We start from the raw sequence: 144,179 nt of genomic DNA on the forward strand, positions 1-144,179 counted from the left end.
TTAAGGTACAAAGCTTTATTTCCTGCTTCAATGGGTTAAGAAGTTTCCTTCCAGCCCTTAATTTTATGCAGTGCTATTTTTAAAAAAAATGTAGGTATTTTTCACTATTTGTCTCTTAAGAATCATTGAGATAAAGAGCTTCTAGAGGATTTATTTTTAATCTCTATATCCATTCTTCAATAAATCATGTATATAGTAATATAGATATTTCATAGACTTTCTGAAACTTATTCATACACCAATAGATCCATGGTTGCCAAGTTTAAAACCACAATTGTAAAGGAATTGGAATTGTATCAGTTTAAATAGATAAATAAGCTTCCCAAGTGGCAGTGTGGTAAAGAATCTGTCTGCCAATTCAGGAAACACAGGAGATGTGGGTTCAATCCCTGGGTCAGGAAGATCCCCTGGAGTAGGAATTCACAAGCCACTCCAGTATTCTTGTCTGGAAAATTCTGTGGACAGAGAAGCCTGGTAGGTACAGTCCATAAGAATACACAGAGTTGGACATGACAGAACATGCATGCAAATAGCTGACTATCATATCTTAGATTGCGCCAGGGATTCAGTAAGCACTTCTCCATCTTTTGGAGACAATACACAATTGAATTTTTTTTTAATTCTCTGCTCTGAAATTACATTTCCTGAGCCTCTGAGAGACCCAATAAGGGTCATTTCCAAGATTCCTGCCTTTCGTTGCTCGATTTCAACTGATGAGAGACAGGACAGGAAATTCCCAGCGTTTTGTGAATGTGATCATTACATGATCTTGGAAGGCACCCTTAAGTTTTTCTCTCTTGGCTTTCATTTGTGACACTGGATGTGTTAGTGAAGGAAACTAAAGGAGACATGAATGATTTTGTAAAGGAGAGAGAAAGAAAAATTGCTTTCTTTAAAAATTTTTATTCAATTGCCTGCCTGTGATCAATGCAAAAAAATAAAGGAAAACAATAGAATGGGAATGATGACAGATCTCCACAGGAAAATTAGAGATTCCAGGGGAAAATTTCATGCAAAGATGGGCACAATAAAGGACAGAAACAGTATGGCTCCAACAGAAGCACAAGATATTATGAAGAGGTGAAAAGAATACACAGAAGAACTATACAAAAAATATCTTAATGAGCCAGATAACCACAATGGTGTGATAACTCACCTAGAGCCAGACATCCTGGAGGGTGAAATCAAATGATCCTTAGGAAGTATCACTATGAACAAAGCTAGTGGAGGTGATGGAATTCCAGCTGAGCTGTTTCAAATCCTAAAAGATGATGCCGTGAAAGTTTTGCACTCAATATGTCAGCAAATTTGGAAAACTCGGTAGTGGCCGCAGGACAGCAAAAGGTCAGTTTTCATTCCAATTCCAAAGAAAGACAATGCCAAAGAATGTTCAAACTACCGAACAATTGCACTCATCTCACATGCTAGAAAGTAATGCTCAAAATTCTCCAAGCCAGGCTTCAACAGTATGTGAACCATGAACTTCCATATGTTCAGGCTGAATTTAGAAAAGTCAGAGGAATCAGAGATCAAATTGCCAACATCTGTTGGATCATAGAAAAAGCAAGAGAGTTCCAGAAAAACATGTACTTCTGTTTCATTGACTTCGCCAAAGCCTTTGACTGTGTGGATCACAATAAATTGTGGAAAATCCTTCAAGACCTGGGAAAACCAGACCGCATTACCTGCCTCCTGTGAAACCTGTATGGAGGTTTTAAGAAGCAACAGCTAGAACTGGACATGGAAGAATGAACTGGTTACAGATTGGGAAAGGAGTACGTCAAGGCTGTATATTGTCACCTGCTTATTAAACTTATACGCAGAGTACATCAGGTGAAATGCCAGGCTGGATGAAGCACAAGCTAGAATTAATACTGCCAAAAGAAATATCAATAACCTCAGATATGCAGATGACACCACCCTTATGGCAGAAAGCAAAGAGGAACTAAAGAGTCTCTTGATGAAGGTGAAAGAGGAGAGTGAAAAAGTTGGCTTAAAACTCAGCATTCAGAAAACAAAGGTCATGGCATCCAGTCTAATCACTTCATGTCAAATAGATGGGGAAACAATGGAAACAGTAAGAGACTTTATATTCTTGGGCTCCAAAATCACTGCAGATGGTGACTGCAGTCATGAAATTAAAGGATGCTTGCTTCTTGGAGGAAATCTATGACAAACCTAGACAGCATATTCAAAAGCAGAGACATTACTTTGCCAACAAAGGTCTGTCTAGTCAAGGCTATGGTTTTTCCAGTAGTCATGAATGGATGTGAGAATTGGACTATAAAGAAAGCTGAGTGCCAAAGAATTGATGCTTTTGAACTGTGGTGTTGGAGAAGACTCTTGAGAGCCCCTTGGACTGCAAGAGAACCAACCAGTCCATCCTAAAGGAAAACAGTACTAAATATTCATTGGAAGGACTGATGCTGAAGCTGTAGCTCCAATACTTTGGCCACCTGATGGGAAGATCTAGCTCATTGGAAAAGACCCTGATGCTGGGGGAAATGGAGGGCAGAAAGAGAAGGGAGCAATAGAGAATGAGATGGTTGGATGGCATCACCAACTTAATGGACATGAGTTTAAGCAAGCTCTGGGAGATGGTGAAGGGAAGCCTGGCATGCTAAAGTCCATGGGGTCGCAGAGTGTTGGACATGACTAGTGACTGAACAATCCTCTCTCCTTGTCTCTTTCTAGGCACACAGAAATTTGTTGTGTATTGCTCAAATTGTGTAATATGGTAATGAAATACTTTATTCATGAGAAGCAAACAAATATTTAGTAGTTCAACTAAAACAAATAGAATCATCTTAGTTTTATAATATAATTTTAGCTTTAGATACTTGCTCCTTGGAAGAAAAGCTGGGACAAACCTAGACAGCATATTAAAAAGCTGAGATATAACTTTGCTGACAAAGGTCCATTTAGTCAAAGCTATGGTTTTCCCAGTAGTCATATATAGAGGTGAGAGTCAGACCATAAAGAAGGCTGAGCACCAAAGGATTGATATTTTTGAATTGTGGCGCTGGAGCAGACTCTTAAGAGTCCCTTGGACTGCAACGAGATCCAACCAGTCAAGCCTAAAGGAAATCAACCCTGAATTTTCATTGGAAGGACTGATGTTGAAGCTGAAACTCCAATACTTTGCCACCTCATGCGAAGAGTGGAGCCATTTGAAAAGACCCTGATGTTGTGAAAGACTGAGGGCAGGTAGAGAAGGGGATGATAGAGAATGAGATGGTTGGATGACATCCCCGAGTAAATAGGCATGAATTTGAGAAAACTCCAGGAGATAGTGACGCACAGGGAAGCCTAGTGTGCTGCAGTTTATGGGTTCCAAAGAGTCAGACATGACTTAGTGACTAAACAACAACAACCACATCAAAATCCATCTGCTTGCTCAAACTCAACCATCAAAATTTACATCCCTTGTTACTTGTCATGAACTATTCTGGTTTTAAATGAAATGAAAAATAATTTTAAAAAGTAAGAAAAAAAAAGGAAGTTTGTACAGTACAGTTTTACTGATTAACAAATATATACACCAATTTACCTCCATAGTTGAAAACCTATACAAATAATAAATTTCATCCTTGATTGACTCTAATACTTTTTTTCATTAATATCAGAAATAGTCTATCAAGACAGGAGAAAAGAACATTTTATTTTCATGGTGAAACTTCAGCAGAATTTTAAAGAGTTCTTGGGCAGTATGTAAGCTGAAAGTTTGATCTTTTATTAAATAATTTATAGGCTGAGTCTTTTAAAAATTTGTATTGAGAAAAATTTCAAATACATACAAAAGTAGAGAGAATAGTATGGCTCTGTGACCAATCTTTAAATAGATTTTTGAAGTCACTGATTGAATTATAATATTCTAGAAAAAGCATTAATGATCATTGCTTTATTTTAGTCCCTTTCTTACTTCTTCTCACACCTTATTAGAACTGAAGCTAAGTAAATTCCATTTTATATAAAATTAACAGATGATCATTTAAAAAAAAGCAAGCCATTCAGAAAAATGCAAAGAAAAATGTATTTAAAACTATATCAGTTTCCACCACTTCTAAATTTACTCTTGTTACTATTTTTGAACAGCATTTTATGCATGTTTTTATAAAGAGATCAATAGGTAATAGAGTAAAAAGTATTATCATGTTACACCCATTATTTAAAATGAAAATTATGGAATTAAAAAAGAAAGAAGCTGAAGTAAAATGAAAATAATGGTTTCTTCAGGAGATACTCAATCCTGAAAATGTCTTCACTTATTAATATAAAGAGTTTATTTAAAAGTACATTTTACTTACTGGATATAGCAGGCTTCCCTGGTGGCTTAGATGGTAAAGAATCTGCCTGTAATACAGGAGACCCAGGTTAGATCCCTGGGTTGGGAAAATCCCCTGCAGAAGAAAATGGCAACCAACTCCTGTATTCTACCCTGAAAAATTCCATGGACAGAGGAGCCTGGTGGGCTGCAGTTCTTGGGGTCACAAAATAGTTGGACGTGACTGAGGGACTAAGAATGCATGCACGTTTCTCCATATCCAAGTTTTCATTATGCTTTATCTTTTATCAGCCTGGCATTCATTCTCCTCAGGAATGTGCTGTTCCATAAGTTGTTAACAAAGTTGCTAACCTCAAGGAAGTATCTTTATCTGAAGACACTTTGCATAGTGTAAGTTACTGGGTCACTTGGGCTTCCCTGGTGGCTCAGTTGGTAAAGAATCTGCTTGCAGTGCAGGAGACCTGGGTTCGATCCCTGGGTTGGGAAGATCCCCTGGAGGAGGGCATGGCAACCCAATCCAGTATTCTTGCCTGGAGAATTCCATGGACAGAGGAGCCTGGTGGGGTACAGTCCATGGGGTCTCAAAAGCTCAGACACGACTGAGTGACTCACAGCACAACAGCATTGGGTTACTCTCCTGGAACTCTATAAATATCATTCACTATCTTTGGGAATTGAACATAGCCTTAGAGATATCCACAGTCTACCCTATTTTCACTCTGCATACCATTCACTTTTCTTATCACAGGCTCAATTTTTTTCTGAGTTATTCAAGTATAGCCACTTTTACAAAATATGTCCAATGATTGTCTGAATTTTTCAAAGGTAAAATGTTCCCTTTCAATTTTTTTTCTCAGTTTTGTGGTATTTTCACTGGTGATACTTTTTATAATTTTAACTGTTTCTTTTACAGATTTTCTCAGGTTTTTACATTTTTTTTTTTTTGCTAATTTTTTTTTTAATTTTAAGTTTTTTTATTTTTAAAATTTTAAAATCTTTAATTCTTACATGCATTCCCAAACATGAACCCCCTCCACCTCCCTCCCCATAACATCTTTCTGGGTCATCCCCATGCACCAGCCCCAAGCATGCTGCATCCTGCGTCAGACATAGACTGGCGATTCAATTCACATGGGCATACACACCGAGGAAACCAGAATTGAAAGAGACACATGTACCCCAATGTTCATCGCAGCACTGTTTATAATAGCCAGGACATGGAAACAACCTAGATGTCCATCAGCAGATGAATGGATAAGAAAGCTGTGGTACATATACACAATGGAGTATTACTCAGCCGCTAAAAAGAATTCATTTGAATCAGTTCTGATGAGATGGATGAAACTGGAGCCGATTATACAGAGTGAAGTAAGCCAGAAAGAAAAACACCAATACAGTATACTAACACATATATATGGAATTTAGGAAGATGGCAATGACGACCCTGTATGCAAGACAGGGAAAGAGACACAGATGTGTATAACGGACTTTTGGACTCAGAGGGAGAGGGAGAGGGTGGGATGATTTGGGAGAACGACATTCTAACATGTATACTAACTGTTTCATTTTTGCCATACTCTTCTTCAGCCATTGTGGATATACTGGAACTTCTCTTCTTCCATATCCATCAATTTACAAACAGTAATTGTTTTTCCATTTCTTTATTGTTATTGTACTAATGTGACTTTCATCTTTATCATGGTTTAGTTTTCTGTTATATTTTCTCTATGAGTTGTACTGGCTCAAGCTTTTCTTCATCTGTTTTTTTTTTTTTATCATTATAAAATTGACTTTTTATTTATTTATTTATTTATTTATTTATTTATTTATTTATTTTTTCCAAATTATTTTATTCATTTATTTAATCTTCTCAACAACTCTTAGGTAGATATTATTATATTCTCACTTTACAGAGATACAGAGACATTAATTTGCCCAAGGCTGCAAAGCTAGTAGTTGATAAAGCCAGAGGAATTTGAACCTACGACCTGATTCTAATCTTATAATTTCTTCTTTGAATCCTCGGATCTATCCTGTGACATCTTTTCAGGAGTTATTATGCTTTTGCAATTTCTTTGAGATCTAGCAGGTTGAATGCTTTGGTAATATAAGCATAGCTGTTGCAGTATTTGTAGGTGGACTTACAGTGTGAGTTTGTAAAAATGTCTGTTTTATTGGAGATGAAGAGCTCTTCTCTTCTATTTCTTTTTCATTCCTCACAGAAGGATTTCAAAAAGGAGAGAGGAATTTTAGAAAGGTCTTTGCTCAACCATCTTTGACCTAAAGGTTTACAAAGAGGTTTAAGCCCGGAATTTTACACTGTGTCACTGCTATGAAGACTTCATAGATAGCCACTGAGTTGGAGTGCTTCCTTTCACTTGGAATGAGCAAGTTCCTACGATGTATTGATTGCAAGAGCTAAGAACACAGGATTCGTTTTCCAATTCTTCCAATTACCTTCACCCCAGGAAACTGGAGAATACAATCCCTTGCCCTGATAACTGTGCTGGCGACACAGGGTGAGACTTTGCAGGTATGGTTGGAAAAAGCCCTTTTTTCCCCCCGCCATAGAGAAATATATGGAGTCAGCAGCTTGACTGTGTTTCCGAAAGACTGGGCTGATTTTGGCTACACCTTGAATAAATTTTTACTGGGCAGATTGTTGAGACATGAATATCACACCTTGGAGGTTCATTTCCTCTTAAAAGGCAAAAAAGCAACTGAAAGCTTTGCCAGAAGTTTTTCTGTTTGTTTGTTTGATTTGTTTTACCAGCAATAGGAATAAAGTCTACCTGGAAATACTGACTAAATTATAAGTTTCTCATATCTAGCTGGAAATAAAGTCTAACTGGAAATACTAACTAAATTATAAGTTTCTCAAGTGGCCATGACTTATTTATCTTTGCATTTTCAGTACCTTGCATACACAGTGTTTGGAAAATAGTAGGTACATAATATTAACAATAATAACTAATATTCAGATGCATATTGATGATGGGCATTTTGCCAGTCACTTGCTATGAATCATCACATTCAGTTCTCGCATATAAAGAGCCACTTATCACCCTTCTTGATTAGGGAAGTGAGGCTCAAAAAGGTAAATGCCCAAGCTTTCAATAAGAAATTGTCTTTTGATCAAAACATCAATACCCCCATATCATTTGCAAACATCTGTATGTGTATTGAACTTAGATACATTTTGTTTGACAATCAAAGCCCAAGAGACATATTAATCAAGTGATTTTTCAGTGTAAGATATAGCACCACTACTAATTATTACTGTGTCTTAGAGATAGTGCTAAAGCTATCTGAGTTCCTGGTTTATGTTTAAAATTCTTTGCTCTCTTTTACCATATCTCCTTTCCTGTCTCATAGACTATCAACAACTGTACATAACTCTTCATTCATTCCCAAATGCAGCCAGCTCTGAGATGAAAGAATAAAAGACATGCTAGTCCCCTAAATAAATAAGCACGTTAGCTGTAAAGAAAAAAGGTATAGAAAGCATAAGAAAATCAACAGGAAGTTTTGAAAATAAGTATTCCAAAAGATATTGAAGGAAAAATCCACAAAACCTTTGATCTATCAAGCCTGTCTCTAGACATAAACATTATAGAAATACTTGTACAAGTGTACAAATAAGTATATAAAAGTAAAAAGTATTCATTGCAGCTATTTATTAGTGACAATTAGAAATAACAAATACCATCCACTGGGGAATAATATAAAACTTAGGATATACCTAAGAAAACACTTAGGCATTGAATTGTATGAATTAGATCTCCATATATGACAATGAAAGAAGTCCACAAGGCAGGATCATTTTTTAAACCAAGTTACAGGCATTAAGGGGAAACATAATTTTATTTTTTATCATTCATGTTTTATACCCAGGAAGGTGACTGTGGTCTTCAATTATTCAAGAGGATGAAGATGTTTTATGTATGTAAAAGATTCTTAAAATTCATTGTAGGTTTAGTGATTTGAGGATTTATTCAACTGTCTAAGTACATGCATAGACTCTGAAAGTTGATCTTGAAAATTAATGGTGATTTTTGTAGGGAAGTGGGAAATCGGAAAAGGGAGGTGAGGAGACATTATTTTAATCTGAAAACTCTAGCCATCAAATGCTTATAACTGATGAATAAACTATTAAAACAATCTCTGAAAAGAGCTATACTATCTCTTCCATAAATGACCAAGGCTCTTACTGTAGTTTGGCACCTTTTCCTTTTATGACTTGTGAAAACATGTGTTGTAAGCCAAGTATGGAGATAATCTTATTTGCAAAACAGAAATAAAGACACAGACGTACAGAACAAATGTATGGATACCAGTGGGGAAATAGTGGGTGGGAGGAATTGAGAGGCTGGGATTGACACATTTACACTACTGATACTTTGTTTAAAATAGATAATTAATGAGAACTTACTTTATAGCACAGGGAATCCTATTCAATACTCTGTGGTGACCTGAATGGGAAGGAAGTCCAAAAAGGAGGGGATATATGGATATATATGGCTGATTCATTTGGCTGTACAGTAGAAACTAGTTTATGGTAAAGCAAATATATTCCAATGAACCAAAATTTTTAAAAAGACAAACACAGAGAATAATGTAGGATTGGACTGCAGTTTTACTTCTAAAATTCAGTTTGTGCATTTGACAAATTATAAATGGAATAATGTATCTGAATTCTTTGTAGTTGCTTTCCATATGGTGTATGGAGATGTGCAGGACATGTGAGATGGCTGTATTTATGGCAGCAATGACTTAGACCCAAGTTCTGTTTGGTCCCAGAAGAGGTGCTGCTATCCATATCAGTTAGAGTCTATCAACATGGTTTAACAACCCTGTGTTAAACCATTTCCATAAAGAGCAGCTGTTTCCTTCAATCTATCTCTCCTTTGTTGTCCCTAAATACGTGTTCATACTCACATTGGCCCTTTGATATCATGTAAGATGGACAAAGGTGTTTTATAAATATGAAAGATATTTTCAAAGGTGATTTTAAGGCTTACTATTTTAAACATGATTTAAACTGTAGAGGCTTAGTGTTTTCAGTGGCTTAATGCAATAAAACCCACCTGTTATTTTTGGCTGCTTTATTTAGACCATCTGCTCCACAAAGAATGAAAAGCTCAACAGTGGATGGAGAATTGTCTACACCTCATGTGTCAATAATTTATTTATTCTCTCTAACCAAGCCTTCAGGTCATTGCAAAAGTGTTTATCTATTCATTTTCCAGCACAAAGGAAGCAAATATTTGGTGTCTGGCTGTGCTAAAAATCATCACAGGGGATTGTATTTTTGTTAATTCATGGTTTCCTATTTTCCCAAATAGCTTGCTGGGTGCATTTATTTTAAGGACCCCGATTCTCTTTTCCTTCTGTGACAAGTGAAGTAGCTGCTGAAGAGGTGTTCTTGGTGTTGATGAATAAATAACATATTCAGGTAGCACTCACCATTCAGGTAGTGATGTGAGCATCACACAGACTTCTCTGAAATTATGGAATCTCAGATAGAGATGATAATTACAAAAGTCAGGCACTTTGGTCACCAACTGTGCCCACTTGAATGAAATGGTTTTGCAGTCTTTGTCCTCATCTTTTTGCAGCATTGAATACTGGAGATCACCTCACTTTAACTTTTCTACTTTACTTGATGCTGTGATTTATTCTGTCTTGAATTTAGTCTCACATCTTTTACCACCTCTAATCATAATCACGATCATAGCAATAATAACAGTTTGCATCTATTGAGTGCTTCAGCTGTTGTTTAGTTGCTAAGTAGTATCAGACTCTTTGCAATCCCATAGGCTGTAGCCTGCCAGGCTCCTCTGTCCATAGGATTTCCCAGGCGAGAATACTGGAGTGGTTTACCATTTCCTTCTCAGGGGATCTAAGTTCTCGATACTATGCTAGGCTCACCTCATATCTACTCCTAATCTTTATTCATCTCCTCCTTTTTCTCATCTTAGGCTCAAACTTAACTCATGGGTCTTTTCTTCTACTTATTTATTCATTTTTTCAATGAGAACATTTCACATATGGTTCAAAACCCCACCTCTATGTGCATGGGGTATAGCTACATTTCCAGCCTGTCTCAGTCTCTGCAAGCAGCTATACATATAACAAAATATCATCAGCTAGGTGGCTTATAGACAACAGAAATTTATTTCTCACAGTTCTGGGTGCTGGAAAGGCCAAGGTCATAATGCATACAGATTCAGTGCCTGATCAGAGCCCGCTTCCTCAGTGATGGCCATCTTCTCATTGTAACCTCACGCAACAAAAGGGATGAAGGAGGTCACTTTTAGGCTTCTTACAAAGGCTCTAATTCCATTCATGAAGACTTTTTGTTCTCATTACCTACTCATATCTCAAAGGCCTCACCTCAAAGCACCATCACATTGGAGATTAGAATTTCATATACACATTGTGGGTCAGGGGGACACAAACATTCAGACCATAATACAGACAGACATTGAACGTGAAACTGACTTCCAGTTTCTAGCTGCCTAAGTAGAATCAGTTTCTGCTATTTCTTGAGTGTCTACCAAATGCTAGGCACTTGTTAGATATTTTACATTTTATCTTTGATCTTTATACAAACAAAGTACATCTCACTTTAGATTTGGGAAAAATCTGCATACAAATAATTTAATAATGTTCCTTCAATCACACTGTTGCTAAGAAACAAGCTGGGATGTGCAAATGTAATTCTAAAACCCAAGACTCTTATAGCATTTCATAGGATAAATCTCACATGTAATACTTTCTCCAAATCACTGACTAAGCATTTGAGACTATCGCCCCTGTACTGACAGATCTCCCTTTCTGTGTTTCTATTTATCCCCAGCCAAACCTCCTGCTAGGACTTTCATCTAAGTCCTCAGTAACCTCAACCTTAGATCATCCCAGTTACCTCCCTCCCTACTCTTAATTTTTCTAACCCATCCTGTACAAAACTATCCAGTTTGTTTTCCTATGGCATTATTCTATTGTCATTTCTTTTAAAGAATCTGTAACATCACCCATGATCTATCCATCAAGGTCAATTATAGATTAGGAGTTTTTCTTCAAGTCCTCTAATCTACCTGTCCAAACTGATCATTATTTTATTAATTCTTCATTCACAACAATCATCTTGCTGGGTTCTTCACTTACTCTGCTCTTTGCCATTTGTTTTCCACTTCCTCATATCTCTTTCCTTCTCTTCTTGGCCAATGCAATCTTACCCTGGTTCAAAATTCCAAACCAAGTTCTTTTCTTCCAAGAAAGCCATCTCCTGTCTACAGCCCAGTAGCATCTCCTTCTCTGAATTCCTGCAGTATTTGCAGTGGACTCCAAGCCTTTATCTACTATCTCTCTCTCTCTCTTTTTTTTTTTTTTCCTTTTTTGCTTTTCATCATTTGAGCCTCCAGACATTAGACAGTAAACTTTTGAGGACAGAGGTTGTTGTATTACTTCTTGGATTTGGCACATGAACTTGGCACAGACTCTGTGCTCAGTAACCACCTTTAGATAGTTGGCTGCTATAAGCTGTGTGCTAAGAAGCGACAGTCACCTTGTCACACAGAGACCATAGCCTCCCTGAATACCTTTGTCATAATCTGTTTGTCCTACAAGTGTTTGGAATTCCCCAACTTGACATCATATATGCCTAACAAGAAACACCGAACAATATTTATTTAACTCCTTAAGCATATTTTATATCCAATAGTCTCTCATGCAAAAAGATAATCGTACATACATGTTGTTATCCTTCAGAACCCATGTATGGTAACTTTGAAACTGTAATGCCTATTATTTAAAGAGACAGGGTAATACAAGGTATAGTAAGTCCCCTACATATGAACAAGTTCTATCCTGACAGCACATTCATAAGTCTTATCTATTCGCAAATCCAACACAGTTAGCCTAGGTACCCAACTAACACAGTATATAATACTGGGCTGTAATAGGTCTATAATATTTTTCAAAAAAAAAAAAAACATAAAAAACAAAAACACAAAATTTAAAAAAAGACATTTTAAACCTCATAGTACAGTACCTTGAAAAGTATAGTAGCACAGTACAAGAGCTGGCATACAGGAGCTGGCATCGAGTGACGAGGAAAGAAGAATTACTGACTGGAGGAGGGAGACAAAGTTGGAGACGACACAGCTGAAGGATCATCAACAGTAGGGGATGAAGGGCAAGCTGCAATTTCACTCATGCTTTACGTGATTGGACATGCAAACTCATGTTCACATCTTTGAAAGTTTGCAACTGGAAGGTTCATATGTAGGGGACTTACTGTATGTCAGCATGTTTCTTATCATCTAAGTCATGATTCTCTCTTCTTTCCAAAAGGCATGCTTACAAAGTATTAGGTGAAGAATTTTAAAAGTTGCCTCCATCCCTGAAATATAATTTGTTCTAAAACACGCTGGAAAGTTTCTGAAGAGCGAAAAAGAAAGTATGATGTACTTTAAGTTCTTTGAAGGTCAGAACCAACACTTGAACTAATTCCAAGTTAGTGATTCCTGGAGAAATATTTGCCGTCTTGTTGCAGATGGACAATGTGACAATAATAGGATAAGTGGCTAGGAACTGATACCTCAGATAGTCTGATGGCTCTTGAGATGCAAGCCAGGCAACTGAACTCACTGTAATATGAGAACAATGGACAGGATTTCTAATGAGATTTAGCTTCTCAGCAAGAGCACACACTGTGTATAGGAAGCACTGTTTTAACTTTCCGATATTTTTAAAATACATCGGTATCATTAGTGCAGGACCATTTAAAGGTTGATAGGATTCCAATAGAAAAATCAATGACCAGTATAGGATAACACTAAGGTCACTTTAAAAAGGGCATGAAATGGACAGCTAATTCCCAGAGATTTGCTGTGTAATTCTCAATGCAGCATCTAATAGAAGGATGATTCAGTAGAATTAAAACTATCAGCAATACTTCCGTTTTGTTTGTACATTAAAACTGACTCTATACTGCTGGCATGCCAAAGATGTAGCCTAAATGCCATGATGATGCAGAAACATAGTAACACAAACTAATCACAAAACAAATAGAACATGTTACCGCTATTGGTGTTTTATCTTATTGAATCCAATTCTAACCAGTTCTGTGGGATGAATATTTGTATTCTAACGGCTGAGTATATTGAACCTCAGAAGGATTAAATAACTTGCTCAAGGTCAAAGTTAGTAAGAGGTAGAGTTAGGATTCAAATAAGTCTGAAAGCTAATTCACTTCCCTCACTCCCCTATGTGGGGTTTTGAGAAATCCTGGAGTAAAGAAATCTATTCCACCTGATTTAGGGCATGCTCTGCCACACTCATTTGACTGAGTAAACCTTTTCTCACAGAAGGCTTTCTAAAACCTAAGACACTGACTTTCAATAACACAGGCTTCAGGAATGCTGCACTAGAAAGTAAGTAGTTCAGCAGAGATATCAGATCTTCCTCAACTGAAAAATCTACCAAGGTAGTTGAGTACAATTCAGTGTAGCCAAAGGGCATACCTTGATGGGTTCAAAAGGGGCAAAGCCCACTGAGCTTCTAAAATCAGAAGCACACGGAGCTGCCTGGCCAAAATGCCACACTACAGAAGTGGTCAATCAAGTCAACACATCAGTTGTTGGTCTCTTTCAGGATTCTGCTCACGTTTAGCAAGCGGAATCATGAATGATGCCTTGCTTCTTCAAGGTTACTCTAGATAAAGTAGATTCTCCCGTGAACTTTTCAACACTGTTTGCAAAAGGAGGCAGTGGTACTGCCCTCTCCACTAGCTGAAAACCGCTAATCTTTCCTGGATAATCCAGATGACCTAGCTGGAAGCCTCTTATTCTACTGAAACCTGTGAATCTTAGGAGACCAAGAGATTTCCATTTGTTTCAGCCATTCAGATGTGTTCACTATGAAATAGCTATCTTTATATGAGCTTAAAAATAAGTTATTACATTTTGTTGTTGTCCAGTCATGGCTGACTCTTCGAGACTGCATACACTGAAGCATGCCAGGCTTCCCTGTCCTTCACTATCTCCTGGAGTCTGCTCAAACTCATGCCCAGTGAGTTGGTGATGCCATCCAACCATCTCATCCTCTGTTGTCCCCTTCTCCTCCTGCCCTCATTCTTTCCCAGCATCAGGGTTTTTTTCCAATAAGTCAGCTCTTCACATCAGGTAGCCAAAGTATTGAAGCTTCAACTTCAGCATCAGTCCTTCCAATGTATATGTGGGGTTGATCTCCTTTAGGATTGACTGGTTTGACCTCCTTGCAGTCCAAGGGACTCTCAAGAGTCTTATCCAGCACCACTCAACTTTTTGATGCTCAGCCTTCTTTACGGTCCAAATCTCACATCCATACATGACTACTGGAAAAACCATAGCCTTGACTAGACAGACCTTTGTTGGCAAAGTGATGTCTCTGCTTCTATTATGCTTTCTAGGTTTGTCATAGATTTCCTTCCAAGGATAAATATATAAATCAATGTAAAATATGGTTAAATCATTTTCATCTTGGGAAATCATCCGAGAACCTTTTTGCCTAAGCTCTTGACCTGCATTTATAATACAGATGCTGTCTTCTCTAACCATGACGCTTAAAAGCCTCAATTCAAAAATTTTTATGACCCAGGAAAAGAGATTGAAGTCTTCTTTCTCAACTGGACCTGCTTTATTATGTTTTTGACAACTGTGGGAACTATCATTTCCTGAAGACTCTCAAAGAGCATAATGTACACACCAAGCAATCAATTCAGGGGGCTGGCTAATTCCCAGATATTCTTTGGCTAAACCATGAAAACCTGGAGGCAGCAACTTAGCTAAAGATTGTGAATTCTACCTGGAGTTCAATCTCTCACAAAGCCTGGCACCTGGCCTGCGGGCAACAATCTGTCTACCTGATTCCTTCCAGCTCACTGCAATGCTCTATTACACTCCAGGTGGCGCTAGTGGTAAAGAACACTTCTGCCAAGGCAGGAGACATGAGGCAGGAATCCAATCCCTGGGTCAATAAGACCCTCTGGATGAGAGCAGGGCAAACTCCTTCAGTATTCTTGCCTGGAGAATCCCATGGACAGAGGAGCCTGGCAGGCTGCCGTTCATAGGTTAGCACACAGTTGGACACAACTGAAGCAACAGCACGCACAAGAAGCTCACAACTGCATATTGGCAGTTTGGGAACTGGAGATGCTTGGAAAACATTGAAGATTATTGAGGGGTTGTTTGTAAAGTGGACGTGGCAGAAAGTGTCAACACACAATTTACAGGAAGGTATTTCTGTCTCCTATACCGGATCATTTAGAGGAAATACTTTGCTTCAGGTTATAATTTCCATAGATCTAGTCTACAAGAGTATCACTTCAGTCTACAAGAGTATCATGTTTTTAATAAAGGCCATACAATAAATAGTAGCAGAGAGAATCTTAATTGACCCTTTCATACTATTCATTCTCTGTGTGTATATATATAGCTGATTTGTTTTAATTGTGCAGCAGAAACTAACACAACTATACCCCAATTGTTGTTTGTGGTTTAGTCACTGTCGTGTCCGACTCTATTGTGACTCCATAAACTGTAGCCGCCAGACTCTTCTGTCCGTAGGATTTCCCAGGCAAGAATACTGGAGTGGGTTACCATTTCTTTCTCCAGGGGAATCTTCTGAACCCTGGGATTGAACCCATATATCCTGCATTGCAGGTAACTTTTTCACTGAGCCACCAGGGAAGCCCTATACCCGAATAAATAGATTTTTTTAAGAGAAAGTTATAAGATAATTCTTGTCCTTTAGCCTCTCATTTTTGTAATAAGAAATAGTCTTTTGAAATGTACATACAATTGAGGATTTTTTTCTATAATGAGAGTGCATATTTTACATATATATCATTTAGAGGAATAAGTTAAATTTATCCCATACTATTACTTCCTTTTTGAAATATTAATATGTTTACTGTGTTTAATTAAAATAGCTCTTTGAGGTTCAAAAATATCTTTTGCAAGTTTCTGAGAAGGAGTTTAGAAAAAGGGATGTAGTTTCTTGGGTAGAGAAAGGAGGTTTCTTCAAGGAGAAGACTCATGGAATAAGGGCAGAGAATCATCATTAAGCAATTCTGCCAAGGTCAGCATTAACTTCAGTTACTGGCTACATATTTTACAATAAACACTGCTCAAGTTAAAATTCCCTTTGATGGTTGAATGGTGGCACCAAATTATCCCTCGCTGGGTTTATTTGGTAGAGATAACAAGAGAAGAGGCTGTGTGAGCATCTGGTTCATTCCTTTTCCATCTTTCTCATACCCTTTATTTCTTCTTTGAGTCTCATCCTTGAAAATGGAGTCCTCTGAAATCAGCTTCAGGAGTAGGTTCAACAAAGCCTTAAATTTCACCTTTCTGCTCTCAAGTCATTCGCTTTTTTTCTCTCATAAATTCACACTTTGGGATAGGGAAGTTCATCCTAGGCTATTCCCTGGGGGCTATTGTCCGGTCCTTTACCATTCAATTATTGATTTAGACTACGTGTAACACAAACCACTTTATGGTGGGAGCAGATGTTCTCAGGCTGCTGGAGGCCCATTCACTGACCCTGTGCAGGACTTGGTTAAGACTTGCCTGGCCACTTCTCTTTCCAAGATCCAGTTCCCTGAGGTCAGACTAGCCAGGACACCTCCCTATTTATCTAGGTGTCCCACACCAAGGAGTGATAAATCAGGTGTTCCTTCTGAAGTTACTTTTGGTTCCCTAGTAAGGTCAAGCATCACAATGTTCAGAGTAGAGGGAGGCTGACCGCCGAACAGGTTGACGGACGTGATAGGAAAATTAGTTGCTGGAGAAGGAGAGTGAATACTGGCTATGTTTCTGTCCTCTTCGGTAATTCTTAAAATATATGTGTGACTCAAGAGCTTAGTATCTGGCCAGGCCATATTTTAGGAATAACTGATGGATAATGATCAACCTATTTTGTACTCTTAATCACTGGCTTAATGTGCATTCTTTTATTGCTGAGTTTTTCTGCTGTTCTCATCTCTCCTCTGAGTCAGGTATCTGGGCTTATTTTCCAGAGACTACAGGTCCCTGAAGTGATTGCCATGCCCTTCACCCTCAACTCGTTTCTTTTTTGCTCCTTGTGTCAAGTTTAAGAAATTTTCACTGGCATCTATGGATTTCTGGTTTCCAAGACATCACTCAGAGGTGCTCTGAGGTAACAGAGAGGTCCTTCTATCATCCTAATGGTTCTTGGGCTCTGTAGGTCACCACTAGCTTATCTGCTTGTAGGGTGATATCTACCAGTAAATACCATCGTGCCATAGTCTTCCTAGAGTTAATTAACACTCTACCCTGATCGCTGACAGGGTATCAAGCTGATATTTTCTCAGCTTGAAAGTGTCACAGTGATCACTGGAGTGGTAAATGATGGACCTGGGAACTAATAATTATGGATATGAATTCAAGCTGAGATATAGAATATAGGACCTTTGCTTTTCTGGACCATGCTATTCTTAGAAAAGTCAATGTTATGCATCCATTTTAAGCCTGTATTATCACTGTACTTTCTTAGTTTTTCATCATTCAACAAATGTTATTTTGTCTATGTGGATCACAGAAAAACATTGGCATCTTATGAAAAGATGCCAGAGGAGAAAAACACAAATTCTTTGTATATATAGATCACAGAAAGATTGACATTTTGTTCAAGGAATGCCATAGAAAACTCAAACAGGGGGCAACTTTTCATCACACACATATAGAAAAATAGAGGTTGGTCGATAAGGCTATGTAGTTATTGACCTGTGAACACTTGGCTAAAGAGAATGCTTCTCTGATAAATCAAGAAAAAGAGCCGAACACCTCAAGTAAGAAGTCTAACAAATAACCCCACTGAGCCCCATTCGTATGTGTGAGTGGCTCAGGGGTCAGCGAGGAACAAGGGCATACTGACCATACGGACCTCCTGCCGTTCCCCTGATGTCTGTCTGCCTGATCCTGCTCTCATGTGGTCAGTCTTCTGAGAGAATCAGTCCTCAGCTCCAAGAACCTGCCTTAAGTTACAAACAGCTGAGAAGCTGTGCTACCAACAGGAGTGGTGAAGATTGAACCCTATTGGCCCCAACCTGAGTGCATTAACAGCTGGGAGCTCGCCCACCAACCCCCTGCACTCTCTTTCTCTCTCAGAGAGGATGACAGAGGCTGTTTCCCTTGGTAGCCTGAGTCTTTCTCCTCCCCCAGTTCTCCACTAAAACCTATTCTGACAATTTAGGTCAGGATTGATTTGAACTTTGATGGAGATCATGAGAAAATGTTTTCTCTTTAGATTCTACTCACCATGTAACTGATGGGATATTTTTATGCACAGGAACTTTCAATCTGTTAAATGGCCATATGTTCACATTAGCTACTGTTCCTCGGAGTTACTAGTGCTTGAATTCTCTGTATATATGCATTTGTCTGGTGGGAGAGGAATCGGCCTTAAAGACTGCTGATGAACTCATGCTTTTGGTTGATGCTAACAGGTGTGACTTGAAAGTGAAAAGTAATTAGTCACTCAACCGTGAGACCCCGTGAACTGTAGCCCACTGGGTTCCTCTGTCCATGGAATTCTCCAGGCAGGAATACTGGAGTGGGTAGCCAGTCCCTTCTCCAGGGGATCTTCTTGACCCAGGGATCAAACCTGCTTTGGAGGAGGATTCTTTACCATCTGAGCCACCAGGAAAACTCAACAGGTGTGACTTAGGAAAGCACATATTGGCTAAGTTCTGAGCTGACCGTGAGTAGAAGAAAACACACAAACCAGGAATCAGTCCTTGGATATTTCCTAGAAGCAATAAGTACTGAATCAGATTTTAGAAAAGGATAATTGATTCTTTTGTTTAAAGGTAAAATTCCATAGACAGAGGAGCCTGGCGGGCTACAGTCCATGGGGTCACAAGGAGTCAAGCAAGCCTGAGCACAAACACAACCCACATAGCCTGCTACAACACGCAGGAGATCAAGTCAAACACGAACAAGCAGCAATTGACTGGAAATAGATAAGCAAGCCTTTCAATTTTAGTCTGAAAAATACTTTCAAATACTTTTAAATTATTAGTTCTATTAGCGCAGAACTGAATGAGCTATTGGTAGAAATGTATATGTTGCAAATTGGAAGACAAGAAAGATCTGAAATTGGCAGTGTCTTCTTTTTGATAAAATACCTGCTTTATGTTTTTGGAAGAGGAAGAAGAAGGCAATATTCTATTTAATGCAAATAATTTATTTGAAATATAGCTAGCATTTGTTATGGAAGACACATTTGCAATGAGAAACAAAATAACATAATGTGCTAATTCAGAACAAGTAAAAGCAGATTTCTATCAAATCATCTTGTAATTTAATGAAAAAAATCCAGATAGGAGAAAAATGGACAGGTCTTGAGGCAGTATAAAATTCTTTTTTCAAATAATAATATGCTGTATAAATTATAAAAAGTAGATCCAGTCTACCAGAAACACCCTAAGAATTATACAGAAGAAGCAACACTGAATAATTGATATGAAATGCAGTTTGTTTTTAAACCAAATACCAAGGCTGGCCTCATGCTACAGTGCAAAACCTTCACCTCCTCCATAAATTTCCCTATCAAGTGTGATCTACAATTTGTTAGGGACCATTGTTCCAGTGACCATTCACTGCACTCAGAATAAAATCCAAAGGCCTTATAATGCTTTTCAAAAGTCTCTGCAAAGTAAGCCTTAGGTAAGTGTCCAGCTTAATGTCCCATAAAAACCGGAAAGGCACAATGTTTCAATTAGAGGAGCTGGCTTCACATTCGAGAAGCTGAAATGTGTGCTCACATCCAGGCTTTGACTTGGTGGATTTGGGTTGCTTAGCCAGCTTCATCCTTGCTTTTCAATGCCTGTCTCTCAAAAGTTTCTCCCTCATTCTTGGCCAAATTCAAACTCCCTTTGTTTAAAGAGCCTTTGCAGAATTTAGGAAAAAGTGTCCTTTTTTCTTTTATTCTTCTAGAAGATTATTAGCTACTCCGTTTGACAACTGATACATCCAATGGAACTCCACGTGCCCGTGGACTTTACCTTCTAAGGTAGAAAACACATAGTAAGCATTCACTTATTATCTGTTGCCTGTCTAACTCAATACTACTCAAGTCATGCTTTCTTCCTCAAAACTGACCTAGTCAGGTCCCAATCTTCTTCGATCTAATTATAAAAATAGTTCCCCAAACAGGTCACTATACCTCTAGCCCAACCCTTTCCACACTATTATCATAAAGATCACTTGAAAACAGAGACTGAAAAATGCCATGCTGTTTTGTTAATTTATTTATTTCTTGGTCACATCTCGAGACATGTAGGATCTTCGTTCCCCAACCAGGGATTGAACTTCACCTCCTGCAGTGGAAGCACAGAGTTAACCACTGGATCACCAGGGAAGTCCCCATGCTATTTTAAAAACTGCAGTCCTCTCTTTCTCCCTCTCACTCAGAGGTTGAATTCCACAGGCTTTATAGGACATACAAAGCCCTGGGATTTGTCCCTCCTCCTTCCCCAGTTAATTGTCTGAAACTTTCTTTCATGTGCTTTATATCCCAGCAACACTGGAGCTTTGTTCTTATGCAAGTGATAGCTTCCAGAAGATCTACTGTAATTTAAAACTTGCATTAATACAAGTGTCCTCATGTGAGTGAATATCAACTAGGAAGAACATTTTGGAGCAGTTATTTGAATACATTTTAACCATAATAATTTTCCTTTCATATTCTTTGGCCCAAAATGCCTTTATATTATTTTACAGCATATTGTGTCTTAAATTTACAGAACACACGGTAGTGGATTTTTGGAGTTCTTTGTGACTTTTTATTGCATTTAAATCTTGTTTCAAAGTTATGGATTTCCAGGCATTGTTCAGATCTGAATTTTAACCTTAGCTCTAGCAGTCCTAGTTAATGAGGATTTCCGTTATATTATTATAGGGTAGGAGGAGATAATTTAAATTACAAGCAGTGAATGCTAAAATTACAAGATGAAAGTCACCCAAAAGCATTCACAGAAATTTGAATGCAGGTAAACAGCTGTGGTCAGACATAGGACAGAAGACATTTCCATTCACTAGCAAAAGTGGCCACAGGGCAGGAACAGAAACTGGTCTCTTCATATGTTGGTCATTTCATCATATTTTTCCTGAATGTCTTTCAAAACTGCACTCTAAAGTTACATTATTTGAATATTCCAAACTTGTATGGAATCCAGTTAAAAGGGCATATCCCAAGACACTATCATTCTTTACAAGCTTGATTATATCACGTTCTTTCTTTAACTCTCAGCAACTGCCTCTAAATCACTGATTTCGTTTTCCTTTCCTGAAATCAAGTGTCAGTCCATGAACTTGCTCTTTATTTCTACTCATCCTTTAAGGAAGTTCATATAAATCTTCTCAATTATACACCATAATTTCTCATTCACTCCCACTGTATGCAGCATGTTTATATTCTTTAAAGATGTCACCTGTGAAACCCTTGTTGTGTTTTATAAAATCTAAGACATTGTCTCTCAAATGTAAGGATACATGAGAATCATCAGGGGGGATAAAATGTGCAAACCAGCAATAATCTGATTCAATACGTTTAGACTAGGGTTTCGGAATTTATCATCTTCACAAACATGGCAGGAGATTCTCATGCTGGTCTCTGATATGCAAAGCTTATTCACTGCTTTGCACTACTTTTGTTATCGAATCCAAGTTCGTGTGTCTGACACACAGTGTCCAAATAAACCAAAATGTTGGAGTTTGAAGCAGAGATTGTTCTATTGCAAGTGACAAGCAGGAACTGGTTGGCTCATACTCAAGCCCAAACTCCTTGATGGCTTTAGGGGAAGAGTTCTTATAGGCAAAATTTGGAAGTAGGGCTACAGGGTGTGTGACTTTCCACTGCTTAGTTGGTGGGAAGGTAACAGGGCAGTGTTCTAGGAGTCTCAATCATCAGCCTTCTGGTTCCAACCAGTCTTGGGTCTAGAGCTTGTGTTCAGCCTGAACACCATCCTCCACCTGGGTTCCTGTAGAAGAATTCAGAGATGTGTATCAGATTGCTCTGTGTATCCCTTGAGGAGGAACCAGGACCCTGCCCCCAATCCTGCACTATTGTTCCTTTTTGATACTGTTGTTAGTTACACTATTGTTTCTTGGCTGCCTTTCCTCTATTTCTGTATTTCCTCACTCCTCTAATTAGTAACTATTTGAATATGACCTTTGGAACTCAGGGAAAGTCTAAGAGACAGAATTATGCATTGTGCATGCTCAATTGCTCAGTTGCATCTGACTCTTTGAGACCCTATTGACTGTAGCCCACCCCCAGCCCTGCCCCACCAAGGCTCCTCTGTCCTTGGGTTTTCCCAGGCGAGAGAACTGGAGTGGGTTGCCATTTCTTCTCCATGGGACTTTCTGACCTAGGGATCAAACCTGCGTCTCCTACATTGGCAGGTGGGTTCTTTACTGCTGAGACATCAGGGAAGCCCTTAGAAGATTGAAAACTTCCTACAAACAAGAAAGGGGCCCTTGGGAAGGGTTTTGTACCTGGGAAGGCCCTATGGGGTCCTCCTTGGTTTCACTTTTTAGCACTTTAACCTGGTTCTCCTTTATTCTTGGAATACTCTACATAAAACTTCCTCCCTGTTTGAATGATGTTCATTATCTTTAAATTTTTTGCACATTTATTCTCCATCCTGTCTGAAGTTGAAAATGTCTTTCAAAATATTAATTTTGTTCCTTTGCCTGAGGATTATATTCATATTATTATTTGATGACTACCCACTGATATTTGGAAAGTGACTTGATGAATATTTTTTCTTATATTTTGCTTAACACTCTATTCTATAAAGAAATTGATCATATCCCAGTCTAATTTACCTACTTTCAAAGAGAACTTGGGGGGCTTCTCTGGTGGTCTAGTAGCTAAGACAGCACTCCCAATGTGGGGGACCCAGGTCAATCCCTCTTCAAGGAACTAGATCCTACATGCCTCAACTAACAGTTCACATGCCAACACTAAAGATCCCACACGCTGCAAGTAGGACCTGGTGCAGCCAAATAAATAAATAATTTTTTTTAATGATCTTAAGATAACTTCATCATCAGAAAAGGTGGTATCTTTCAATTTATATATCACAGTTTTCCAGTTTCCTCTATGGAAATCACATTATTTTTCAAGAACCATTTCTCTTCTTTAAATGTATATTAGTATGTACAGGCAATTTGGTGCCCTGCAATCCTGATGATTTTGCAGGCGTTGTAAATATGTGTCCTCAGAGTGTACAATGTCCCTGCTTATGCCTCTGCCATTGGAAATTCTGTTTTTTTCTGAGCACCTTTAACATTATACTGAGAAAAGTAATCAAATTCTTTGTTTCCTTCTTAGTTTATTGGCTGAATGGGGCAGAGAATAGGCAGAACATGAGATTGGGTTCTGGATCAATATCATTTATCACACATCATCCAACACAGATGTCAAACTTGCCTTCCTTTTCTCCTATAAAAGCTACTGAAATCTCAGCATATTGTGGGCAATTGTCATGATTTGCATATTAACTGTTCCTTCCAGTGATTCTTTTTGTGATATCCTCCCAAATTTTTTGATTCTTTTTTGTTCCAGTGGTTGTGCATAATTCCAGTTGTACTAGAAGCATTTTTACACCCTTGCCCTCTGAATTATAAACCCCCTTCTGAAGTTATTTTGTGGTTGTCTGACACACCTTCACAACTCTGAGGATAACTGGAGAGAAGAGCTTTGAGAGCCAGATACATCTGGAAGTGTATGGAGTCCATTCTATGTTTATCATTCAGCTTTTACATGCAGATGCTCCACAAGCTTGAGAACTATTTTATTTAAATCAGTTACATTTAAACCACCACTTATGTTAACTCGAGTAATATCCACATCTTGATGTAAATCCACCAAATCTCAAAAAATGTTTCACTGTTTTCATAGAGAATAGACTTTTGGTTGCCAAGAGAGTAGAGGGGAGGGAAGTATTGGGAGTTTGGGATTAGCAGGTGCAAACTAGTGTATATAAACAACAACGTCCTACTGTATAGCATGGGGAACTATATTCAATATCCTGTGTTAAACCATACTCAAAAAAGAAATGAGAAACAATGTATATGTATATATATATATATATATATATATATACACACACACACATATATATATTTGTATGTATGTATGTATGATGGAATCACTTTGCTATATATTGGAAATTAATGTAACATTGAAAGTCAACTACACTTCAATAAAATTTTTTAAAAATATTTCACTGTCTTAAGAGAAAATATATAGATATCTATGACTTAGTATATTTCTCTATAGTTGCAAATCCACTTGACCCTCACATAGGACTTGCTTGTATACCTGAATAAGACTGCTAGCAAGAATTTCTTTAAATGTAAAACTCTCGGATTAAGTATTATGTGGTAGGTTTCACAATAAACATAAAAGCTAAAAAGCTACAAGACTTTTTATTAAAGCTGACAAGTATCAAGTGATCCTGATCCAAGTTCAAGGAAGCATCTTTGTTATCATAGTAATTAAAGTAGGAATCTAAAGGGTGATACTTTGCATTAAAATGTAAATGGTTTTTGCCTGTTCTGATTCTGCAACTCAAAGTTATTAGACTTGTATGGGCATCCCAGGTGGTGCTAGTGGTACAGAACCTGCCTGCCAACGCAAGAGACATAAGAGACGCAGGTTTGATCCCTGGCTCAGGAAAGTCCGCTGGAGTAGGAATGGCAACCCACCCCAGTATTCTTGCCTGGAAAATCCCATGGACAGAGGAGCCTGTCAGGCCACAGTCCATGGGGGTCACAAAGAGTCAGACACAATTGACACGCAGATGTGTCTAACCCTCAATTTCCTCAATAAAAGAAGAGGACCGATTGACCAATGGTTCTGGTTTGGCTACCAACAAATCACTTCAATTATTCCCATTCCAATATCGATGCTGAAAACTCAGCTTCTCTGCACCAGTGCTGAATCAAATTTTGGAGAGAAATTTTTAGTTGAAGTAGAAAAGAATAACTTAATTATTTTGCCAGGCAAAGAGGGCCACAGTGAGCCAATGTCTTCAAAATTGTGTGTCCTAACTTGGAGAAGATAGTGAGAAGTTTTATAGCAATGGTTCAAAGAGAGTGATCAGCTCATTGACAGTCTTCTGATGGGTTGGTGGTGATGTGAGCAGGAGTAAGTGTCATCAATATTCAGGTCCAGCTGGTCTGGGGTCTGCATGCTTGTGGGCAGCATGCCATTGTTAATTATTAACTTCTCCACCTGGAGGGGGTTTCAGTATCTGCAGACTAGCTCAAAGATATTATTGTGTATATCCCTTGATGGGAAAACAGCACCTTGTCCCAAGGCTACTCTTGACTGTTTCTCCCTGGTCTAGTATCCCCTCCTTTCCCTAGTTAACAATTCCTTGAATCTACCCACTGAAACTCAGGAAGGGTCATGAAGGCTGAACGAAAGCTGTTACTTATAACCAAAGAAATGGAAGACACAGAAAGGCTTTGTGCCCAGGAGCCCTGCAGGGCCCTGCTGGGTATCAATACTTTTATTATGAGTTGAATTATGTCCTTCCCAAAAGGTGTGTAAAGGTCCTAAACCCAGGACCTGCAAATGTGAACTTCGCTGGAAATAGAGTCATTGCAAATATAATTCGGCAAGATGAAGTCAACCTTGAGTAGGGTGGAGCCTAATCCAATATAACTAGTCAATATAAGAGGAAAAGAAGTGCCCCAGAGGACACTCATGGAGGGGAGAGGCCATGGGATGATGGAGAGAGAGGCTGGAATCATGCTCCTGCAAACCAAAGAAAGTCAACACAACCACCAGAAGCTGGTGGAAGAGACGTGCACATATTTCCCTTACATGTTTCAGAGGGAGTGTGGCCCGGCTGACACCATGATTTCAGATTTCCGCCCCCCACAGCTGTGAGATAACAAATTCCTACTATTATTTTTTGTTTGTTTGTTTGGTTTTTATTTTTTTTTAATTCCTACTATTTTAAACCACCCCATTTGTGGTACTTTGTTATGGTTGCCCAAGGAAACTAAGAATCTTTAAGAATGAGATGAGAAAAATCTGTATTTTGAAAGCTACAGCCGCCCTGGTGGTGATTCTGCTATGAGCAAGGTGTAGGACCGCTAGACAGATGACGTCTGTGTTTCTATCTAGATCTCAGATTTTATGATTCAAGGATACATGTATTGTAAACAGAAGGAGAAAAAACAAAAAGGTAGACTACATATTCATTGCTGAAATAAGGTTGAGAACTGCTAGTCCACAGTGACGATGTGAAAATTCTCCCTCCCGCTTATGACAATGACACCCTAAATGGTGCTGTTCTATAAGCTGCTATCCTAGAAGTACCAGGCACTTGAAGGTCAATTCAATTTCATTTTAACAAACACATCCGTTTAAACTTACTTGCTCTTTGAGATATTATGCTGATTCAGTTTTCCTTCAGTAAGTGTTGGGGTACGGTTTGTGATAGATTTGCTTCCTAATGGGTAATACATCTTCTATGTATGAACATCCAGTTCTTTGCAATTGTCTGTGATGATTGATCATAAACTATCATTTCTTGGTCTGTGGCATCAAGTGCAAACTTATCTTTCATATTGCCAACTCCAGACACTTCTCTCTCCTGCCTGGGTCTGCCCTTGAGACACAATAAAGTGGATGCACGACACTGCAGCAGCATCAGAGATATGCAAGATGCCTGGAGCTGACAGGGTGCCCTGAGTAATGGCTGCAACCTTCCAGAACACGCCAGTGGGGCCTCCTTCCATAGATGCCCCAGACAATAATGACCCTTTACTCCACAATACGTCTTTTTTCATCACTCATGGAAACTATTCTTCTACATTTTCTACTTTATCTTGTGTCTTTGCCATGGACCGCTGATGGTAATGCTGTAGGAAATGCAGTTCTTAGAAGGAAAAAAATGCATATGAAGAAGAGAAACTTCTTCAGCACTTTTCTGTACTATAGTATCTCACTGCATTGAAGAGGGCTGAGATTAGTCAAAAGTAATCAGGCACTTGGGGAACAGAAAGAGAAGCAGTCTTGCATAGCCCTGTTTAATAAGTGGTTTCAGCACACTGGTGGGGGCTCCTGACTTCTGTCTTCATCATATGTATGCATATGTATGCATAATCGTGTTTGGGCTTATTATCCCCAAACTTGCATGATCTCTGTCCATTCTAACAGGAATGCTAAAGTAAGAGAAATACATCATGTTGGTATAATAGCTGCACTTCCTCCATGCTCTGCCTCACAGATAAAGAAGGTTGTTTATTTATAGACCATTGTAGCAAATACATTACCTTTTATCTCATCTATCAGGATTGACAAGATTAATGCAGGGGAAGTATTCATATATTCATCTGGCCAGTTTATGAATAGATGACCTCCAGAATATTATAAAGTTTCTAAGATTAGGACCCACAGGGACTTCCCTGGCTGTCCAGTGGTTAATACTATGCACTTTCACTGAAGGGGGTGCAGGTTCAATCCCTGATCAGGGAAGTAAGATCCCACATGCTTTGTAGAGCAGCCAAAATAAATAAATAAACTATTCTACTTAAGGTTAGTACCTATGTCTAAACTTATATTTGTACCCCCCATCTTTCATTTTTGTATCTGGCACATAATAGGAACTCAATCTATTTTTTTTTTTATCAGAATTGCTCTATTATGAAGTGAAGTGAAGTCAAAGTCAATCAGTCGTGTCCGAATCTTTGGGACCCCATGGACTATACAGTCCATGGAATTCTCCAGGCCAGAGTACTGGAGGGGGTAGAGTCTGATAGGCTGCAGTCCATGGGGTCGCTAAGAGTCAGACACGACTGAGCAACTTCATTTTCACTTTTCACTTTCATGCATTGAAGAAGGAAATGGCAACCCACTCCAGTATTCTTGCCTGGAGAATCCTAGGGATGGCAGAGCCTGGTGGCTGTCATCTATGGGGTCGCACAGAGTCAGACACGACTGAAGCGACTTAGCAGCAGCAGCTTTCCCTTCTCTAGGGGATCTTCCCAACCCAGGGATCCAACCCAGGTCTCCCACATTGCAGGTGGATTCTTTACCAGCTGAGCCACAAGGGAAGCCCAAGAATACTGGGGTGGGTACCCTATCCCTTCTCCAGCAGATCTTCCCAACACAGGGATTGAACTGGGGTCTCCTACATTGCAGGCAGATTCTTTACCAAGTGAGCTATGAGGGAAGCCCATAGACATAGACATTTTCGTTTCTAACAATAAAGTGAAGGAGAAGCACACAAAATCTGGTACCATAAGGGTGCTCCTTCCAAAATAGTAGAGAATCAAGTGTCAGATGGGAATCAAGACATCAAATACTTTATTGTGCTCCTTTTAGGAGTGGGAATTTATAGGTAGACTACAAACATTCTCGAGAACTGAGGCTAAGAATGAAGATGGGCTATAAATCACATATGTGCTTGAATTAAATCAATGGTTTTGGAGTATGCTGATATTTCTACTTAATGGACACAATTTAAAACAAATGTTCATTGATATTATAGTATACCTGTTCATCTATATCAAGCCTCTTCATACTCAAAGGGTCAGTTATTGCAAGCCAAAGGAGGGTTTCATATGGATATGAAAAATCACCACTGTGGTGCCTTAAATATAAAAAACTCAGCCCTTATTGAATGACAACAGGATCAAGATATGGGAATTAGCACTATGGAATATTTTAAGACACTCAAAGATCGGATAGATTCAGCATTCATTTGGCTAAGTACTTGCAAATGTTATGTAGAATAATTACTTAATCACAGAATATCTGCTTACAAAAGCAAAAAGCTATTAGGAGAAACATCAAGATGAATAATTATGATTTTTACTAGTGCTTCATGGGAGTGTAATTTTTATACCATTAAATGTCAGATCCCAAGTGATCAGCTTAATGACTTTGTTCGTGTGTTTACTTCTATGGAATCATCACTTATTCAAAAATATGGAATATTTCCACTACATCAAAAATATGGTTCAATTTAAACATGAAGCTAAGCTGCAAACATTGGGAAGAAGAGGGGAGATTACGTGCCCCCAAATTTAAGTTAGTCCGAAAGCAAAATTCAGTTGACAAATATTTGTTTTACACATAAAGTTCAGGTATGTTTCCAGTATACATCAAGATGGTTTCCCATGTAGCTCAAAGTTACTCAACTATATGCTCACTATGATCCATTAAAATATTTTTAAATGTTTGTATGATTTTAAACAATAAATAGTATTTGCTGAAGGAAGATTTTCCCATTGTTTCTGTTTTTCTTTGTCAGTCTCCTTCAAAGTTGCTTTCTCTGAAGGTATAGATAATTGTAGTTAAGAGGATACTAGTGACACCTAGTGCTTATCCACTAAAAATGTCTACATTTAGGAGAACATTTCTTTTCTAACGGTTAGCTACTGTTAATCAAGTTCTTGTTTATGTGCAGAAAACTGACAATAATAATTTCAGTGCTATTTCATGCTGCTAAGGACTAAGTGGGTAACCTTCCAACCTAACCTCTTAACGTAATTAAAGCAAACAGATTTGACATTAACACTGTGCATTAAGAGCTAGCCTGGAAATGAGAGGACCTCAGAATGAGGAAGCATAAACTTGAATCATTATTATTCTTGAGCAGGTAGAAATGTTTCAGAGTTGTGGCAGATCGACTTATTCTGTTTATTAGGAACTGGTAGGTGACACAGAGGGGACAGAAATAGGACCTCTGACCACAGTGAAAAAAGACATAAAGAAAGCTCCTTATGATTAATAAGGTGTTTCTGAGATTTTCTATATCTTAGGTTACATGCTGATATACAATGAGCCAAGCAGGCAAACAGAGCCAGGCTTGGACTGTAGAGTTGGTCACTGAAATTAGAGTCTCAGCATCCTCTCCCTCCCTCCAGTCTAGGAAGAAAATCTCAACTCTCAGTCCATGTGTGTAGATCATTGAAACCAAAACATTTTCCCATCTGCCTATCATTCCTTATGCCACTGTCAGACTCCATCCTCACAATCTATCAAATCTTGCTATTGTTTCATACAGTCTGTGTGAAAGTCACTCAGTCGTGTCTGACTCTTTGCAACCCCATCAACTATTGCAGTCCATGGAATTCTCCAGGCCAGAATACTGGTGTGGGTAGCCTTTCCCTTCTCCAGGGGAATCTTCCCAACCCAGGGATCAAACCAGGGTCTCCTGCATTGCAAGTGGATTCTTTACCAGCTGAGTCACAAGGGAAGCCTGAGAATACTGGAGTGGGTAGCCTATCCCTTCTCCAGGGGATCTTCCTGACCCAGGAATCGAACCCAAGGTCTCCTGCATTGCAGGCAGATTCTTTACCAGCTGATCCATTGGGGGTGAGTTAGTAGTTAATCTTCGGTTGATAATGATAGGGCAAAGGTGACCCTAAAGAAGGAAGGACCATACTGAAGTTGAAGAAAGAGACTGCTAATTTTTTTTTTAATTGTACAGTTTTTACCAAAAATAAATCATCAAACAATGAAAGAGTAGAGCTACTTTCACTCTTCTTAGAATTGTCATCATCATCAAATATTATTATTAAACCTCGAGAATGCTGGGGCTTCCCTGGTGGAAGGCACTGCGTGAGGCACTGAAATATTCTGCATATATGTTAATATATATAATGTATGTATATATATATATATTTATATATATACGTATATATAGAGAGAGCTATAATATATATATAGTGCTGACATATAATGTGTGTGAAAGTGTTATTTACTCAGTCATGTCTGACTGTGACCCCATGAACTGTAGCACACCAGGTTTCTCTGTTCACGGGATTTTCCAGGCAAGAATACCGGAGTGGGTAGCCATTCCTTTCTCCAAGGGATCTTCCCCAGTCAGGGATCGAACCTGGGTCTCCTGCACTTCAAGCAGATTCTTTACCATCTAACCACTAAGAAAGCCCATAATGTGTCTGCTGTGCTGTGCTGTGCTGAGTCACTCAGTCATGTCTGACTCTTTGCGAACCCATAGACTGCAGCCCACCAGACTCCTCTGTCCATGGGGATTCTTCAGGCAAGAATACTGGAGTAGGTTGCCATGCCCTCCTCCAGGGCATCTTCCCCATGCAGGAATCGAACCCAGGTCTCCCTCATTGCAGGCGGATTCTTTCCCGTCTGACCCACCAGGGAAGCCCCAGAATATTGGAGTGGGTAGCTATCCCTTCTCCAGGGGATCTTCCCAACCCAGGGCTCAAACCAGGATCTCCTGCATTGCAGGGAGATTCTTTACCAGCTGAGCTACCAGAGAAGCCCTATATATCATATATCATATGCTAGATTCTAAATTCTGGAGATAAAGTTATATACAATGTAGATAAGCTTTCTTATGAAGCTTATACTCTAGTGCAGTTCATAGATAATAACTGTAACATAATGGAGATAATTTCAGATAGAGATAAGTAGTAATAAGGGGGGAAATGAGATAATGTAGAATAGAATGATTACAGAGGAATAAAATAAATTTTGCTAAGTTATCCTGGAAACTTCTCAGATGAGGTGATTCATAAACAGAGAGTTGAAAGAGAAGGCATGTGAAGACATGGGAGAAAATCTGATACCAGCAAGTGCAAAGGTCTAGGGGTAGGAAGAATCTTGACTTATCTAAAGAACAGAAAGAAGCCCAGTGTGGCAGGAGCTGTATGTGAAGATCAGGTCTGAGAGATAGACTAGAATGAGACTTTGCAAGTTGTTATGGGCTCAATGGTTGTGTTCCCCCAAAATTAATATGTTGAGGCCTCAGCCCCCAATGCAATGGTGTTTGGAAGTAGGGCCCTTGGGAGGTAATTGTGTTTATATTAAGAATGAGGGTGGGGCCCTCATGATGGGATTAGTGCTCTAACAAGAAGAGAAAGAGAGACAAAGTCTCTCCACTCCACAGACCATGTGAAAACAGAGCAAGAAGTCAGCTGTCTATAAGACAGGAAGCAGGTTCTCACCAGACACTGAAGCTGTTGGCAACTTGATCTTGGACTTAGCTTGCAGAACCATGAGAAATAAGGATCAATTGTTTAAGCCACCAGTCTGATAGTTTGAGCTTCCCAGATAGTGTTAGTGGTAAAGAACCGGCCTGCCAGTTCAGAAGACATGAGATGGGGATGACATCCCAGGGTTGGGAAGATTCCCCCGGTGGCAACCTACTGCAGTATTCTTGCCTGGAGAAGCCCATGGGCAGAGAAGCCTGGTTGGCTACAGTCTATAAGGTCACAAAAAGTCAGGCACATCTGAAGCAGCTTAGCACACAAGCATACTATGATAGTTTATGGTAGCAGTCTGAGCAGACTAAGACGCAAGTGAAGACATGGCATTTGGAATCTAAGGACAAAGGAAAATGATTTGAAAATCTGAATTTTACGAATATATATATTCATTCTATTTAAGGGTTCTGTGACTAGTATGTACATAATAGATACATAGCATAAATATTGGGAGTGAGATGACCTCATGTAATTTATAATCTACTTAGGACGGAAAGACACATACATAGCAGAAGCTTAACTTCATAAAGAATGCAGTCTATGTTATGAATATACACTGCTCCACAGCCTTGATACTAATAAACATCTCTCCTCGTGGGAACATGCATTGCGTGTGTGGAATGCCTTTAAGAAGTGAGCCCTGGTAATTTAGTGGACTTGGAAAAGCTGTGTCGTGCTGTTCTCCTCTTTGGGGACTTCACACTATTACATTCCCTCTGGTCTCATACATCAAGTCGCTTGAGGTGTCACCTTACATGATTTAAGGTGGCAAAAGATAAACCCACTCTGTCTCTGGGCTCCTTGTACTGGGTGTTTGAAGGGCAGGCCAATGATTGTTTATTTCCCTGAAAACCTCCACAGCTGGAGACATAATGAGAAATTCTGCTATCAACTTTGTTGAAAAGCTAACAAAAACTCCCATGCAATATCAAAATTGTGACTTGAATTTTTATAGTTTATTTTTTTTTCTTCTGTATGCCTCAAGTTGAACTTTGCTTAAGGACACAAAGTCTAGTTTTTGTTTGGCTCTTGCTTTTTTTTTTACATAATGTATCATTTGGCAGTGTTCTGGAGCATAACCATACCTTCCCCTCATTCCACTTGGTTTAAATGCAGCATTTTAACAATTGCTGCTGCTTTCTAAACACACATATATGCTATTGTACACACAAACACACACACACACACACACACACAGTCACACTTATGCAGATTTCAATAGTACCTCATCATCCTGTCATTTATTAGCCGATTTTTCTTATTCTGCTGTCTAATTAATGTGATCCCACTCTGGCATCAATGTGAGATTGTAAATTCCTATTTGAAATTCTAGATAGCAAGAACTCTTTCTGATGAGTTTTTGTTTATTGATTTACTCGATATAGAGTGTCTAATATGTGACCGATATTTCACTTTGCATGGATGGAAAAATCTAATAAAACTTGGTCCCTGTCCTCACAGATGACACATTCTCATGGAGAAGTTTACCAGAACTGAGACAAAGGACAGCTCCCGACTTCCTTCCACGCAGGAGATAGAGGGGGGGTGTTGTAGTGACGGAGGATGGTGGTGGTTGATGGTGGTGATGGTAGGTGGTGATGGATGGCGATGGTGGAGTGTCTGATATTATTTAGGTAGGAATTTTGGGGAGATTTGGTCACATAATTTATCACATATTCCACCCATCTTCATTCATTCTTTTGATACTTTGTTTGTATGTCCATTCACTCCAAAAACATTTGTTCTAAGATTACGCTGGGTGAAAAAGAAACAGAATTGTGAGCATCATGGAGACATATTCACGTGGTTTCCTCTAGCAGAATGCCTTCAAATATCCTTAGCACACACCTCAAATGTCATTTCTTCTGCAAAGCATTTCTTGACCAACTCAAGAAGCCTATGTGGATCTCTATAGTATGCTTTCATAAAGCTCTTTGTACAGCACTTTCTATGGCCTAATTAGTAGGCTTTGTCATTGACTTTCTCTGTGTATTTCTGTCTCCTTATGAGATTTTCAAACCATGAGTATTGCTTTCCTTCCTCCCCCACACCTCAAAACCAAAGCATGTTTATGGCACATACTCAATACACATAGTGTTTGTTAAGTGAGATTCAAGTCTTCTAATAGGAGTCAGTATCCAGGTAGATGGGGCTTCCCTGGTGGCTCAGATGGTAAAGAATCTGCCTGCAATACAGGAAACCCAGGTTGGATCCCTAATTCTGGAAGATGCCCTGAAGAAGGGAATGGTTACTGAAACCAGTATTCTTGTCTGGAGAATTCCAAGGACAGAGGAGTGTGGTGGGCTATAGCCCATGGGTTTGCAAGAAGTCAGAAATGACTGAACGACTAACACACACACACGCACACACAAACATCCAAGTAGATATTTGAATGATGCTTCAATTATTTGATGTTTAACAGAAGGTATAGAAATTATTTGTCAAAAAACATTTAATTGATTTTTTCTTGAATTATTTAACAAATAAGTATATCAAGCTTACCATGGGCTACACTCTATTCCACAAGCTTTAGAATATAAGGTCATTTAATGTTTACAGAAACCCAATGATACTGGACAGTCATCACTGTTACTGAACCAAAGTTGGGTCCACTTGCCTACATGTGGTAAATCCAAACTACTCACACTGGGTTGTGGTGAAGGACAGTGAGCATTTATTTTATGTGCCAGATAAGAATTTTGGGACAATTAATGCTTGAAACACCCAAACTCCCTGCTTCATTTCAGTGAAACATTTTTAAAGGTGAGATAAGGAAGAGGAGTTGCAGAGTGTATGATCAGTTGTGACACAGTTCTCTGGTTGGTTGATGATAAGGTCACAGGGTGGTGTCACAGGAGTTAACATTATTGATCCTCAGGCTCCAGCTGGTCTGGAGGCTATGTGCTCATGGTTATCATGTAGTTAATTTCTTCCATTTGGTAGGGATTTTAGTACCAGTAAAGCAACTCAAGAATACGGATCAAATGCTAGTATCTATGTACTTCAGGGAGGAACTAAAGATTCTGTGACTACCATTCATTTATTCAGCAAGCATATTTCTTTCTGTGGCTACCACTTCATTAAGCTCTCACCTTCTAACGCTCATGTTTATGGAATAGTTTTACTTTCCTTTCTCTTAGGCTAACTGTGGGAATCACCCAGAGTGGTTGCTTGGACCTCTTGCTTTTGTCTCTTTACATTCTCCTCCTTGGAGCTCCTCCTGCCTTTCTAATATATATTGCTTTCATGATACCACTTTGTTTTTCAGTTGTTCCCCTTCAAAGTGCTCCATCTTCTAGTTCCAAATTACCTTTGCAACCTTACCTTTTCATTTGCCTTTTCAAATATTCTGCCCCCAGGAAAACTTGCAAACACAGCATAGAATTTGCTAATCTGGACTCCATGTTCTTGCTTCTGCTTGTCTGCTCTCAACCAGCCTCACCCCTCCACCTATGAAAATGTCTCCAAGATGCCTCTGCTGTACCTCTCAGCTTGCTGTGGTCCTTCCACCTCTTCCATCTGTGTTTCTGTAATTGCCTGCTCCCTACACCTCTTTCCAGGTGGCTCAGTGGGTAAAGAATCCAGCTGCCATGGGGAGATGCTGGAGACTCAGGTTCCATCTCTGAGTCAGGAAAATCCCATGGAGAAGGGCGTGGCAACTCACTCTAGTATTCTTGCCTGGAGAATCCCAAGGACAGAGGAGCCTGGTGGGCTACAGTTCACGAAGTCGCAAAGAGTTAGATAGGACTGAAGAGAAGGAGCACACACACACCTCTTATTTGATGTCTGGGCAGGACTTTATAGTGGTTGGGTATACAAGCTTTGCAACCAGAATGCCAGACTTGTGGCCCAGCTTCACAACTTACCTGCTTGGGTAAATTCTTCAGTCTCATCAACAAAAATGGGTATAATATTAGCAAATTCATGAAAAGACAGCAGGATGGGGAGATTAGCTCGTAACATAATAGCTTAAAAATGAAGATCAAAATTTGCCTGGCATATTGCATTTAACACGTGTTAGCGACCATTATGAGTTAATTGCATAGAGAAACTTTGTAGCATATCTGACAATGATATTTAACTTCTAAGGTGTTTCCTATGTATTATGAGTCCCCATCTCTCTTTCCATAACTTTGTCTCCTACAACCTGCTGTCACCTTGTTCTTAGCTTTCCCCCTTATGCTGTACTAGCTGATCCTAAATACCTGAACCAGATTTAAAATTGGACCCAATGGATTGGACTATCTATCTGTCTTTTCTGAGGTTTTCATTTGTCCTGTACTCAAACCAAGTTCGTAACTAATTCTATTCCTCTATACTTTACCATTGATGCAAACTGATTCCTTCTCTGCAATATCCTCTAAGGTCTTGACTGCCTGCAAGTCCTTCTCTATGATCTCCTGGACTCTGTACAACTAGATTTTAAGAACGTTAAAAAGGAGAATCATAAATTTTCCTTCTTTGTATTCCCCGCAGTGCTACGTACATACTAGATGCTCCAAAAATATTCATTAAATAAATTTATACCACAAAAAATAAAGATGTTCATGGCTTATTATTATTTCTCAGTTTCCAGAGAAGATAATTTTATCAGTGAAATTTGACAGATATCTGTGATAGTCATATTTTAAGCAGGTTCAAAGAGATAATCAGAATATTTCATTTGATTTGACAAATTATTGAGAACTTTTCCCTCCTACCAGCAATAATACTTAGAAGAGACTTCATTTCATTAGTGGGGAGAGGTTTATTTGCTTATGGCTCCAGGAAGACAGGAATTTGGTATTTATTCTCAAGCAATTGGAAAATTGATTTGACCCATTTAGGAGTTTAACAATGGATTCATAATAACTCTTCTTAAGGAGTACAAAAGAGCAAGTACATCAATTGATCAATAGTACATTTAAGAAGAAAAAGAACTCAAGATCAAGGGAATTTAAAGAGACTGCCGAAGACTACTCCCTATTCAGAGAATTAAATCATAGGGTATTGCAAAGGGTACAAAATGAATACATTACGAAGTGTTTCCTTAACTCTGGAACACCAATTTCAGGGAGCAGCCCCCAAACTCCTTCTTATTAGTGTAAAATCAAAATGAAAATCCCACATAAAATATATGGATCATTGAAAACATTTAACTGTATTCTGTAGTCAGCCTCTGATGTAGCAATTCTGGATTCCCACAAAGAACACGTGTTCAGCCTTCTCTTGGGGCTAACTAGATTCACAGGTGGCAAGATAAACCCCAGGAAGACCTTGATGAAAAGGCTGGTGCCTGGAAAAGCTGAGTGACTGTTAGAGAGTTAAGTGCCACCCAGGGAAAAAAATGAGAAGTATGTCTCCTCTCTGGTTTCCTTCAGAAGAAACCCTAGCAATCTGGGAAAGATTCTTTTCCATCAGTCATTATCAGGACTTGGCTCTGATCAATACCCAGAAAATTCCAATTCTAACAGATCCCAATTTTGTCCAGCTACATCCCCTATTTCCCTGCATTCAATGGATAACTTTAGTTTTCCAGTAGAGTAGTCTATGTGAATAAGACCTCAGGTAATTAATGGGTAATTTTAGAAAATACATGAATGAATTTGTTTCCTTCAGCACAGAAGAGTTGGGATAAAATGAGAGAAAAGGAAAAACAAAACAGGTTAAATTTTCAAATCTTTGTAGAGACAGAATTACCTTCCTAATGTTCGCATGGCAATAGAAGCAGAAATATACAATTAAAGAGAAATCTTTGAAAACACACATAAATGCTTTACTAGAGTTGCAGATGCCTACTCTAAAAGAATTTAAGTTGTATGTACAGTAACCAAAATAGCTGAAATAGCTATTTTAGAAGTCTATAGAAATGTAATAATGATCAAGCTTTAGAAATACAATAAAGGAAAAAATTCCTCCTCTTTTGTTTTTTTCCTCCTCTCTTTTAAAAGAAATTATTTAGACATGAATCCAGTTATGCTATACTTGATTAGAAACTGATTTTAGAAGATTTCTTTTCCTAAACTTAATAAGACTATGATCACTAACCCAGGCATAAGGATAATAGGATTATTAACTATGAAGTTCACTAAGTAAAAAAAAAAGTTCTAATTATAACTCCCTCGGAAAATGATTTCAACCTTCACAATCTTTCACCCACTATTGCTATTCATTCATTTATTCCCCAGTATTTGTTCCAAGCTCTTCTAGAGAAATATAGCCTGAGTATTCATTTTAGAAACAAGATTGTGTTCCTCCTCCCTGCTGAACACTTTCCAGTGGTTTCCCCTTCCCTAGATAGCATATTCAACAGTAGAGACATTACTTTGCTGACTAAGGTCCGTCTAGTCAAGGCTATGGTTTTTCCAGTGGTCATGTATGGATGTGAGAGTTGGACTGTGAAGAAGGCTGAGCTCTGAAGAACTGGTGCTTTTGAACTGTGGTATTGGAGAAGACTCTTGAGAGTCCCTTGGACTGCAGGAAGATCCAACCAATCCATTCTGAAGGAGATCAGCCCTGGGATTTCTTTGGAAGGAATGATGCTAAAGCTGAAACTCCAGTACTTTGGCGACCTCATGCAAAGAGCTGACTCATTGGAAAAGACTCTGATGCTGGGAGGGATTGGGGGCAGGAGGAGAAGGGGACGACCAAGGATGAGATGGCTGGATGGCATCACTGACTCGATGGACGTGAGTCTGAGTGAACTCCGGGAGTTGGTGATAGACAGGGAGGCCTGGCGTGCTGCGATTCATGGGGTCGCAAAGAGTCGGACACAACTGAGCGACTGAACTGAACTGAACTGAACTTAGGATAGACAAGACATGCTCCATGACCCTTCACATGCCCCTTAAGTTAATGCAGGATTGGGCTGCCTCCTACCTTCCTTGCCTTCGCCTGCTCTCCTCTACACATTCCTCTTATTGGTCTTTAGAAAAACATTTTTTTCTGAGGGGCCACTCTCTTTCTTGCCCCAGGGCCGATATATACTCTGTCATATAGTTTTCTCTCTCCCACTTACTCTGTCTTTACTTCTCTAGTCCCTCCTTTATGGTCAACACAAATTTCATTTCCTTAGGGAAGTATTTCTGGACTCTCCAATACAATTTCCTCTCATAGACTTCCACAGAACATTTCTCCTACATACAACTCAATAAAATTGTTTGATGACTCTCTTCCCAACCAGCCTGCAATCTGTCTTGCTCAGTGCTGTGTATCTAGCATGTTTTCTGGAAAGGAAAGTGAATGAACAAATAAATGGTTTGAGAGAAACGATTGCTGGCTTGACTTACAATTTCAAATCTACTTTTTTTTTTTCTTCTGGCAGAATAGGAATTATCATCAAATAATAGCTCAGCTCAGATTTAGTTATCAGATCAGCAGAAAGCAAGGCCTTGGAAAAAAGTAGCACAAAAGATAAGTGAGTTTTCTATGGCAGAGCAGAAGATAAATGTTAGAAATATAAGACTATGCTGAAAGGGAACCAGGGAATAGTAGACGCCTGAATAAGAAAGTGAAGCAAAAGAGAACACTTAAAGTGGGAGGACAGAAATCAACTTTATAGCATCTTCGCAATATCTGGGGCTTTAGAGTCAAAAAGACCTGAAGCTGAATCCCAGTTCTCCCATTCACAGCCAATTAATTAATCTGTCTGCGTCTCTATTTCTTTACTGTGATTTAGAGATGATAATACTTATTGCATAAAAAGAGTGTGGGGATTGCTTTTTTGATGGCAGGAAAATTCTTGGTGCCTAGCAAGAGTTTGAATTGCTAGTTTCATTCTTCTTCTCTGACTCAAGGATTTTCCACATACATTTATTTATCTTACATTTAGTTTATCAACCAATAAACTTTGTAGGGTATAAATTTAATGTCAATTGTGTTTCCCACAATATGCAATTTTGTGTAGGTCCTATGGGGATACATAAGCCATACTGTGTAATTCAAGAGAGTATTCTGTGCATCATAGAACAGTATTAAGAGTGCTGGAAATATAAACATAGAAGGTGAGATGGCCAGAAGATCAGCAAAGACAGGAAGATGCCAGCACTGTTCGGGCTGCAGAATCAAAAAAATAGAGTGACTCTCTGAAATGTAACTGCTGGGGCAAGAGAATGGGAGCTGGGGTTCCATGTGAGTCTGCCAGTGAGAAAATTGTCACCACCCCCCTGAGATGCCACTCAAAGCAGAGAAAAGGGGTGAAATATTCTGACTTGCCTCTTCCTCCATCTTTCCAACCCCTGCCAATATCTCCTACTGGCCCAACCTAACCAAAGTCTCTGGGCAGTGACTTCCTGGGAAATGGCATTTGTGGAGTCTGATCTCTGGGATTGAGAGCAGAGAGAGGAAAACAGGGAGTGGATCTGAGGGAAATCAGGCAAATGGCTGGCATAAAGAGCAAAAAAAGGGAATCAAATGTCAGAAAGAGAAAAACTAATATCGTATATTAACACCTATCTAGAAAACTGGTACAGACGAAGTTAGCTCCAAAGCAGGAATGGCCACATAGACAGAGAGAATGGGCATGTGAATGCAGAGGGGGAATGGGGAGGGTTGGATAAATTGGGAGATTAGGTTTGACAAAAATAGACTACCATGTGTAAAATAGATTGCTGGTGGGAACCTGCTGCATAACACAGGGAGCTCAGCTTGGCGCTCTGTGATGACGTAGAGGGGTGGGATCAGGAGATGGGAGGGAGGTCAAGAGGGAGGAGATATGTGTATACATATAGCTGATTCACTTTATTGTACTGCAGGAACTAATACAACATTGTAAAGCAAGTATCAGTTCAGTTCAGTCACTCAATCATGTGCAAATCTTTGCTGCCCCACGGACTGTAGCACTCCAGGCTTCCCTGTCCATCACCAAAACCCAGAGCTTGCTCAGACTCATGTCCATACTCAAAAAAAAAAAAAAGATTTAATAGAACTCTGTTGCCAAAAAGAACCATACTGTGATGGTAAAACCCCATCAGACTGATACAGAAAAAGATTACAGATAATGGTCATTTCACTCCTTGTGCTCTACAAGGCATTTTCCAAGGGTAATATGGTGTAATGGAAAGAAAACAAGTTTGGAAGAGGATAGCTTTGGTGTATAAACAATTCAAATATGAAGGAGATGTAGACAGAGAACAAGTCATTCACGCCCTTCTTTCTGCTCCTCCCTCCAAAACAATAACCACTGTCACTAAATTAATGAAAATCTTCTAGAAATTGTTGATGTATATGCCAAATAGATATGTTTACCCAGATATAGATACCTTCTTAAAAAACAAAATGATGAACATATTGTTATGAGACTTTTTTCCACTTTAAAAAGTAATTGTCATCTTTCCATAACACATATATGATGTTATCTTACTACTTTTAGTAGCATAATATCCACTGTATGCTTAGATCGTATTCCATAATGGGAGTCATTTACATTGTTTTGAATTGTTTTCTACTAAAAATCATCTTGGGAATAATATATTGGTACAGATATCTGCAGGATAAAATTCAAAAAGTGGAATTGCTGGGTCAGGGGTAAGATGTTAAACATTTTAATCCAGAATTACATAGGCAATCCAGAATCTGTTTGTATTTACATCCTCAATAACAGTGAATGGAGAACCTTTCTCCCATACCTGTGACAACAGAGTTGCATTTTTCATTTTTGACTACACGAAACACACACACACAAATGCACAAAACAATTTCTGTAGGTCTCTAATTATTGGTTATATTTATTTGCACATCTTTAATTATTGGTTAGGTTTAGCATCTAAGAGTACTTTAGTACTATTTTTCCTGTGAAATGCTAGCAACTCATATACTATGCCAATGTTTCTTTAAGGAGATTTTTTAATCTGCTTGCTGTTTTGCAAAATATAATAAACTTTATCCTAAGTTGTCAGGTGTTATGACCACTTCCTAATTGTCTTTAGTCTTTTGGATTTTTGTGTTGTTTGCCAGGCAAAAAATTTGCCACTTACAAATGGTTGTCTTGGGCAAGTAAGTTTAATTTGCTTCAAATTTATTTATTCATTTAAAAAAGAGGAATATATGTTCCTTAATTATTTATTTTGAAGATCTCTGAGATTATGTATTTAAATTTTTTTTGTCTAAAACAGGAACAGCCACTTTTTTTTTTAGTTTTTTATTTTTTTAATTTTAAAATCTTTAATTCTTAGGAACAGCCACTTTTATTGTTAAATGTTCTTTCAAGTTACATCATCTCATTTGAAATATGTAACGACTTTTTGAATTGGGTCTGGCAGATTTTAATATTCTTGTTTTACAGATATGAAGCTAAGGCTGAGGAAGTTTTCCTGAATTCAGTACAGAAACTATAAAAATTTAGAATTAGTTCTTGGTCTATGATAACAAATATAAACACATTTATCACTTCACCATTCTGCTTTCTAGTGGTTGTGCATTTAGGCCAAAAGGACAAATCCTCTACTTTTTTATGAAAAGAAAATGTTCTAGCATTTCTTAAAGCTCTGGGACTTTCTTCACAAGTGATGAAAGCAAAATAGACTTTGTGGGTACCTTTTCAAATTTGTTTCAAATTTACATACTAAATAGGGACAAAGACATATCTTTGTGGCTGTGAGTGTGTTGAAGGTGGAGAAAATGGCTAGGAACTCTTTCTAAATACATCTTACAGCACCGTCTTCCACTCAACTTTTGCTACTTCTTCAAGCAAAAGCAAGTCTGCATAAAAACAAGACAATTCTCTATTGTGCACAAAAGTATTCAATCAAACTCTATGCACACATATAACTCTAAGAAACAGGATATTTGAATACAAAGGGAAAAAGTTATTTTCCAAAAATATCATGTTGGAAAGTGCAATTGTACTTTCATAGCTCTTCATCTGCTCTTCTGGGAAAGTTACCTGTGACATGAAAGAAAATTTAACAATGAAAGTTAATCGCAGAGAAAAAACTAATGTATAAATAAGAAGGGAAATGCCCAGCATATAGGCCAGATGAAACATCAGTTGCTCAAACAAAACAGAAATGCTTCCAGACATACGCGCTTAGAGAGATTGTTGTTGTTCAGTTGCTAAGTTGTGTCCAACTTTTTGTGACTCCATGGACTGCAGCATGCCAGACTTCCCTGTACTTCACTATCTCCCAGAGTTTGTTCAAATTCATGCCCACTGAGTCAGTGATGGTATCTAACCATCTCATCCCCTGCCGCTATGTTCTCCTTTTGCCTTCAATCTTTCCCGGCATCAGGGTCTTTTCCAATGATTCAGCTCTTTGCATTAAGTAGCCAAAGTATTGGAGCTTCAGCTTCAGTATCAGTCCTTCCGATGATTATCCAAGGTTGATTTCCTTTAGGATTGATTGGTTTGATCTCTTGCAGTCCAAGGGACTCTTGAGAATTTCTCCAGCACCACAATTCAAAAGCATCAATTCTTTGGGGCTCAGCCTTCTTTATGGTCCAGCTCTCATATCTGTACATGACTACTGGGAAAACCATAGATTTGAGTATACATAAATTTGTCAGTAAAGTGATGTCTCTGCTTTGTAATATGCTGTCTAGGTTTGTCATAGCTATTCTTCCAAGAAGCAAGTGTCTTTTAATTTCATGGCTGCAGTCACTGTCCACAGTGATTTTGGAGTCTAAGAAAATAAAATCTGCCACTGTTTCCACTTTCCCTCCTTCTATTTGTCATAAAAGTGGTGGGACTGGATGCCATGATCTTTGTCTTTTGAATGTTGAGTTTTAAGCCAAAGACATTATTGAAAGATTTATACAGATGTGAAGCATTTTAGTTTTAGAGGCAAAGATGGGAGCCTAAATCAGATGAGACTAATAGCAAGTTCATCAGTTCTGAAACCTCACACAGACATTAAAGATTTTCCACATAATTTTAGAAGGAGGTCAGCCCTGTAGCTCAGTGCTGGAAAGAGGCACAGCTGTCTAAGAATTTGGGAGGTAGGACCATATATGGTTTTAAAAAGAGCAGTCATGGCCAAGGTACTAATATCATTCTCAGCTTATCTTTGCTGACACGAGTACGTCTCCATAATGGTCCATTGCCCTGGAAGACCATCCTGCTTGGTAGACTTTAAAATTTAAAATGCTATTTAATTTGCAGGAGCCAAAACACGGAAGCAACCTAAATGTCCATCAACAAAATAAGGGATAAAGACGATGTGGTATAAACACATATAGTATAATATTGCTCAGACATAAAAAAGAATGAAATGAATGAAATAATGCCATTTGCAGCAACATGGGTGGACCTGGAGATGATCGTACTAAGCGAAGTCAGTCAGACAGAGAAAGACAAATAGCTACTTATATGTGGAATCTGAAAAAAAAAAAAAAAAAAAACAGAAAACAAAGCTATGATTACCAAAGGGGGTAGGGGATAGTGTGGGGATGGATAAATTAGAAGTTTTGGGTTAATAGATACGTGTTACTGTATATAAAAGGCTTCCCTGGTGGCTCAGACAGTAAAGAGCCCACCTGCAATGCAGGAGACCTGGGTTCTATCCCTGGGAAGATCCCCTGAAGGAGGGCATGGCAACCCACTCCAGTATTTTTGCCTGGAGAATCCCCCTGGAAAGCTAGAGTCCATGGGGTTGCAAAGAGTCAGACACAGCTGGGCAACTAATCACACAGCACTATATATATAAAATAGATTTTTAAAACGAGGATCTGTTGTATAGTACAGGGAACTATGCTCAGTATCTCATGTATATATATTTGCTGTATACCTAAAACTAACACTACATTGTAAATTAACTATACCTCAATTCTTAAAAATGTTTAAAAATTTTGGAACTTTATTGGAAATAGATTATAGCACTGTTTTTTTCTTTTTCTTTCTTTCTTTTTTTTTTTTTTTTTTTGGCCATGGGCTTGCTTGTGGAATCCTTCTTCCCTGACCATAGATTGAACCTGTGCCCCACCCCTCCCCAGCATTGAAAGCGCAGAGTTCTAACCCCTGGAACACCAGCAAAGTTCCAGAAGTAGATTTTAAACAAGAAACATTCTGAGGTCCTTTAGTCAAGGAATGTGTCAATATATTTTTAAAATACATTTCTTTGGCCAAGCATCAGGTTGAGTCTGCGGAGAGGCAGGAATACCTGTGAGACAGAGTAAAGCGAGGTGTTTCAACATGGACCTGGCCTTAGGAGATCTTGAACTGGTTGTATTCTGTGGATACAAGTCCCCAAAACTTCCCCTTCCATATTATTACCATCTTTCTAGGTTGGGGATCGTTAGTGTCCTGAGCTGCTGAAAGGAGAGTTATTCTCATATGTTAAATTTGAGGGCAAAGTCTCTGGGCACAGATGGGACCTGCTCTTACTGGATGGCAAGCTGTCAAATATTGGTGGGAGGTAGGTCCTTCTTTGATACCAATGGGAACTATGTTTGACTTGCCAGTTTGATACAAACAGTGCAGCAAGCTCCCTGGACTGGAAATGTGATGATTTGTGGGTGATTTCTTGGCTTCCACATGGCCTTCAGAAATTGTTGACAAATATGACTCTTTCAGCTGGAGGTGAGAAAGGTCCCTGAAGCTGACACCCCTCCTGGTCTGGTTCACTAGTCACTAGTCTTGGTCCCACTGATGTCTGCTCAGAGCATCGTCTTCTGTCTTCATCCTTCCTAGACAATTGTCAAGATAGCCAAGATCTTCAGCCATTCTTCAAGATCTAAACTTTGTATCCAGGGCTCAGTACTGGATCCAAAAGATGATAATTTGATTGTTTGATTTTTTTAAAGATTTCTCCCTTGTTCTTTTCCCTAAGACAGTAGTTAGAGGACATGGAATTTATGGGGTGAAATAGGGCCGGAAATATCATAAGAAACAGAAAAATACAAGGACACAATGGCTAATATATAAAAATACTATCCTGCCCATTTTCAGAATTTGATAGTGTTTTTGAAATTTAAACTTAGAGGAAATGGGAAACTACAGCCCCTCCCAGTTTCACATTGAGCTTCTAACAGATTCTACTTCAAAAGTAGCATGTACTAATAGTCTTGCTTCAAACCTATAAGCATCCTCCAGTGGACATTATGTCAGGGAGAGCTGGATGGAATGAGTTTTGTCATGTGGTTCTTGTTACAATAAAGCAGTCAGAGAAGAGAGAATTCTGTACTCTGGATGCACTGTGCTTTAGAAATGAAAAAGGAAGGTTCTCCATAATAGGCATTTCCACTGGAGAGCAATCACAATGCCCGGTTGGTTCTCATGCTTTTGATAGTTCTTAACTGTATCTAACTCTCCTGATGAGTTCCTGTCTCAAGCTCACAGGTTAGTATTAACTTGGGCTGCAAGGAGGCAGATTCCTCTTGTTGAGAGAGTTATTTTGATCTGTACAATTTATCATTAAAACATTTCTGAAAGCCTATCTTGCAGCATTTTCCAAATCAAGTTCCATGGAATCCTGGTATCCAGTGAGATGTAAAAAGGTTTTGCACAGATAAAAGCAATCTGTAGTCAAAGTATTCAGTGATATTCTGCAAGCTTTACCTCTTATCATAAAGATTCAGAATTCAATTAACATATAAAAGGCTCAGAGAAAACCTACATGAAAGAAATCTGCCTAACTTTGATAAACCCTGTATATTCCAAACTTTGCAAATATAATCTTGGTTTTATTCATCTAGTATCAATGGGTATTACATGATCCACATTTTGAAAAAGGCTGCTGTATACAGATGACATAATTTACTAAGATATTTGATTCCATACATCCCTTAATAAATAAAGAAGGAATTAACTTCCATTTAGGACAAAAACCATACCATTTTCAGAAGTATGAAAACTCTTGTTAATTGGGGCAACTTTTTTGCATACTTAATTCATAATTTCAAGTGCTCTTTCAACAAACTGGAGAACTGAAGTTGGAAGATTGTGGCCCAGCTTAAATCCCATTGTGTGAACACAGGTGTCATTAAGTAAGTCATCAACTTTCTTTAAGGTAAGACACCCAGATAATAGATTCAAGAAAGTCAGGAGCAGAGGAGTCACATACAATTGGGTTGCATAGTACTCTGTGATCAGAGCAAGACTGTGAGGGGCTGACCCATGAAGCCCAGGGGCAAGTCAAGCCAGAGAACAAATACTAGAACATTAGACACAGGGAGGGGAAAAGACAGACAGAAGCAAGGGTTCAGGAACTAGACAAGCAAACTGAAGAGGAGGCACAAAGTACTAACAAAAATTGGAAGACTAGATTTACATGTATACACCATTGATACTATGGATAAAATAAATGGGCTTCCCTGGTGACTCAGATCATGGCATCTGGTCCCATCACTTCATCCAAATAGATGGGGAAACAGTGACAGACTTTATTTTGGGGGGCTCCAAAATCACTGCAGATGGTGACTGCAGCCATGAAATTAAAAGATGCTTACTCCTTGGAAGAAAAGTATTTTCCAAACAACCAACCTAGACAGCTTATTAAAAATCAGAGACATTACTTTGCCAACAAAGGTCCATCTTCAAAGCTATGGTTTTTCCAGTGGTCATGCATGGATATAAGAGTTGGACTATGAAGAAAGCTGAGCACCAAAGAATTAATGCTTTTGAAATGTGGTATTGGAGAACTCTTGAGAGTCCCTTGGACTGCAAGGAGAAACAACCAGTCCATCCTAGAGGAAATCAGTCCTGAATATTCTTTGGAAGGACTGATGCTGAAGCTGAAACTCCAACACTTTGGCCATCTGATACGAAGAACTGACTCATTTGAAAAGACCTTGATGCTGGGAAAGATTGAAGGCAGGAGGAGAAGGGACCAACGGAGGATAAGATGGTTGGATGGCATCACCGACTCAATGGACATGAGTTTGAGTAAACCCCGGGAGTTGGTGATGGACAGGGAGGCCTGGCGTGCTGTAGCAGTCCACGGGGTGACAAACAGTCAGACAAGACTGAGCGACTGAACTGAACTGAGCCCACTCCACTATTCTTGCCTGTAGAATTAATGGACAGAGGAGCCTCGAGGGCTACAATCCATGGGGTCGCAAAGAGCCAGACACAACTGAGTGACTAACACACATATGCACATAAAATAGATAACTAACGAGAACCTACTGTATAGCACAGGGAAATGTACTCAGCGCTCTGTGGTGACCTAAATGGGAAGGATATCCAAAAAACAGGGGATATATGTAAACATGTAGCTGATTCACTTTGCTGTACAGTAGAAACTAATACAACACTGTAAAGCAACTATACTCCAATAAAAATTTAAAAATACAAATAACCCTGTAGTAACAGAGAAGGCATAGCACCCCACTCCAATACTCTTGCCTGGAAAATCCCAGGGACAGAGGAGCCTGGTGGACTGCAGTCCATGGGGTAGCTAAGAGTCGGGCATGACTGAGCAACTTGACTGAGCGACTTCATTTTCACTTTTCACTTTCATGCATTGGAGAAGGAAATGGCAACCCACTCCCATGTTCTTGCCTGGAAAATCCCAGAGACAGGGGAGCCTGGTGGGCTGACGTCTTGGGGTCGCACAGAGTCGGACACGACTGAAACGACTTAGCAGCAGCAGCAGCAGCAACATCTGCTGTAATACATACCTTACAAAAGAAAACATTTCTGATGGGACAAATGACAGGAAGAGTGATTCTAAAGTCTAAGGGCTATAACTGGAGAAGGCAATGGCACCCCACTCCAGTACTCTTGCCTGGAAAATCCCATGGAGGAGGAGCCTGGTAGGCTGCAGTCCATGGGGTCACTAAGAGTTGGACATGACTGAGCAACTTGACTTTCACTTTTCACTTTTATGCACTGGAGAAGGAAATGGCAACCCAATCCAGTGTTCTTGCTTGGAGAATCCCAGAGATGGTGGAGCCTGATGGTGGGCTGCCGTCTATGGGGTCGCACAGAGTCGGACACGACTGAAGCAACAGCAGCAGTAGCAGCAGCAGCAAGGGCTATAACTGGTTAGTGGTTCATCTGAGCAGAGAAGGAAAAAGAAATTAAAATTAGGACCACAAAGATATGATAACACAGAAATTATCTGGATGTTCAAATAAGTTTGGAGGAAGAAGGATTCAACCACTTTTCATGATTGAGTTGTCAGTTTTGTAGAAATCATCTCAGATAGCTCATGATAATTCCATTTTGAACTTTTTCTCATTTACAAAGTAATAATCAGTTACAGGGCTTCCCTGGTGGCTCAGAGATTAAAGCGTCTGCCTGAAATGAGGGAGACCCGGGTTCCATCCCTGGGTAGGGAAGATCCCCTGGAGAAGGAAATGGCAACCCACTCCAGTACTCTTGCCTGGAGAATCCCATGGACGGAGGAGCCTGGTAGGCTACAGTCCATGGGGTTGGAAAGAGTCGGACATGACTGAGCGACTTCACTTCACTTCACTTCTTCAATCAGTTACATGGTAGAAATACCATATCAATGCCCAAGCACACCCAGCATGTGTCCTTCGTAAGAGATGAAAAATTAAGCATGAACACATTAATAAATACCAAATGCCAATTAATGGATGAATATTCCAATAAATATGAAGAGCCAACTTTTGAGCTGACATTACTATACACAAGAGTTAAACATAAAATATGAAGAATTTATCATATACTTATAAATGTATAATTGGTTTCAGTGAGTTGAGCAATGCTTTCTTGTTTTTTTTGATCTTATTTTTATTTTAGAAAAGTTTATTCTTACTTTAGGAAAGCCTTTGATTCTAACCCATGGATGACTATTAACACAAATTAAGAAAATTTGAAATGGACTTCCCTTGTGGTTCAGTGGTTAAGACTCTGAGCTCCCAAGGCAGGGAGCTCTAGTTGGGCAACTAAAATCCCACATGCAGCACATGGTATGGCCAATGAAAAAAATAATGAAATAAAATTGAGTTTAAGAAAAGAAAGTATGGTACTCACCAGGTTACTCTTTTCCAGGAATTTTAAAGCTACACGTGGCAGATTATTTTGATGACTTTGTGTTAGCCTGAGCAGATATATTAAATAGTATTTGGCAGAAGTTCATGCCAAGGTATCTCCTGATTAATAACTGATGACCTGATCAAAACGTTTATGGTATGTTAATCATATTACTGAAGAGCTTGTGTTAGATGAGTGTCTAAGATTTTGAAATTAAACCCAATATGATTTTTTTTTAAAGAATGTATCACATTTGCTAAAACACAATGACATTCAACAAAAACATGTGCAGGTTAATTTAGACAAGGAAAAGAATCTGAAAAGGAATAGGGAGTGTGGAAATAGTAATCGACCCTATGTATCAAAAAATGACCCCTGCCAGCATACTACAGATATATTAATATGATTAACTTATGAAGATAATTTCAGAGTATCTCAAAAGAGGGCTCTCAGAATTTGTTATGAGCAGACTTTGAAGAGAGTGTGTTCACACATATGGATCGTGTGAAAGTGACAACCTTAAAGGGGTGGAAACTGAGGACAATCTGAGAGGGTCTTGATTGGCAAATCAGTTGGTGTCTACAGACAGTGTATCTGTCAGGATTTGGTCAGGAAGACAGAAGCCACTTGATGCATCAGAGGCATAAATGTTTTTAAATGAGGAAACCTGGGCTTAAATAACTATTGAAAGAGCAGGGAGAGTAAGATCAGGAAAGCCACTCTGATGATTCCAGCCTGGAGCACTAAGGCCTGCGATCCTCCACACCAAGAAGGCAGATGTAGGGAGCCTCTAGTCCAAACACCCCTTTACTTGCAGTTGCCTTCGAAGATTAACCGCCATTCTTTTACTTCTACCTTTCAAAACTTACAGGAGAACTCACTGCTAAACTCTGTTCCAGCTTCATATAATGAATGAGATTCTGGGGAAGATACATCTTGGTCAAGAAAAAGCTGCTGGTGGGGCTTCCCTGGTGGCTCAATGGTAAAGAATCTGCCTGCCAATGCAGCAGACATGGGTTCAATCCGTGAGCCAGGAAGATCCCAGGTGTCGCAGAGCCACTAAGCTCCTGCTATTACCACGACTACTGAGCCTGTACTCCAGAGCCTGTAAGCTGCAACTACTGAAGCCCAAGCACCGCAGAGCCTGTGCTCTGCAACAAGAGAAGCCAGCACAATGAGAAGCCGAAACTAGAGAGTAGCCCCCACTTGCCCCATCTAGAGAAAGCCTGCGCAGCAGTGAAGACCCAGCACAGCCAAAAACATTAATTATATATAAAAAAAGAAAAAGCTGATACAGCAATCCAGCACAACTGACAAATGAAGACCCTACAAAGCAAAGAAAAAATATTGTATATGTTTCACCTGAGGAAGACAGGATATGACAGCTTTTCACAACATTTTTGACATGTTGTGAAACCAGGTTAAAATTCTTAGCTTATTGTTTGTTAATGACTGAGTCAATGACTGTCACAACAGTAACAAACAACCTCAACGCTTCAGATGGTGCAGTAACAAGTATTACATTTTACTCATGTGTGGATAGGTCTGCTGATCTCATCTGAGCCTGATAATTATTTCCAGGGAAGGTTTAGATCCAAGTCTGTTCTAAACAGTTACCTATGGTAGGCAGATTAATGGTTCCCCAAAGATGTTTGTACCCTACTCTCCAGAAACTGAATTACGTTAGTTTCATGGCCCAGAGCAATGAAGATGGCAAATGGAACTAGAATTGCTCATCAGCTGACCTAGAGAGGAAGACATTATCCTGCATCATCCTGGATCACCTGGGTGGGTACACTGTAATAATTTCAAGGGTCCTTAAGAGTAGAAGATGGAGGAAGGTGAGACAGGGAACCAGAGAGAGAGCCGCATGAGGAGAACTTGGCTTGACGTCACTGGCTTTGAAGGGAGAAAAGAGAGTTGAACCAAGGAACGTGGGCACCTTCTAGAAGCAGGAAAGAGCAAGGAAATCTTTTTCCTAGAAACTCCAGGAGGAATACAGCCTTCCAGACAGCTTAATCTTAGCCGAGTATAACCCATTTTGATTGAGAAAATCAGATTAAAAGGAAAAAAGATTTTATTTATTTTAAAGTTTATTTTTAACTGGAAGATAATTGCTTTATAATGTTGCATTGGTTTCTTCCATACATCAACATGAATCAGCCATAGGTATACATATGTCTCCTTTCTTCCACCCCTCTAGGTTGTCACAGAACATTGGGTTGAGCTCCCTGGGTCATAGAGCAAATTCCCACTGGCTATCTATTTTACATATGGTAATATATATGTCCCCTTGCTACTCTCTCAATTCCTCCCACCCTCGCTTTCCCCCCACTGGGTCCACAGGTCTTTTCTGTATGTCTGCATCTCTATTCCTGCCCTTTGAGTAGGTTCATCAGTACCATCTTTCTAGATTCCATATATATGTGTTAATATATGATATTTGTTTTTCTTTTTTGGACTTGCTTTACTCTGTATAACAGGTTCCAGGTTCATTCACCTCATTAGAAATGACTCAAATTTGTTTTTTGTTTTTTTTTTAATGGATGAATAATAATCCACTGTGTCTATGTACCACAACTTCTTTATCTGTTCATCTGCCAATGGACATTCACATCCCTTCCATGTCCCAGCTATTGTAAATAGCGCTGCAGTGGGGTACATGTGTACATGTACACTGGAGTACATGTGTTTTAGAATAGTTTTCTCGGGGTATATGCCCAGTAGTGGGATTTTTGGGTCATAGTTTTATTCCTAGCTTTTTTTTTTTTTTACGAAATCTCCATACTCTTCTCCATAGTGGTTTTATCAATGTACACTCCCACCAACAAGTGAAAAAGGGTTCCCTTTTCTCCACATCCTCTCCAGGATTTCTTGTTCGTAGGTTTTTGAAGAAGGCCATTCTTACTGGTGCCAGATGATTTGTTGTTGCTGTTGTTTAGTCACTAAGTCGTGTCTGACTCTTTGCAACCTCATGGACTGCAGCACGCCAAGCTTCCCTATCCTTCACCACCTGCCAGAGCTTGCTCAAACTCATGTCCATTGAGTCAGTGATCCCATCCAACCATCTCGTCCTGCCTTCAATCTTTCCCAGCATCAAGGTCTTTTCTAATGAGTCAGCTCTTTGCATCACGCAGCCAAAGTGTGAGGTGTGATTGTAATTTTGGTTTGCCTTTCTCTAATAATAAGTGATGCTGAGCATATTTTCATGTGTTTATTAGCCATTTGTATGTCTTCTTTGGGGAAATGTCTGTTTAGGTCTTCTGGCCATTTTTCAATTACGTTCTGGTTTTTCTGATAATGAGCTGACTGAGCTGTTTGTATATTTTGGACATTAATCCTTTATCAGTTGCTTCATTTGCTTCAATTATTTTCTCCCATTCTGAGGGCTGTCTTTTCATCTTGTTTATGGTTCCTTTTGCTGTGGAAAAGCTTTTAAGTTTAATTAGATCCCATTTGTTTATTTGGTGCGGGGGGGAAACAGATTTTAAAAAGAGATGATTACTCTGACATATGACAAGGATAGAAATTCAGGAACTCAGAGGTGTTGGGTAAATCGAATTCTGCACATTTCATCCTCAGGAATCAAGAATGGAAGGGAGAAAGATTGAGAGAGAGAAATTAAGGAATCATAGAGACTCCTGAAAGAGGTAAAGAAGATGTTTGGTGGCAATCAGATAAGAAAGCAGCTGAATTTCTCTATCACAGTCCTTTTCCCATTAAGTTTTGTATTGAGGGGAGGAATAACATCTTTTTAGCCTCTCTTAATACAATGCTAATTATATATACACAGTATACATCAGAAAAGGCAATGGCACCCCACTCCAGTACTCTTGCCTGGAAAATCCCATGAACGGAGGAACCTGGTAGGCTGTAGTCCATGGGGTTGCTAAGAGTCGGACACGACTGAGTGACTTCACTTTCACTTTTCACTTTCATGCATTGGAGAAGGAAATGGCAACCCACTCCAGTGTTCTTGCCTGGAGAATCCCAGGGATGGGGGAGCCGGGTGGGCTTCAGTCTATGGGGTCGCACAGAGTCAGACATGACTGAATCAACTTAGCAGCAGTAGCAGCAGCATACATCACATGTAATATATAATCTACTTTATACAGAATTATATAGAACAATAAAGTACATTGATTAAAAATATAATGTACAGTATAATTTATGCTTATATTATAACATTATTATGGCATACATTATAAATATATATATATTGAGGAAGAGCTTCTCAGTGAAATTTCTCTGTAGATATTTTATTTCTCTCCTAAGCTGTTCTTAATAAGCAAGGTTTCTGAGAGCAATTTGACCTCAAGGGTTAATTTTTAAAGCTACATTTCAAGGTTTCCCTTTTAAAAATTCATCTTTCTTATGAATAAATACTGCAGAATAAGGCAGCTGATGTGATCAGTTACCCGAGATATGTCCTCAGTCATGGGAAATTCTCTCTGGAAGTTTCTTCCATCTTTCAAAGTGAAGCTGGATGAAGAGAAGCCTGTATTCACCCATTGAAATATCAGGGGAAATTTTGGTCTTTTAATGAAAGGAATGATTTTCCATTCCATTTATTTCTCTCCCCTTGTGTGTATGTATGTATGTACACACACACACACACACACACACACACACACACACACACACACACACACACATCATCATCATCATCATCCATAGATCTCCCCCCTAGAGTCCTACTCAGTTATTTCTCTCGCTACCATCTATTTTCCATTTCTGCTGGAAATGCCCTCTGTCTTTCTGACCCCAGTGGCTTAGTGGGTAAAGATTCTGCCTGCAGTGCAGGAGACACAGGACATGGGTTCAATCCCTGGATTAGAAAGATCACCTGGAGGAGGAAATGGCAACCCACTCCAGTATTCTTGCCTGAAAAAATCCCATGGACAGAGGGGAGCCTGGTGGGCTACAGTCCAACGTGCGGCAAAGAATTAGATGCAACTGAGCAATGGTGCACCCAGCAAAGACAACCTACTGCATAGCACAGGGAGTCTACTCAGAGCTCTGTGGTGACCTAAACCGGGAGGAAATCTAAAAAAGAGGGGATACATGTATACCTGTAGCTAATTAACTTTCAAAATAGGCCAGACTGTGAGGTATGAACTGGAAACCCGAGCTTTCTCCTTTGTATGTAAAATTCTTGGTCATGTGTGCATTTATGTATGTATGTTACATCAAGAAAGATTCTTCATGGATATTTACCAGTCCTAATGGTTTCCTCAGATTGTTTTCCATAATGAAAAAAATAGCAATTGGAATTAAAAAATAAAATTTGAATGAAAAAGCAGATATTGTTTTAAACCTTGTGTTAAAAAGCTCTAGGTTATCAGGATTCTTTCATCATGACAACCTTAAAATATGCAATCTGTGAGCAGCAATAGGCTTCTTATCATTTAAAAGGTTAAATTGTAAGGGGCTGAAGAGGCTGACTTTTCCAGCTTAGGGCAGAGTGGAGAATTTATTACATAGTCATGATCTCATTTAGTATGCAGGGTAAATAGCCTCATTAAGAAGATAATGTTAAGGAGATTCTCCAGGTTTCCAGCAGGGTCAGAGAAGTCAACTGAAGGGGAGGGGGAAGTCAGTCAATGGAAATAGGCCTTGGATGAGGCTGTGCTCTCAACCTGTTTGCTGCCTATAAACTGAGTCATTTTGCGAATGGTATCCATGAGGGAAGGAGGAAAGCCCTGTTAGGAGATGGAGATGCAAACAACACTCCAGCATTTCTTCAGAGGTCATGTGCATGAAATCAAGACAGCCAATGGAGGAAATCTGAAAGCCAAAAGTGAGAACCTGTAGGGAAGGTCATTTTTGCGGTCCCCACCTGTCTTTGTTGTACATTGTAGGCATGCTCAGTCATGTCTGACTCTGATTCTTTGTGACCCCATGGAGGGTACCCATTAGGCTTCTCTGTCCTTGGGATTTCCCAGGCAAGAATACTGGAGTGGGTTGCCATTTCCTTCTCCACGGGATCTTCCTAACCCAGGGATTGAACCTATGTCTTTCGCATCAGCAGGTGGATTCTTTACCACTGCACCACCTGAGAAGCCTGTCCCCACTTGTCTTTATCTTGTATGAAACCCCTTCAACTCCCAGCACAAATGACATCTACTCTGAATGCCCCCCTCCAAACTTTGAGTGCAGGAATCTTTACACAACTCGATTGATGGTCTAGGGCCCCATGTGGGCATGATCTTGACCTTTCCGTTCTTCTGAAGCCCACATGCTGTCTCTGGAGCCCTTTGGGCTTACCCTCTCTGGCTCACCCTCCAACCCCTCCTGCTAAGACTTAGCTGCCCTCCTCTCAGAGCTTCATAGGCTTCGCTTAACAAGGTGACAGGGAAGAGAGGCTGATGTCTGCAGATAGGCCAAATGGAGAAGCCCAAGGGCCCACAGCCCACAGGGCCATCAGTGGTCCCTCTCCTTCAGGGAACAAATGTATCCCAAAGGTGGGCTTCTGGAGGCGACTCTTTCTCTGGGGCTTTCTCTCACAAAAAATTTTCAGAAATATTTCTGAGCAAGTGGGTTCCATTTGGTAGGAGAGAAGAAAGACGATTGTTGTTTAGTCACTAAATCGTGTTCGACTCTTTGTGACCCCATGGTCTATAGCTTGCAGGCTCCTTTTTCCATGGACTTCTGCATGCAAGAATACTGGAGTGGGTTACCATTTCCTCCTTCGGAGGATCTTCCTGAGCCAGGGATTGAATCTGAGTCTTTTGCATTGAAGATGGATTCTTTACCATGAGCTGCCTGGGAACCCCAGAAAGACAATAATTTTTGGCGCTAAGTAAAAAGAATAGATGGTGAAACAGTTCTTCTAGGCTAGTAACTATCTTTCTAAGGCCTTCAGAAGACCCAGTTTTAAAGGTCTCAAGATACCAGTAAATATAAAAAATGGTAATAACTTCCTCCATGCTAACACGTTGGGAGAATGGCCTAATTTTCCAGGAAAGGGGCTTCTACTGATTTTTTTTAAAAGGTAAATCTCTAATATGCCAATAGCACAAAATGATTGGATAAACTTTATTGGACAGTCAGTCACATGATACTGGCATTTAAATTTGGTAGGAAACTTTCAGGGGCTAGTTAATTTTGCTCAACTATATCTGTGACTCTGCTTGTAACTCTGGGTGCTAATTTTAAAAAGAAGAGATGTAAAAATGATCTCACATTTACATACCATTAACCACCATAATAGGGTAAGAATGAACTTAGGGAGCTTGCAGATTGCAGAGTTACTGCCTTGTGGGTAGACAGGGAACCATAAAAATGTCACGGCCAAGTAAAAATGAATGAAGCTTTAGTTCCAATTCCTCTGTGGAGGCTTGCCATTGTAATTTCAGTGCCCTGATTTTTGAAGGAGAGTAAACTAGAGCGTCTTAAGATGGAATTCATTTTGCTATTTGAGGCTTTCAGTTATTTTATTCTATGACTTTTGGAACATGCATTCCTGGCTTATGATAAGAAAAATGGGTAAAATGCACAGAAATAAACCAAGGCAAGTAGACCTTTATGGTGTAGCCTGTATTGGCTATTTTTGAGTCTGAGAACTCTACCAGAGGAGAAAACCACTGTGTGCATGACAGTCTCTGGGTCCATCCACATCTCTACAGTGACTTACAGTGAAGTAAGTCAGAAAGAGAAAAACAAATATCATATATTATGCATATACCTAGAATATAGAAAAATGGTACAGATGATCTTATTTGCAAAGCAGAAACAGAGACCCAGATGTGGTGATTGAACATACAGACACCAAGGAGGAAAGAGGGGTGGGGTGAACTGAGAGATTGGGATTGACATATGTATACCATTGATACTATATATAAAATAGATAACTAATCAGAAATCATTGAAAAAGACTCTGATGCTGGGAGGGATTGGGGGCAGGAGGAGAAGGGGACGACCGAGGATGAGATGGCTGGATGGCATCACTGACTTGATGGACTTGAGTCTGAGTGAACTCCAGGAGTTGGTGATGGACAGGGAGGCCTGGTGTGCTGTAATTCATGGGGTCGCAAAGAATCGGACACGACTGAGCAACTGAACTGAACCGAACTGAATGAGAACCTACTGTATAGCACAGAGAACTCTACTCAGTGCTCTGTGGTGACATAAATGAGATAGAAATCCAAAAAAGAGGGGATATATGTATACGTATAGCTGATTCATTTTGTTGTACAGTAGAAACTAACACAATATTATAAAGCAATTATATGCCAATGAAAAATTAAAGAAAAAAAGAAAGAAAGATAGAAAAACAGACTTCTCTGGTGGTCCAGTGGTAAAGGTTCATTCCCTAGTTCGGAAATGAAGATCTCACATGTCTCAAGGCAACTGAGCCACACCGTCACAACTAGAGAGAACCCTGAGCACCACAGTGAAGAGCTCGTGCACTCCAACGAAAGATCCCTCGTGCTGGATCTAGGCCCCAATGCAGCCAAAAAATAAACAAATAAATATATATATATATATATTTTTTTTTAAGAAAACCACTCTTTTGCTTCCATTGTAATCAAATAGCTGGCAGATAATCCCTCCCTTAATCTGTATTGAAGGGGAAAAAAATTAGGGAAGAATACAATGATAATATGAAGAGATAGAAAAGCTACTTCCTGGATTTGGAACTACACATCTTCATGCCAGCTATGAAGATCATAGCCACTGGCTAGCATCTTCTGCCACAACAGATTTAACAGTCTTGAAGAAGATAGAAAGACAGAACCTCTACACCACTATCTGCCTCCTCCAACTGCCCACCACTCCTCACTTCAGTATTTGGACCAGGTAGAAACTTGGCAGTTTATAGTGTCCTATTACATATAAGGTTTTTTTTTTTTTTTTTTACTTAACTGAAGTTTAGTTGATGTACAATATTATATAAGTTATAGGTGTATGATATAGTGATTCACAATTTTAAATGTTACACTTAATTTATAGTTACTGTAAAATATTGTCTATATTCTCCATGTTGTACAATGTGTCCTTGTAGTTTATTTTACACATAACATTTTGTGCTTTGAAGTAGCCCAAACACTGTTGAACACCATCACCTTCCTCTCTCCCATGCCATACACAGCATTACTTCATTCTGTATCCACACAGAAATCAAAATGCACAGAAACAGGAAGGAAGTATCAATAGAACAAAACAGGAAGTCAAGCATTAATTCCTGAGAGGTACATTTTGAACATGGAAAATGCCACTGTTAATGCTAAAAGGTGTAAAACTTCAGGTAGCAGTGAATGTTGGAGATTAAAATTGTGTGTTTGATTAGTTCAGATGACCAGGAAGATAATCCCCAGGAGATTTAGAAAAACCTCCCCTCAGCTGAGCTGTATTATATAAAAACCTTTCAGACACTCATACAAATCATTCCTGAACTGCCTCTGCTTTGACCTCATTTCATCTCCATTTCTGACACAAAGTCCCTAAACATTTCCACATCATTTCCTCCTGTCCAATTAGAGTTAACACTCTAGGTGGGGACTAAAGCTTTTGGATCACTGGGTTTATTATAACCGGTGGAATATCATGCTCCTGTTTTAAAGCGTGTTGCTAAACTCTCATCATTTCCAAAATCCTGAATAAGATCATTGTAATATTTCCCACCTGGTTCAAAGGGGACCTAATCCTTGTAACAGGAAGGAAAACAAAGAGTTGACTACACAAAAACTGTGTTAATCAGGGGAGAAATGCAAGCCTCGCTAAGTTCTATGTTATGTAAAAGGTGGATAATAGTATTTTTACACAGCTGTGTGATAAAAATTAACTATAATAAAGTAGTTAGCACACTACTTGTTGTAGAGTAAAATCTCAATGAAGTAACAACTATTCTTATTAATAAAATAGGCTATGAAATAAAAAGTTGAGACTATATATGTGTGCTCTGTCATGTCCAACTCTTTTGCGATCCTGTAGACTATAGCCTGCCAGGCTCCTCTGTCCAAGATATTTCCCAGGCAAGAATACTGGACAGGGTTGCCATTTCCTTCTCCAAGGGATCTTCCCGACCCAGGGATCGAACCCCCATCTCCTGCATCTCCTACATTGGCAGGCTGACTCTTTACCACCAAGCCACCAGGAAGCCCTCAAAGGATAATACATAACTTTAAACATATTTTAGCAATACAGAATGGAAATAAATGAGCTAAGCATAAAAAAAGTTAACATGTATACTATCATGTAAGAAACGAGTCACCAGTCTATGTTCAAATAATATTTTCTTTTTTTAATTAAAAAATTTAAAGAAAAAGAAAAAAAAGAAAAATGTTTAATATAAAAAGTCGGTATAAAACTAAATAGAAATCACTGCATGAGAAAACACAAAAACTGGAAAATTAATGTAGTTTCTATACTAATACTTTGAAACATCTCATTAAATGGGGAAAATATTTTCAAGTCTCATCAATCAAACCCAGAAAATGCAAATGCAAATTAGCATATAAAAAGTCATATAAGCAGGTACTGAGGAAATTGTAGCAATTACATGGAAAATAGAATAAAATATAACATAAAATTTTAAAATATCATTGATACAGATAATTTTCTAGAAAAAAAAAAAAACCTAACAACACAATAACTGATGTAACAAGCCAGTGTACATGCTCCATCACTTCAGTCATGTTCAACTCTTTGTAACCCCACCATGTACTGTAGCTCACCAGGCTCCTCATTCCAAATTCTCCAGGAATTTGGAATTCTCCAGGCAAGAGTACTAGAGTGGGTTGACATGCCCTCCATCAGGGTAAGAAGTCTACACTTAACTAATCCAATAACCACCTCAACTCCGCCTGGTTCTATCAGTTTCCACCATTGCTCATCTAGTCCAGGGATTGACAGGATTTTTCTGTAAGTGTTAATTGCTCAATTGTGTCCAACTCTTTCCAACCCCAGAGACTTCACCCTTCCAGGTTCTTCCATGGGATTTCCCAGGCAAGAACACTGGCGTGAGTATCCATTCCCTTCTCCAGAGGATCTTCCCAACCCAGGGATCAAACCCAGTTTTCCTGCATTGCAAATAAATTCTTCACTGGGGAAAAAAATTAATATTTTAGGATCTACAAACCAGTAATCCTTTATTTAAACTGCTCAATGCTGTCATTGTAATGGGGAAGCAGTCATAGATACTGTAAATTAATGAACTTCGCTATATTTCTACAAAACTTTATTGACAAAAACAAGTTGGGAGGGGGTAGATTTGGTCTGTGAGCCAGTTTGTAGATCCTTGATCTAGTTCAAGTTCCTAGCATCCCTCCCCAAATTAGATCAGTAGCTTTCCAAGTTACCAGCAACACTCCCCAGATTAGATCAGTAGCCTTCCAACTAGTTTACTTGCACTGCAAAGCAGCAACCCCACACTGTTCTTCATACTGCAGAAAGCCATATCTAATTAGGTAACAGGCTTCTGATTTCCCCTTAGCATTTTTAATACATTTGTTCTTAGGATAAAGGCAGAAAGGTAGTCCACAATACCCTGAACTGCCTGGCCCCCATCTGCCCATCATGTAAGGTTTGTTTTCAGTCCTTTCCACCACTCTGCTTCCTTCCACCACAGGACCCTTGAATATGTTTGTTTGTTTTACCTAAATGCTGCTACTGCTCCTCTTCCTTAATTAACATCTGATAACTTATACCCCAGAGAAGGCAATGGCACCCCACTCCAGTACTCTTGCCTGGAAAATCCCATGGATGGAGGAGCCTGGTAGGCTGTAGTCCATGGGGTCTCTAGGAGTCGGACATGACTGAGCGACTTCACTTTCACTTTTCACTTTCATGCATTGGAGAAGGAAATGGCAACAACCCACTCCAGTGTTCTTGCTTGGAGAATCCCAGGGACAGGGGAGCCTGGTGGGCTGCCATCTATGGGATTGCACAGAGTCAGACACGACTGAAATGACTTAGCAGCAGCAGCACCAACTTATACCCCAGCTCACATACACCCCAGTTCATTTCCTCAGCTAAATCATTCCCTCATTTCCCTGCCTATTATAAGATTTCTGGCTTTTCCTAGCACTACATTGTTTGAACTGCAAATAAATATATTTGTTGCTCTTGGATCCCTGTGTGTCTCTGCACTAGATTAAATGCTCCAGGAAAGCAGAAGATATTTCAAGTCTTTTGGCTACTTTGTCCTTATTACCTAGCATCATATCTGGTACATAACAGGAGCTCAATAATTATTTGTTGAATGAGCAAACGAAAACTGCAAAAACGCATAAGTGAATCATGGAGTATATTTAAACACATCAGATAAATACTTTCGTTAAAGATTCAGAGGCTAGTTATAAAATGATTTGTTTCAACTTTAGTAGTTCCCAGGCTTATTAAGTTTCAAAGAAGAAAATAATTGGGAAGATGACCCAATTTATTTTATAAAATCAGCATCAACTTACATTAAAACATAACAAGAAAAAGACATGCTGGGACTGTATTTTCACAATATACTTTCTTGACTGATTTGACCCAGTCATCAGGATTGTTTAAGCTTTCCAGGTGATTTCAACCTGCACCCAAGGCTGAGATCCATACATCTAGGTAGTCCTACCTGGAGCAGGATGGGAAGAAGTGGGTGGCTTATGATAACCTTGGGTCACTGATATCAAATTTAGACATTTACAGTGAAGCAAATCTCTGCATGCTAAGTCACTTCAGTCATGTCCAACTCTTTGTGACCCCATGGACTATAGCCTGCCAGGCTTCTCTGTCCAGTGGGAATCTCCAGGCCAGAAAACTGGAGTGGGTTGACATTTTCTTCTCCAGGGGATCTTTCTGACCCAAGAATCGAACTCAAGTCTCTATGTCTACATTGGCAGGTGGGTTTTTTACCACTATCGCCACCTGGGAAGCAAACCTCTAGTCATGTGTTTATTATTATTATTAAACACTACATTTATAAGTATATAAATGTAGTATAGTGTCAACACTGGGATGACAAGATTAGGATATATTTTTATTTCTCCAATTACTTTGAGAACCAGGGCATGTCAATCCAAGAATAGCTAGACAGAACAATAGAACAAAAGAGCCTTGAATTCTATGCTGGCCTATATAGAATTTATTTTAAGATAAAAGTGATTTAACAAATCAGTGGCAAAATAAATGATTATTCAATAAATGGTCCTTAAAAATTGCTTAACTATTCAGAAGACAGTGAAGATCTCTATCTCATATAATAATACAAGTAAATTCTAGTTTAATGTAAAAAAAAGAAACTGTAAAACAATCTGAAGTTTAAAAATGGTGAATATTTATTTCATATCATGTGAAGACTTCCTAAAGCATAAAAGTACTGACATAAATAGAAAATAAAAATATCAATGACTTGTCTATAAAAAAATCCATTCTTACATATAGCATATTTTTACATATAACATATATAATAGATTAAAAGACAATTTTTAATAAATGTGGCAGAGTTAAATTTCCTTCATATGTAAAGAGATCTTAAAATTTGTTTTAAAAATTATTAAAACTTAGAGAAAATAAGCAAAGAGCATCATGTGAATGAAAACAAAATTAGAAAGTTGCTGATATATTAAAAAGTATGTCCAGTTTCCCTAAGTTACAAAAATTGCCATTACAATAAAGAGAGATTATTTTTCAGGTATAGAGGTGGTCTACTTTTTCTTTCCTGAATGATAATTCTCAGTGTTAAAGAGGTCAAAGTGCAGTGTTTGCTTTTATGTATGGTCAGTGACAGTGTAAATTAATAAACTTTGAAGAAAGCAAATTAGGAACTAAAAGTCCTTAGAAATTGTAATTTTGGCCCAGTGATAACTCTTCTAGAAATTTATTATGTGCAATAATATTTATTGCTGAGTCATCTGTAGTAGGGAAACATTGAACCACCCTAAATAATAATGTGAGAATGGTCAAAACAAAATAACGTGTTCCTTATGACTTAATATTATGCATTCATTCAAATTTATGCTACTGAAATCTCTGTCAAGATCACTGGGAAATGTCCAGGACTGAATCAAGGTATAACAGAGCATGAACTAATCAAGGTATTAAAACTCTGTATGGTGGGTGTATTTATGGATGTGTGTGTGTGTGTGTGTGTGAGTGAGAGAGAGAGAGAGAGATTAATGTGTCAACAACAGATCTCTCTGAATCAAAAAAAACTAAAATTGATTTTCATTTTATTCTCTTTAGTTGTCTTTATTTCCCAAATTCATTCAGGGATCATTTTTAAACAGAAATATACATATATATATTCAAAAATAAAGAAATATATAAACATGAATATATTCTCAGATACCATTTCCTTTTATTCTTTTTTTCCCTCCTCTACTGGTGTGAATTAGCCCAAAAAAGAGAGGAAACAACAACTGATAAATTCAGGTAATAGTCTGGTTTTGATGTTTGTATTACAGTCCTTTCTCTCTTTTTTTTAACATTGAGTTTAAGCTTTGCAGTCATGTTTGGAAAAGAGACTCCATCATGAATCATGTATGTGGGATGCTGATGTTTATCAGACAATAATATTTAACCATTATCTTTCTAGATCTAATTGACAAAATGTGACAGTTTCACAAAATATACCTTTTACTGAAGATGACAGAAGACCAAGCTAAGGCTATCGTGAAGCAGCGGCACATTGGGTTGGGTGGGTATTTCAGTGACACTTAAGGATCTATACTGTGAAAGGAGAACTAACTCAATCTTTCAAAGTTTCTTTCACTCTTACCTCGGGATAGTCCAAATGACCAACCTTATTGTGAAATAAAGCAAACTTCTGGACATCTTCAAAGCCTTATGTTTCATGAAAAAACTTCAAGTTCTGATATGGATTGGGAAAATCTCATGAGGTTGTGTCATTTAGCTGAATTCTCTCTATATTTGAAATCTTCTAATATACACTGTCTTTGCAGCATAGTATTAGACCTCAACTTTGTCACTGCCTTTCAAATTATATTTCTTTTTAGCTATTAGCAGATTTGATTTTGGATGAAATGTCAAAAGAGGAACAGGAGCTCCTCCCAGCTCCTATGCCCATAGCTTTCAGTATTCTTGGAAGACGCATTTAACAACAAAGTTTTTATAGACATGTGGCAATGCTGTTATCTTGCTTGGCACAGTGGTGTTCATTCCTTGACATTGACAGCACAGACTTGTCAAAGTACCTGGCAAGTAAAATGAGTTCCTCTATCACTCTGAGGTTTGAGAGGAGTTCCCAAGGTAGAGATGATCTTTTCCAAGAGGACTTCAGCCACAAAAGAGGCAGTAGCCTGTCTGCAAGGAAAGGCTTTATTCAGTCCAGTTTGAAAACATACAGACCATAAATAAAATATATTTATATCCATGAAACAAAGGAAGTTGTATGAAATCTGCCCAAATACTTGGAACGGTCTATTATGCAGTTTAAAATGGCCAGGGGCTATTATACAGGCTTCCCTGGGTTGTTTTCAAGTGAGATGAGTGAAGTAGGTACTTTTTTAGCCTTGTTAACATTTTACACCAATACTGGTTCATGAGGTGACTATCTCAGGTGGCACAGAGGTAAAGAATCTACCTACTAATGCCAGAGGCACAAGAGACAAAGGTTCAATCCCTGGGTCAGGAAGATAACCTGGAGAAGGCAATGGCACCCCACTCCAGTACTCTTGCCTGGAAAATCCCATTGGCGGAGGAGCCTGGTGGGCTGCAGTCCATGGGGTCGCGAAGAGTTGGACATGACTGAGCGACTTCACTTTCACTTTTCTCTTTCATGCATTGGAGAAGGACATGGCAACCTACTCCAGTGTTCTTGCCTGGAGAATCCCAGGGACGGGGGAGCCTGGTGGGCTGCTGTCTGTGGGGTCGCACAGAGTTGGACACGACTGAAGCGACTTAGCAGCAGCAGCAGCAGCAGCAGCTTCTTCTGCAGTCACAAAGACTTGGACACAACTGAGCAACTAAGCAGCAGCAGCAGAGCTTCCTCTTTTTATCAAACAAACAATTCAACAATTGTTGAATCTCCAATCTTGTTTTTCCTTTTCTGAAGCCAATTGTTGGGCTTCACTAGCCAGTTTTTAAAGTTATCATTTATGGAAATATTCCTTTGAACCATGACAATGTTTTGGCTGCTGTTAGTCTCTTTAAGGGTAGCATTCTTTGCAGAACCATCAGCAAAGTGATTTCCATTAGCTTCCAGGGAATCAAGTTAAAAAAGTTCTGTAGTCTCTTAACACCAGCTAAAGTGGTAGGAAAAAGTGTTGCATCCAGTGATTCTTGAACATAAGGGCTGTTTTACATTTATTTCCTCTGGAAGCCAGGAAGCCATCTTTCTTCAACCACATTCCAAAACCATGAGCTACTGCAAAAGCATGTCTACTATCAGCATAAATATTGTCCGCCTTTTTTCTTGCCCAAAGTACAAGCCCATGAAGAGTGTGTAATTCAGCCCATTGGGCCAAAGTAGACATTGGTAAAAATGCTGCCTCAACAACATCATAAGGAGTAGCAATAGCATATTAGCACAATATTTGCTATTTTCACCTCAATGGCAACCCACTCCAGTGTTCTTGCCTGGAAAATCCCATGGACGGAGGAGCCTGGTGGGCTGCAGTCCATGGGGTGGCTAGGAGTCCGGCACGACTGAGCGACTTTACTTTCACCTTTCACTTTCGTGCATTGGAGAAGGAAATGGCAACCCACTCCAGTGTTCTTGCCTGTAGAGTCCCAGGAACGGAGGAGCCTCGTAGGCTGCCGTCTATGGGGTCGCACAGAGTCGGACATGACTGAAGCGATTTAGCAGCATCAGGCAAAGTCAATGTTACCCAGTGAAATTTCCTGCTGATCTTCACAAGGTGTCAGGAGGCAGTCTTCAGCAGTGAAGAGGGACTTCATCAGTGACGGGAGGGAGAAGAGTAGTGGGTTAAGGTTATCACAACACACACACACTCACACAAAAAGTGAGGAGCGGTTACCTAAAGGAAATCATAGGAAGAGAGGGAGCTGGCTGAGAAATATTGAGTGTGATGAGAATTCAGGAGAACTTCTGCTGCATGAGGTCCACACATGGCTACAGAGGACCCCACAATGATTTTCTTGGTGGCCTTAATGCTTATAAGGTCAGTAGCTATAATGGCTCTAAGGTGAGGGATATTCCTGTGCCACAGGTCCAGTTGCTGCCTAAAATACCCTAGGCATCAATGGTTTGCTTTGTTTTTTTATTCCCTCCCTTTTCATACAAAAAAGAGAATCTGATCATTGGGATGACCAAGGTCAGCTGGGTTCATCAAAATTTCCTTTATGAGGGCTTCCCTGGTGGCTCAGTGGATAAGAATCCACCTGCCAACTCCAGAGACACAGGTTCCATCCCTGGTCTGGGAAGATTCCACATGGACAACTAAACCATAACTACTGAACCTGCACTAGAGCCTGGGAGCCACAAGTACTGAGCCCATGTGCTTCAACTACTGAAACCCACGCACCCTAGAGCCTGTGTTCTGCAGCAAGGAAAGCCACACGGTGAGAGGCCCTCACACCGCAACTAGTGAGTAGCCCTGCTCGCCGCAGCTAGAGAGAAGTCTGTGCAGCAAAGAAGACCCAGCACAGCCTAATAAATAAATTAATAAAAATCTTCTTTAAGGCCTTGAAGGCTGTGTCATCTGGTTCTTCCAACTGGCTTGGGGTTGTCATACTGTTGAGTAAAATAAATAGAGGTTTATCTGTAACAGCGAATGTTGGAATTCAATTTCAACAAGCAAACTACCTCGAGAATGTCTCACAGTTGGCACTTAGTTTTGGGTTCGGGGAAACTCAGGACCCCATGAAGTCTCCCTGGATCTAGGTGTAGTTGTTACTCTAACATCAAATGCCCTTATGTTGAAACTGGGTTTGGGCACACTGCAGATTTTCTTTGGTGACCTTGTGTCTCTTTAAGACTAAAAATCTTAGCAAGTGTCTTCTTGAAAAGAGGCTTGAGAAGAAAAGCAAAGAGGTAAATCCTCAACATCTTGCAACAAATTAGAACCTCAAGAGAACTTTATATCCTCCAGATCAGCCTCTAGGATTTTCAAGAAATAAAAAAGACTTTTCAGTAAAACCCTGAGGCATTACTGTCGAAGTGAATTGTCGAAGTGAATTCTTTTTCTTGCCAAGTGAAGGTGAAAAAGTATTGGCTAGCTTCATCAATAGGAATACTAAAGAAGACACTTTGTAAATCAATTCCAGTAAAGAATTTACTTCAGATAGGAATGGATATTAGTAGCATATGAGTTAGGAATAAGCAACAGGGTGTCAAGGGATAACAATGTTATTTGTTGCTCAGCTGTCATAAAAAAAAAATTAAAAAATCCTCCACCCTTATCATTAGGTTTTCTAGCTTGTAAAATTGGAATGCAACAGGGGTAGTATCAGAAAGACTAAACCTTTAAAAATATCTTGAATAAATCCTGGAGAACTTCAAATACAAACGTGATGTGAACTTGGATCCAGGAGAAAGAGGTACCTTCAAACCCCAGGGCTTGTGAGAAAGCATGAGTGACTGTGAGCTAAACTGTGGATACCACACCTTTTTTCTCACAAGTCCCAAAGCTGTCAGAGGAATTCTCTGATTCCTACATAGGCCACTAAAATGTTGACTTAAAATACAAAGACTTCCAGTTATTTCTCCTACAAAGATGAATCTATTCAAGATGAGCAGAGAATTACGATCTGAAGTCTGCAACCATTGCAAGCCACATGCAAGTTCCTGCACAAGGGAAACAGTTTTACAGGGAAGAAAAGGAAGCCCAGAGGGTACAGTCAAAAAACAGTCTGTGTCTTTCATGGGCTGAGCCCTTGACAGGAAAGAAGGGGAGTCTTTCTTCTTTCTGATGCTTTGCTACCCTCCCAGGTCATGAGAGCACCCCATTCTGGTCTCTCAATTCTGTTTAACTGAGATTTCTGTTTAACTGAGATTTCTGTTTATTGTGGCTCAGCTGGTAAAGAATCCACCTGCAGTATGAGAGACCTGGGTTTCATCTCTGGATTAAGAAGATCTCCTGGAGAAGGGAAAGGCTACCCACTCCAGTATTCTGGCCTGGAGAATTCCATGGACTGTATAGTCCATGGGGTTGCAATGAGTCGGACACATCTGAGTGACTTTCACTTTCACTTCTGTTTATTAATTTTTATAATAGCATTTGTTTATTATCCTTTCAATGTCTGCAACGTCTCTAGTGACATCTCCTGTTTCATTCTTGATATTAATTTGTGTCTTCTCTTGTTTTTGTCAAGAAATAAGACAAGAAGTTTGCTTGTCTTGCTATGTTTGTCAATTTTAGAATTTCTTCAGAGAACTAGCTCTTCTCTTGTTTTATTTCGTGTTGTTTTTCATTTCATTTATCTAGTATTGCCTTTATTATCTCATTCTCTCTGTGTTTTGAGTTTCTTTTGCACTATTTTTAGGTTCTTAAAGGAGCTTGAATTATTTGAGAATTTCTCTCTCTTCTTTCTAGCCTATTCTTTTGTACTATAAATTTCCTTCTCAGCACTGCTTTTGCTATGTCCCACAAATTTTGATATGACATATTTTCATTTTTATTCTCTCTAATGTATTTTTTACCTTCCCTTGAGATTTCCTCTTTGACCAATGGATTATTTATGTGTGCCTTCTTGTTTCCAAGTGTTGGAGATATTCCTGTTATCTTTCTGTTATTGATTTTTAGTTTCATTCCATTGTGATTACAGAACACACTGTACGATGTCAATCATTTTGTTGGTTCCAGTCTGTTTTTGACTCGGGGTGCAGTCTGGGTTGGTACATGTTCTGTGGACAATTAAGGAAATGTGTAGCCTGCTATTTCAGGGTGGAATATTTTATAAATTCCAATTAGATACTGCAGGTTGGTGACATTGTTGAGTTCATTAATATTCTTGCTGATTTTGTCTAGTCTTTTCCATCAGGACTAAAAGAGAGAAACTGAAGTCTCCAACTATAATTGTGGATTTTGCCACTGCTGTTTTAAGTGCTATCAATTTTTGTATCAGATCTTTTGTGGCTTTGTTATGTGGTGCATACATGTTTTGGATTGCATAATCTCTGTCAAACCTATAAACCGTAGGTATATAATAGAAGGAAACTACTATTATATCTTGTTAATATGGAGACATGTGTATCCTTGTTCAAGCAGGCATTCAGAGAACAGTAACAAGACCTGGAAGATAACAGAGAAGTCCTTCATTTCATGCTACCAAAAGGAACACAAAGTAGAATATGATAGAATTTTTATTCAACTCAACCCAGACTTCTCCACTGTTGCCCCTCATGCACACTGAAAAGGAGATTATCTCTGCAAGCACTGATGTTAAAGAATGATGTCTTTTAACTGTTGTCCTTGTAAGGGCCATAAGGGCAAATCCTATTCCCACAGTTGAAGGCTCCCATTTTGCTAAATGGACTTAATAATAACAAAGTCATACACCTGGAAGGGCACAAATAGTGGGGCCTTGAACTGGAGAGAGGGAAAATCCCCCAGAGTTGAACCTGAAATTTGACCCAGAGGCAAACACAGAAGTTGCCCATTTGTGGAGATGGCCCAGTGTCAGCCCTGGAAGTGTGCCAGGAGGTGGGCACAGGGGTACACTACAGAGGAGCCTAAACATGGGGCAAGTACATGATGGTGGCCACATCCAATAGCAGAGGAAAATTCTGTTCATTTTCTCTGTTACTACCAGTGTATGCATTGGGATAATCAGGATATATATCCGACTGAAATTTGGGCAGAATGAAAAAGAGTGCAAATCCCAGTCACCCCAGGCCAGAATGTTACTTCACTTTTAGGGCTGATTTGGGACAACGTGAACTTAAAGGAAATCACCTAAGCATATACCGGATATTATATATTGTACTTATATGTGCATTATGTATGTACTTCTGACTATAGTATCTGGTGTCCCAGGCAGCACTAGTGGTGAAGAACCCTCCTGCTGATGCCGGAGATATAAGAGATGGGGGTTTGATCCCTGGGTCTGGAATATTTCCTGGAGGAGGGCATGGCAACCCACTCCAGTATTCTTGCCTGGAGAATCTCATGGACAGAAGATCCTGGCGGGCTACAGTCCATGGGGTTGCAAAGAGTCAGACACAACTGTGCAACTGAGTACTCAAACAGACTGACTATAGTAAGGAGGGAGGCAATTATGGAAAAGGTAACATGAAAGGTGTTACTGGAAAGCAGTGTATGTAAGGAGAAAACTGTATTAAAAGAGATGGAAGACTTACTACTCTTCCAAGAATGTGGATTTTATATATATTTTAAAAAGTCATCAAGTATTTTTCAAATTCTTGTAATGGTGGAAAATAGTTTTCTTGCCTAAGATGAAAGCCATTTTATTGATTTACTTATCTCATGCTTGAAATAGGTCATTAGACTCCACAGAAAAATTTAAGAGTCACAAGAGGTTCCAAAGTGAAAGGTTAACTAGCCATGGGAAGAAACCAAAGTGGAAATATCTCAAAAGCTGTAACAGAAAAGCCATGGCAAACATTAAGCTCCCCAACTAATGAGTCTTCTATCTTTTCACTGGGAATAATTCTCCTAACCATCATTTTTCATGTCCTTCATTGTAGAGAATGGTATATAATTTGGTACCAAATTTTGCTTTTGATAACATACAAAAGAACAGATTGTTGTCCACCTAATTCCAAAAGTAAGACTACAGAGAACTTGATGAACTTTCAGCACTTGACAGTTGAGCGAAGTTTGTGTGGACTAAATAGCTCCTGTGGGGGGAGAGGAACAAAGATATTTATGAATGCAAATGAATGATGGTATTGTTAGAATACAATACCAACCACCTTTGGAGAGGATAAAAATAGCATGCAGAAGTCCCTGGCAGCAATCTCAATCTCAGAGTGAGGAAAACAAGGAGGAAAAAGTGTAAATATGGGTGCTTTATACTAATAAGATATAGATTTGGTTAAAATGTTGTGAATGTACTGTGGAATGTATATATCACTGGCATATATAGTGCGTATACCACGGCATCATTCGTATAGTGTATAGGACTTATTAACACAGTTCTTCAGGACAGGATTCTGTTTTTTTTATTTGCTGTCCCTCATGCATAGAATATTCTTTCCCTGTGCCTTTAGCTGGTTGAGGATTATTCATATGTCTAGACTATTTTCAGTGTCTTCTTCCGAGAATACCATCTGAGAGATTGAATATACATAGAGACCATGGACAGACCATATGTGACCATGCATGACCAATTCACAATCTCTTCAGTTGCCAACCCAGAAAACCAAATAATTTCTTAGTAATGGGTCCAAAACAGTCAGGACACAGGCAGTGATTGTCAGCTTCCCTATTTATTTTCTTTTTTTCGCCCTTGTTTCCAACTCAGGACCAACAAGCTAAAGCCAATATATTCCCCAAACCAATCACATAGAATGCTCAGCTTCTAGTTAACCAACCTCTAGCTAACCAGAACATAACCTGAAACCTTCCCTTTTTTCACTCTATAAATTTATCACTTTTCTCCCTGCCTTTGAGTCTCTGCCAAATGCAAGAGATCGTGATTGACTCCTTTGCTATAACAAGTTCAGAATAAATAGTTTTTGTTTGTCCTCATTCAATAGTTTATCCCCATATGTCCCCACTTTATCTTCCTAGAATCAGTGTCAAAACTTAATTTCAAGTTACTTTCATACATAATTCTAGGTTATGTCATGGAACTGTTCAGTTCAGTTCAGTTCAGTCACTCAGTTGTGTCCGACTCTTTGCGACTGCATGAATTGCAGCACGCCAGGCCTCCCTGTCCATTACCAACTCCTGGAGTTCAATCAAACTCACATCCATTGAGTTGGTGATGCCATCCAGCCATCTCATCCTCTGTCATCCCCTTTTCCTCCTGCCCCCAAACCCTCCCAACTGTGAAGTCAACTCTTCGCAAGAGGAGGCCAAAGTACTGGAGTTTCAGCTTTAGCATCATTCCTTCCAAAGAAATCCCAGGGCTGATCTCCTTCAGAATGGACTGGTTGGATCTCCTTGCAGTCCAAAGGACTCTCAAGAGTCTTTTTCCAACACCACAGCTCAAAAGCATCAATTCTTTGGCGCTCAGCTTTCTTCACAGTCCAACTCTCACATCCTTACATGACCACTGGAAAAACCATAGCCTTGACTAGATGGACCTTTGTTGGCAAAGTAATGTCTCTGCTTTTCAATATGTTATCTAGATTGGTCATAACTTTTCTTCCAAGGAGTAAGCGTCTTTTAATTTCATGGCTGCAATCACCATCTGCAGTGATTTTGGAGCCCCCCAAAAAATAAAGTCTGACACTGTTTCCATTGTTTCCCCAGCTATTTGCCGTGAAGTGATTGGACTAGATGCCACGATCTTAGTTTTCTGAATGTTGAGCTTTAAGCCAACGTTTTCACTCTCCTCTTTCACTTTCATCAAGAGGCTTTTAGTTCCTCTTCACTTTCTGCCTTAAGGGTGGTTTCATCTGCATATCTAAGGTTATTGATATTTCTCCATCTCTTTCAGAATTTTCCACAGCTTATTGTGATTCACACAGTCAAAGGCTTTGGCATAGTCAATAAAGCAGAAATAGCTGTTTTTCTGGAACTCTCTTGCTTTTCCATGATCCAGCAGATGTTGGCAATTTGATATCTGGTTCCTCTGCCTTTTCTAAAATCAGCTTGAACATCTGGAACTATAGCACCTCTCAACTTAATAAAGATTCAGTTAAAATTCAACAAGTTGTGGAGCTGATCTATATCTTCATCAGAGATTTTTATTTTTATTTTTTTACTTTTCAGTGTAATATTCTCTACATATTTTGGTGGGCATTTCAACATTTGGTGATATTGCATAGAGTTGTTTGTTGTTCAGTTGCTCAGTTATGTCCATCTTGTTGTGACCTCATGGACTGCAACACACCAGGCTTATCTGTCCTTCACTATCTCCCAGAGTTTCCTTAAACCCATGTCCACTGAGTTGGTGATGCATCCAACCATCTCATCCTCTGTCTTCCCCTTCTCCTCCCACCTTCAATCTTTTCCAGCATCAGGGTCTTTTCCAGTGAGTCAGTTCTTCACATCAGGTGGCCAACGTATTGGCGCTTCAACATCAGCGTAAGTTCTTCCAATGAATATTCAGGACTGATTTCTTTTAGGATGGACTGGTTGGATCTCCTTGCAATCCAAGGGACTCTCAAGAGTCTTTTCCTACACCACAGTTCAAAAGTATCAATTCTTTGATGTTCAGCCTTCTTTATGGCCCAACTCTTACATCCATTACATTACATAGAATATTGTTTATTAAATTTAAATTTCCAATTGTTCATTACTAATATTTAGAAATATAATTGATTTTTGTGTATCTACTAATGTCCTATGACCTTTCTAAACTCATTAAGTATTAAGTTGAGAAGTGAAAGCATATTCACACAAAAACCTGTATATGAATGTTTTAGCAGATTTGTCCATAATGCCCAAACTTGAAAACAACTCAATTCCCTTCACGTTGTGAATGAACACAAAGTCATGATGCAACCAATGGAATACTACTCAGCAATAAAATAAACAAGCATTCCATAATGTAGATGAATCTCACGTGTATTATGCTAAGTGATAGAAACCAGACTCAAGAGGCTTCAAATACATGATTTCATTTATGTGACACTCTAGAAAAGGCAAAACTATAGGTAGGGGAATACATCAGCAACCACTGATGTATGGAACCAGCCATACTGGCTGGAAGGAGATTGACTGCAAGGAGGCAGCCAGAGGACATATTTTGGAACTGATGAAATCATCCCATAGCTTGATCAAGTTGTGATTATGTGACTGCATGCGTTTGTCAATTCTTGTAGAATTTTCAACCAAAAGTGAATTTTAGTGCATTAAATTAAAAAATCAATTAGAAGTGTATTTTTTTCCATAAGCTATTCATAGGAATGTAGGACAAAGAAGGAGATGATTTCACTACACTAGGTTTTGCTCTTGATCAACTTAAATCGTTTGGTCTAGATGTCACGTTTAGGAGCCACAGACAAAGTGAGAAGTTTCAAGTTAGAGTGTCCCAGGTGTTGAAGATGGTCCCCATTTTCTGTTTCTTCTGGAACTGTGTCTAATAGCCAACTTTGGGTAAAAGCAAGGATCTTTGTTGAGATATAGAGGTCTCTATCACTAACAATAATCAATAACTCAGTTTGAACAAAACCACTCTGAGGAAAATTCTGAGGAAAAAAGACGTGAAGACCTTCAAACCCTGGGGTTCCAATATTCTATGAAAATAGGATAAGTAGGTTATAAATATATATGTGAGATATGTAAAGACAATATTTTAAAAAGAGAGTGGTTTACTTTCCTGGGCCATTGAAAATAGTTTATTCATGTTTTAAAACTATTTTCTTTGTATAAAACATTTTAAAATCTAAGTCACTAAACTTTTTGATGTTTTTAAACTTGCATATGTCTGCTTCATGTATTGTTACATCTGTAATATTAATTAGTATTAACATCCCTTGCTACTCACTATGGATATTATTGAATTTAGTTTTAATTATTAAATAATTATTATGTAATATTTATTATTTATTTAACAATTATTACTTATTAAAACTAAGTACAATAGTTTCCTATTCTTCTACAGGGAAAAACACTCCATTTAAAAAGATGAAATGTAAGTCTTTGTGGCAATTTAACCATTCAGCTCAAAATAGTCAGTTGACCACTTAACATATCTTCCTCTCTTGACGTATACAAATGAATAGGTAAATAAAGCCTGTATTTCTCATTATTCTTTACTTCTTAATTTTTTTAATTTTTATACAAATTATAAAGGTTACTTTCCATTTACAGTTATTACAAAATATTGTCTATATGCCTCACGGTGTACAATGCATTCTTCTATGCTAGGCCCAACAGTTTGTGCCTCCCTCCCCCGTCCCCATATTGCTCCCATCCTGGTAATCACTAAGTTGCTCTCTATATCTGTGAGTCTGGTTCTTTTTATTATATTCAGTAGTTAGTTGTATAATGTTTTTTAGATTCCACATGCAATTGAAATTATACAGAATTTGTCTTTCTCTGCATGACTTACATCACTTAGCATAATGTCCTCCAAATTCATCCATATTGGTGTAAATGGCATAATTTCATTACTTTATATGACTAACATTTCATTGTGTGCTTGTATATATACATATATATATATATATATATATATGTATGTATACACCACATCTTCTTTATCCATTCATCTGTTGATGGACACTTAGGTTGCTTTCATATCATGGCAATTGTAAATAATGCTGCTATGAACATTGAAGTGAATATAACTTTTTGAACTAGTGTTCTTTACTTCTTATTTTGGGTAAATGGGCCTATAAAAATCTATAAGAATAAAATGAATGAATAATCATTAGTGTTCTAGGGACGTGGAAATAAATTAACTTGTGGATAGAAGGTATTTTTAAGAGAGGTAGGCAGAAATACCTATAATTCTGAAGAATTTCTTCCCATTGCCTTTTATTTTATATGTAGGAACTATGCTAGGTGGGACTGGGTTTGGCAGAGGTAAATGGAGATAAGTTATCCAAAACATTGTTTAAGAAAAAGCAAGATTTAGATGAGATTCAGGATTTGTTATGTTCCTACATATGTCTCTCTGTTAGTGAACATGTACACATACACTCTTAGATGTACTTATTTTCCACTATGTTTCTCAGTGGACGTCATATGTGTAGACCTTATATGAATAATTATGATGCAGTGTATGCTTTTCTCCAGATCACCACAACCTTGAATATGTCAAATATCAATTTTCAATATATGTAAAGAGTTTTTTAATTACAGACTTTAATGCATTCTATGGGATTCCCTGGTAGCTCAGAAGTTAAAGAGTCTGCCTCCAATGCAGAAGACCCAGGTTCGATCCCTGGGTCGGGAAGGTCCCCTGGAGAAGGAAAAGGCTACCCACTCCAGTATTCTTGCCTGGAGAATCCCATGGACAGAGGAGCCTGGCGGTCTATGGTCCATGGGGTCGCAATATAGCTTTGTGGGTTGTGTTATTTTTGTAAGTTAGATACTCTGATTCTTTTGTTGACTATGATGGCTACTCCATATCTTCTAAAGGATTCCAGCCCACAGTAGTAGATATAACGGTCATTTGAGTGAAATTCACCCATTCCAGTCCATTTTAGTTCTCTGATTCCTAGAATGTCGACATTCACTCTTGTTATCTCCTCTTTGACCACTTCCAATTAGCCTTAATTCACTGACCTAACATTCAAGGTTCCTATGCAGTCTTGCTCTTTATAGCATCAGACCTTACTTCCATCACCAGTCACATTCAGAGCTGAGGGCTGTTTTTTCTTTGGCTCCATCCTTTAATTCTTTCTGGAGTTATTTCTCCACTGATCTCCAGTAGCATACTGGGCACCTATGGACCTGGGGAGTTCATCTTTCAGTGTCCTATATTTTTGTCTTTTCATTCTGTTCATGGGGTTCTCAAGGCAAGAATACTGATGTGATTTGCCATTCCCTTCTCCAGTGGACCACATTCTGTCAGACCTCTCCACCATGACCCGTCCATCTTGGGTTGCCCCACGGGCATGGCTTAGTTTTATTCAGTCAGACAAGGCTGTGGTCCGTGTAATCAGATTGGCTAGTTTTCTGTGATTCTAGTTTCAGTGTGTCTGCCCTATGATGCCCTCTCTCAGCACCTACCATCTTGGGTTTCTCTTACCTTGGATGTGGGGTGTCTCTTCACGGCTGCTCCAGCAAAGCTCGGCTGCTACTCCTTACCTTGGACATGGCATCTGCATATCTGAGGTTATTGATATTTCTCCCAGCAATCTTGATTCCAGCTTGTGCTTCTTTCAGCCCAGTGTTTCTCATTATGTACTCTGCATATAAGTTAAATAAGCAGGGTGACAATATACAGCCTTGACTTACTTCTTTTCCTATTTGGAACCAGTCTGTTGTTCCATGTCCAGTTCTAACTGTTGCTTCCTGGACAGCATATAGGTTTCTCAAGAGGCAGGTCAGGTGGTCTGGTATTCCTATCTCTTGAAGAACTTTGCACAGTTTATTGTGATCCACACAGCCAAAGGCTTTGGCATAGTCAATAAAGCAGAAATAGACGTTTCTCTGTAACTCTCTTGCTTTTTCCATGATCCAGCAGATGTTGACAATTTGATCTCTGGGTCCTCTGCCTTTTCTAAAACCAGCTTGAACATCTGGAAGTTCACGGTTCATGTATTGCTGAAGCCTGGCTTGGAGAATTTTGAGCATTACTTTACTAGCATGTGAGATGAGTGCAATTGAGCGGTAGTTTGAGCATTCTTTGGCATTGCCTTTCTTTGGGATTGGAATGAAAATTGACCTTTTCCAGTCCTGTGGCACCTGCTGAGTTCTCCAAATTTGCTGGCATATTGAGTGCAGCACTTTCACAGCATCATCTTTCAGGATTTGAAACAACTCAACTGGAATTCCATCACCACTAGCTTTGTTCGTAGTGATGCTTCCCAAGGCCCACTTGACTTCACATTCCAGGATGTCTGGCTCTAGGTGAGTGATCACACCATCGTGATTACCTGGGTCATGAAGATCTCTTTTGTACAGTTCTTCTGTGTATTCTTGCCACCTCTTCTTAATATCTTCTGCCTCTATTAGGTCCATGCCATTTCTGTCCTTTACTGTGCCCTTTTTTGCATGAAATATTCCCTTGGTATCTCTAATTCTCTTGAAGAGATCTCTAGTGTTTCCCATTCTGTTATTTTCCTCTATTTCTTTGCATTGATCACTGAGGAAGGCTTTCTTATCTCTCCTTGCTCTTCTTTGGAACTCTGCATTCAGATGCTTATATCTTTCCTTTTCTCCTTTGCTTTTCTCTTCTCTTCCTTTCACAGCTATATGTAAGGCCTCTCCAGACAGCCATTTTGCTTTTTTGCATTTCTTTTCCTTGTGGTTGGTCTTGATCCCTGTCTCCTGTACAATGTCACAAACCTCCATCCATAGTTCATCAGGCACTCTGTCTATCAGATCTAGTCCCTTAAATCTATTTCTCACTTCCACTGTATAATCATAAGGGATTTGATTTAGGTCATACCTAAATGGTTTATTGGTTTCCCCTACTTTCTTCAATTTAAGTATGACTTTGGCAATAAGGAGTTCATGATCTGAGCCGCAGTCAGCTCCCAGTCTTGTTTTTGCTGACTGTATAGAGCTTCTCCATCTCTGGCTGCAAAGAATATAATCAATCTGATTTCGGTGTTGGCCATCTGCTGATGTCCATATGTAGAGTCTTCTATTATGTTGTTGGAAGAGGGTGTTTGCTATGACCAGTCCGTATTCCAAGGCCAAATTTGCCTGTTAACCCAGGTGTTTCTTGACTTCCTACTTTTGCATTCCAGTTAATGAAAAGGACATCTTTTTTGGGTGTTCGTTCTAAAAGGTCTTGTAGGTCTTCATAGAATCGTTCAACTTCAGCTTCTTCAGCATTACTGGTTGGGGCATAGACTTGGATAACTGCGATATTGAATGGTTTGCCTTGGAGATGAACAGAGATCATTCTGTCATTTTTGAGATTGCATCCAAGTACTGCATTTCAGACTCTTTTGTTGACCATGATGGCTACTCCATTTCTTCTGAGGGATTCCTGACCACAGTAGTAGATATAATGGTCATCTGAGTTAAATTCACCCATTCCAATCCATTCTAGTTTGCTGATTCCTAGAATGTCAATGTTCACTCTTGCCATCTCCTGTTTGACCACTTCCAATTTGCCTTGATTTATGGACCTGACATTCCAGGTTCCTATGCAATATTGCTCTCTACAGCTTTGGACCTTGCTTCTATCACAAGTGACATCCACAACTGAGTATTAATTTTTCTTTGGCTCCATCCCTTCATTCTTCCTGGAGTTATTTCTCCACTGATCTCCAGTAACATATTGGGCACCTACTGACCTGGGGAATTCCTCTTTCAGTATCCTATCACTTTGCCTTTTCATTCTGTTCATGAGGTTCTCAAGGCAAGAATATTTAAGGGAGGCGGCCGAGAGAAGCAACCCACATCCAAGGTGTGGTGGCTGCTTTGGTGCAAGAGGGCTGCGAGGAGCTACTCCATGTTCAAGGTGGCCAGTGAGAAGATACCCTTCGTCCAAGGTAAGGAGCAGTGGTTGTGCTTTGCTGGAGCAGCCGTGAAGTGTTACCCCACATCCAAGGTAAGAGAAACCCAAGTAAGATGGTAGGTGTTGTGAGAGGGCATCATAGGGCAGACACACTGAAACCATAATCACAGAAAATTAGTCAGTCTAATCACATGGACAACAGCCTTGTCTACCTCAGTGAAACTAAGCCATGCCGGTGGGGCCACCCAAGATGGGCGGGTCATGGTGGAGAGGTCTGACAGAATGTGGTCCACTGGAGAAGGGAATGGCAAACCACATCAGTCTTCTTGCCTTGAGAACCCCATGAACAGTATGAAATGCTTTAGCTTTGCTGAAATGGATCTGAAAGATCATAGGCAGTAAGACGATCCACCATGGCAGCAGCACAGATAATAGTTCATGTGTGCAGAGCAGCCCCTTGCTGTGCAAGATTATAGCATGCAATCAAAACACACTTTAGTTGAATCTTTAACAACAACAAAAATCTCAAAGTGGTCTAGGCTAGAGATTTAATAGCCCAGTTGGAGTTATGCCAACTTGACTATCACCATTCAAAGGAAAATGGATTTCCTATCTCTCTAATTATTCTACTGGATAGGTCAGAGTGGGCCCTGTGATTCATAAAATATTTAACACCACTGAGGTAGTTGACCAGTGTCTCCCAAATATTCTTGTCTATGTAGGACTTCAGAATATTACCTTGAATGGAAGTAGGGTGTTTTCAGATGTGGTTGAGTTATGGCTAGAAATGAACTCCTATTGAATTATAGTGGCCCCTTAATCCAGTGAAATTTCTTTGGCAGAAAGGGACACAACAAAAAGAAGGTCATAAAAAAAATAAGAAGAAGGTCATTTGAAGCCAGAGGTAGGCATACATTGAGGGAATGTACAAGCCAAGAAATGCCAGGTGCCAGGAGAAGCTGGATGAGGTTAATAACAGACTCTTCCCTTGAGCCCCAAAACGGAGTGCAGAGCTATGGATGCCTTCACCTGGTTTTCACCTCCAGAATTGTGAGAGAATAAATCTCCATTGTTTTAAGACATCCTTTTAGTGATAATTTGTTAGCAGAAATGCTAGTTAACTAATACAACCTTGTAAGAAAAAATGGAAATCTATTTGGATTCATTTTCATCACTGTGCATGTATCTTTAATTTTTCAATATTTTTATTATCCTGTAGGTATCTTTTCATATTGAGTATCCAGATGTCATACTGTGTAAGCAGTTTGAACATTGTTTCCATCACTATTTTAGCAAAAGACTATTTTAAATTACCTTGAATTTCCTTCAACAAATTGCTTTCATTTATAATTGGCCAAAATGACCCAACTTAGTTTTAAGGTAGAATAATCAGGATAAGTGGATGAATCAGTGTTTCAGAATGAGTAAAATACTCCCTATGAGAAAGGTCATTTTTTTGTACTTTTCATTCCTAGACTGGGTTGAAAGATTTTATTTATTTAACGTAAAACATATGAACATAAACATGTTGTTATTTTCCCTTCACATTCAGCTTTTTTTTGGTAACTTGCTGATTTGTGCTTATGCTTAGTTGTTCAGTCTTGTCCGACTCTTTGTGACTGTCAGGCTTCTCTGTCCCTGGGATTTCCCAGGCAAGAATACTGGAATGGATTGCCATTTCCTTCTCCAGGGGATCTTCCCAACCCAGGGATGAACTAGTGTCTCCAGTGTCTCCTACATTGCAGGTAGATTCTTTACATGCTGAGCTATCAGGGAAGCCCAACATGCTGATGGATGCTATCTATTGGATCCTTTAAATTATTATGTTATACTTGTCTGATTAAATCTTGATTCAGCAGTTTTGCTACTTTTTTTCAAGGATGTTTTTACTATCATTCTTCAGAATAAGGAAGATCCCCTGAAGGAGGGAATGAAAACACACTCCAGTATTTTTGCTTCGAAACTCCCATAGACAGAGGAGCTTGTTGGGCTACAGTCCATAGGGTACCAAAAACTCAGACATGACTGAAGCAATTGAACACATACAAACAAGTAAGAATTGAAAAGCTCTCAGTGTGAGAAAACTATACAAGTACTTCAGTGGCATGAAAACTTTTGAAAACAGAAGAACATTGTAACCAACTAAGGTTTTACATGGGGAAACTAAGGCCCGTGAAGATTGACCTTTATTGTTCTAAATTCTCTCAGTAGAAAAATGCACAAAATTTTTAAATCTACTCATGAGGGTCCACAGACAGGCCTTGAAACTCAAGGTTTAATTCCTAAAAACCTACAAAGGACCTAGAAAATTGTATCCTTTCATCTGACATCTCTAGCTCTAGGAGTAAAAATTAAAACTAAATAGCCCAGAAGAGTTTCTCCTGAATAAAAGTTGAAAGTCAGTTTGGTTGCCAATAAAGAGATTAAATCACTCTGGTAGTTTCTGGTAATAAATAGTTGAAAGACAGTTGGTTATAAAAAGATTTTTAAAGCAGAAACTTGGAGGAGGATGATTTCAAGCAATGTTTCTTTTGTCTGGGTGAGATGGAATGGTCATGGTTTATGGGTCCACTGTGGTCAGTCATTTAGAATGAATTCTTCTGACTTAATCACTTCTCTGATTGCTGATTGTTGTTACTGTTTGCACTGCAGTTTCTTTACTCCAACAAGTAAGATGTCATTTCCTTCTTTATTTGTGCTGGCATGGACATTTTGGAGTAGAATGTCATCCTGGCATGTAGTCACTGCTGCCTAACAGAGATGTCTGGCATTTATAAAGCCTTTCTCATATTCAGGGTTACATATCCAAATTGTGCACCATCTGGGTTAATGCAAATAAAGTTGTAATAAATCATTCATCCCAATGTGAAATTTTATATAAGTTCATATGAATTCTTTTTTTTTTTTTACTTGCCACACGGATGTTCCCCAACAGATCTATGGCCCTATAAATCTAAGGAAGTTTATTTGCTAATAATCCCATGATTATAGCTTCGTTTGTTAGTTGCTTTATGCCTCATGTAAAAATGTCACTTTTTTATTGTTGGCAAGAGAGCCTTGATTCAAAACCGTTTAATATGGTTGCCTTTTGTGCAGATGGGTTTCATCCATCTACTGAGCTTCATCAGGTCTAAACTCCAGGGCAATAGCATTTTGACAGCAAAATACTGATAAAAAGCTTAATGTTTTAGGTGTGTTTACCTTTACGCATGTGATATGTACATATTCCTGCTTCCTTCCTCTTAAAATAGGTTGAAAAACTTGAAAGGAAAGGACTTATTTTTGATACTCAATACTTTTCAAGAGAAAGCCTATAGCAACACTTCCTACACAAAGGGAGTAAACAAGAAAAGACAGTGGAGGCTTGGAGAAAAGCAGTAGCAAGTCACTTCCAACTCTGCTGAATTGGGAAAGAATTAACATGAGCCTTCTGCTTTCCCTTTCTCTTTTAACCACATTGAGTTCACCAAAAGTCCCTCCTCACACCATTCAGGATTCCTGAATCCTGAGTTTGAAAAGATTAGAAATAAATAATGCTGAAAGACAAAAAGAACAATGGCACCTTAACACAGGATTCTTCCTGGATGTTTTCCCTATTTTTATCATGCTTGGAGAAATCGCTTGTTAAATGCCAGTCTTCCCTACTGGACTATAAACTTTTGGGTTTTGGAACAGGGTATGTGGAACACATGAAACAAAAACAACAAAAGCCATTTAACTGAAGTTAAAAAGGATGAATTCATTATTAAAGGAAATAGGAATCTCAGGAAACACAATTGCAAGCTGTTCCTTATAGCAATCTCAAAGTTCTCATTTATGTACACACTCTTTCTTCTCTTCCCACCCATACAATGTCTCATCCTTGTTTCATAGTGCAGTGTCTGTGTCTTGACTTACAAATATCATCACACTCATATAGATGTCAAAGGTCAGAAGACAACTGTTGAAATTAGAACCTAAATGTTTTTGAATTTCAGCTCTTTGTTTCTATTTGGACTCTGCGGTGTTCTTCAAACTGTGATGGGCAATGCTTTAGGAATTGCTAATAGCCAAGAGTTAACTCTTGTTAAGTTAACTGCAAAGAAATAGATGAAAATAACAAAATAGAAAAGACTAGAGATCTTTTCAAAAAAGTTAAAGCTACTAATAGAACATTTCATGGAAAAATGGGCACAATAAAGGACAGAAATGGTATGGACCCAACAGAAGCAGAAGATATTAAGAATGGGTGACAAGAATACAAAGAAGATCTATACAAAAAAGGTCTTTATGACCCAGATAATCACGATGGTGTGATCACTCACCTAGAGCCAGACATCCTGGAATGTGAAGTCAAGTTGGCCTTAGGGAAGCATCACTACGAACAAAGTTAGTGGAGGTGATGGAATTCCAGTTGAGCTATTTCAAATCCTGAAAGATGATGCTGTGAAAGTGCTGCACTCAATATGCCAGCAAATTTGGAAAACTCAGCAGTGGCCACAGGACTGGAAAAGGTCAGTTTTCATTCCAATCCCAAAGAAAGGCAATGCAAAAGAATGTTCAAACTACTGCACAATTGCACTCATCTCACACACTAGCAAAGTAATAATCAAAATTCTCCAAGTCAGGCTTCAATAGTATGTGAACCGAGAACTTCCAGATGTTCAAGCTGGATTTAGAAAAGGCACAGGAACCAGAGATAAAATTGCCAACATATGTTGGATCATTGAAAAACCAAGAGAATGCCAGAAAAATGTCTACTTCTACTTTATTGACTATGCCAAAGCCTTTAACTTTGTGGATCACAACAAACTGTTGGAAATTCATCAAGTGATGGGAATACCAGACCACCTTACCTGCCTCCTGAGAAATATTTATGCAAGTCAAGAAGCAACAGTTAGAATCAGACATGGAACAACAAACTGGTTCCAAATTGGGAAAGGAGTACATACCCTGCTTATGTAACTTATATGCAGAGTGCATTATGTGACATGCCAGGCTGGATGAAACACAAGCTGAAATCAAGATTGCCAAGAGAAATATCAAAAATCTCAGACACTTATGGCAGATAGTGAAGAGGAACTAAAGAGCATCTTGATGAAAGTGAAAGAGGAGAGTGGAAAACCTGCCTTAAAACTTAACATTCAAAAAACAAGATCATGGCATCTGGTCCCATCACTTTATGGCAAATAGATGGGGAAACAATGGAAACAGTGACAGACTTTGTTTTCTTGGGCTCAAAAATCACTGCAGATGGTGACTGTAACCATGAAATTAAAAGACGCTTGCTCCTTGAAAAAAAGCTATGACCAAACTAGACAGCGTATTAAAAACAGAGACAATACTGACAAAGATCCATCTTCAAAGCTATGGTTTTTCTAGTAGTCATGTATGGATGTGAGAGTTGGACCATAAAGAAAGCTGAGCACCAAAGAATTGATGCTTTTGAACTGTGGTGTTGGAGAAGACTCTTGAGAGTCCCTTGGACTACAAGGAGATCCAACCCGTCAATCCTAAAGGAAATCAGATCTGAATATCCATCGGATGAACTGATGCTGAAGATGAAACTTCAATACTGTGGCCACCTGATGCAAAGAACTGACTCATTGGAAAAGACCCTGAGGTTGGGAAAGGTTGAAGGCAGGAGAAGAAGGGGAAGACAGGGAATGAGATGGTTGGATGGCACCACCGACTCGATAGACATGAGTTTGAGCAAGCTCCAGGAGTTGATGCTGGACATGGAAGCCTGGCATGCTGCAATTCACAGAGTCAGACACCACCACCTGACCGAACTGAAGAGTTAACTGTGGCAAATGAAAGAACACTATATGTGAATGCTGATAATCTTGGTTGGAATTTCAGTTCTGCTGTTTACTCTTCAGCTGGTCAAGGGGTGAATTTCTTAACCCCAACAAGTTTCAGTTTTCTCCTCTGTGAAATTACGGTAAATAGCACCTACCTTTTATATCTAGAATGTTAGCATCATTGAAATATATATATATATATATATATATATATATATATATATATATATAGTGTGTGTGTGTATGTATATATATATATATATATAGTATATATACATCAAAAAATAGAGAGAAAGAGTGTGTGTGTGTGTGTGTGTGTGTGTGTGTGTGTGTAGGGCTTCCCAGGTGGTGCTAGTGGTAGAGAATGCACCTGCCAATGCAGGAGATTCAGGAGATGCACCTTCAATCCCAGGATCAGAAGATCACCTGGAAGAGGGCATAGAACTTACTCCAGTATTTTTGTCTGGAGAATCCTATGGACAGAGGAGCCTGGTGGGCCACAGTCCATAGGGTCACAAAGAGTCAGACAAATTGAAACAACTTAGGATGCACACACATGTATATTTAGTCAATACAGTTCATTTCAGTTGCTCAGTCATGTCCAACTCTTTGCATCCCCACTGACTGCAGCATACCAGGCTTCCCTGTCCATAACCAACTTCTGAGCATGCTCAAATGCATGTCCATCAAGTCAGTGATGAAACCCAACCACTTCATCCTCTGCTGTCCCCTTCTCCTCTTGTCTTCAATCTTTCCCAACATCAGGGTCTTTTCCAGTGAGTCAGTTCTTTGCATCAGGTGGCCAAAGCATTGGAGCTCCAGCTTCAGCATCAGTCCATCCAATGAATATTCAGATCTGATTTCCTTTAGGATTGACGGGTTGGATCTCCTTGTAGTCCAAGGGACTCTCAAGAGTCTTCTCCAACACCACAGTTCAAAAGCATCAATTCTTCAGTGCTCAGCTTTCTCTATGGTCCAACTTTCACATCCATACACGACTACTGGAAAACCATAGCTCTGAAGACTGACCTCTGTTGGCAAAGTAACATCTCTGCTTTTTAATATGCTGTGTAATTTGATCATAGCTTTTTTTCCAAGGAGCAAGCGTCTTTTAATTTCCTGGCTACCGTCACCATCTGCAGTGATTTTGGAGCCCAAAAACAAAGTCTGTCACTGTTTCCATTGTTTCCCCATCTATTTACCATGAAGTGATGGGACCAGATGCCATGATCTTAATTTTTTGAATGTTGAGTTTTAAGTCAACTTTTTCACTCTCCTCTTTCACTTTCATCAAGATGCTTCTCAGTTCCTCTTCACTTTCTGCCATAAGGGTGGTGTCATCTACATATCTGAGGTTATTGATATTTCTCCCTACAGTTTTAATTTCAGCTTGTGCTTCATCCAGTCCAGCATTTTGCATGATGTACTCTGCTGCTGCTGCTGCTGCTGCATCACTTCAGTCGTGTCCGACTCTGTGCAACCCCATAGACAGCAGCCCACCAGACTCCCCCGTCCCTGGGATTCCCCAGGCAAGAACACTGGAGTGGGTTGCCATTTCCTTTTCCATGATGTACTCTGCATATAAGTTAAATAAGCAGGGTGACAATATACAGCCTTGACGTACTCCTTTCCCAATTTGGAACCATTCTTCTGTTCCATGTCCGGTTTTAACTGTTGCTTTTTGACCTGCATACAGATTTCTCAGGTGGCAGGTAGGGTGGTCTGGTATTCTCATTGCTTCAAGAATTTTCCACATTTTGTTGTGATCCACACAGTCAAAGCCTTTGGCATAGTCAATAAAGCAGAAGCCAGTGTTTTCTGGCATTCTCTTGCTTTTTTGATGATTCAATGGATGTTTGGCAATTTTATCTCTGGTTCCTGTGCCTTTTCTAAATCCAGCTTGAACATCTGAAAGTTCTCAGTTCATATACTGTTGAAGCCTTGCCTGGAGAATTTTAAGAATTACTTTGCTAGCATGTGAGATGAATGAAATTGTGTGGTAGTGTGAACATTCTGTGGCATTGCCTTTCTTTGGGATTGGAATGAAAACTGACCTTTTCCAGTCCTGTGGCCACTGCTGAGTTTTGCAAATTTGCTAGCAAATTGAGTGAAGCACTTTAACATCAACTCTTAGGACTTGAAATAGCTCAGCAGGAATTCCACCACCTCCACTAGCTTTGTTGTAGTGATCTTGCTAAGGCCCACTTGACTTTGGACTCCAGGATGTCTAGCTCTAGCTGAGTGATTAAGACCTTTTAATCACTTAAAAGTGGGTCATTAAGATATTTTTTATATAGCACTTCCATGTATTCTTGCCACCTTTTTTAATATATTCTGCTTCTGTAGGTCCATACCATTTTTATCCTTTATCTTTGCATGAAATGTTCTCTTAGTATCTCTAATTTTCTAGAAGAGATCTCTAGTCTTTTCCATTCTATTGTTTTCCTCTATTTCTTTGCACTGATCACTGAGGAAGGCTTTGTTATCTCTCCTTGCTATTCTTTGGAACTCTGCATTCAGATGGGGATAGTTTTCATCCTGTGCCTGGTGTCTCATAAGAGACACACAGATACATAAGGAAGAAGGCCCTGTGAAGATGGAAACAAATTTTAGGGTGATGTGTCCATAAGCCAAAGAATGCTAGGGGTTATTGGCAGCCACCCAAAGCTAGAAAATGGCAGTGAAGGATTCTTCCCAATGACCTTCAGAGAGAGTGTAGCCCCACTGAACCTTAATTTCACACTTGCAGACTTCAGAACTGTGAGAGTACGTTTCTTTTGTTTTAAGCTATCAAGTTTTCTGTTGTTTTAAGCTCCCCAGTTTATGGTATTTTTTATGAAGCCCTAGGAAATCCATGCAGAAAGTTTAAGGATTTTTGAAAATGATAGTTTACTGATGAACAAGCCCTACTCCTCTATTTGGACCAATAGTGCAAAGTGGGTGATTTTCCTTAGATTTTTTCTTTTGCTTCCTGTCAGGCTTATATTTTCCATAGTCAAGCAGTGAATCCTAATTTTGCATGCAATTTAAAGTCAGTTTCCCAAACATGATAGTGCAGTTTTCCAAAGTATTTAATCTACTTAGCTCCTTGATTTGTTTACTCTCAGAGCATCTGAGTTTTTCTTGTGTGAGTAAAATGATGTATTTACACACAACTCTCTGTGTATGCATATATTCATGCATATTGTACCCAAGAAGAAAATTTACTCTTTTTTTTCAGATTCAACACTTCCTAATGAATGAGAGTTTTCAATAAGGCCACTGTCATCAGTTAAACAGCCATTATATAGAGAACTAACTTCAGCAAAACTTTATTGATGTGCAGTGTTTAAGAACATTATCTGTTGCCTAAATGCCACAATGTACTTCATGACTTCTTGTTGTTGTTGCATTTCTTTTTATTCCAGCTCTATTGAGATGCAGTTGACATGTAATGTCATGTAGGTTTAAGGTGTACAGTGAAATGATTTGATATATGTATATATGCAAATGATTACAGTAAGGTTAGTTAACACATCTATCACCTCACATAGTTACAATTTGTTTGTGTGTGTGGTGAGAACTTTAAGATTTACATACACTCTTAACAGCTTTGAAATGTACAAATACAGTATTGTTAATGGTATCACTGTGTTATATATTACATCTTAAAACTGGAGCTTGTAAACTTTGTCCACCTTCATCCATTTCTCCTCCTACCTTCTCCTCCCACCCAAGGTAAATACTCATTTGCTCTCTGTTTCTGTGAATTCAGTTATTTTAGATTTCACATATAAGTGAGATCATATGGTATTTGTTCTTTTCTGTATGACTTATCTCAGTTACCTAATGTCCTCAATGTCCATTCATATTGTCATAAATGACAAATGTTTTTATGGTTGAATAATATTGCACTATACATACAACAATTTCTAGTTCCATTCATCTGTTGATGGACATTTAGGTTGCTTCCATGTCTTGGCTATTGTATATAATGCTGCAGTGAACATTGAGGTGCCTATATTTTTTGAAGTGTGATTTCCTCCAGATATGTGCCAAGGAGTGAGATTGCTGGATCATAAGGTAGCTCTATTTTTAGTTTTTTAAGGAACTGCCATACTGTTCTCCATATTGGCTATACCAATTTACATCCCCACAAAAAGTGTAGGAGCGTTACCTTTTCTCCATAGCCTCTCCAGCATTTATTGTTTGTAGACTTTGATGATAGCCATTCTGATTGGTGTGAGGTAATACCTCACTGCAGTTTTGATTTGCATTTTTCTAATAATTAGCAAGTTTTAACCATTTTTCATGTGCGTTTTGGCCATCTGTATGACTTTGTCGAAGAAATGTCTATTTAGATCATCTGTCCGTTTTTGATTGGATGTTGAGGTCCTTTAATGGACCAGAACCTGTTGGTCTGGAGTGGACCGATAAGAAGGTAAAGGAGAGAGAAAGAGGCTGATATTCCTTGGTTTATACAGAAAGCCAATATAGCCCATGCACGGGGCTTGCTCTGTTCACGAAGGCCTCAGGTGCCATCTTGATGGGGTGAAGGCTTCTCGAGAGGGTCTTAGAAGCCCGGGAAGGAAAGTGAACTCAGAGAGCCTCTGCACTCCAGGGGATCAGCCTGAAAAAGAGAGAGAGGGAGAGAGAGCAAGAGAAAGAAAGACACAGGGACCAAAGCTCTAATGGAGCAAAGGTGTTTTAATCAACATGGTGTGGGCATATATACTGTAGTTATTCTCAGCAAAGATAAAGATTAAATTCCAGACTTACAAAACATAGGTGATCCATATTAAAGAGAGATAGAGAGTTGTAAATAATCACTTTTACCATATGGTTTATAAAAAGGAAGAGGGTACTTATCACCGTATAGAAAAACTAACGAAGGAAATGCCTGGATTCCTCAGCCCCTGGGAGAGGCTTGCCTCTCTTCCTAATTCCCGAATATTCAGAAATTAATAAGGAACAGAGAATTCCTGACAGATCCAAAACAGCACACAGAAAGCCTCCTGTTAAATGCTTCCTGACAATTGGGTTGTTTGCTTTTTTTGGATATTGATCTGCATGAGCTGTTTGCATATTTTAGAGATTAATCATTTGTCAGTTGCATCATTTACAACTATTCTCTTCCATTCTGTGGGTTGTCTTTTCATTTTGTTTACGGTTTACTTTGCTGTGGAAAAAGCTTTTAAGTTTAATTAGGTTCCGTTTATTTGTTTTTGTTTCCTTTGCTTTAGGAGACAGATCCAAAAAATATTGCTGTAACTTATGTCAAAGAGTATTCTGCATGTGCTTTTCTCTAGCAGTTTTATAGTATCCGGTCTTATATTTAGGTCTTAAATCTATTTTGAGATTATTTTTGTGTATAGTGTTAGAGAATGCTCTAATTTCATTATTTTACAAGTAACTGTCCAGCTTTCCCAGCACCACTTATTGAAGAGACTACTTCTCCACTGTACATTCTTGCCTACTTTTTTGTAGATTAATTGACTATAGGTGCATGGATTAATCTCTGGCCTTTCTGCCCTAATCCATTGATCTGTAAATCTGTCTTTGTGCTAGTATCATACTCTTTTGCTTACTGTAGCTTTATAGTATAGTCTGAAGTCAGAGAGCTTGATTCCTCCAACTCTTCATTATTAGAGTTTCTTTTTCAGGATTGCTTTGGCTATTTATAGTCTTTTGTGTTTTTATAATTTTAAGACTTTTTGTTCTAGACTCAAAAAAAAAAGTCATCAATAATTTCATATGAATTGCACTGAATCTGTATATTATCTTGGGCAGTATAGTCATTTTGAAAATATTGATTCTCCCAGTCCAAGGACATGGTATATCTTTCCATCTGTTTGTGTCATCTTTGATTTCCTCCATCAGTGTCTTATAGTTTTCAGAGTATAGATCTTTTGCCTCCTTAGGTTTATTCTGACAGAAAATCATATGATTACAATTTTTTAAATACATGCTGTATAAAAGGATCAACTGACTTTTCTGGGAAGAAAAAAGATGGCGGAGGAATAGGACGGGAAGATCACTTTCTCCCTCACAAATTCCTCAAAAGAACATTTCAACGCCGAGCAAACTCCACAAAACAACTTCTGTAGGCTGGCAGAGGACATCAGGCAACCAGAAAAGCAGACCATTATCTTCAAAAACAGGTAGGAAAAAATATAAAAGACAAAAAAAGGAGACAAAAGAGGTGGGGAGGGAGCTCCGTCCCGGGGAGGGAGCTCCGTCCCGGGAAGGGAAGCCCGTCCCGGGAAGGGAATTTTAAGAAGAGAGGTTTCCAAACACCAGGAAACACTCTCCCTGCCGAGTCTGTGGCGAGCCTTGGAAACACAGAGGGCAACATAACAGGAAGGAAAAATAGATAAATAATTAAAACCAAGAGATTACAAGCCCAACAGTAACTCCGCCAGAGGAAAAGCAGCACAGACGCCTGCATCCGCCATTGGGAAGTGGGGGCAGGGCAGGTACGCGCGGGAGGTGCGGGCTGCAGTGCTTTGCAAGAATTGGGCAGGAATGCCCCATGCGCAACCAGAACGATCTAACTTGGGCTAGCAAACCAGACTCTGGGATAGCTACCACGCGAAAACCTCGAACATAAGACACCGCCAGGACCGAGCACAGAACAAAGGACGGAACGGAAAAAGCCGGCTGCAGACCATCCCCCGCCGGGGACAGGCAGCCAGAGCCGTAAGGACTGGAAAGGGGCAATTGCAGACCCGGAGAGACTTTACTTACCTAACTGCAAGCAGGCTCCTTTGCTAAGACTTCTGGGGGTGCTGGACAGTCACAGTCTGCCTCACGGGGTGCGCCAGTGGTCCACCCAGAGAGCTGAGCGGCAGCGGCGGAAAAGGTGACAAGCCGCGGCGATCGCGCTCGCCAAACTCCTGAGCTACTCGGACCTGGGAAGGGCACAAAGCACAGTCCTAGCCGCATTTGTGCCTCTGAGGGCTGCCTGAGCACCGAACCTGAGCGGCTTGGACCGGGGAAGTGCACGCAGCCTAGGGCCGGCCCCAGACGGTTCCCGGCTGAGCATCGTAGAGCCAGAGCGGTTTGTGCGCCGCGAGAAAGGGCAGGTCAAGCGGGGCAGAGATACTGTGTGCACACGACAGTGCTATTTGTTTGCAGCATCCCCCCTCCCCACAGCGCGACTGAACTAGTGAGCCTAAAAAACCAGCAAACAGAAGAAGTTAAACAGAGGGAACCACCTTGGAAGTGAGCCCACACGGCCCATAACATCAGAGAAGGGCCAGATATATTTTTAATATTTTTAAAATCATTCCTTTTTTTTTTTTTTTTTGCTTTTTGCTTTTTTGGGTTTTTTTCTTTTTTTTTCTAGCTTTTTTTTTAATTGTTAAGTCTTCTATTTCTCCTCTAATTTTTACTTCTATAACCTATTATTACTATTTTAAAAAAAGACTTTTTTTTTTTTTAAGGCAAACACCATATATACTCTTTGGATGGTTGTCGGTGGTTTTTTTGGGTTTTTTTGGTTTTTTTTTTAATAATTCTTTTGTTTTTTTTCTTTCTTCCTTTTTCCTTCTGCTTTTCTTTAATATTGTATCTTTGAAAATCCAACCTCTACTCTAGATTTTTAATCTTTGCTCTTAGGTTTTTGTTGTCAATTTTGTACATTTAAAAACCCAAACTTCACTACCCAAGTTTACCTGAGAGCGAGATTACTGGCTTGACCACTCTCTCCTCCTCTGGACTCTCCTTTTTCTCCACCAGGTGGCCTCTGTCTCTTTTCTCCCCCATCTCTTCTCTATCCAACTCTGTGAATCTCTGTGTGTTCCAGACGGTAGAGAACACCTAAGGAACTGGTTACTGGCAGGATTTGTCTCTCTCCTACTCATTCCTCTCTCTTATCCTCCTGGTCACCTCTGTCTACTTCCTCCCTCTCCTCTTCCCCGTATAACTCTGTAAATACCTCTGAGCGGTCCAGACTATAGAGCGCACATAAGGAAGTGACTACTGGCTAGCTTGCTCTCTTCTCTTTTGATCTCACCGCATCTCATTCCAGTTACCTCTAACTACCCCCTCCATCTTCTCTTCTCCGTGTAACTCAGTGAACCTCTCTGAGTGTCCCTCAATGTGGAGAAACTTTTCGTCTTTAACCTAGATGTTTTATCATCGGTGCTGTATAGATGGAGAAGTCTAGAGGCTACTATAAAAATAAAACTGAAAACCAGAAGCAGGAGGCTTAAATCCAAAGCCTGAAAACATTAGAGAACTCTTGAATTCAGGGAACATTAAGCAATAGGAGCTCATCAAATGCCTTCATACCTACACCGAAACCAAGCTCCACCCAAGGGCCAACAAGTTCCAAAACAAGACATACCACGCAAATTCTCCAGCAACACAGGAACACTCCCCTGAGCTTCAATATACAGGCAGCTCAAAATTATCCCCAAACCTTTGATGTCTCATAACCTAATGGGTCACTCCACTGCACTCCAGAGAGAAGAAACCCAGCTCCACCCACCAAAACTCCAACACAAGCCTCCCTAACCAGGAAACCTTGGCAAGCCACTGATAGAACTCCACCCAAAGTGAGGAAGCTCTATAAGAAAGAGAACTCCACAAATTACCAGAATATAAAAAGGCCACCCCAAACGCAGCAATATAACCAAGATGAAGAGACAGAGGAATACTCAGCAGGCAAAGGAACAGGAGAGTTGCCCACCAAACCAAACAAAAGAGGAAGAAGTAGGGAATCTACCGGAGAAGGAATTCCGAATATTGATAGTGAAAATGATCCAAAATCTTGAAATCAAAATGGAAACACAGATAAATAGCCTAGAGACAAGGATTGAGAAGATGCAAGAAAGGTTTAACAAGGACCTAGAAGAAATAAAAAGAGTCAAAATATAATGAATAACTCAATAAATGAGATCAGAAACACTCTGGAGGCAACAAATAGTAGAATAACGGAGGCAGAAGATAGGATTAGTGAAATAGAAGATAGAATGGTAGAAATAAATGAATCAGAGAGGAAACAAGAAAAACGAATTAAAAGAAACGAGGACAATCTCAGAGACCTCCAGGACAATATGAAATGCTCCAACATTCAAATTATAGGAGTCCCAGAAGAAGAAGACAGAAAGAAAGATCATGAGAAAATCCTTGAGGAGATAATAGTTGAAAACTTCCCTAAAATGGGAAGGAAATAATCACCCAAGTCCAAGAAACACAGAGAGTTCCAAATAGGATAAACCCAAGGCGAAACACCCCAAGACACATATTAATCAAATTAACAAAGATCAAACACAAAGAACAAATATTAAAAGCAGCAAGGGAAAAACAACAAATAACACACAAGGGGATTCCCATAAGGATAACAGCTGATCTTTCAATAGAAACTGTTCAGGCCAGGAGGGAATGGCAAGACATACTTAAAGTGATGAAAGACAATAACCTACAGCCCAGATTACTGTACCCAGCAAGGATCTCATTCAAATACGAAGGAGAAATCAAAAGCTTTACAGACAAGCAAAAGCTGAGAGAATTCAGCACCACCAAACCAGCTCTCCAACAAATTCTAAAGGATATCCTCTAGACAGGAAACACGAAAAGGGTGTATAAACTCGAACCCAAAACAATAAAGTAAATGGTAACGGGATCATACTTATCAATAATTACCTTAAACGTAAATGGGTTGAACGCCCCAACCAAAAGACAAAGACTGGCCGAATGGATACAAAACAAGACCCCTCTATATGCTGCTTACAAGAGACCCACCTCAAAACAAGGGACACATACAGACTGAAAGTGAAGGGCTGGAAAAAGATATACCACGCAAATAGAGACCAAAAGAAAGCAGGAGTGGCAATACTCATATCCGATAAAATAGACTTTAAAACAAAGGCTGTGAAAAGAGACAAAGAAGGACACTACATAATGATCAAAGGAAAAATCCAAGAAGAAGATATAACAATTATAAATATATATGCACCCAATATAGGAGCACCGCAATATGTAAGACAAATGCTAACAAGTATGAAAGGGGAAATCAACAATAACACAATAATAGTGGGAGACTTTAATACCCCACTCACACCTATGGACAGATCAACTAAACAGAAAATTAACAAAGAAACGCAAACTTTAAATGATACATTAGATCAGTCAGACCTAATTGATATCTATAGGACATTTCACCCCAAAACAATGAATTTCACCTTTTTTTCAAGTGCTCATGGAACCTTCTGCAGGATAGATCACATCCTGGGCCATAAATCTAAACTTGATAAATTCAAAAAAATCGAAATCATTCCAAGCATCTTTTCTGACCATAACGCATTAAGATTAGATCTCAATTACAGGAGAAAACCTATTAAAAATTCCAACATATGGAGGATGAACAACACCCTTCTGAATAACCAACAAATCACAGAAGAAATCAAAAAAGAAATCAAAATATGCATAGAAACTAATGAAAATGAAAACACAACAACCCAAAACCTGTGGGACACTATAAAAGCAGTGCTAAGAGGAAAGTTCATAGCAATACAGGCATACCTCAAGAAACAAGAAAAAAGTCAAATAAACAACCTAACTCTACAACTAAAGCAACTAGAAAAGGAAGAGTTGGAGAACCCCAGAGTTAGTAGAAGGAAAGAAATCTTAAAAATTAGGGCAGAAATAAATGCAAAAGAAACAAAAGAGACCATAGCAAAAATCAACAAAGCCAAAAGCTGGTTCTTTGAAAGGATAAATAAAATTGACAAACCATTAGCCAGACTCATCAAGAAGCAAAGAGAGAAAAATCAAATCAATAAAATTAGAAATGAAAATGGAGAGATCACAACAGACAACACAGAAATACAAAGGATCATAAGAGACTACTATCAGCAGTTGTATGCCAATAAAATGGACAACATGGCAGAAATGGACAAATTCTTAGAAAAGTACAACTTTCCAAAACTGAACCAGGAAGAAATAGAAAATCTTAACAGACCCATCACAAGCACGGAAATTGAAACTGTAATCAGAAATCTTCCGGTAAACAAAAGCCCAGGTCCAGACGGCTTCACAGCTGAATTCTACCAAAAATTTCGAGAAGAGCTAACACCTATCCTCCTCAAACTCTTCCAGAAAATTGCAGAGGAAGGTAAACTTCCAAACTCATTCTATGAGGCCACCATCACCCTAATACCAAAACCTGACAAAGATGTCACAAAAAAAGAAAACTACAGGCCAATATCACTGATGAACATAGATGCAAAAATCCTCAACAAAATTCTAGCAATCAGAATCCAACAACACATTAAAAAGATCATACACCATGACCAAGTGGGCTTTATCCCAGGGATGCAAGGATTCTTCAATATCCGCAAATCAATCAATGTGATTCACCACATTAACAAATCGAAAAATAAAAACCATATGATTATCTCAATAGATGCAGAGAAGGCCTTTGACAAAATTCAACATCCATTTATGATAAAAACTTTCCAGAAAGCAGGAATAGAAGGAACATACCTCAACATAATAAAAGCTATCTATGACAAACCCACAGCAAACATTATCCTCAATGGTGAAAAATTGAAAGCATTTCCCCTAAAGTCAGGAACAAGACAAGGGTGTCCACTTTCACTGCTACTATTCAACATAGTTCTGGAAGTTTTGGCCACAGCAATCAGAGCAGAAAAAGAAATAAAAGGAATCCAAATTGGAAAAGAAGAAGTAAAACTCTCACTGTTTGCAGATGACATGATCCTCTACATGGAAAACCCTAAAGACTCCACCAGAAAATTACTAGAGCTAATCAATGAATATAGTAAAGTTGCAGGATATAAAATCAACACACAGAAATCCTTTGCATTCCTATACACTGAAGATATTAAAATTTAAAAAATAAAAAGCTAAAAAAAAAAACTTTTCTGTTCATCTGAGAAAAAAAAAAAAAAGGATCAACTATTCAAAATCTTTGGTGGACTATCCTCTTCCTGCGGGGAAAATATTTAATGAAAGTTCTAAGTAAATCAGAAAAGAATGTTGGGGAAACATGGAGCAAGAGTTAAAAGATGATTAATGACTAGTATCATCAACTATTATAAACACATAAATATTTTTCTATTATGTATAGAAGTCCTGGGTTTTGAAATCAAAATGACTTGGATTGAAACTCTAGTTCCAGAATTTGTTTATGTGATCTTGAGCAAATTAATAAGTCTCAGTTTCCTCACTCAAAATGAAGATTATAACTTTGCAAGACTAATTTGAGGATTGAATAAACTAATGCACAAAAAGTATTTAACACACAGCTTATAAGAATCAAACATCAACTTGTGGTTATTATCTTTATTTTACCAGCTAAGTTGGCTGAATTGTATTGAAAGTTAGAAGCCCTTACTCTTCTAACAGTCTTGGAAATATATTGGCAATTCTTATTCATTGTCTTACTATTTCCAAGCTACTTCATGACTTTCCACCTCGGGTTAACTCAGGACTTTTGCAGACTAGGGTGAAACACTGCTGATAGGCTAGAATATTACTAAATAAATTCAGCCATTATTTTATAATATATCTAACCAAATGTCTGAAACATACCATGGGCTTAATAAATATTTGATGAGATGCGGTCCTAAGATGGCAGAGGAATAGGACAGGGAGACCAATTTCTCCCCGACAAATTCATCAAAAGAACATTTGAACCCTGAATAAATTCCACAAAACAACTTCTGACTGCCAGCAGAGAACATCAGGCACCCAGAAAAGTAGCCCATTGTCTTTGAAAGGAGGTAGGAAAAAATATAAAAGATAAAAAGAGAGACAAAGAGGTAGGGACAGAGCTCTGTCCCAGGAAGGGGTCTTAAAAAAAGAGAGAAGTTTCCAAACACCAGGAAACACTCTCACTGTCAGGCCTGCTCACAGAACAAAGGACTGAGCAGAGGTAGCCAGCTGCAGACTAGCACATCCCCCTCCGGTGACAGGCAGGCAAGGGCAGCCAGAGCCAGAAGGGGGCAATCGCGGCCCCAGAGAAGCATTATCTACCAAACTGCAAGCAGGCTTTGCTGCTAACCAAGACTTCTTGGGATTCTGGACGGTCAACATCCGCCTGAGAAGGTACACCGGTTGTACACCCAGGAAACTGAATGGCAGGGATGCGGGAGGCGATAAGTTGCAGCGACCACGCTCACCAAATACCTGGTCACCTGGGCTGCTCAGACCTGGGAAGGGCACAAAACGCAGGCCCAACCAAGTCTGCACCTCTGAGGACTAATCAAGTACCTGAACCTGAGCAGCTTAGACCTGGGAAGTGCATATAACCCAGGGTTGGCCTAAGACAGTTCCGGGCAGAGCAACCTAGAGCCTAAGCAGTGTAGACAGGGAAAGCACACACGCCATGAGCAGAGGCAAACCCAGTGTGGTCGAGACACTGCGAGCACATGCCAATGTTATTAGTTTGTAGTGTCCCTCCCTCCCCACAGCGCGACTGAACATGTGAGCCTAAAAAAAGTGTCCACCACTGCCCCCCTTGTGTCAGGGCAGAAATCAGACACTGAAGAGACCAGCAAACAGAAGAAGCTAAAGCAGAGGGAACCGCCTTGGGAGTGACAGGTTCAATAGATTAAAACCCTGTCCTTAGTACCTACTACATAGAAAGGGGCCTATAGATCTTGAGAAATATAAGCCAGATCAAGGAGCTATCCAAAAATGAACTGACCCCACACTGACCACAACTGCACCAGAGAAAGTCCTAGATATATATTTACTATTTTACTATCATTCTTTATTTTTTTATTATTATTATTTTTTTAATATCTTTAATTCTTACATGCGTTCCCAAACATGAACCCACCTCCCACCTCCCTCCCCATAACATCTCTCTGGGTCATCCCCATGCACCAGCCCCAAGCATGCTGCATCCTGCGTCAGACATAGACTGGCAATTCAATTCTTACATGATAGTATACATGTTAGAATGTCATTCTCTCAAATCATCCCACCCTCTCCCTCTCCCTCTGAGTCCAAAGGTCCGTTATACACATCTGTGTCTCTTTCCCTGTCTTGCATACAGGGTCGTCATTGCCATCTTCCTAAATTCCATATATATGTGTTAGTATACTGTATTGGTGTTTTTCTTTCTGGCTTACTTCACTCTGTATAATCGGCTCCAGTTTCATCCATCTCTTCAGAACTGATTCAAATGAATTCTTTTAACGGCTGAGTAATACTCCATTGTGTATATGTACCACAGCTTTCTTATCCATTCATCTGCTGATGGACATCTAGGTTGTTTCCATGTCCTGGCTATTATAAACAGTGCTGCGATGAACATTGGGGTACATGTGTCTCTTTCAGTTCTGGTTTCCTCGGTGTGTATGCCCAGCAGTGGGATTGCTGGGTCATAAGGTAGTTCTATTTGCAATTTTTTAAGGAATCTCCACACTGTTCTCCATAGTGGCTGTACTAGTTTGCATTCCCACCAACAGTGTAGGAGGGTTCCCTTTTCTCCACACCCTCTCCAGCATTTATTGCTTGCAGATTTTTGGATTGCAGACATTCTGACTGGTGTGAAGTGGTACCTCATTGTGGTTTTGATTTGCATTTCTCTAATAATGAGTGATGTTGAGCATCTTTTCATGTGTTTGTTAGCCATCCGTATGTCTTCTTTGGAGAAATGTCTATTTAGCTCTTTGGCCCATTTTTTGATTGGGTCGTTTATTTTTCTGGAATTGAGATGCATAAGTTGCTTGTATATTTTTGAGATTAGTTGTTTGTCAGTTGCTTCATTTGCTATTATTTTCTCCCATTCAGAAGGCTGTCTTTTCACCTTGCTTATATTTTCCTTTGTTGTGCAGAAGCTTTTAATTTTAATTAGATCCTATTTGTTTATTTTTGCTTTTATTTCCAGAATTCTGGGAGGTGGATCATAGAGGATCCTGCTGTGATTTATGTCTGAGAGTGTTTTGCCTATGTTCTCCTCTAGGAGTTTTATAGTTTCTGATCTTACATTTAGATCTTTAATCCATTTTGAGTTTATTTTTGTGTGCGGTGTTAGGAAGTGATCTAGTTTCATTCTTTTACAAGTGGTTGACCAGTTTTCCCAGCACCACTTGTTAAAGAGATTGTCTTTACTCCATTGTATATTCTTGCCTCCTTTGTCAAAGATAAGGTGTCCATATGTGTGTGGATTTTTCTCTGGGCTTTCTATTTTGTTCCATTGATCTATATGTCTGTCTTTGTGCCAGTACCATACTGTCTTGATGACTGTGGCTTTGTAGTAGAGCCTGAAGTCAGGCAAGTTGATTCCCCCAGTTCCATTCTTCTTTCTCAAGATTGCTTTGGCTATTTGAGGTTTTTTGTATTTCCATACAAATCTTGAAATTATTTGTTCTAGTTCTGTGAAAAATGTGGCTGGTAGCTTGATAGGGATTGCATTGAATTTGTAAATTGCTTTGGGTAGTATACTCATTTTCACTATATTGATTCTTCCAATCCATGAACTTGGTATATTTCTCCATCTATTAGTGTCCTCTTTGATTTCTTTCATCAGTGTTTTATAGTTTTCTAGCATTCTTTAAATTTTTTTAATTTTTTTTATTTTTAAGTCCTCTATTACTCCTTTAATTTTCATTTTTATAACATACTATTACTTTGCAAAAAAAAAGAGAGAGGCCCTAATTTTTAAAGCAAACTTCATATATATATATATATATATATATATATATTATAATTTTTGTGACTTTTTTTTTTTCCTTTAATATTGTATTTTTGAAAATCCAACCTCTACTCTAGATTTTAATCTTTGCTTTTTGGTATTTGTTGTAAATTTTGCACCTTTAATAACCCAATCTTCAGTACCCATTTTTACTTGGGAGTGAGATTACTGGCTTGACTGCTCTCTCCCCCTTTGGACTCTCCTTTTTCTACACCAGGTCGCCTCTATCTCCTCCCTCCTTCTTCTCTTCTCTACCCAACTCTGTGAATCTCTTTGTATGTTCCAGACTGTGGAGAACACTTAGGGGAACTGATTACTGGCTGGATCTGTCTCTCTCCTTTTGATTCCCCTCCCCTTTATCCTCCTGGCCACCTCTGTCTCCTTCCTCCCTCTTCTCTTCTCTGTATAATTCTGTGAACATCTCTGAGCGGTCCAGACTGTGGAGAGCACATAAGGAAGTGATTACTGGCTAGCTTGCTCTCTCCTCTTTTGATTCCCCCTCTTCTCCTCCTGGTCTCCTCTATCACCCTCCTCCCTCTTCTCTTCTCCATGTAACTCTGTGAACCTCTCTGGGTGTCCCACACTGTAGAGAAATTTTTCATCTTTAACCTAGATGTTTTATCAACAGTGCTGTATAGATGGAGAAGTATTGAGGCTACTGTAAAAATAAGACTGAAAACCAGAAGCAGGAGGCTTAAGTCCAAATCCTGAGAACACCAGAGAACTCCTGACTTCAGGCAACATTAATTGACAGGAGCTCAACAAACGTCTCCATACCTACACTGAAACCAAGCACCACCCAAGGGGCAACAAGCTCCAGAACAAGACATACCACGCAAATTCTCCAGCAACACAGGAACATACATAGCCCTGAGCTTCAATATACAGGCTGCCCAAAGTCACTCCAAACCCTTTGACATCTCATAACTCATTACTGGACACTTCATTGCACTCCAGAGAGAAGAAATCCAGCTCCACCCACCAGAACACTGACACAAGCTTCCCTAACCAGGAACCCTTGACAAGCTGCCCATACAACCCCACCCACAGTGAGGAAACTCCACGATAAAGAGAACTCCACAAAATGCCAGAATACAGAAAGGCCACCCCAAACATGGCAATATAAACAAGATGAAGAGGCAGAGGAATACCCAGCAGGTAAAGGAACAGGGTAAATGCCCACCAAACCAAACAAAAGAGGAAGAGATAGGGAATCTACCTGATAAAGAATTCTGAATAATGATAGTGAAAATGATCCAAAATCTTGAAAACAAAATGGAATCACAGATAAATAGCCTGGAGACAAGGATTGGGAAGATGCAAGAAAGGTTAAACAAGGACCTAGAAGAAACAGAAAAGAGCCAATGTATAACGAATAATGCAATAAATGATATGAAAAACACTCTGGAGGGAACAAATAGTAGAATAATGGAGGCAGAAGATAGGATTAGTGAAGTAGAAGATAGAATGGTAGAAATAAATGAATCAGAGAGGAAAAAAGAAAAATGAATTAAAAGAAATGAGGACAATCTCAGAGACCTCTGGGACAATGTTAAATGCCCCAACATTCGAATCATAGGAGTCCCAGAAGAAGAAGACAAAAGAAAGACCATGAGAAAATACTTGAGGAGCTTATAGTTGAAAACTTCCCTGAAATGGGGAAGGAAATAGTCACCAAAGTCCAAGAAACCCAGAGAGTCCCAAACAGGATAAACCCAAGGCAAAACACCCCAAGACACATATTAATCAAATTAACAAAGATCAAGCACAAAGAACAAATAGTAAAAGCATCAAGGGAAAAACAACAAATAACATACAAGGGGATTCCCATAAAGATAACAGCTGATCTTTCAATAGAAACTGTTCAGGCCAGGAGGGAATGGCAGGACATACTGAAACTGATGAAAGACAATAACCTACAGCCCAGATTACTGTACCCAGCAAGGATCCCATTCAAATATGAAGGAGAAATCAAAAGCTTTACAGACAAGCAAAAGCTGAGAGAATTCAGCACCACCAAACCAGCTCTCCAACAAATGCTAAAGGATCTTCTCTAGACAGGAAACACAAAAAAGGTGTATAAACTCGAACCCAAAACAATAAAGTAAATGGCAACAAGATAATACTTATCAATAATTATCTCAAAAAAAAAAAATTACCTTAAATGTAAATGGGTTGAATGCCCCAACCAAAAGACAAAGACTGGCTGAGTGGATACAAAAACAAGACCCCTATATATGTTGTCTACAAGAGACCCACCTCAAAACAAGGGACACATACAGACTGAAAGTGAAGGGCTGGAAAAAAGATATTCCCATGCAAATAGAGAACAAAAGAAAGCAGGAGCAGCAATACCCATATCAGATAAAAGAGACTTTAAAACAAAGGCTATGAAAAGAGACAAAAAAGGACACTACATAATGATCACAGGATCAATCCAAGAAGAAGATATAACAATTATAAATATATATGCACCCAACATAGGAGCACTGCAATTTGTAAGACAAGTGTTAACAAGTATGAAAGGGGAAATTAACAATAACAAAATAATAGTGGGAGACTTTAATACCCTACTCACACCTATGGATAGATCAACTAAACAAAATTAACAAGGAAACACAAACTTTAAATGATACAGTAGACCAGTTAGACCTAATAAATTATTATAAGACATTTCACCCCAAAACAATGAATTTCACCTTTTTCTCAAGCACACACGGAACTTTCTCCAGGATAGATCACATCCTGGGCCATAAATCTAGCCTTGGTAAATTCAAACAAAATTGAAATCATTCCAAGCATCTTTTCTGACCACAATGCAGTAAGATTAAATCTAAATTACAGGAGAAAAACTATTAAAAATCCCAACATATGGAGGCTGAATAACCAACAAATCACAGAAAAAATCAAAAAAGAAATCAAATATGCATAGAAATGAATGAAAACGAAAACACAACAACCCAAAACCTGTGGGACACTGTAAAAGCAGTGCTAAGGGGAAGGTTCATAGCAATACAGGCATACCTCAAGAAACAAGAAAAAAGTCAAATAAATAACCTAACTCTACACCTAAAGCAACTAGAAAAGAGAGAAATTAAGAACACCAGGGTTAGTAGAAGGAAATAAATCTTAAAAAATAGGGCAGAAATAAATGCAAAAGAAACAAAACAAACAACAACAACCAAAAACAACTGTAGCAAAAAATCAACAAAGCAAAAAGCTGGTTCTCTGAAAGGAAAAATAAAATTGACAAACCATTAGCCAGACTCATCAAGAAACAAAGGGAGAAAAATCAAATCAATAAAATTAGAAATGAAAATGGAGAGATCACAACAGACAACACAGAAATATAAAGGATCATAAGAGACTACTATCAGCAGTTATATCCCAATGAAATGGACAAATTGTTAGAAAAGCACAACTTTCCGAAACTGAACCAGGAAGAAATAGAAAATCTTAACAGACCCATCACAAGCACAAAAATTGAAACTGTAATCAGAAATCTTCCAGCAAACAAAAGCCCAGGTCCAGACGGCTTCACAGCTGAATTCTACCAAAAATTTCGAGAAGAGCTAACACCTATCCTACTCAAACTCTTCCAGGAAATTGCAGAGGAAGGTAAATTCCAAACTCATTCTATGAGGCCACCATCACCCTAATACCAAAACCTGACAAAGATGCCACACACAAAAAAAAGAAAACTACGGGCCAATATCACTAATGAACATAGATGCAAAAATCCTTAACAAAATTCTAGCAATCAAAATCTAACAACACATTAAAAAGATCATACACCAAGGCCAAGTGGGCTTTATCCCAGGGATGCAAGGATTCTTCAATATCCACAAATCAATCAATCTAATACACCACATTAACGAATTGGAAAATAAAAGCCATCTGATTATCTCAATAGATGCAGATAAAGCCTTTGACAAAATTCAACATCCACTTATGGTAAAAACTCTCCAGAAAGCAGGAATAGAATGAACATTCCTCAACATAATAAAAGCTATATATGACAAACCCACAGCAAACTTTAACCTCAATGGTGAAAACTGAAAGCATTTCCCTTAAAGTTAGGAACAAGACAAAAGTGCCCACTCTCACCACTGCTATTCAACATAGTTTTGGAAGTTTTGGACACAGCAATCAGAGCAGAAAAAGAAATAAAAGGAATCTAAATCGGAAAAGAAGTAAAACTCTCACTGTTTACAGATAACGTGATCCTCTACATAGAAAACCCTAAAGACTCCACCAGACAGTTACTAGAGCTAATCAATGAATATAGTAAAGTTGTAGGATATAAAATCAACACACAGAAATCCTTTGCATTCCTATACACTAATAATGAGAAAATAGAAAGAGAAATTAAGGAAACAATTCCATTCACCATTGCAACGAAAAGAATAAAATACAGTGAAGAGGAGCTAAAAAGCCTCTTGATGAAAGTGAAAGAGGAGAATGAAAAAGTTGGCATAAAGCTCAACATTCAGAAAACGAAGATCATGGCATCCAGTCCCATCATTTCATGGGAAATAGACGGGGAAACAGTAGAAACAGTGTCAGACTTTATTTTGGGGGGCTCCAAAATCACTGCAGATGGTGACTGCAGCCATGAAATTAAAAGACGCTTACTCCTTGGAAGAAAAGTTATGACCAACCTAGATAGCATATTCAAAAGCAGAGACATTACTTTGCCAACAAAGGTCCATCTAGTCAAGGCTATGGTTTTTTCTGTGGTCATGTATGGATGTGAGAGTTGGACTGTGAAGAAAGCTGAGCGCCGAAGAATTGATGCTTTTGAACTATGGTGTTGGAGAAGACTCTTGAGAGTCCCTTGGACTGCAAGGAGATCCAACCAGTCCATTCTGAAGGAGATCAGCCCTGGGATTTCTTTGGAAGGAATGATGCTAAAGCTGAAACTCCAGTACTTTGGCCACCTCATGCGAAGAGTTGACTCATTGGAAAAGACTTTGTTGCTGGGAGGGATTGGGGGCAGGAGGAGAAGGGGACGACAGAGGATGAGATGGCTGTATGGCATCACTGACTCGATGGACGTGAGTCTGAGTGAACTCCGGGAGTTGGTGATGGACAGGGAGGCCTGGCGTGCTGCGATTCATGGGGTCGCAAAGAGTCAGACACGACTGAGCGACTGAACTGAACTGAACTGAACTGGAAGAAACAAAAGACCTATATAGAGAAAACTATAAGACACTGGTGAAAGAAATCAAAGAGGAGACTAATAGATGGAGACATATACTGTGTTTATGAATCAGAAGAATCAATATAGTGAAAATAAGTATATTACCCAAAGCAATCTATAGAGTCAATGTAATCCCTATCAAGCTACAAGCCATATTTTTCACAGAGCTAGAACAAATAATTTCACAATTTGTATGGAAATACAAAAAACCTCGAATAGCCAAAGCAATCTTGAGAAAGAAGAATGGAACTGGAGGAATCAACCTGCCTGACTTCAGGCTCTACTACAAAGCCACAGTCATCAAGACAGTATGGTACTGGCACAAAGACAGACATATAGATCAATGGAACAAAATAGAAAGCCCAGAGATAAATCCACACACCTATGGACAGCTTATCTTTGACAAAGGAGGCAAGAATATACAATGGAGAAAAGACAATCTCTTTAACAAGTGATGCTGGGAAAACTGGTCAACCACTTGTAAAAGAATGAAACTAGAACACTTTCTAACACCATACAAAAAAATTAACTCAAAATGGATTAAAGATCTAAATATAAGACCAGAAACTGTAAAACTCCTAGAGGAGAACATAGGCAAAACACTCTCCGACATAAATCACAGCACAATCCTCTATGACCCACCTCCCAGAATACTGGAAATAAAAGCAAATATAAACAAATAGGACCTAATTAAAATTAAAAGCTTCTGCACAATAAAGGGAAACTCTAAGCAAGGTGAAAAGACAGCCTTCAGAATGGGAGAAAATAATAGCAAATGAAGCAACTGACAAAGAATTAATCTCAAAAATATACAAGCAACTCCTGCAGCTCAATTCCAGAAAAACAAACGACCCAATCAAAAAATGGGCCAAAGAACTAAACAGACATTTCTCCAAAGAAGACATACAGATGGCTAATAAAGACATGAAAAGATGCTCAACATCACTCATTATCAGAGAAACACAAATCAAAACCACAATGAGGTACCACTTCACACCAGTCAGAATGGCTGTGATCCAAAAGTCTACAAGCAATAAAGGGAACCCTCTTACACTGTTGCTGGGAATGCAAACTAGTACAGCCACTATGGAGAACAGTGTAGAGATTCCTTAAAAAACTGGAAATAGAACTGCCATATGACCCAGCAATCCCACTGCTGGGCATACACATCAAGGAAACCAGAATTGAAAGAGACACGTGTACCCCATTGTTCATCGCAGCACTGTTTATAATAGCCAGGACATGGAAACAACCTAGATGTCCATCAGCAGATGAATGGATAAGAAAGTAGTGGTACATATACACAATGGAGTATTACTCAGCCATTAAAAAGAATACATTTGAATCAGTTCTAATGAGGTGGATGAAACTGGAGCCGATTATACAGAGTGAAGTAAGCCAGAAAGAAAAACACCAATACAGTACACTAACGCATATATATGGAATTTAGAAAGATGGTAACGATAACCCTGTATGAAAGACAGCAAAAGAGACAGATGTATAGAACAGTCTTTCGGACTCTGTGGGAGAAGGTGAGGGTGGGATGGTTTGGCAGAATGGCACTGAAACATGTATATTATCATATGTGAGTGATAATCAATGGATCGCAAGTCCAGGTTCGATGCTCGGGGCTGGTGCACTGGGATGACCCAGAGGGATGGTATGGGGAGGGAGGTGGGAGCGGGGTTCAGGATGGGGAACATGTATACACCTGTGGTGGAGTCATGTTGATTTCTGGCAAAACCAATACAATATTGTAAAGTAATTAGCCTCCAATTCAAATAAATAAATTTCATATTAAAAAATTTTAATAAAGAAGAGATGAAGGAAAAAAGAAATTAAAATTTTAAAACATATTCATAAAAAATAATAAATAAATAAATATTTGATGAATGAGTAACTCCATGAATAAATGATAGCCATGAATAGAATGTGGGTGTCTTCAAAAGTCCATAGTACTAGTATATAGATTGTGAGGATAGATTACTTTTATAGTTGTCTAACCTTAGTCATTATACAGAACGTTTTTCTTAATTTCATTCTCAAATTATAATATTCAAGTTTTAGAGTTATCTTGAAGCTGTGAGATAATTTTTTTATATTGGAAATATATTTGCAAAACTTGGCCAAAATTTTTATTCTGGGCGACTTATTCTCCGGTGATTCCAATGCATGGGATGGTTCCCTACTAAAATGCACGCCCAATGTATAAAACAGCACTGTCAATATTCAATAATTTTTTAATGTTTAATATTTTAATTTTTATTGGAATATAATTGCTTTATGATGTTGTGTTAGTTTCTGTCATACAGTGAAGCGAATCAGCTAAATGTATTCATATGTCCCCTCTCTCGAGTCTCCCATCCGCCACCCCCATCCCGCTCCTCTAAGTCATCACAGAGCTGAGCTCCCTATGCTATATAGCAGCTTCCCACTAGCTCTTTTACACATGGCAGTGTATGTGTATACACATTCCAGTACTCCTGCCTGGAAAATCTCATGGACGGAGGAGCCTGGTAGGCTGTAGTCCATGGGGTCGCTAGGAGTCGGAAACGACTGAGCGACTTCACTTTCACTTTTCACTTTCATGCATTGGAGAAGGAAATGGCGACCCACTCCAGTATTCTTGCCTGGAGAATCCCAGGAATGGGGGAGCCTGGTGGGCTGCAGTCTATGTGGTCGCACAGAGTCAGACACGACTGAAGCGATTTAGCAGCAGCAACAGCAGTGTATGTGTATCAATGCTACTCTCTCAATTAGTCCTCCCTGCTGCCTCCCGACTGTGTCCACAGTCGATTCTTTCTATCTGCACCTCTGCTGTTTCCAATAATGCCCAAATTATTTCATAAGTTGTTGATCGAATATACTATATATACTATATATATTATACTATAGTATAATTTCCCTTTAAAGTATCATGCTAAATTGACATTTATAGATTTTATTGTGATTAACATTTGTCCAAATAATAACAAAAGAGAAAGAAAGCATTATGATTAAGAAATAGCTCACAGGGACTGGTGGTGCTTTGGATAGGAATCCACTTGCCAAGCCAGGGGACAAGGGTTCCATCCCTGCTCAGGGAAATTCCACATGCCTCCTGGTGTTGCCAAAAAAATAAATATAAATATAAATAAAGAAAAACTGTTTTAAAAAAGAAACATAGTGCATATATAAATTTCTAGGTATTAAGAAGAGTTAAAGGATTTCACTTTCAAATGCTTAAAAAAAATAACTGATATCTATAGCTTTCAAATGCTATGCTATTTTTCCTGTAAAAAAAAAAATTCATTTCTTCTTTCAAGTCTGTCTCAGTCAGCTTCCTCTCTTTATTTGTCTCAGTCTTTTTCCACTTTCTGAGCAGAAAGGAAAGAGGGCAAGGAAAGTAATGTCAGAGAGCCCAATGATGATAGGTTTTTCTGAGTGATTGGACACAGCTAATTTGTACCTGATTGTTCTTGGGGCCACACCTGAACAATGCAGTCTTTAAGAGCTCTCCCTGAAATCACTTCATCGGCAAGATGAGAGGTTTAAATAGTTCTAAAGAGCTACACCTGGTAGCCTTCATTCAGTCTCCCATAACCACCTTTCATTTCCTCAGAAATCCTAAGAAGACTTCTGGACTGGCAAGTCATCCAATTTTTGCTTTCAGAAGGACTAAAGCTCTCAGGGTCCCCTACGAAAAGGTTTTAAGAGGTCAGGAATAAAAAACAAAAAAATTTTTTTTTGGTCCTACAAATAGGAACACCTGGAAATAGACAATGCGCATCTAACAAGAGAAATCACATCATAAAAGTGTTGTTCTTTTGACCCATTTTCAATGTTTGCATTTTGTAAATAGCAGTTGTTTATCATCCTGTAGACATTCTTCAACAAAGCTTTATGAGGTTAATTCACATCACTACCGGTAACCCTTAAGCTCTGTGCCTTGTGATTGGTATTGGCTAGGGGCAGAAAAGCAGCATCTGCCTGGAAATATTTATTTATTCAATAGATTTTCTAGAACCCATCACCATAATCCCTTCCCACAAAAGGGAAAACCTCCAATAACATAAATCATTCACAAGTTGTGACACTAAATTGAACAATTTTCCCGACTCCTAAAATAACAGTTGCCTTATTACTGGAAGGAGCTTAAAATAAAAATGCCAAATGTGACTCTTCCCATCACAATGCACCCGAACCATGGAATCCCATATTGTTTCAAATCAGGCATTAAATAAGGTCTTAGTGTCCTACTAACTAGCATACTCACCATTTGTCATTGGCCCAAAAGGGAAAGTTTTCATTTTTATTTTTAATTAATTATACAAATAAAAGCCTAAATGATACATTTTTCTTCAATTTTTAGGTATTTTCTCCCATTCTGAGATCCCATCCTTTAATAATTTCCTGCTATGAATATTGCATGTCCTTCTCCAGTTAATTATTTATGTTGATGAAACATGGCTTTTACCATGCCTTCTAGAATTCCACTTGAACCTGATTGCTAGTAGGCACAGAGAGGAATCAGAGCTCATACAGGATTTGGTGTGTAGAAGATACCGTAACTATTTTTTTTCTTAAATTCAACATTCACCAATCCATTTTTTTTCTTACAAGATAATTCTGTCACTACCATTGCCGTCCTCCGAATGTCACTTCATATATTTCAAAAATCCCTTGCAACCTCTTATAATAGAAACCAGCAGTCAAATTTCAAAAGTCCAGCCTACTCTAGACCAACTGACCAACTTATAATGATTCAGGTCAGCAGAGACTCAAAGTTTAAGAATGTTTATTGCTTTTAGCATTAAACTCTTTTCAGAAAAAAATCTCTGGTTATCAGAAATACTTCAGTCCTTCCTGAAGGAGTCTTCCTCAAATCCTGAATCAATTTTAGAAAGAAAAAAAAAATCCTGATTCTTTACGTATTTCTTTAGGGGAAATTTTGAGAAAACATATTTGGAAGCCTATTGCCTCCACAACTTTTCATAACGTATCTATTAATAAAATGCTAGATTAATTTCTCTTGAAGTTTAGTTTTCTCACAAAATGCAGTAAGGAATGAAATGGCTAAAGATGATGTTCATTTAAAAAAAGAGAAAATAAGATATAAGCTATTCCACTCACTGTAAACTGAATTTCTAGATACTATAAGAATTATTGATAGGGATAGATGGTGTGGGTGCCCTTTTTAAGAAAATGAATACAAAGGCGGAAGATACCTGTGTGCATGTGTTTTTGTATGCTTATAAGACCATGAAGGGCAATGCTGCTGTATGCTACGTCACTTCAGTTGTATCCAACTTTTTGTGACCCTATGGACTGTAGCCTGCCAGGCTCCTCTGTCCATGTGATTGTCCAGGCAAGAATACTGGAGTGGATTGCCATGCCCTCTTCCAAGGGATCTTCCTGACCCAGGGACTGAACTCACATCTCTTATGTCTCCTGCATTGGCAGACAGATTCTTTGCCACTAGCACCACCTGGGAAGCCCTAAAGAGCGATATATTTTTTTTAAGTATAGTTAATGCACAATATTATACAAGTTACAGGTGTAAAATATAGTGATTCACAATTTTTAAAGGTTATACTCCATTTATAATCATAAAATTCCCTGCTATACAATGTATCCTTGTAGCTTATTTTATACATAAGAATTTGTAATGGCAGAAATCAACACAATATTGTAAAGCCATTATCCTCCAATTAAAAATAAATACATTTAAAAATTTTGTAACTCTTAAACCCCTCTCCCTATTTGCCCCTCCCTATTCCTCTCCCCTCTTATTTGTTCTCTGCATCTATGAGTGAAGAATAGTAGTTTTACGGAGCTTCATGAAAATATAATGGAAAATGAATATTAAGTAAACAGGCAATACAAGGGTAAATTTACTTGCTCTTGATCTGCTGAAGCAATTGAGACAATCTCAAATTTTAAAATTTTGCTTTTCATTGTTTAGGTTTTTTTTCTAAAGTAAAGTGTTAACATTTATTTTAGAAAGAAAGAGAATGCAAAATTAGATACAAAGTAAATAATATTTAGGGTGAGACAAAAATCACAAAAAATATAAAATTTCAAAAGTTAATAAATAAAGCTGTTCACATAAGAAAAAAATTAAATTAAATTAAAAAACAAAAAATAAAAAGAAATAAAATTTTTAAAGAAATAACACCAAAAAATATTTTAAAACACAATATTTTATTAATGAATAACCTAATACAACTCTAGAGTATTTTTATTTCTTACTTTTTGGGGGTTACATGTTCTATGATTACTTCTTTATACAACAATGCTTTTTTAATAAGTAACAGTTTTTCCTCAATGGACATTTATTTATGGTGGTAATTTTAAAACGTTTCTTTCAGTTTGAAATTTGTTTGGTAAGGTCAGTGTAAATTTCCATGATTACTTTCAAATTTGAGACAATCTGTGATAAATATAACAATCCCTAATCATATTTGTGAGCTGTACAATTTGGAAGAATTTGCCAGGGACAGACTTCTGCATCCGCTATTCTCCTCTATTATCCAAATGTTTCTGCTGCAGAGTTATCATCATATTGGTGAATAGGAATATTACTGTAATTTATTCCTGTATCAGCCTGACTAATATTAGCTCAATTATTATACAAACAAAAAGATTGTGAAACTACTAAGTAGGTCTCACTAAAGCCAATGGAAATGTATCCTCAATTCTACTTTTATTTAATATGCATGCATGCTCAGTCACTCAGTTGTGTCCAACTCTTTGCAACTCCATGGACTGTAGCTCACTAAGCTCCTCTGTTCATAGGATTTTCCCAGCAAGAATATTGGAGTGGGTTGCCATTTCTTCCTCTGGGGATTCTTTCTGATCCAGGGATCCAACCAGCATTTCCTGAATCTCCTGCACTGTCAGCAGATTGTTTACCACTTTGCCACTTGGTAAGATTGTCTATGGCCTTTCAATGAGAAATGACACTCCAAAAGAGTGAAAGGACCTGAAGCTTGATTTTATGAGCCTGGTGGTAAGTGATTAATCTCTAATTATTGCCCAGGGAAAAAAGAAAAAATGGATATTAATATTAACAAAATAAACCATTTTATGAGTATGGTCTTCTGGGGGACAAATATGGGAGATGCTATGATATTCAGTATTTGAAACTCAGCCAATGCTGCATTAATAATGGAAGATGATTTTAAACATATTGTGCTAAACAATAATTAAAAAGCTGATGCCATATTTACTTTTCAATATTTTAGGTGACCTGCACAACTTTTTAATGCATTCAGGGAGTTGGCTAGATTATTGAAATGCTCTATATGATTGGACTGATTAATTTGAGAAACAGAACAAGTTTGCAAACAATTTCTAAGAAGTTCCTAAGACAGCAAGCAAATTCTGAGGATTCTAACTGATTCTAATTCTAGAACTCTAAATGAATTCTAATTCAATGAACAAAAAGCAGTTTTTAAGTTTACAAGCAATAGAAATAGTTTTTCATTGTCCCATCAGTTTCTTCTATGAAAGATATTTCTGAAAAATCCTTTCTCTAAACGATCCCTTCCAGTTTTTTAAGCTTGGTTCCTTTGTACTCTAGATGGAGCACTTAGCCTTCTGCTTTCACGTTTTACTTCATCAAGACTGAATTACACTCATGAAAGAGTCAGGAAAGGCTTTCTTTTGGAAACTTTATTGATAGTCTTCAAAAATAATGAAGGGATTTCCATTCTTCCTTATGGCTTCTTCTACCCAAACAGCCATGTTTGTATGTTTTAATGACTACCTTTCCAAAGCTGATTGGTTTCTGGTTCATAAATAAAGAATGAATGTATTGCTTAGTTCTTCATTATTTGAAATAGTTCAAAAACATTTCTTCAAGGGGGTTAAAAAGAACCATCAACAGTGAAGCTGGCAAGCCTTATCACCATTAACCTATGCAGCTGGCATGTATTTGTGCCCATGGCAATGTCCTATCTCCTAAATTTAATGCCATGTTTGAATGCGCCAGGAGTAATGATTTTCAGGGCTTTTGCAGTCTTTTCATTCTTTCTTTCTTTCATTTAAACTGGATTTGTTACTGACTCACTGATACATTGAGTACCCCGTAAATTCCCAGTGATAAGAGAATATGATTTCTTCTTTCCAGGGACATTGAAAAGTCAGAGCACAGGCGTCTAAACATTTCACATTAGCAAGCAAACTCGACATGATAAAAACACGCAGTTTTCCAACTTAGAAACTATGAAGATTCTATGTAATCAGTGTCCTATTTCACTAGATAGAAATAAAAGATCTGGGGAAAAAAAGTTCCTATGGCCATACTATAAAATAATCTAGGATTTATAAGACAATTATTAATGCATAAATTTACAGCTTTGTATGTGTTTTGTGCAGAAAGAATGATTTATTTCTGAAATATAAAAGTGGGATGAAAACTTTCCCCAGTGAATTTATTTTGTGATCGAGGGGACAAGTCAGCCTCACATGCAGTAAATTACAGTGGTAAGTACTGGAATTTATTCAACTCGGCTATATAAAATACACCAACACCCTTTTGGAAAACAGGACTGAAAGGCAGCAAAATAGCCATAATCAGTGTGTTCTGCTCCCTAAAGTAAAATAGCCATGAGATTAAAAAAGAAGTCTCTTTCTTCCAGCTTTGAATGAAGCACGGTTTGCCCTAAGTGTTTTCTATAAGGCTGTGAACTCATTTATCTAAGGTAATTTTTGGCTAAGGTCAACTGAAAAACGATTCCTTTAAAATAAACTGATCATTACTAGGAAAACTAAATGCCTTCCCTGACCTTCAAGGCATTGAAACTCATCCTCTGTGCCCTTTTTATATCACCCCAAGCATGGTCATTTCATAGTACTTAAAAGCCAGGATTATAATTGCCTGTCTATCTGTCTCTCCCATCAGAGAATGGGAGAGATCATTAAAGACAGATAATATGCCTTGTTTATCTTTGTTTTGTCAGTGCAGCGCCTGTGGAAGGCACTTGTCAAATATTTATTGAAAAAATGGATGAATGGATGGATGGATGAGTAAATAGATAAAAGACAGATGATAAATCATCTACAGATATTCTAAATTTTGAAAGCAAGTAATATTCATCTTTTTATAGACATAGCTATAGATATATATATTAAACAGTGATAAATAATTCCCAAAGAGCTTACAAGACTACATTTAAAACAAATAAGAAATTTCTGAAAATTCTACTATCAAAAAAGATTCCTTAGGAAAGGTGATAGAAAATAGTGGTTCTAAATTCTATGACTAATAATAATAATCCACAACTGTTGAGGATCTCCTGTCCACTGGTAGAGTATTAATTGCTTCTCATGCAGTTATTTCTCACAGCTCTTACATATCTGTTTGCTAATTGGTAAGTCAAGGCAATGAAGGTCTGCTATCTTCCTAAGATCGCAGAGTAAGTGGAAGAGAGCCGCAGCTTGGATTGAGACACCATGAATACAGACTTTGCGTGCTTACTCCTAGGCTACATTCTTTTCTTTAGGCAGTGAGCCTAAAAGGAAAATCTTACCAAATATTACCAAATTTGACCCACAACGTATTCTCTGGGTGCGAGCCTAAATTACTGACAATGAAAAGAGAATTACTCCCAGAAAATAGAAAAGCACTAAATTCAATTATTTCCATTAATTGAAAGCTACACTTCTTGAAATACCATGATATCACTTGATACTACTTTACAGCAGAGAATAGAGTTGGCTGAGTTGGCAATGAATGCCCCTGCAATGCAGGAGATGCAGGAGACCCAGGTCCCTGGGTTGGGAAGATCCCCTAGAGAAAGGAATGGCAACCTACTCCAGTATTCTTGCCTGGTGAATCCCTTGAACAGAAGAGCCTGGGGGGCTACATCCACGGACCGAACAAGAGTCGGACCTGACTGCATGATTAACTTTCACTTTCAAGAGTCTTTAGAGACTATGATCCCTTTGCAAAGATTGAGAATGTTTCAGACAAGGGATGACAAATGGGTTCCAACTTTTGTGCCCAAGTGTTAACTTCCTGAAAATGAAGACTGAGGCTAGTCTGAAGAAGCCCCAGAATCAATTAATACTGCCTGCCTTGAATGCACAGGAGCTCTGCCGCTGGACTTGCGCTATTCTTCTCCTAGGAATACGATTAGGATATACACCTAGCGCAGTGATCTTCAATCAGGTTGTATATCAGAATCAGCTGTGGAGATTTTACACCATATACATACCAAGGAAAAAATGCTCCTTGACTTCCATAAACATACAGTTCTGGGTGGAAAAGTCATATAAGCAGGTTGCAATGTACAACTGAAAGAACAAAATGTTTTCTCATGTCTTCATGAATTAATTTGTTGTTCAGTCACTAGGTCAGGTCCAACTCTTTGGGACCCCATGGACTGCAGCACGCCAGGCTGCTCTGTCCTCCACTGTGTACTGGAGTTTGCTCAAATTCTGCCCTCAATCTCTCCCAGCATCAGAGTCTTTTCCAATGAGTCAGCTCTTCATATCAGGTGGCCAAAGTATTGGAGCTTCAGCTTTATCATCAGTCCTTTAGGTAACCACCTCAAAATAAAGACTTGAAAACACTTCTAATTGAATTTGTACCTGCCTATGCAATCAAATATTTTACCTGTCTTAGGTCAGTCAGTTCAGTCATTCAGTCATTTCCGACTCTGCAAACCCATGGACTGCAGCAAGCCAGGCCTCCCTGTCCATCACTAAGTCCCAGAGCTTGGTCAAACTCATGTCTGTTGAGTCAGTGATGCCATCCAACCATCTCATCCTCTGATGTCCCCTTCTCCTGCCTTCAGTCTTTCCCAGCATCAGGGTCTTTTCCAATGTAGCAATGCAATATGTAATTTGATAGAAATGTTGGGAGCATACATATGTATATTCTTCATAAGAATTTAATTTTGTAAGAGTATAGTTTTAAATATATAAATTATTAGCCAATAAAAATAAAAACAAGAAAGGAAAAAAGCAAAAACGAGGTCTGGAATGGCAGTTGTGACTAATAAGCGCTGTCTTCAAAACCTTTTTGGAATCTAGTTTGTTGGCAGCAAGAGAAACAAACAATGCAGCTGAAGAAGTCAACTCTTTCATGTGCATTCACGTTTCAAATGGCAAAACCCCAACATTTTCCCAAGCGAAATATTTTAAATGAAAGTTCTTTCAATAACTGCAGAAGCAGTAAAAAATTTTTAGTCACATGAAAGATGCGTTAGAGAATAAGGAAAGGGAAAAATCGTGAAGAATCTCGAAAGTTACTTTTCTTTTTTACCACCATGCCAAAATAATAGAGTTCTGAAATATTAACATGTGAAGGGTAATCTCTGAGACCTTTTGCCACCTCCTAAAATGAAGAAAGGTTGCATACATTTTGTCTTGCTGCTATGAATAATAAAAAGCCATGGGATTCCTTGTAGCAGTCCTGGAATAATTATGAAATAGCTGATTAAGTTCAAAGTTAGTATGGAAATCTGTTCTTTTAAAAGTCTTTCATAATCTATCTCTGGAGAGAGATAATTCTATCAAATTTGAATTAATCCATAGATAATAGCAAGACTATTGCCCACTATTATGTGTCTATATATGAGATATGAATATTGCATGGATTTTGAGATTTCACATTAAAATAACTCAAGGCCAGATTACAGAAGGGATTAATTGTAAACAGTACAAGTTGAGACAATCACCCCCAGAAAGGGATTAATCAACTTCAAACTTATAACTTGACCTAACAATAACAGCCTAACCATAGATAATTCTTTGCAGAGTGGGTTTTTTAAATGCAGGTCACACAGTGATCCCTTTATAGATCCAATAAAACATTTTTTAAATTACCCTATCTGGTATCATTATAAAGTATAATCGGGTCCCAATATTATCATCACTATTGAAGCCTATAGTAGAATTAATTGTTCTTCATTTCAAGTAAAAAATAGGTTTTTTATCAGGAAACCTAAATTACAGCATTCAAAAAGTTCCCATTTTGAATAGCTAAGCACACTATTAGTAACTTGCATGTAAGCATTCATTCATTTTATCTTTTGTTCCTACCTGGTCTCTATTCTTTCATTTTTGAATCTATATATGTACCACACATATAGCCAAACCTACACAAAATAATGGGGCTTTCTTCATATCAGAATACTTTGTTCATAAGGTGTGTGGAAAATGATTTAAAAAACAAGTTTGTACCTTATATGAGAATAACTGAACTAAGGATTTAAATTTTTGTAATTTTAGCAATACTTCAGTTCAGTTCAGTTCAGTCACTCAGTCGTGTCCAACTCTGCGACCCCATGGACTGCAGCACGCCAGGCTTTCCTGTCCATCACCAACTCCCAAGGCTTGCTCAAACTCATGTCCACCGAGTCAGTGATGCCATCCAACCATCTCATCCTCTGTTATTCCCTTCTCCTCCTGCCTTCAATCTTTCCCAGCATCAAGGTCTTTTCCAATGAGTCAGCTCTTCGCATCAGGTGGCCAAAGTATTGAAGCTTCAGCTTCAGCATCAGTCCTTCCAATGAAGATTCAGGACTGATTTCCTTTAGGGTTGACTGATTATATCTCCTTGCAGTTCAAGGGACTCTCGAGAGTCTGCTCCAACACCACAGTTCAAAAGCATCAGTTCTTTGGTGCTCAGCTTTCTTTATAGTCCAACTCTCACATCCATACATGACTACTGGAAAAAACATGGCTTTGACTAGACGGACCTTTGTTGGCAAAGTAATGTCTCTGCCTTTTAATACGCTGTCTGGGTTGTTCATAACTTTTCTTCCAAGGAGCAAATGCCTTTTAATTTCATGGCTGTAGTCACCAACTACAGTGATTTTGGAGCCCAAGAAAATAAAGTCTGCTACTGTTTCCATTGTTTCCCCATCTATTTGCCATGAAGTGATGGGACCAGATGTCATGATCTTAGTTTTTTAAATGTTGAGTCTTAAGCCAGGTTTTTCACTCTCCTCTTTCACTTTCATCAAGAGGTTCTGTATTTCTTCTCACCTTCTGCTATAAGAGTGGTATCATCTGTGCATCTGAGGCTATTGATATTTCACCCAGCAAACTTGATTCCAGTTTACATACATATATATAATAAATTTGCCAACTTAACAATTTTTAGGGCTTCCCTGATAACTCAGTTGCTAAAGAATCTGCCTGCAATGCCAGAGACCCCGGTTCGATTCTTCTTTAGGGAAGATCCCCTGAAGAAGGGATAGGTTACCTACTCCATTATTCTTGGGCTTCCCTTGTCACTCAGCTGGTAAAGAATCCTCCTGCAATGCAAGAGACCTGGATTCAATACCTGGGTTGGGAAGATCCCCTAGAGAAGGGAAAGGCTACCCACTCCAGGCCTGGAGAATTCGATGGACTGTATAGTCCATGGAGTCACAAAGAGTCAGACACAACAGAATGACTTTCACTTTAACAATTTTTAAGTGTGCAGTTCAATAACGTTAAGTATAGTCACATTGTTCTTCAGTCAATAGCCACAGCTCTTTCCTCTTGCAAAACTAAAACTCTATATCCATTATATAATGAGTTCCCGTTCTCCTCTCATCCCAGCCCCAGGTAACAATGATTCTATTTTCTGTCTATGAATTTGGCTTGTCTAGCTACCTCATACAAGTGGAATATTAAAATATTTTTCTTTTTTTGGCTGGCTACTTTCACTTAGCATAGTGTCCTCACGGTTCACCCAAGTTGTAGCCAGTGTCAGAATTTCCTTTCATTTTAAGACTGAATAATATTCCATTGTATGTGTATACTACATTTGGTTTACCCATTCAATCATCGATGGACACTTGGGCTGCTTCCTCCTTCGGGTTATCGTGAATAATGTTGTTTTGAATATGGTTCTCAAATATTTCTTTGAGACTCTGCTTTCAGTTCTTTTGAGTGCATGCCCAGTAGAGAGATTGTTGGATCACACTGCAACTCAACTTTTAATTTGTTGAGGCACTGCCATACTGTTTTCCACAGTGGCTACACCATTTTACCTCCCTACCAGTAGTGCACAAGGTTACAGATTCTCTGCATCCTCACCAACACTTATTTTATCTTTTTTAAAAAATAGGAATTAGGCTTTACCTAGCAACCTTACGTGTATTTCAAATGATCCATTATATCTGCTGGGAATGGAATCTGAGCTTTTTACTTTCTAGCGGGAAAAGATGGTTAAAACTGATGATGAAGAAAATGAAACTTTTCTAATAACCATGGATCACTGACCTCCTCCCCATTGAAACATCTGACATATGCTTTGTACAAAGTATATGATTAGGAAATAACCTCTTTAAATCAATGAGATTAAAAGAAAAAAACGAACACAGAGTTTTAAAATTCAAGGTGAATTCCTAGGAGAGAGTAGCATGGATACGTATACACTAACATATGTTAATAGATCACCAGTGCTCCTGCCTGGACAATCCCACGGACAGAGGAGCCTGGTAGGCTGCAGTCCACGGGGTTGCCAAGAGTCAGACACGACTGAGCAACTTCACTTTCACTTTCCACTTTCATGCATTGGAGAAGGAAACAGCAACCCACTCCAGTGTTCTTGCCTGGAGAATCCCAGGGACGGGGGAGCCTGGTGGGCTGCCGTCTATGGGGTCGCACAGAGTCGGACACGACTGAAGTGACTTAGCAGCAGCAGCAGCAGTGCGAAATTTGCTGTGTGACTCAGGAAACTCCAATGGGGGCTCTGTAATAACCTAAAGGGGTAGCAATGGGTGGGTGGTGGGAGAGAGAGTCAAGACAGAAGGGACATATATACACTGATGGTTAGTTCACATTGCTATATGAAAGAAATCAAACCAATGTTGTAAATCAATCATCAATCAATGAAAAATAAAATATTAAAAAAGAAAAACTCACACAGAGTTTTAACATTCAAGGTGACTTCCAAGATTCCTCAGAGTGAAGGACACACACTTTTGGGTTGTTCCTCTATCCTTATCTGTCTAATGAACGTTGTCCCACTTGGCAAACTACTTCTCTTGGTTATTGTGGGGATTAAGTGAATAATCCATGTAAAGCACCCAGAATGGTCCATTATAAATTTAATAAATGTTAGCAATGAGCATTCTTATAATTATTTAAATATTGTGAAAAGTGGTAACAAATAAGCAACTGAATACAAGCAAATGATTTTAGTAGTATATTAGGCATAGTGTTGAACTTTGTCAAAGTACAAATAATAATCCATTCTCTAATAATAAATAAATATAGTTCCAGTTTGAAAGGAAAAGAGATAAGCACAAAAAATGTAAAGTATAATGCAAGGTAGGACTAAACCACTTCCTTCTGAAGGAAGCTTCGTAACTTCCTTTAGCATCACGACTTTGGATAATTCCCCTCTTCTTAATACATCTTTTTCATTTCTTGTCCTTCTGCCCATTAATGATTCTGACCTCAGTTTTCTAGTCTTCTCTTTTTACCTCTTTTCTACCTTGGTGATTTTATCTGCTCTCATCTGGGAGATTATCACAGCCTGAATACCTCTCCTTCAGTGTTACTGATTCATCTACCTCCTGAACAATGATGTGCCAGAGCCATTTTGAAAACAGATTTAAAACTCAAGTACCTGTTCCAATTATTGTTGCTTCCACTGTTCCTTGAGGTAGATCTGTCAAAATCCTGTAATTCTTCTCCCTTATCTGCAGGGCAAAACCTAGAAAACTTAGTCTGTGATTGAAAACCTTTCACAATGTGACTTAACATTAGATTTTCTGCTTTAGCTTCCCTGTGTATACTCTAAACTAAGCTACATGTAATTGTCCTTGTAGAACTTACAATTTTCTTTTTTATGCCTTGTGAATTTGCTGTTTTATGCCTTGTTGTTGAGCTACCCTTTTCTTCATCTCCACCTGTTAAAATTCTATTCAAACACCAAGAGCCAGCTCAAACTTTGATTCTTGCACCCTACCAAAAGGAAGTTCTCTCCTTTCTGAACTTCATAGTTTCCTGTACATAATCTATATCTATTCTGAGATACCTTGTTTTTAGGATATGTCAATACATACTAGATTTCCAGTGTCTGACAATGACTTCATTGGCTAAGAGTCTTCAAAATGAATGAATGAGTGGCTGAGTGAATGAATGAATAAATAAATAAAAGTAAATATAGGTTTACAAAGAAAATTAACTTAGTAATTGTATAGAATGTAGGAGATTCAAGGAGTCACGCTAAAGACTGTTGTATTGTTACAAATACAAAATCCAAGCTGAAACTGCCTCAGCAAACTGGATAACTGATTTAAACAACTGAAAAATATTGATTTTTTAAATTGTAGAATGTATGTCTCAAATAGTGCTTTATTATACTCAGCTATCTTTGTACATTTTATTTCAAAAATTAATTCTACAGTGGGTGTCTTAGTCTGCTCGGGTTGCTATAAGAAAATACCAAAGAATGGGTGGCTTAAACAGAAGAATTTTTTTTTCTCTCACAGCTCTGGAGGCTGGAAATCCAAGATCAAGGTCTTGCAGAGATCTGTTCCTAGTGAGACTTTATTCCTGGTTTTAGGTTCCACCTTCTCAATATATGCTCATATGGTGGACAGGAAGGTCTCTGGTCTCCTTATAAAGGCAGTCATCCCATCATTAAGGGCTCACCCTCATGACCGGAGAAGGCGATGGCACCCCACTCCAGTACTCTTGCCTGGAAAATCCCATGGGTGGAGGAGCCTGGTGGGCTGCAGTCCATGGGGTCGCCAAGAGTCGGACACGACTGAGCGACTTCACTTTCACTTTTCACTTTCATGCACTGGAGAAGGAAATGGCAACCCACTCCAGTATTCTTGCCTAGAGAATCCCAGGACGGGGGAGCCTGGTGGACTGCCATCTATGGGATCGCACAGAGTCGGACACGACTGAAGTGACTTAGCAGTAGCAGCTCATGACCTCATCAAATGCTTATCAGCCCCCTGAGGTCTTGTCTCCAAATACCATCACTTTGAAGGTCAGACTTCAACATATGGATCTGAGGGGATGCAATTCAGTCCACAGGCTTTCCTGATGGCTCAGCGATAAGGAATCTGTCTGCCAATGCAGGAGACACAGGTTTGATCCCTGAGTTGGGAAGATCCCCTGGAGAAGGGAATGGCAACCCACTCCAGTATTCTTGCCTGGAGAATCCCATGGTCAGAAAAGCCTGGCAGGCTACAGTCTATGAGGTTTAAAAAATAGTCAGACATGACTGAGTGACTAACACTTTTACTTTCAGCAAACCCAAAGGATAAAAATATGTCAATCCTTAAAAACAAATAGATTATTTTCACTTTTCACATTATTGCAATGACAAAAATACTAATAAGTTAACTCAAAGATGCATTTAAATCATGTTTCTCAAAATTTGGACTGCGTATCACATGTTAGGATCATAGTGTGGAGGAGGTTCTTCTAAAATTCAAGTTCTCAACCTCATCCTGGATTTATGGAATCCCGAATCTCCAGGAGTGTCCATAGAATCTGCATTTTGGCATTTGTCCCAGGTGGTTTTTATGCAAACCAAAGTAAAAAGTACTACACCAACATAATCTCTCACAACAATGTAACATTTCTATGCATTAGGAATGCAAGGAATGATAACATCAAGACACTTAATGATTTAAGCTGCTGCTGCTGCTGCTGCTAGGTCGCTTCGCTTGTATCCAACTCTGTGTGACCCCATAGACGGCAACTCACCAGGCTTCCCAGTCCCTGGGATTCTCCAGGCAAGAACGCTGGAGTGGGTTGCCATTTCCTTCTCCAATGTGTGAAAGTGAAGTCGCTCAGCGTGTCCGACTCTTAGCGACCTCATGGACTGCAGCCTACCAGGCACCACCATCCACGGGATTTTCCAGGTAAGAGCACTGGAGTGGGTTACCATTGCCTTCTCTGAATGATTTAAGATTTATTTCAATAAACCCTAAAAGAAAAAATCTCCACAGAATAGAAGCTAAAAAGTTAGTCAATAAAATTCATCACCTATTCCTGTTTAAAAAGAAAACATAAAACCAAGAACAGGGAAATGCATATCTCAAAATGATAGAGAATAACCACTTTAAAGCAGCATTTTTAAACAGAAAAAAAAACTAACTTAAAACCATGAGTGGGCTTTTTTAAACAATGAATATTAGCAGATTTCTTATTAATGGACTAAATAAGGGTTTCAGAAATCTCCTGCATCACTTCATATAGTTCTAAAGTTCTGGTGTAGACATTAAGACATGAGAGGTAAAAAGAAGCTTCATTATTGGAAAGAAGGAAACCCAGTTATAATTATCTTCAGAAACCATTATTCTATCCACTGAAAATTTAAGAATATATACTGAAAAATATAAAATGAGAATGTAATGTAGCTTTGGACCACGAAAAAAAAATTCTGTGTACCATAAATAACCAGTCAGAACATCATGTATTTCTTTAATGAACATTAACAAAATAATTAATAAGAACATTATTGAAAAACTGAAGAATCATTGAAGAATATATTGAATATAAAACAAAGCAAAATTTATAGAAATAATAAAGGAAACAACAATCTTTAAAAGAGAATGAAATAGATAAATCCCAGGGAAATCTATAGAGTGAGAAATAAGCATGAGGTCTAAGAGGATGTGATTCAGAACACAGAACTGTCCACTCACATCTTGGCTGGTGACCTTGAACTGATACTTAACCTCCCTCAACCAAAGACCTCCCTGGCTCAGTAAGCTCCCACCTACACAGCAGGTGCTCTTAGACTGTTTCAACCTGTCCTCTATCTGAGAACATTTGGGTTGTTTATGATGTTTTTGACAAATAAAGCTTTTAAATTTTTAATTAGTCAGATCTCTAAATCTTCTTTATGTGTTTGCCTCTTGGCATTACTTTCCATCTCTCTCCTTGGAATCTTCTTTTTTTGGCTCCCTTCCTAGGTTATTTTCTTTTGTCTGGGATGAGAAATCTTTGTCTATTCACTTTTCTCAAGAGAGGTTTTCTGCCACTTTCTCTTCTAGTAAAGATATGTTTGCATTTTGTCAAATTAAAAGACACATTTTTAATCACAATAACCTATGGAAGGAGGGTTTATGCTGAATAAGAAACTAAATGACGACTCCTCTTTTTAAAGTATTTATCAAACTCCAAATCCCTCTCTCTGTCTGTCTCACACATACACACACACATTTATCCAGAGATTTATTATCCTGAGCTTTTTTTCTCATCTATTTATGTTATGTAGATTATGAATTTTGTAAGATAACTCAAATCATTTTCAGAACAAGACAAAATAAAAGTAAATAACAAGATCAGAATATTCTGCCTAGAGAGAAGCAGCTCTGTTACTACCAACTTTTCAAAAGTTTCGTTACCATGTAACTGTTTATCATGAGATATAGAAGAGCTCACTTTATACAAATACTTTACTTTTATACAAATTTTGCATAAAAGAAGTACTTTACACAAATTTTGGTGGGGATAATAGTGCTGATCCTGCCTACCCTGATCATTTCCATGCCCTTTCCCCCTACTCTGCTATTACCTGTCAGTCTCCTGAAGATTGAGACAGGTCTGCATCCAGTCACTTGGGTGGAAATCCTTTTAGAGACTAACTTTTATAGTCTTTTTAATATTCATCTTCTTACCTTTTCTTATGCAAAGCTATCATTATTCACAATGATCTAATTCTGCATCCTAATGGTTGACCTTTTGGTAGAAGAGTATTAATTCCTCAGTCTGATGCTATGATCATTGCTATGATCATCCTTGTTATTGTTTAGTCGCTAAGTCATGTTTGACTCACTGCGATCCCACGGACTAGCCCGCCAGGCTCCTCTGTCCATGGGATTTCCCAAAAAGAGTACTGGAGTGGGTTGCCATTCCTTTCTCTGGGGGATCTTCCCAACCCAGAGATCTCCTGCTTGACAGGCAGATTCTTTACCATTGGGCCATCAGGGAAGCTAGCCACACCTGTGTGGTCCTTGTTATAGAAGGACATCATGTAGGGAAAAGCACCACCAGCACCCTATTAGGGCAGTCATACAGAAATGTAAGCAAATGGGGAATAGCAAATTGGAAGCTTGTCTTATTAGTTTCAGTGTGTGCATCCTGTTATTGGAAGGGTCTTGTTATTTACAGCCTCTGAGCCTGGTGTACCAGGAAGGCATATGTGACAGCATTTGGCAAGAGGGAACATTCAGAGCTTTTGGCCTGCTCAAACCTGCTCCAGCTCCTCAGACCAGCCGTGACAACCACTGTGTCTCCATGGAGCTGAGGGAGGCAAGGAGAACTCTGCCAAGAACAGCCGTCTGTTCTGGTCGAGTGTATCACCCCTGAGCTAAGTAAACTCATAAACTAAGCTGAATATGTCTCTGGATCTAAATAAACTGCAAATATATGGCCCTTGGACTCTTGCATGCGAGTCAGTGAACTGGAGTACAGTCTGTGACACTAATCAACTCCTTTTTCTGCCTCCACAGCACAAGATTCTTTCAATGTCTCACTCGTCTGTCTAGGTTGGAAGCAGGCAGCTCTGGTTTCAAGTGCTAGCCCTGGCCTTAGGCAGGTTTCAAGTCGCTAGTTCTGTGGCCTGAGACAAGTCACTTAAGGTCTCTGGGCTGGTCTCCTCCCTCCTGGGGTGTTTTGAGACTTAGAACTGGTAGCACTGGTACAGAGCTTGGTGGGCTTCTCTGGTGGCTCGGCAGTAAAGAATAGCCTGCCAGTGCAGGAGATGCGGGTTTGACCCCTGCTCAAGGAAGATCCCTTGGAGATGGAAATGGCAACCCACTCCAGTATTCTTGCCTGGGAAATCCCATGGACAAAAGAGCCTGGTAGGCTACAGTCTTTGGGTTTGCAAGAACCAGGCACAACTTATCTTTCCTAGTTCCTTTCTGAATGCTTATACCTAATGTTTAAATTACTCATCATCAATTTGGCAACAACCTCTTTATTATATAGTTATGTTATTTAATTACACAGATTCTGATCCAGACTGCCTGGGTTTACATCCTGTTGTTGTTGCTCAGTTGCTCAGTCGTGTCTGACTCTGCAACCCCATGGACTGCAGCACGCCAGGCTTCCCTGTCCTTTACCATCTCCGAGAGCTTGCTCAAACTCGTGTCCATTGAGTCGGTGATCCCATCCAACCATCTCATCTTCTGTCATCCCCTTCTCCTGCCTTTGATCTTTCCCAGCATCAGGGTCTTTTCTAATGATTCAGCTCTTTGCATCAGGTGGCCAAAGTACTAGAGTTTCAGCTCCAGCATCAGTCCTTCCAATGAATATTCAGGGCTGATTTCCTTTAGGATGGACTGGTTTGATCTCTGTGCAGTTCAAGGGACTCTCAAGAGTCTTCTCCAACACCACAGTTCAAAAGCATCAATTCTTTGGAGCTCAGCCTTCTTTATAGTCCAACTCTCACATCCACACATGACTACTGGAAAAACCATAGCTTTGACTAGACAGATGTGACCTGCAAGTTATTTCACTTTTCAGTGCCTTCATCTCCTCATCTATGTAACAAAATCAATAATAAAATTACCTCACATGGTTCCTGTGAGCATAAAATATTACATGATAAATGCTTCAAAGAGTATCTTATCCATGGTAACCACAAATTCCAGCTCTTATTTTTATTACTATTTTGTCTCTTGGTGTTGGCATTTCCAGAATAACCTAAACAAGTTACCAGAAACTCTAAAATGCAAATCCTATAATATGTTAATAGCTGAACATCTTCTAAGGGCTCCTTGCTGCCTAAGGATGAGTTTATGTGTAGAAAGATACTCAGAATCTAATATTTAGATTATTTTGCTCAAAATATTACCTCTATCTGGCATTCTTATCTCATTTCAATCCATCTGGTAAAGTCCCACTTAAGTTTTAAAATTAGTTCAACCATCTCCTCCTCTAAGAAGCCTGCTTGTATCTTAGAAAAATTTGTATATTTCCTTCCCACTCAAATGGCACCATGTTCCATTCATATAACACTAAACACAATTATTCTATCATGATCTGCTGACTTGGATATACATTCTACTAATCATGAATTTCCTTGAGATCAGAAATTGTGTATATTTAGATATGTGTGTCCAGATTTTAAATATGCCTGTCATATAAACAGGGCTCAATAAATGGTCACTGATTGAACAAATAACTAATTCACTGTCAGCATTAAGCATATTGCTTTGTGAGGAGAATTATTTATATTATATACACTCCATTTCCTACTTGTAATTGGAGCAATAGAAGACTGATTTGGGACAGGAACGAGAAGACCCACTTATTACCCAGGTAGCAGGTACATCCAGACCACAGGAACTTGTTTAAGTTACATTTGCTTCCTCCTCTTTGCACTGTCATTCTTCTATTTTGAAAAACAAAACAAACAAAAAACACACAAGAAACCATGCACCACATTGCTCCCTCTCCCTGTATATTTCTATTTGGAATTTTCATTTACTCCTTCACTCATATCTTCCCAGATGGTTTAATGGAAAGGGATTTGTCTGCCAATGTAGGAGACTCGGGAGATGTAGGTTTGATCCCTGGGTCAGGAAGATCTTCTGGAGGAGGAAATGGCAACCCACTCCAGTATTCTTGCCTGGAAATTTCCATGAACAGAGGAGCCTGGTGGGCTGCAGCCCATGGGAATTGCAAAGAGCTGGACATGACTGAGCGGACAGAACATATATGCATGCCTTCCCGGTTTCTTAGTAAGTTCTTCTGTCTGCCTCACCCACCTCTGAGAAACGATGCAGGCTCCAACCTTCCCTTCTTCCTCAGGGGCCTCCCTGAGTCTGTTCACCATCTTGATCAAGACACTAGTTATGGGTTATAAGAATGCTGCTTTCAATTATCTCCAGGTGAGTTGGAGTCTGGAAAAAGAAGAAGCAACTTGAAAGCTCTGATCCCTTATATCAAATATCTTCCTAAAATTTGATCCTGCTACATGAGCACGTGTATCTCTCACGGAGAATATTCAAGCCTCATAAAATTTCCTTCAATTAAAATTATAGAGTAAGATATGGTATTAAGTCTTTTGAATAAGTATGAATTTTTATACTTATGTTTATAACATTTAATTACATTTTATAACAAAGTTATAACATTTTCAAATGTTAAAACATTTAAAATGTCAAGTGGTGCTAATGGTAAAGAATTCACCTGCCAGTGCAGAAGATGTAAGAGACACGGGTTTGATCCCTGGGTCAGGAAGATCCCCTGGAGGAGGACATGGCAACCCACTCCAGTATTCTTGCCTGGAGAATCCCACAGACAGAGAAGCCTGATGGGCTACAGTCCATAGGGTCACAAAGAGTTGGACATGACTGAAGTGACTTAGCACTCAGGCACTCAACTGTGTCAGCGTCCTCTTTGTAGGACCACTGTTGTCAAATCAGATAAATAGCACAGATGCTAAGGTGAGAAAACTTTACACCTCCTATCAGTTTTTTACCAGCATAATTTTAAAGGTTGATCTGTACCAAGGAATGTAGTTTTCAACTTTGACAGTTTCATACGTTGCAGTGTTGCTAAAAAAATTTGTAATGAAAAATGCTATTCTTATAACAATAACAATATCAAGATACCCAGAGCTGACAAATATTAAATGTTTGATAAGAGAAAATGTAATGGATGGAAGAATAGGTAGTTGGTCACATAGGATGCTTGTTCTGATTCAAAAAGATCATCAAAGTTTCTCCTTAGCCACTCTGAGGAGAATAATCTTCATGCTTAGTAAGAAAGATATTAATGAAAAGAAGAAAGGTATTAAATTACACTATATTTATATTTTTATTTCTTTTATTTTGAGCTACCTATTTCAGTGATATTTATCCATCTAAATAGAGCCTGCTATAAAAAAAATTTAATAGAAAGCAATATTCTGATTTAACCAGTGGGCTGAAACACAAGGCTTCCATATTATCATGTTGACAATAGCCAATATAATAACAACAACAACAAAAAAACCATCTTCCCTATCTGAATGAGAGCTTACCTGGGTAAAAACAAAGTAATAACAGGGAAATAAGCCCCTTGAGTGTGAACTTAGAAACCCAACCTATGAAGTGATAACACTCAGCCTTATTTTGTCCCTGACTTTCATCAATTTCTCCTGCTCTTTCTCTTTCTTGCCTGCTATCCAACAATGCTTTGCAGATTGAAGCTGAACATTAATGATTTCATTTGTCAGCCTCTATTGTTGCCAGTCCTTTTGATCCATTTTCTTCTCTTCTGAGTTCTTGATGTATTATTTTCATCTTTTTACACTTTTGTATTTTACTGATGTGTTGCTTTAGAATTTCCACTAAATGTTGCTTTTTATTTTTATTTTATTCACTTGAGTTCTTTCTCCAGAAACTGCAGTTTTTACATTTAGGATATTTATGTAGTTTTTAAGGTTCTCACTTGCATACAGTCTACAAACAGGATCCCCTTTAAAGAAATCTGGTGAAATAATAAATATATTGTCCGTGGAAAGAGGCAGACAGGGATTTGAATTGTTTCTCCATCTTTTACTATTAATATGATGAGGACGACAGGTACTTAACCACCCCCAAACGTCAATTCCTTTATCTTTCAAATATAGATAATATCTACTTTGTGGCTTTATTTTGAGGATTAAAATTCCAGGATATCTACTACCCAGCACAGCACAAATGGCAACTACTATTATTGTTATCATTATGTCTACTATTTCATCAGTTGTGATGACAAGATTCTATGTGGATTTAAATGTGAGAGGTAAAACTATAGAGCTTCTAGAGGAAAAGAAGAATATTTTTAGCATCTGGAGGAGGAAAAGACACTGAAGAACTAACTTAAAGGAAGACACTGATGTCTTAGGCTTTTTTTTTTTAATGAAAAACTTCCATTCATAAAAAGTTAAGAAACTGAAAAAGTAGAGCTCACACCTGTAGTGTATTAGAAAATTTAAGCACCATTTCATGAAAAGACATACAAGCTAATAGCAAAACTGACAGAAGACTTCACAAAGCAGGATATTTAAATGATCGGTAAGCGTATAACAAAGCTGTCAGCCTCAATAGTCCCTAGAGAAATGCAAATTAAAGATACACTGGTATGCCGCTACACAAGCAGCAGAAGGACTCAAGTTGAAAGACTGACAGAAACAAATGTGAAGGATCAGGATGATGAACACGGCTGATAGGAGTGTAAATTAGTCCAATCACTTTGGGAAACTGGCAGTGTCAGTCCAAATGGAACACACATCTCCAGTGATCCAGCAATCACTCTCCTGCTGTTGCTGCTGCTAAGTCGCTTCAGTCGTGTCCGACTCCATGCGACCCCATAGATGGCAGCCCACCAGGCTCCTCCGTCCCTGGGATTCACCTACATGGACGCTAAAAGACTTGCTCAAGAACATTAAAGGTTGTGTTATTTACAGTAGCCCCAACTGGAAAACCCCACATGGTCTTTAGTAAAATAAAGTGTGGGTTTGATCCCTGGGTTGGGAAGGTCCCCTGAAGTAGGAAATGGCAACACAATCCACTATTCTTACTTGGAAAATTCCGTGAACAGAGGAACCTGGAGGGCTACCATCCATGAAGTCGCAAAGAGTTGGACATACTGAGTGACTGAGCGTGCATATTTATACAATGGAATACTGTTCACAAATAAAATGAATAGACCACAGCTACACGCTACAGCATGAGCCTGGACACAAGAATCATGAACACAATAGTAATCAAACGAAGCCAGACATCAAAGAACACAAGCTGTATGATCCCTTTCATTAAAAGTTCAAAAATGGGGAAAGCTAAGCTATGGTATTTATTTATATATTTATTTAAAATTTGGGGGCAAACTGCATGACTTACAGGATCTCGGTTCCCTGACCGGGGATCAAACTTGGGCCCAGGCAGCAAAAGCACTGAGTCTTAACCACAGGAGCACTAGGGAATTCCCTTAGCTATGATACTTAAGGTCAGGACGTCTTTGGGTAGGAGGGAATGGTGACTTATCAGGACAATGAGGGGGCTTTTGGGAGACTTAGAATGTTCTACTGCTCGACTGGGTCATGGTTACATAGTTATGTTTATTTTATGATAGTTCTAGTGAATATTCAGGAGATGCGTACTTTTCTTTAACTTTGTTCTATTTCAATAAATAAATTTACCACACATACGCACAGACAGTTCATTGCCTTATTTAAGAAAAACTGTTTCTTCAAGGGTTTTTTGGACAAGTGAGTTAACTCACCAAGATATCGTCCCAAAGATAAGTCAGGCTTTGAGAGGGATAAGAACAAAAACAGTTCTGGAACTGAAAATTGAAATAATCTCAATTACTTTGTTTTAGAAAATCAACACTTCTTTGCGGATTTGACTAAATCTCTTAAGTCCGTGAAGAAAGGAACAGATACCTAGTTGGCAAAGCCATGAGCAAAATAAGAACTTCTATTAACTAATCACCTTTACAAGCAGCATCTCATTTCTCTAAAAACATCAGTCAACAGTTGGATATATTTTGTGAACATTGAATCAGCAGCATTGAGTCTTTGAATGAAGTTTTTAACTGACTTGTATTTTATAAAGTCTGATTCATTAAGGGATGTATAAGGAACATATAAGAAAAACCATTTCACTCTACTGACTGTGCTTCAGTCTGATGTTGAAAATGTGTGTGCGTGTTAGTTGCTTAATTGCGTCCAATTCTTTGCAACTCCATGAACTGTAACCCATCAGGCTTCTCTGTCCATGGAATTCTCCAGGCAAGAATACTGGAGTGGGTAGCCATTCCCTTCTCGAGAGGATCTTCCTGACCCAGGGATCAAACCCTGGTCTCCTGCACCTCAGACAGATTATTTACCATTTGAGCTACAGGGAAGTCCTGCTGTTGGAAATATCTCTCATTAATTTGTTCAGAGTCTTCATAAGACATTTCTCAATGGAAATTTATTTTAAAGTTTAGTGCCAGGAAATGATTTGTTTCCCCTAGAAAGCTAATACGTTTTTTTTTTTTCACCCTGCTCCCCCAACAATGAAAATCAGGTGAATGCCAAAATTTCCCTTTCCTTTGCTCTTCAGGATTAAGTAGAGCCAGGGGGACTTACCTCCTTTTTATTCTATTTTCTCTGGACTGTTTACTACTTCCTATTCTGATTTGTATTTTTCTGTTCTGATTTTAGTTTTATTTTATTGTTATATGTGTTTAAGTTGCCATGCAGATGGAAACGAAAGAGAACAAAAGTACATTTTTCTGACAAATATATAAACAGTCTTATTATTCACATTTGGTACAAAAGAGGGGGAAACTGTGCTGTTTTTAATAGAAAATTCTCTGTAAAAAATATTCATATACAAGACAATAATATAATAAGTATCAAATAAGTGAAACAGACTATAAAAGCTGTAAGTTCAGAAAATAAGGTCCTCACAAGCACACTGCATGTGGTGAAGAACAGGTTTGATCTCAGATCTCAAGAGTTTCTATGAAACAGATAAAGGAAGATTTAATGTGACTCTTTTACCGGATACTTACACTTTAAATTTTGTCACTAAGTATTAGGTGAAAGATATGACATATTTTTCCATGTTAGCATGTTAAACAATAAACATTTAGGAAACAGTTTAGCATAAACAGTAAAATTTAAATAAATACTAGCTACTATTAAAACTATGAAAATTATAACTATTATTATTTTCAGTAATCCAGTGGGAGAAACATTTTTTTGTTAGGATAACCATCTGAATGCAACTAAAATCACCCTCCATGAACCATTTCACCAATGGGTAAACACAGGCTGAAAATGTGTTTTGTCTCCGTCTTTCCAAACTGCAGTAAGTCAGAGTAGGTACTTGGAATGTTGGTCAAGATAATGGAGCTAAAGGAGGGGAAAAAAAAAACAGTAAAACTAACTTGAGTCAAATCTGTGCCACTTATAATCTAGTGATCTTGAATAAGGGAATTATCTAAAATGAAACCATTAATTTCTATCTATAGGGTTTGTAGGGCAATCACATACGATCATATGGATGAAAGAGTTTTTGAATATATTTAAGGTGCCAGTGAGAGGATGGAAATGTATCATAGATGCCAAACAGTGTTTTATAAATGCCAAGACCAGAGAAATATAACTGCTGCACATGTGGAGAGGCTAATAAAACAGTCCCAGGTGAGGCAGAACCTTTTCTGCTGAGTTTAATGATCCAAAACTTGAGGGCAATGCTCATGCTGCTTGAACTTTGATAATTTCTTACTTGATTTTCAGTCTTTTTTGACTCATCAATGGCCTTTGTTAACCACCCCCAGTTTTGCCTCTCAGATAATGGACTTTACCTGCCGAATGCTTATGGAAAGCTAACATAAGCCCTTTGGGTTTTGGGTTTTATTTTTTATTCATCCAGCAAATATTTACTGAGTTCACAGAATATGTCCCACAGTTTTCTAGATTCTAGGTATATAGCCAAAAACAAAACACCCTTTTCTTATAGAGGTTACATACCAAAGAGCTGAATTTAATAATGAAAATATTTCACTCACAGAACACCAGGGCTGATTGCAATAATGAAGCAATTTAAGAGATGTGAATAAATAGCACAACAATATCTAAACACAATTAGATTTGAAACAAGCGGATTCATTATAGTTGGATGTGGAGAAATGATTAAAGCCTATTTTAGTAGATGTGAAAATAAAATGCCATCATAATAAAGCTGGGCCAATTGTATATTTCAAAGGTGACTACCTCAATTTATATTTCATCCCTTATGTACTCTTTTAGTGACACTGGTCCTTAAATCTGGATGGACCTGTATAACTATCTTAATCAACAGAATGGGATGGAAAGCTTGCCATGAAATTTCCAAAAACACTGAAGGGCAAGGATGGGTCACAAAGCAACCTCTGTCCCTACTGGAGAGTCTTTCCATGGCCCATTCTCCCCACATACAAACAGATGAGTCAGAGAGTCACCCCAGTTCAGAATTTGTTGTTAAAGTTGATTTGCCCATGCAAATGGATTCTTCTAAGAAAAGGAGGGTCAAAATTAGTTTGCATTCACATGGGATAAACAGCAGCACACATTCATGGTCATTCCTCATGGATCTCTGTCTCTCTTGCTATTTGTCAAAATATGACTTAAAAGGCCTGCATCATCTGACACTTTCCAAGCAATATCACATTTGTCTACTATATTAACAACATCATGCATAACAAGTTCATTGAGAAAGAGATGTACTTTCAAGAGAAAGTACTCTGGATTCATTAAAGAGATGCATATGTTTCATAATTTAGGAGGAAAAACACTACAAAGATCAAGGTGCTTCTTGATCAACAGACTTGTTGTAGGAAGGGAGGCCCTCTCCATAGCCCCAAGAGTGGGCTCTTATCTAACACTAGGAAAAGAATTGTCTGAAGAGACGCTTGCTGACAAAGCAAGAGAAGTGATGTGAAGTGAAGTGAGCTCGCTCAGTCGTGTCTGACTCTTTGCGACCCACGGACTGTAGACCACCAGGCTCTTCCATCCATGGGATTCTCCAGGCAAGGATACTGGAGTGGGTTGCCATTTCCTTCTCCAGGGGAACTTTCTGACCCAGGGATCAAACCCAGGTCTCCTGCATTGCGGGCAGGCGCTTTATCCTCTGAGCCACCAGGGAAGACCCAGACAAAGCAAGAGACTTTATTGGAAAAGGGCACCTGGGCAGAGAGCAGCAGGGTAAGGGAACCCAGGAGAACTGCTCTGCCACATGGCTCGCAGTCTCTGGTTTTATGTTGATGGGGTTAGTTTCCCGGTTGTCTTTGACAAATCATTCAGAGTCCTTGGTGGTGTACAACACTGCTCAGCCAAGATGGATGTCAGCGAGGATTCTGGGAGGCGGTTGGACATGTGGTGTCTCCTTTTGACCTTTCCCAAACTCTTCTGGTTGGTGGTGGCTTATTAGTTCCGTGTTCCTTACCAGGACCTCCTGTTGTAAAACAACTCATGCAAATGGTTACTATGATGCTTGGCCAGTGTGGGTGGTTTCAGTCAGTGTGCCTCCCCTAAACAGACTTGTTGGGGATCTGGTTGGCTGAAGCACTCCAGGACATGTCCTAGAAAAACAAGTTATGGTACTTTGCACCTCTTATCATTAGGAAAGAAGCACAATGCTGTGAGGCTTCTTTGCTTTAGAAGAAAGATATCCCAGACATTGAAGTTTGTTGTATATGAGTGGAGCTAGAAAAAGAAAGGGTGTGGTAACAAGTCCAGGCTGTAATATACTCAACTCTACCAGCTGGGCCAATTAACCCAGTAGATTTCAGGGTACTTGAGATGTCTATGGTAGAGAAAGATGTCATATAGAGCCTCAGGCAAACTCAAATAGAATTATAGCACAGACCCTAAGGAATCACATCAGAGAAACTGCGCACCATTAAAGAGTTCCAAGAGGAAGAACTTCCAGAATAATGATTTCAGAAAATCTGCTCATCCATAAAGCAGCAAGGCCACTAGCAAAATTTTTTCAAAATTGACTTTTTCAGAGCTTGGAAATTAACCAGAAACTTGCAAAACTCAAGGAGTAATTATTCATGAAAAATAACTGAATCTTGATAACAACAGTCAGCTATGTGATGTTTTAACTTGTCTAATCACCATTCCAATATTCCCAACACCACAGTACCCTGGAAAATCACCAGCTTCAGAAACAAAATACTGTGAAAACCAGCAGCTTAGCGGCCATTAGAGAGGGCAATACAGATTTGGACTCCCACCCAAAAAAATACCTTATTTTCAGAAAATTGTCACTACTTGATTTGTCTGGAAGATTCCTAGAAAAGCCCTATTCTCAGAGCTTGTCTTTATTTGACTTGACTCAGAGCTCCTGAATAGCCTTATCCCTGAGGCTTTTGTCAAAAACAATCAGTGACAATTGTTTAACATCATAGCTGCCTGAGGCAATAATACCAGTTAGGACTAACAATAGACTGCCTATATAATTTAAAAGGAAAAGTTGATGAAAGAGATGCCTTTTGAAGGCTTTGAAAACCTCCAGCATATTTCTGAGGAATTAAAATACTATACATAAGTTCAAGGCTCTGTACCTGGCCAGGAAGAATGTATGAAGGCCGTATTTTTTCACTTCTGGCTGACCTTGAGGTTCTTCACAAGTAGGTAGTAAAGGCAAAGGCCTAGTTGCAAACTACCTGCTGTAGCATTGAAGTCATACCACCAGATTCAAAGTTCAGTTCAGTGCAGTGCAGTCACTCAGTCATGTCCGATTCTTTGAGACCGCACAGACTGCAGCAAACCAGGCTTCCCTGTCCATCACCAACTCCCAGAGCTTACTCAAACTCATGTCCACTGAGTCGGAAATGTCATCCAACCATCTCATCCTCTGTCGTCCCCTTCTACTCCCACCTTCAATCTTTCCCAGCATCAGGGTCTTTTCTAATGAGTCAGCTCTTCGCATCAGGTGGCCAAAGTATTGGAGTTTCAGCTTCAGCATCAGTCCTTCCAATGAACACCCAGGACTGGTCTCCTTTAGGATGAACTGGTTGGATCTCCTTGCAGTCCAAGGGACTCTCAAGAGTCTTCTCCAACACCACAGTTCAAAAGCATCAATTCTTCGGCACTTAGCTTTCTTTATAGTCCAAATTTCACATCCATACATGACTCCTGGAAAAACCATAGCTTTGATTAGATGGACCTTTGCTGGCAAAGTAATGTCTCTGCTTTTTAATATGCTGTCTAGGTTGGTCATAACATTTCTTCCAAGGAGCAAAGGTCTTTTATAATTTCATGGCTGCAGTCACAATCTGAAGTAATTTTGAAACCCCAAAAAGAGTCTGTCACTTTTTCCATTGTTTCCCCATCTATTTCCCATGAACTCATGGGACCGGATGACATGATCTTAGTTTTTTGAATGTTGAGTTTTAAGCCAACTTTTTCACTCTCCTCTTTCACTTTCATCAAGAAGTTCTTTAGTTCCTCTTCACTTTCTGCCATAAGTGTTGGGTCATCTGCATATCTGAGGTGATTGATATTTCTCCCAGCAATCTTGATTCCATCTTGTGCTTCATCCAGTCCAGCATTTCTCGTGATGTGTTCTGCATATAAGTTAAATAAGCAGGGTGACAATATACAGCCTTGACGTACTCCTTTCCTGATTTGGAACCAGTCTGTTGTTCCATGTCTAGGTCTAACTTTTGCTTCTTGACCTGCATACAGATTTCTCAGGAGGCAGATCAGGTGGTCTGCTATTCTGACAACCTTTGACTGTGTGCACCAAATTAAAAAACCTTCATCCAAGGCTGGGAGATGTACTAGTATAAGTCATTTAAGAAAATTTCTATCCAATCACTAGCTGACCATTAAGTTTATTATGCTATCTAAGGTGAGACTTCAATGGCCACACATAATAAAGAAGGCACATTTTGTCAATTTATCCAAGGGAAGTAAATAAGCAAGCAGCAGCAACAAACCCTGGAGAAATAAGTAAACTGATTTCCAGAACTGTCACATTATATACCTTAAAATGTAGTTTTCGACAAAAAAGTATGAGTCATGTAAATAAATAAGAAATTTGGCCCACATACAGGGAAAAAAAACAATACCATCATGGAGGAAACATAGATGTTGGCCTTACTAGACAAAAACTTTAAACAGCTATTATATTCTTAAAGAAATAAATAAAACCATGACTGAAAATTAAGGGGAAGTAGAAAAATATTGTCAGATAAAATATAGAATATCAATGAAGATATAATAATTATTTTTAAAAAAAAAAACAGAAATTTTGTAGTTGAAAAATAAAATAACTGAAATTATTTCACCGGAAGGGCTAAATAACAGATTTGAACTGGCAGAAGTGAATCAGTGAACTTAAAGATAGGCCAACTGAGATTATCCAATCTGAGGAAGAGAAAGCAAAAGAATGAAGAAAAAAGAAGAGAGCCTCAGAAATGTGTGAGATATCACCAAGTATGTCAATGTATAAATAATGTGAAGACGACAATAATCTACATGTTTGTGTCTTCTCAAAATTCTGTTGAAATCCCAATACCAAATGTTATGAAGTGGGACCTTTGGAAAGTGCTTATGTCATATAAATGGAGCTTTGATGAATGGAATTATTATTATGAAAAGAGACCCCACATAAATCCTTTGTGCCTTAAACCCTAACAACACAGTGGAAAAAGTGCCATCTATGGTATGGACCTAACAAGCAGAAGATATTAAGAAGAGGTGGCAAGAATACACAGAAGAACTGTATAAAAAAGATCTTCATGACCCAGGTAATCACGATGGTGTGATCACTCACCTAGAGCCAGACATCCTGGAATGTGAAGTCAAGTGGGCCTTGGGAAGCATCACTATGAACAAAGCTAGTGGAGGTGGTGGAATTCCAGTTGAGTTATTTCAAATCCTGAAAGATGATGCTGTGAAAGTGCCACACTCAATATGCAAGCAAATTTGGAAAACTCATCAGTGTCCACAGGACTGGAAAAGGTCAGTTTTCATTCCAATCCCAAAGAAAGGCAATGCCAAAGAATGCTCAAACTACTGCACAATTGCACTCACCTCACATGCTAGTAAAGTAATGCTCAAAATTCTCCAAGCCAGGCTTCAGCAATACATGAACCATGAACTTCCAGGGGTTCAAGCTGGTTTTAGAAAAGGCAGAGGAACCAGAGATCAAACTGCCAACATCCGCTGGATCATGGAAAAAGCAAGAGAGTTCCAGAAAAACATCTATTTCTGCTTTATTGACTATGCCAAAGCCTTTGACTGTGTGGATCACAATAAACTGTGGAAAGTTCTTCAAGAGATGGGAATACAGACCACCTGACCTGCCTCTTGAGAAACCTATATGCAGGTCAGGAAGCAACAGTTAGAACTGGGCATGGAGCAACAGACTGGTTCCAAATAGGAAAAGGAGTACATCAAGGCTGTATATTGTCACCCTGCTTATTTAACTTATATGCAGAGCACATCATGAGAAATTCTGGGCTGGAAGAAGCATAAGCTGGTATCAAGATTGCTGGGAGAAATATCAATAACCTCAGATATGCAGATGACACCACCCTTATGGCAGAAAGTGAAGAGGAACTAAAAGCCTCTTGATGAAAGTGGAAGAGGAGAGTGAAAAAATTGACTTAAAGCTCAACATTCAGAAAATGAAGATCATGGCATCTGGTCCCATCACTTCATGGGCAATAGATGGGGAAACAGTGGAAACAGTGTCAGACTTTATTCTCGGGGGGACTACAAAATCACTGCAGATGGTGACTGCAGCCATGAAATTAAAAGATGCTTACTCCTTGGAAGGAAAGTTATGACCAACTTAGATAGCATATTAAAAAGCAGAGTCATTACTTTGCCAACAAAGGTCCAATTAGTCAAAGCTATGGTTTTTCCAGGAGTCATGTATGGATGTGAGAGTTGGACGATAAAGAAAGCTGAGAGCCAAAGAATTAATGCTTTTGAACTGTGGTGTTGGAGAAGACTCTTGAGAGTCCCTTGGACTGCAAGGAGATCCAACCAGTCCATCCTAAAGGAGACCAGTCCTGGGTGTTCATTGGAAGGACGGATGCTGAGGCTGAAACTCCAATACTTTGGCCACTTCATGTGAAGAGTTGAGTCATTGGAAAAGACTCTGATGCTGGAAGGGATTGGGGGCAGGAGGAGAAAGGGACGACATAGGATAAGATGACTTGATAGCATCACCTACTCAATGCACATGAGTTTGGGTGAACTCCGGGAGTTGGTGATGGACAGGGAGGCCTGGCATGCTGTGATTCATGGGGTCACAAAGAGTTGGACATGAGTGAGCAAGTGAACTGAACTGAACTGATAAATAAGGAAGAGTGCCTTCATCCACCTATACCGGTACTGTGATCCTGAACTTCCCAACCTCTAGAACTGTGAGAAATAAATTTCTCTTATTTATAAGCTACCCAGTCTAGGTATTTAGTTATAGAAGCTCAACAGACTAAGACAAAGACCCAGAAAGAGAATAGAGAAAGGAAGGAGCAAAAAGAATATTTGAAGAAATAATGACCAGAATCTTCTGAAATTTGATGAAAAATGTTAATCTAAACATGAAGTTCAACAAAATCCAAGTAAAATAAGCTCAGAGAGATTCACAGTTGGAAATACTGTCAAACCGTGAAAAGACCAAGAGAGATGTTGAAAGCAGCAAAAGAAAAGACTCATCACAGAGACCTACAATTCAATTAAGGAGTGACTTTTTACAATATCAAAACTATGGATGCTAGAAGACAATGGTACATCATATTTAAAGTGATGAATAACCAGCTGAAAGATATGAACAACCAGCATTTCTATGTCAAGCAAAACTATCCTTCAAGATTGTAAAAGAAATGAAGACATGCCCAGAGAAAAACTGAAAATTTGTTGATAGAGATCTACACCACAAGAAATGCTAGAGTCCTTCAAACTGGAAATGAAAAGGCATTAAATACAGATCAAATCTATTTGAAGAAATAAAGAACACCAAGAAAAGATTAATAACATAGGTGAATAAAGAAGAAGGTATGAGTGTTTTTCTTCATGCCATCCCTTCCTATCTGACTTAAAATACAACTCAATAAAGCAATAATTATAAAACTATTGGTGAGCTTAAAATGTTAAAAGATGTAATTTTTATGGTAATAATAGATGGAAGGAAAAGGAACAGAGTGATATTGGCAAAGTTTTTGTATACTATCGAAATTAAGCTGGTATTAACTCAAAATGCATTATTTTAAGATGTCAATATTAATTATAATCTTCAGGGCCACAATTAAGAAAATAACTCAAAAACTATAGTAAAATAAAGCATTATTGGAATTAAATTAACACACTATAAAATGGAGAGAAAAAATAACAAAATGACATAAGACAGTAAAAAAATAGCAAAATAACAGATATAAATCCCACAATGAAGGAGGCTGAGATGAAACTGGAAGTGAAAGTTTCTCAGTTGTATCTTACTCTTTGGAACCCCATGGTCTCTAGTCCATGGAATTCTCCAGGCCAGAATACTGGAGTGGGTAGCCTTTCCTTTTTCTCTTGGGGATGGATCTTCCCAACCCAGGGATTGAACTCAGGTCTCTCGCACTGCAGGCAGATTCTTTACCAGCTGAGCCACAAGGGAAGCCGAAGAACACTGAGTGGGTAGACTATCGCTTCACCAGAGGATCTTCCCGACCCAGGAATTGAACTGGCGTCTCCTACACTGCAGGCAGATTCTTTACCAACTGAGCTATCAGGGAAGCCCATATTAAGAGTTCAGTTCAGTTCAGTTCAGTTCAGTCTCTCAGTCATGTCTGACTGTTTGTGACCCCATGAATCGCAGCACTCCAGGCCTCCCTGTCCATCACCAACTCCCGGAGTTCACTCAAACTCATGTCCATCGAGTCAGTGATATCATCCAGCCATCTCATCCTCTGTCGTCTCCTTCTCCTCCTGCCCTCAGTCCTTCCCAGCATCAGAGTCTTTTCCAATGACTCAACTCTTCGCATGAAGTGGCCAAAGTATTGGAGTTTCAGCTTCAGCATCAGTCCTTCCAATGAACACCCAGGACTGGTCTCCTTTAGGATGGACTGGTTGGATCTCCTTGCAGTCCAAGGGACTCTCAAGAGTCTTCTCCAACACCACAGTTCAAAAGCATCAGTTCTTCAGCACTCAGCTTTCTTTATCGTCCAACTCTCACATCCATACCTGACCACTGGAAAAACCATAGCCTTGACTAGATGGACCTTTGTTGGCAAAGTAATGACTCTGCTTTTTAATATGCTATCTAAGTTGGTCATAACTTTCCTTCCAAGGAGTAAGCGTCTTTTAATTTCATGGCTGAGGTAGAGACATCAATACCCTACTTTCAATAGTGGAAAAATCAACTTGGCAGAAGATAAATAAATACAAGACTTGACCAGTACTATAAACCAATTACATTTAATAGACATCTAAAGAACACTCCACCAAACAATAGCAGAGTACACATTACATATCATACAGTAACATTTGTACATAAAAAGGAATGAAGTACCAGCACACACTATAGTATGGATAAACCTTGAAAACTTTACACTTAGTAAAAGAAGCCAGATATATAAGCCACATAATTATATGGTTCCATGTACATGAAATTTCTAGAGTAATCAAATCCATGGAGACAAGAAAGTCAATTAGTGGTTTACTAGATCTGGAGGAATTGAGGGAATGAGAGGTGACTGCTAATGGGTATGAGGATTTATTTGATGATGTTGAAAATGTTTTGAAATCAGATAGTTGTGATGGTTTTCCAACTTTGTGAATGAATTAAAAAAGACACTGAATGATAAAGTGTT

This window comes from Ovis aries, chromosome 23 (genome assembly GCF_016772045.2).
Source record: "Ovis aries strain OAR_USU_Benz2616 breed Rambouillet chromosome 23, ARS-UI_Ramb_v3.0, whole genome shotgun sequence".
NCBI lineage: Eukaryota > Metazoa > Chordata > Mammalia > Artiodactyla > Bovidae > Ovis > Ovis aries.